Source organism: Abramis brama (assembly GCF_963993115.1).
Source record: "Abramis brama genome assembly, chromosome: 17".
Taxonomy (NCBI): domain Eukaryota; kingdom Metazoa; phylum Chordata; class Actinopteri; order Cypriniformes; family Leuciscidae; genus Abramis; species Abramis brama.
Genome location: NC_139979.1, coordinates 3,298,247 through 3,409,977, shown reverse-complemented (window position 1 = coordinate 3,409,977; position 111,731 = coordinate 3,298,247). Strand labels below are relative to the sequence as shown.

The 111,731-nt window shown below is 36.3% G+C and overlaps 4 protein-coding genes and 1 long non-coding RNA gene across 6 annotated transcripts in view; 3 read left to right on the top strand and 2 right to left on the bottom strand.

The window, feature by feature from the left end:
- Positions 1 to 17,368, bottom strand: part of slc9a1a (solute carrier family 9 member A1a) — a 46,213-nt gene extending 28,845 nt beyond the window's left edge. Inside the window, exon 1 of the mRNA XM_084088358.1 lies at positions 16,267 to 17,368. Coding sequence (XP_083944484.1) covers positions 16,267 to 16,537 — 271 coding nt within the window. The 5' untranslated portion in view covers positions 16,538 to 17,368. The remainder of the gene's footprint in view (positions 1 to 16,266) is intronic.
- Positions 17,369 to 56,095: 38,727 nt separating this feature from the next.
- On the top strand, positions 56,096 to 73,208 carry fam110d (family with sequence similarity 110 member D). Its single transcript, XM_084089844.1, has 2 exons — positions 56,096 to 56,195; positions 69,317 to 73,208. Exon 2 carries the CDS (start codon positions 69,960 to 69,962, stop codon positions 71,241 to 71,243), a length of 1,284 nt encoding a protein of 427 aa, XP_083945970.1. The 5' UTR covers positions 56,096 to 56,195; positions 69,317 to 69,959; the 3' UTR covers positions 71,244 to 73,208.
- A 2,501-nt stretch (positions 73,209 to 75,709) lies between these two features.
- On the top strand, positions 75,710 to 78,542 carry LOC311066822. Its single transcript, XR_014603140.1, has 6 exons — positions 75,710 to 75,900; positions 76,502 to 76,557; positions 76,665 to 76,763; positions 77,759 to 77,828; positions 78,004 to 78,068; positions 78,344 to 78,542. It is a non-coding gene; the product is annotated as an uncharacterized lncRNA (long non-coding RNA).
- A 14,806-nt stretch (positions 78,543 to 93,348) lies between these two features.
- Positions 93,349 to 98,269, bottom strand: LOC311067860 (uncharacterized protein C1orf232; the record flags this gene model as incomplete). The annotated part of the gene is made up of 4 exons (XM_084090007.1): positions 93,349 to 93,697; positions 94,927 to 95,030; positions 95,254 to 95,331; positions 98,189 to 98,269. The coding sequence occupies 4 exons, from the start codon at positions 98,267 to 98,269 to the stop codon at positions 93,349 to 93,351; spliced, it is 612 nt and encodes a 203-aa protein (XP_083946133.1).
- An 8,755-nt stretch (positions 98,270 to 107,024) lies between these two features.
- Positions 107,025 to 110,327, top strand: LOC311067241 (leukocyte elastase inhibitor-like). Of its 2 annotated transcripts, none has more exons than XM_084088971.1 (8): positions 107,025 to 107,087; positions 107,235 to 107,411; positions 107,943 to 108,095; positions 108,231 to 108,383; positions 108,487 to 108,604; positions 108,825 to 108,967; positions 109,073 to 109,240; positions 109,819 to 110,327. In XM_084088971.1, exons 1-8 carry the CDS (start codon positions 107,076 to 107,078, stop codon positions 110,215 to 110,217), a joined length of 1,323 nt encoding a protein of 440 aa, XP_083945097.1. In that variant the 5' UTR covers positions 107,025 to 107,075; the 3' UTR covers positions 110,218 to 110,327. The 2 variants fall into 2 exon arrangements, with proteins under 2 accessions (XP_083945097.1, XP_083945098.1); XM_084088972.1 differs by having other exon boundaries at positions 107,031 to 107,072.
- Positions 110,328 to 111,731: the final 1,404 nt, after the last annotated feature.

Sequence of the window (111,731 nt, the reverse complement as noted above, 5' to 3'; positions counted from 1 at the left end):
CGATCGATTGTGCAATCGATTTTTGAACGTAAAGTGACAGCCCTAGTTGGCGCTTGCAACGCCAAGGTCATGGGTTCGATTCCCAGGGAAAGCAAGAACTAACAAGAACTGATAAGAATGTAAATGTGTACCTTAAAATGCAATGCAAGTCGCTTTGGATAAAAGTGTCTGCCAAATGCATGAATATAAATGTAATTAGTGATGCATCCAAAATTAATTTTTACTGAAACCAAAATTAATGTTTTAATCTAGCCGAAAACTGAAACCAAAAATAGTTTATTTAATAATAAATTAAATAAATTAGTCATTTAAATTGCACATAAGGCAGCATTATATCAACTTTTTAATGATGTTTTTCAATTCGCTGTTCAAATATAAACATTTAAATGGTTGCTGTAATAAAAACTTGTTTTCATGAAAGATTTATTCAAACATTCATTAATAAACAAAGTTAACCCGTTAAGTAAAAATATCATGAATATGTAATTTAGTGCATTTATTTATTAAAATGCTCCTCTCTATAGTTTTTTTTTTCTAGCTAACTAACGAGTAATGAACATTGAATGGCTGAAACAAAGTTTTTATATATATATATATATATATATATATATATTTATTTATTTATTTATTTATTTATTTATTTATTTATTTTCGGTAGCCGAAATTTCAGTGCGTCAATAAATATATAATATAATATAATATAATATAATATAATATAATATAATATAATATAATATAATATAATATAATATAATATATGGTTGATTCTAATTTTTATGCATGTTTAACAGTATTTAAATGTATTAAAATACAGTTTAGAAACATGATTTTGCAAACTGAACTGGTGGAAGTGACAGCCACACAAACACATTATGTTCAGTAAATCTGATGATTTTTGCAGGCTATAGTCTGACTTCACTGTCTGGCTTACGATCTATGAACATTAATTAGCATCCGGATACGAATTCCTCCTCTCCTCATCTAAATTAGATTTTATGACAATCAAGTTTGTTATAATTTTGACTAGCTTTTTCATGGCCATAAAGGAACTATCCAAATGCCAACCCAATAAAATCACTTTAAATTCAGTGCAAACTAAGCCGCAGCCCTGTTGCACAGCAGTGTGAAACTGTGATCCAACTGTTGCTTTGCTGACATGTGAAACCGCTGTGAACCTCAGAGTTGAAGAATAATGTCAGAGCATCACGACAGGGTCACAAAGAACATAATGCCACTCAAACTGTTTTCTTGAGAGCCGAAAACACTCAAACAAATGATTGGCTTCAAGTCTATCATCTTTGGTTTGTCGTAAGCTTTAGTTTTAACTGTGAGGGTTTTATCACTAAAGTTTTTCTTAACTAAAGGGGTTTGTTGCAGCTGGCTTCAGATATTTTGAGTGCATTAGTCATGCACCGCTTTGACAGCTGAATGTTTTCAGGAGACAAACACGGGGCTTAACTCATGGAAAGTAACACAGCATACCAGTGAGAACAAGACTAACGAGGAAATAGTTAAAGGACACATACACACACACACTCTGAGGGCGTTTTCACACCTGAAAGGTCCGAACCAAAGGTCATGTGAACTTCCTGTAAATGGTCAAAGTCCAAACCAAACAGAAAATGCTTTCACACTAGAAACGAACCAAACCTTTGTTCAGTTTGATCCGGACCGAGACTACCTCTTTTCGTCTGACCAAATTTGGTCTGTTTGGTCCGGACCGTGGTCTGGGGGAGGGTTCACACCTGTAATTTTGATTTGGATCAAACTGAAAAGTCCGAAAATCCGGACCAAACAAGGTAGGTGTGAAAGGGCCCTGAGAAACCCACACAAATCTGCGCTCATCTCGTGACTGATAAACACAGTTCAATCAATCTGAACGGTCCATCGGTGGTCAAACATGTGACAATGACTAACCCTTGGTTTCACAGACAAGGTTTCAGCTTTCAGCTCAGACTAAAATGCAACTGAAAGCAACTTTTATTGGCATATCTTAAAATATGTTACTGCTATTGTTTTGTCTCTAGATTCACACCAGTAATGGTTTATATATATGCTTCTTAAATGTCCTAATTGAACTAAGGCTTAATTCTGGCTTAATCTAAGCCCTGTCTGTATCTGTCCATGGAACAGTAATGAATAGGAGGTTTATTTGAAGACTGTCGTCATCTTCATTTCAACTGAAGTAAGTCATTACAATTGTCTACGTAAGTAACCACCTACGCACCTCTGACACGACAGCAGCCAGCAGATAAAAGACCCTGGAGACAAGCTGAATTAAAACCTCCTCGAGCCTGAGAGGCTTTATCAGGAAGTAATGGAGGAGAGGAGTCATTTAGGGACATTTCTGCAGCTCAAACCTTGTTTAGCTGGTTAACAAGATCCAGAAGCTAATGGAGGAAGTGATGTTGTTTCTAATGTTTCTCCACTGACAATCATTCAAAAGCAGACGGATACTTTGACGCAATGAGACAATTTATAAAGTTAAAAGTAGTTCAAACCCTGCGTTTTGTTACATTCTGTGTATTAAAAAATAAATAAAAATCAAATAATATTGATATAAAATAAATTAAAATCAAACAAATAATAAAATAAAATATTTTGATATATGGATTATCAACAACAAAAAAGATAATTAATTAATTTTAGTTTTATTGGATTATCAAAAAATAATAAACAAAAAAATTTATTTCACTAGATTATCAAAATTGAAATAAATAATTAACATATAAACAAATAAATAAAAACTAAACTATCAAACAATTATAAAACAAACAAATAAAAAAAATTACTTGCTTGGTTTCACTCGATTATCAAAATTAAAATGTAATACACTTTTTTTTTTTAAATCACTACAGTTTCGTTTCACTGGATCATCAAATAAATAAATACATAATTGTATTAATTCAGTTTAGTTTTACTGGATCATCAAGACAAAAACATTCAAACAAACAAATTAAAAAAAAATCTGATAACACTATTTTACAGTGTCCTTGTTACATATGTTACATGTACTTACCATAGTAATAACAGTAAATTATGCATTCATGCAACTAACCCTCAACCAAATCCTAATCCTACCCTACCCCTACAGTAAGTACATGTAGTTGCTTAATATTACTCAGTACTTAAATATACAATTACACTGTAACAATGACACCTTAAAATAAAGTGTAACCAAAAATCTATATTGTGATACTGTTACCGTGATAAAGAATTACTCATACTGTGATACGGTTGTGCTCATCGGGCCCATGCCTATAGATCAGCGTTATATAAAAAGACTCAAAATAGAGGAGCCAGAATCCCTCAGCTATTACGAGGTCATTTAACCTTCACGCCTGTTGTGCGGCCCCTCGAACACCCAACAATGAGCCCACGGGAGACTGTCAATTATTCAGAGCCCATCGCCTGATGCCAGCGGGCCACGCGTCTTGAGGATGATAGGCATACCGGCACGTGTCGAGAGAAAACAGTGTGTGGCCTGATAGTGTAAACATGTTACCACACACACTGAGCACATCCAATTTAAACCCGGTCATTCGCACATAACAAATGTCAACATCTCAGCACTACAAAAATGAAGCCTGCATACAAGCTGTGATCTAAATAACTCATTGACTTTACATGTTCTTCTTTTTTGCACATCTTTCTAGTTAATTACTGAAGAGATGAAAAAATTATATTATGATGGATGTTAATTAAAGGGATGGTTCAGAGTAATTTCAACCTAGGGTCCTTTGCACCATGACCTCGAGTCAAACACCCCCCCAGAAGCTTTTTCCCCCTCGGGTCGAACATTATTAAAGTTAGAGCTTATTTAGAGACATCAGCCGAATGGTTTAGTGCAGGCGCTAATGGATCCAAGGTTGTATCTCGTAAATTACCCCACTAATAATGCCCAGAATGGGACCAAACTTCTACAGTAGTACAAATAGGTTCTGTACTCATAAAACGAGGCATTGGAAAGTTTGTAAGTACATCAGGAGTTTATTTAAATAACACTTGCCTGACGGCTAATGCTACCGCTAACCCGCACGTCGAGGTCACTTCCGTGGTTAGGGAAAAGCACGTAAAAGTCCTGGCAGAAAGCGATGCATAAGGATGTAGTGTAACAACGAATTATTATTTTTTTCCCGAAGTGTTGACAACTTAGTGTTAACTAATAATTGTTGCAAACTGGCACTACCAACACAATATTAGTTCATTCCTGGAACTGGGCGTCACAGGGATTTTGGTTCATTCACACTGCCAGTGATTTTCCAGAATCAGTGAGTGCGTTCACACACATCCCGTAAAGATCCCGTAAAGACACGTGACGTCAGGATGTTTTGTAGAAAGGCGAGTCTAATCTTCTGCTACGGCTCTTTCCATTGTAGTCGTGCACTTGTTGGATTTTTTTACGCCGCGTCTTAAGTTTTCTAATGATCTGCGCTTTCGATGGTTTTCCACGCTCGAGCATTGTTTTCTGGATTCGGTCGTACACTAACGCATCGCGCACCGTTCCACAAAGCTGGCGAACGCTCTCAGCTCCAGCGCAGATAGTGAGGAGCTCCTGGTCTCATCTTCATTCTAGTTTGCAGACGTTTTTTCGTTCTTTCTTTGTTGATGACAAAAGAGCAACAAAATACCCCTTAACGGCATTGGCATTTTGTTCACACAGGGCGCGTTCCGGGACTGATCCCGGCAATGTTACTATAGGTCCCCATCCCGGCATCGATCCCGGCATCAAACCCAGGACGTGTTTGCGTTCAAAACTGCATAGCAATTTTACGGCAATTTCCCTGGATCAACGCGCTGTGTGAAAGGAGCTATAATGATACAGTGCACATTTAAATGTGTGATTTTATAAGCATTTTCATGCCACTACAAAGTCCTTTAGGGAACATTAGACTGCGATAAATTGCCAGCGTTAGAGAGAATGGTCCTGACAGCCCTTAATTACAAGCAGCAAAGTCATCATGACTGCCTCTGCAAGCCATTGGAGATGGACGCGTACAGAATGTTAAATTACCCATCAGTAACAGCTAAAGTACCGTCAGGCGAGAGACAAGCATGACGATATATATACCTTGTGGCGGTGGAAAAGTGTCATCTGGGAAGATTTCGCTGTATCATGTTTCATGTATGGCTGCATACGTTTGCGGCTGTAAGTGGGCAGGATTACTGTACATCATTTACTTTACTTTTAAAGAGTCTGGCTTTCAGATGTGCATCATCTACGGGGTGTTGTTCATTCAGACCCGTAGAAGAGCATCAACAGGCTATTCTTCCCCACCAAACTGATCAGGTGGGTCGGCCAGTCTTGCTTTAGCCTGACAGAGAGGCATTAGAGGGTGTGTGTGTGTGTGTGTGTGTGTGTGTGTGTGTGTGTGTGTGTGGTCTCTGCTAGAATCCCATATTTCTTTACTGAGGTTAACTGTTTGCATGACACTAAACCCCCTAACCAAGGTAAAAACACTCAAGGTTTTGTGTTTAAGCAATTAAAACACCAATACTCAAATAAATGAATGCATTGATGAGTGAATCTCATGAAAAGCAAAAGAAAATGAAAATAATAAAACATTTGAAATTAATTGATGTATAAAGAAAGTAAAGCCTATTTTACAGACCATTTAGATTTTTTTTTTTTTTGCATTGTGACATTTCCATGTGAATTAACAACTGGATTGCTTCAGAATATTTTACTTTATAATTTTTTTACTATCTATCTATGTATGCATGCATCCATTTTTCATTATTCTTAAATGGTGTTTTTTGTTTGTTTTTGTTTTTACTGCAAGTCAATATTTTTATTTAAATATGCCTAAATAAAAAAAATGTACAAGAAATGCTACTTTAATTTGAAAATATTTTTCAATTGTAATTTTTTTTTCTTTATCACAGCGGTGAATAATGAGATTTTTTGCATTAAAGTACATAATTTCAAAAGGGAAGGGAGGGGGATTGTGTGCATAAAAATTGTAACATTATTTTCTTAAGGTTGAAATCAAAATTGCCCCTATTTACTTTGTTAGCACACATTACTAGTCTTGTTGTAAACAATTCAGCCATGCATTTTAATCCACAGAAGAAGAAAAAAAAAAATTATCTCCATAATCTCCATAATCAAATCTGAAAATGGCCTTCCTTCTCCGATGACGCCAGTTTGAAAATCCCCTCCAACCGTCATTCTGCTGTGAGCTTTGCCAACAAATGCCTACTTTTCTAGATCTAATCAATTTCCAGTGAGAATTCAAATGTGTCACAGCAAATTTGAAACTCTACAGTAGGGCAGTTCTCAACTCTGGCCCTCGAGGTCCACTGTCCTGAAGAGTTTCACTCCCGCCTGTAACTTCCTGATCCGGAAGACCTTGATTAGCTTGTTCGGGTGTGCTTTATTTGGGTTGGATCTCGAGGGCCAGAGTTGAGAACCCCTGAAACTTTTATGGTGCCATTTTCACCAACCAAAACTTTTTGATTACTTTTTCATTTGAAAATCTACATGACTGTCCTAAGTCAATCTCTGTCTTCGGCCTGGTTAGTAGGGCTGAGAGAAAGAAAAAAATAAAAAAAATAAAAAAATAAATAAATCGATTCACCTAGCTATCGCGATTTTTTTTTTTTTTTTTTTACGATTCTAAAAGATACGATATTAATTCAAATTCAATTGCTTTTTTTTGTCCTTGCTTGTAAATGAAGTTGACAGAAGTTAGCCACTTTCGTTCCAACAGAGGATGAAATGTGTCGTTATCTATGAGTGTTGAGTGACGCGAGACTGAATGCATTGAAAAGCCCTCGCGCTACTCATGTGCTGAGAGAGAGATAAGACAATAGAGCTGCACGATTCATCTTTAAAAGACTGATCTCGATTCAAACACCCACGCGATCTTTCAATTCGTCTGTCTATTAAACTGACAAAATCATATCGCAACATTCAGATCTGTGTAGGCACTGACCCGGAGAGAGTCGTCATGAAACGGCTTCACAAACAAGTCTTTTCAACCTCGTAGTTCATTATTTCTGTGATGCAATAGTTAAAATGATCATAGAAGTACTTGGATAAAAGTTTAAAGTTCAAATATGAACACTGTTGTCTACAATAGCGATCAAAATCAGCTTTTGATAGAAACTTGATGCTTAAAATAACGCATTTATCGATTACATTGTTTCGCCACTAGGTGGGGACAAGTGACTGTTAAAAAATGTATTTGTTATTGAATCATTTATTCAAGAGAATGTAGTACTGTATGATGCTTCTGAATAAAGTCAGAAAGATGTGAAGATTAGTTTTTGTAAATATGACTCATCTTATTCAATACATCACGTACAGTCTGTAGAAGTGTATGATTTAACTTTTACAGATGGTCTAGTGTTAAAAAAAAAAATTGCATTACAGAATCGCAATCTTTGTAGAATCACAATTCTTAAAAAAAAAAAAAAAAAACGCAATACATATCGTATCGGCACCCAAGTATCGTGATAGTATCGAATCGGGAGATAGGTGTATCGTCCCAGCCCTACTGGTTGGTGTGTATCGCTGAGTGTGTATACCCAGAATGCTCTCAAGGGCACAGTGAAGTCTGCAGGCCGTTCTCGTCGCCAGGCATTCATCTGCAGTGAAACACATGGCTGCCTGTGGGGAATGTTATAATGGGAGCAGCCTGGCAGAAGACTAGGGACATCAAACCCCCAGGGATATACTGAGCATGTCAGATCTCTTCTACCTGCACAGGAAACTTTAGAGTCTCGGGCTAGGATAAGATCTACGCATTGTGCAATGGTAGAAATGTGCCAACATGTAGACATTTTATTTTATCATTTACTTGCACAAGAATTGCATGCATCTGCATTTCAAACATCAAAACAAACTATCAAATTTGGAACCAAACAAGCATATGTTTTGTTCATCGCATTAAGCCTTAGATGTTGGAGCAGTCAGTCAAATTTCACGGAACATGCTAAACAAACATCTGGCATGTAAATCAGAGGGGTAAACGGACAAGAAATGCAAATGAGAAGACTCTGTTGTGTGTTACGCTCCTCTGATTACAGGGTCAGCAAAGGTGCTTGTAACTGCTGTGCCAATGAGTCATATCGATCCTGGTCGCAAGTGAACAGCCTGTCTAGGGAAAAACCAGCATCTTCTCAGTGAGAGACTGGGATTGGCTGCCAGGTGACTATCTGCATGTTATTAATTAAGAAACAAGCAGTGGAAAAATACCGAGGCCTAATCATTAAACCAAATGAAAATTTTAAAAAAGGAGCATAAAAATAGTATACACAAAAGTTTGGTGTCTGTAAGATTTTTAATGTTTATGAAAAAGTCTCTTATGCTCACAAAGGCTTAATTTTTCTGATAAAAAAAGTAACATTGTACAATATTAAAATAACTGTTTTCTATGTGAATGTATTGTAAAGTGTAAGTTATTCCTGTGATCAAAGCTGAATTTTCAGCATCATTACTCCAGTCTTCAGTGTCACATGATCCTTCAGAAATCACTCTAATATGATGATTTGATGCTCAAGAAACATTTCTATTATTATCAATGTTTGAAAACTTTGAGGATTCACTGATGAAAAGCATAAGAAATCTCTATGAAATGAAGATCTTTTATACCATTATAAATGTCTTTACTGTCACTTTTTATCAATGAGTCATTGCTGAATAAAAGTATTAAACTTCTTTAAAATTATGTAAAAACATTTTTTTTTTTTATTGCTGTATTTGTAAAGGCCCCTTAGTATGCTGTGAAAAGAGCAAAATGTGGAATGATCAAGATTCTTATACTATGGTTTAAGGCTTGCTGTGATAGTCTGTGTTACGGGTGTTACACAGTATTCCTGGTGATGACGAATTCAAAGTGAAAGTGAAGTAAGCATGCATTCAAAAGCGATTACCGTTATCGTTAATAACCGGTGTTGTTGCAAGTTTATATACGGGTGGAAAAATGTCCTCACTGTGACACCTCTAGTACTTACAAGGAAGGCTACATTAAAAAAAAATCACCATGGCATAAAAGCTGTGTCAAAGGTAAAAGTCAAACAAGGTTCACATAATTGGTTGCCTTTAATGCTGATAAGATCAAACACAGAATACCAATTAATGATTAATAAGTCCCCACCAAAGCCAAACAGAGAGAACATTCAATCAACCGATGCTCTACAGTTGTTGAGGTCTGAGATTCCCTAGGCCGGGTGTGTTCACACTCTTGGTTCTTTTGGTCCGAAAAAAAGAAGAAAGAAAACGCATTTAGTCCTGGTTCACTTAGCACTCACACTAGCCGCGTTTCCATTACCCTTCAAATTGCGCAAATTGAAATTGCGAATTGAAAACACGCTCAATGGAAACACGTCAATTTCGCAAAAACTCCCATTTATCGCAAAAAAGTTTTTGCGCTCGCATGAGGTGGTTTTTCAGGCAATTCGAAAAAGAAATATTTCGCAAAACTGCAATGGTTTTTGCGCATTTACAGGTCACCTGACTTAGAAGGCGCAGTGTGTTTGGACAGAATACGAGACAGTTCTTGAGAAGAAAGAATGACAGAAATACTGGATTCTAAATCTCAAAGAAATGCCACAATCAAGACCTCGGAGCAGAAATGAGTGAGAAAAACCCAGAAACACCTCATATGTGCCGCTCACAGTAGGGTCTTTCCTTGCCATTAATGCTTGGATAACACGCCTACGTTTCCTTCCATTAATAATAATAACGTCTAGTGCAGTACGTGGCTGTGATATATATATAAACTTACCAACGTCCGTTGCCATGATTTTTGGTATGACTTATCGCGAGAGGAAAAAATTACGTTTTAGTCGCATAACATCGGTTAATGGAAACTGCGTCATTTCGCAATAGTTTTTTGTCGATATTTAGAAAAAAAAAAGAAAAAAACGCAAAGGTTTTGCGGAAATCTTTAATGGAAACGTGCCTACTGTCATTTTAAACACTGACCCTAAAGATAAAAATAAAAAAATAAAAAAAAGGCTTTTATGACGTATATTTTACGAACCGAATATCCAAAACTACGCTGTGTTCTGGGCTAAATGCGCTAGTTGTATGTGCCTAGCCGACATATGATGGTATTTAGACCAGCTGAGAACTCGTGAAGAGCTTATAAAATGTGTAAAGGAGTCAAAACAGCGTCAGGAATCCCTCCGTCACACACACAAACCAAGATCTGCTGCGAGGACACGCGGATCTGACGCCTGTACTGAACTGTGAAGGCAACATCACGACTATGACGAGAAAAAACAAGTATGACTGAGAATTATGTCCTTTTTAGGGTCGCATCATGTCCTGTTTTTGGTTCGTTTACATGTCTTTGGTCTGTGTTGTGTTCATATTTAATTCGAACCGCATCAGTTTGTTTGGAAGCGAACTGAGACTCATCTTTTCAGCGTTTCGGCCCGCTTGTTTGGTGGCACCAGGGTTCAGATGGCAGTGTTCACACTTATTCAAATGAACTTTATTGTAATCCCACTGGTCAGGCCGGATCTCTATCCTGTCTGAGCCCTAATCAGTTGATCAAACTAACGAGAGTTCACAGTGGGTGACACTGGGCTGGTGGAAAGACTAATCTAAGCACAGACACCACAGCCCAAACCAGTTTCACAGCCCGAGGTCACAGTTCACACAGATCTCTTTAGAGGTAGCATGTAAGAATCGATGAAAGAATGCAAATGAGAAAACAGAATTAACAATGGACCAACTATCAGATAACCACGAGTGGCTGTAAACAGTTTTAACCAAAAGAAATGCAGAAATGGCTGCTTTTCCAGTCATTGTAGACAAAGAATTTAACATGGTCTCCTGAAAGACATGAATTTGAAATGAATGGCAACTTGAATTCCTTCTTTGCTAAACAATCGACACAACCAACACCAGAGCAATGAATGGATTAACCATTACCCACGTCTTCCAAGCCACCTGCGATGTATCTACACCGTGCCTCTTTTATTATTTTGTTAAACAATGTTTTTGAAATAAAGCCGTTTTTAATTTTCATTGATTATTGCAGTGTTCGGACATATAATAGACTGTTAATAATTAATTATATGCCTATAATTCATTGTAATCGACCTAAATGTTTTTAGGTCAATTTTCAATAAGGAGGAAGCTTCTATGTAATATTTTATTATCCTCACAGCGCATTGGTTATGCGGTGATGCGCTATGAAATTATTGCGTGGCAAATTAATTATAATAGCAGGGATGGGCAGTATTTCAGATACATGTATTTAAAATACGTATTTGAAATACAAAATACTATTTTGTATTTTAAAGCCTTTGGAAAAAAATCAAATGTAATTTGTATTAAAATACATTTAAGATGAGTATTTTTGTATTTTCAAAATACATAAAATACTTTTTGCCAGTCAACCTCTTTATCAGGGTATTGATTTTATGCATCAACTAGTTCAGACATTCACTAGCTCAGCATTGGATCAGCGATTTTTTTTCTTCTTTTTTTTAATAAGGCGAGAATGTCATGATCAATTCTACTTGTTGGTTAAAGTTAAAATAGTGCATTATTCACTTCAGTTAACATGAAAGAATAAAAGAGCACAAGTGGGAAAATAGCGTTAGCCAATCAGTCTTGACCGGTTGTTGATTTTTATCATCTAGCTTGTCAAATGTGTTTAAAGCATTACTGCATGTTAGGGCTGGGTGATATGACACTATATCATAGCGATGATATAAAGTTTGAATTGATGGAACTTTTTCTAAATCGTTTACATAGATGGGCCTATTTGTGGGGTAAGTAAATATCCGTGCAGCTTTTATTGGGCAGGAGTTATTGGAACGTTGGAGTGGAAAAAGAAACACTGATGAATGATACACCACAAAAATCGTCAGCTTTTGGTTTTATTGTACATAAAAAATAATAATCAAAAAGGGGTAAACAGTGTCAAATTAATCTAAATTAATTCTAGTTTTAAATTTTAGATACACTTTCTAATTTTAATAAACTTATAGAAACAAATAAACTTTACATAAAATAAACATAAAATTACTTAAAAAGCACTGGACTACCTGCAAAAAAAACAAACAAAAAAAAAAACCTCAAAAGAGTTTGAAATTCAGTGTATGCTGTGGAATCAAAACTGATATTGAGAATTATGAAACCATGATATTGTTACTGTAAAGTAAAATTGAGATTTTGGTCATATCGCCCATCCATATTCTTTGCTAGATAGCAGAAAAGGTTTCCACAGTTTTACATATGAGTTCACCACAAGTAATAGACTACATTGTAACCAGAAATAGCCTATATAAATGGCTGCTATTTTGCATAAGTTTATTTGTAATTGCAAGAAAGAAAGAAAGAAAGAAAGAAAGAAAGAGATGTGGTTAGGAATGAAAAGTCAGTAGGCCCATGTAGTTTCTTCATTCACTGTGACCTGTACCTGCACTGGATGGCCAATTTCACATGTATTTTGTGTATTTTCAAAATACAAAATACTGTATTTGTATTTAAATAATTTTTTTCACATAGTATTTTGTATTTGTATTTTAAATACATTTCCATGTATTTATGCCCATCTCTGCCTATCAGTTTAATAATAAAAGAAGCCCAGGCCTTCCCTAATAATACTAATAATACAAAAATAATAATAATAATGATTTAATACATAAATTGGAAATGCTAAATCATTTTGATATTGATAGCTGATGCTTGTTTTGACAATATCTCTGGATACATGATATCGTCTATAGGCGCAACCCGGCACGAGGGTTTATCACGCTGATTCTACTCGTTCAGTGTGAGTAGATAACCTTGCTGAATTAACACAGACATCGCACAGTGTATGCCCGCCTTTAACCCTGAGCGTGAGCTATAAATCAGTCCATATTGTGTTCACTACTACTCGCTGTCTTCAAGTCGTGAGACCTGGCACTCACTCCCCATGATGGGCATTTATTAATAATGAAGTAACAGACACTGAAACATTAATGTTAACCCTTGCAGAGGCGCCAGTGCATTTGGAGAGATGGACTGTGATGTAAACACTAGGAATGGCCAAAGCTACAGCCGACAAGCAGAGGACAGGAGCCAGACTAAATACAGCCTAACCGAGAAAGTCAAGAGAAAAACCAAAGGGTTTAAGCAAATTAAGTCTGATACTCAAAATACATAAATATATTTGCTCTAACACGCAATAAAAAAGTAAAAATCACATAAACTTCTTCACATAAACCTATATATTTGACTTTATAAGACTAACATTATACTATATAATGTAGTGCATAAAACATCTGGACTAGGCAAATTTTTGATTGACAGATGTGCTGACTATGAATTGTTGTACAGAAAATATCTGGGGGAGGATTCTTCGAAATAAAAAGTCCAATTTGCTCTAACAGTCAATGAAAATTTCAGCTTAAATTGCTTAATCATATCAGTGAATAATCTTCCTCATATATACTTAATTTTTCTTAATTTAATTTATGTATTTAATTTATACATATATACTTAAAAAATTCCTCATATTATACTTAAATTTGCTCTAACATCCAGTGAAAATGTAGCCACTAAAAATCTTATGAGCGAATAATTGTATAAATTTGTGTCTTGTCCTCACATAAACCTATATGACTTCAGAACTCATGCTATAGTTGAGTCTTCTGGATTAATTTATGATTGACAGATGTGCTTGGTTGACTCATCCAGTAATGAAACAAGTATTTATGAGTGAGTCATTGAATCATACATGCAAACCGATTTATTTTTTTAAATATTATTCATTTAAATTAATGCAACATTTTTAAATTGACTGAAGCAATTAAAATTTTGTCAGAACCTCAAGTAAATCACTTGCTATTTTGTTTGTCTGTTCGGAATCATGGGAAAATCGTGATCTCTATTTAAAGCAAAAAAAAAGGTGAATCTAAATTTTCCCAGAATCGTGCAGCTCAAGATGCCTCACAATATACGCTCCTGCTGGGAATGAGAATTGAGATGTCACTAAAACAACACTGCGGCTGAAGAGCAGAACGCTTCACACTCCTGCGAGGAGAGTGTGTGTGTCAGGAAGCTGAAACTGTCATGGCAAATAACCTCTCACTCACACACACGCTCTCCTGAAACAGGAAGGACTCAGCGTTTGCACATACCTGACCTCATCTTCCCTCTTCGCCAGCATGTTCCTCTCCTCGCGCATCATACGACTGCAGTATTTCCTCAAAACATAACGATTCTCCATTTACACTCAAACCTTGGACAACAATCGCCACCTTATGCACATCTCGCTTCCCCATCTATAATAACTCACTCAGGAAGTAAAACATTATTTAAAGGGGTGGTATAATGCCATTTCACAAGATGTAAAATAAGTCTTTGATTGTGTGAGTGTGTGTGTAAAGTTTTAGCTCAAAATACCACACATATATTTTTATATAGCATGTTAAAAGGGTGAGCAAAAACGCACCGTTTTTGTGTCTGTCACTTTAAATGCAAATGAGCTGCTGCTCCCGGCACAGGGGGCGGAGCTTCAACAGCTTGCACTCACTCACACATGCAATGAAAATTTCAACAACTTTTAGCCTTTTATGTTCAAACCGGAGTCAGACAACAATGGAGAGACTCAAGAAGAAGTGACAACATGTAGAAGCAACAGGACATTTCTGAATGGTTAGTTGATGAATTTATGTAGCTGATGTGGAGTTAACCATCTTCTAGTCTTTGATTAGCATATTCTGTCATGATAATCTATAAATCATGTTCAGGGGGCGGGGTTTATGTAAATTTTTGTGTTGGTGATGTCACTAACCCGGGAGGAATGTGGTGTAGTCTCTACCAGCCGTTTGTTGTAATCCTTAAAAAGCAATTTCTTTAAAAGCAAATATCTCCCTTTGATTTGAACTTTGAGCGTTGTAACTTTGCAGATGTTGTTTATGATCAAACAGCAACATTACACATTAACTAAAGTTAGAAAAGTGAAATCATATTCAACCACCCCTTTAATAAACCATATATTATACCCACCCCTAATCAAGCAGAACCAGTGCAGTACGTACACTTGGGTCAGAGACAAAATATTAAAAAAAGTAATAGTGACTTTTTAATCTCGCAATTCTGACTTTATAATACAATAGTTTTAATAGTTTATATAATCGCAATTCTAACATTAACACACACAATTGCGAGTTTATATCACACAGTTCTGATGAAAAAAAGTCTGAATTATGAGATATAAAGTCGCAATTACCTTTTTTATTTTTTATTTTGTGGTGGAAACAAGCTTCCACTGGTTTCATCTAACGGCAAGCATGTAAGAATCTCAGGTCAGCCCTGTTCTAGTCTCAGACGGCACGCCATCAGCACTCTGATGCATGCATACATAAATACAGACAAAAACTGATGCTGTAAAACTCTAATACACAGAATACCGCTAGACAGTTGTTGTCAGGATAAACTGCAATCTAGACCAGACTTTATGCTGGCAGCGAGAGTGAAACACTGTTCTGTTGACTGTGCACATAAAGTGGTGTGTGTAGAGATTTGAGAAACTTGGTCACAGTGTGGAAAGGGAATATTTACATGGTAAACGGAGTAGCGTGAGAACAGAGAAGAAACTCCCCCTGGGCAGAGGGTAATTTAAAACACTAATTCAAAGCCAATTAAAAGCGAGGTAGAAAAAACTCCAACATCCCCAACCGTCCCCGGTACTGGTGATACAGGTATTACAGGCGTTGTCACACGTCGATTAACTGGTAAAACATTTCATCACCATCACATCCCTAGACTCCAGCGGTTTAATCCTATGAAATGTTTTTTTTTACAAAAAACAAACAAACAAAAAAACACAATGTACCACTTTATTTACAAAATATTAATCTCAGACGCATGTTCAAATAACGCGTCAACACGTGAAAGTCTCGTGAACGCTTATTGGAGATTAATATTTTAATAGGTAAATTATGGTTTTTGCACAAAGCACTTGCATCGCTTCATAAAAGTGAGGTTAAACCACTGGAGTCACGTGGATTAATGATGTCTTTACTACCTTTCTGGGGCTTGAAAGTGGTAGTTGCGTAGACTGTCAATGGAGGGACATTTATTTCATCAAAAAGATCTTCATTTGTGTTCTGAAGATGAATCTTACAGGTTTGAATCAACAAGTGTGCGAGTAATTAATGACAGAAATTTTAATTGTTGGGTGAACTATCCCTTTAAGGGGTCTCTCATACCACATATTATAGGCTATAGGTCACCACACAGGTCATAGTCATACACACGCACAAATATTATGACACTGAATATAGAAATCTAAACATACTCACCCAATTTCATCAAGGAAGCCAGGAGCACCCATAATGAGATCTCAAAGGGCAGCCGGACGTGATCATAATCAAAAGACAGAACCGGGAAGTTTTTCTTGATGTTACTGGTGTGATTTCCCTCGCCTCCGTGTTTCGGGAGTCCGTTAACGTTATCTCTCGGGTGGGACATCCCGTGACCGGTGCCCGTGTCTGGAGAGCTGGCGGCCCCTCCGATGGGCATCAGACTGCCCACCAGGAGCCCCACGACAACGATGAACATCTTCATCTCCATGATATTTGTGCGTTTCAGAAGATGAGAGGAATCAAAGCTCCTCCAGATACACGAATAACACGATATTATCTGACCAGATCTGTCGATGCTTTAACTAGCTCTATAGTGAAGTTCCTTTTTAACCTTCTAGATAGTTCCTGGATCATCTTCTGACTTCGGGTTGACTTAAATCTTTAAGGCTCTTTGGTTTCCTAACGTTACTTCCTGGACTCTTGGATAAAGCACTAGTTAAAACACCAGGTGAAGAGAAAACCAGGAAATACAGACGTGTGTGTGTGTGTGTGTGTGGGCTATTTACCTGCATATAAACTAGGAAACATATGCGGGTATATATCCTCAGATAAATAGATGTGTGTTAGTAACGTTAGATTCCCTCAAGGCATTACACTACAAGGTAGAAATTATGTTCAGTTTCTTCGTCCTCCAACATCATCATCATCATCATCCTCATCAGCCCCTCAGAAACACTGTATGAAAAAGGACACTCAATGACAACTCCAAAACACTCCTCATCGATACAGTCCAAAGCCTCCAGTCACGTTTTCTTCATGTTTGCTCTTCTGATAACATCTTCAACCTGCGGTCCTGTCCCGATCACGAATGACAAGAAAAGTCGTTTAACTACGAATGACGTTTCTGTGTTCACGGTATAGCGTCACGCGGGCATTTCAGCGCTCCTCAAAGAACTTATTCAGTGTCCTTTAGCGATTCAACTGAGGATTTCTCACACACACCGACTCCTTTTCCCATGTCTGCAGTGCGTGATGCAGAACAAATATACGTACAGCCCCAAAAACACACCCTTTAGGCAGGTTTCGAAAAGTCGAAGGGAGGGGCTCTTTCTCGGCCTGCAGCGGCGCCCAGTGGAGAGGAGGGTCGCTGGGTTGCCAAGACACGTCGAACTGGGGGATCCTTAAAGGGACAGTTCACACCCCAAAACATGAAAATTATTTCATTATTTACTCAAGATTTACTCAAGTAATTAAGTTGGCTTGCTGTTTTCCTTAAATTGCTGATAAAAACTTGGAAAAATCCCATAGACTTTCATTGCGGAATGCAGGGGCGTTTCTAGGTTTTAAAAACATCAGGGGCTGAGCCCGAAACATCAGGGGCTGGGTTACAAGATAACATGATTCGATAAAGAGAATAATAGCCTATATATTGTAGGTCTATATGCAGGGGGCAGCCACACCAGCCCACATTACCCCACAGACACGCGCATTCAAATGTGAGGTAGTTAGGGGGGTTCGGGGGCATGCTCCCCCGAGAAAATTTGGATTTCTTGGCCCTACATATGTGCATTTTAAGGTGTTTGAAGGCCAAAAAAAATTGGATAACAATAGCTTTAAAAGCATGTAAGTGGGCAGTAGCATAAATTATTTGTCAAGCAGATAACAGATTCTTAAACATGAGAATGAGGATAAATGTTGAAATGAATGATCCACAGTACAAAATGGAAATGCAGAACGTTTCTGCTTATTGTTGACAATACACAATCACATATTCCAAACAGGAATGGCCTTAAATGAGAAATCTTTCAAGGATTATTTTGCATAGATGTTAGGCTACATTTCAATCAAACACCAGTGCAATCTTTTGTTTGTTTATTTTATAAATATTTATACTTATATTTTGCTTTTAGTTTCTGTAATTAGCGAAGAACATCAGTGTTAAATAGGAATACATTGTAATAATGTTAATCAAGCTGCCTAAATCACACGACTGTGCAGCAGTTCACACTCACAATAAAAATACAATATAATTTAAAACAAAGACAAGCTCATTATACAAAGGAAATAATATTACAGATCTAGACAAATTGGGTTGCTTATAGTTAAAAGAATGTCAAGAACGATCATTTAGGCTAGATGTATTTTTCACATTTTTGGTCACAAATTTTTTTTTTATGACACGAGTCAGTTTTGATGACTTTGCAATATTGATAAAATGTTAGAATATTAATAATGAAAAATGACGCAGCTTTAATCTCCCTTTTGGTTATTAATTGACGACAGAACACAACGTTACATGCTCGTAGTTTCTTTTGCGTGATACAGGGCGCGCTGCATTTGCGCGTGATATTGAAGAGTGCACGCTGCGAGCACACGGCTGATACGACAGGAAAGTTCGTTTTTCTGAGTTTTACTGACATATAGCCTGACAACATCTGGTCTGACAGAGGACTGTGCGGCGGTGCTGACTGCGTTTTTTTTTTTTTTTTTTTTTTTTTTTTTTTAATTGCTGTGAGATTGTTTGCTGTTGCGCAAATCCTGGAGATATTCTAGGATCTAATCACTCACGTGGTGCGTCTGCAGAGACAGATTTCAACAATCACTAGTCAGAGACAGCAGCAAAGCCAAAGCACAATGAAATAAGGCAACTTATGATTTCGGGGGTTTACATAGGCTATTGTCCAGTTTCATATTTGTCAGTCAACTTTTCAAAAAACATTCGGGGCTACACTCAAAACATTCGGGGCTGAAGCCCCGGCAAAATCGGCTGACGACGCCTCTGGCGGAATGTTCAAATGGAGCCAAGACTATTTAAACTTAAACTGTATAAATTAAAATTTTGACAGTTGGAGAGGCTCATTAGACCCCATCAGCTGCCATTCTATGTACTATTTCTAATTCATTGAGACTCATTTAAGCTTTCTTTCTTTCTTCCAAACTAATATTTCTATCTATCTATCTATCTATCTATCTATCTATTTATCTATCTATCTATCTATCTATCTATCTATCTTTTTTTTCTTTCTTTTTCTTTCTTTCTTTCTCTCTTTTTCTTTCTTTCTTTCTTTCTTCAAACTAAATTCAAATGTTGACAGTTGGAGAGGCTCATTAGACTAGCTGCCATTCTACTATCTAGACTATCAAGACTAGTTTAAGCTTCCATTCTATCTAATATTTCTAAACTGAAAACCGTCAAACTTTTAAAACTACTCAACTAAAACTTAAACTAATTAAAACTGAAAACATTCAAACTTTTAAAACTACTAAACTAAAACTTAAAATTTAAACTAATTAAAACTAAAAACCTTCAAACTTCAAGCTTTTAAAAATTCTTCAAACTTTCTGGCAAGGCTTTTTCATGCCAACTTAAAGTTTGTCTACAAATTTTTTCATCTACTCATTACTGTCATTAAGTCTTTCGTTCATCTTCGGAACACAAATGAAGATCTTTTAAATGAAATCTGAGGGCTTTCTGTCCCTCCATTGACAGCTGCTCAACTACCACGTTGACGCTTTTAAAAAGTTCATAAAGAGATTGTAAAACTAATCTATATGAATTGAGCAGTTAAGTCCGAATTTTCTAAAGAGACACGATCGCTTCATATGATGATCAGATTGAATTTTGGTGTTTCTTCACATCACCTCATCAGATGTGGGCTGTCAATGGCCTCCGAAGATGAATTAAAGTCTTATGGGTTTGAAATGTAATTAATGACACATTTTTTTTTGTTTTTTTTTTTTGAGTCAACTATCCCTTAAAGGATAGAATTCGTCTCAAATAAAATCAAAAAAAAAAAAAAAAAAAAATCGTTATGCATTTTCTCACAACTCATGTAGTTTCAGAATCAGACCCGTAGGAATTTCCTTCTTCAATGGAACACTAATATATGTTAGTGTCACTCTTTTCCATATAGACCTTAGAAACGAGGGCGCCGCCATCTTTAAAATATTGTCTTTTAACTTCCGTTTTTGCGGTCGCTCTGTATATTTCTATGGTGCTGCTGTCCAGGAGTAATTAGCTTTTGAAGTGGATTTACTTAATGTAAAGTTAACGAAAGTTATCATGAAGATTGTAATGTTTAAAGCAGATGACTTAACAAATGTCATTGACCGGGAAGATTTTAAAACGAGCCGTTCATTCATAAACACGCAAAATCGCTGTGAAAATACAGACCGGAAGTCAAAAGACAACGAGCGCAGCGCTGAAAAGGGGCGGGGCTACATAAGGTCTATAGGCCGAATGAAAGTAAATGGAGACTGAACCTGTCAAGCTTTGAAATGACAAAAAAGCACCACATTAGTCAATCATATAGTCGTCAACCATCGATAACGTTATATGATTAATAAACAGAAATAAGTCTGTATTACAGGAAACCTTGCCTTCTGCCGTTGTTGTAAAATAAATGGCATTGTCAACTGGCTAGACAGAAGTGATAGTTGTGATTCCTTGCATGTATATTATTTGAATGGATGTGGACAGAGGGAAAAACGTTCAAGAAATAACAATTTTGCTCATACAAAGCTTTCAGATGGTTGGTTTTAAGGTGCTATATATTTGTCATTTGTACAAGTTATGTTTAATGCAAGAATTTTTTCAAGCATGTAATGTAAACTTTTCTATTATATTATGTATCTCAGTTTAAATGAATTAAGGTAGCATGCTTACTTTGTAGATATTACCTGGCTAATGATGATCAGACTCGTTTTTTGTTTATTTTATTATGCTGATACCTTAGTGCAAGAAAAATCTTTTAACTAAAATCTATAATGTTAAAAATCTATTTTTTGGGGTAAATTGGGTTATTATTGTCAAGCAGACCTGGCAACCCTGCTTGCTTTGACATGGATGATTCAGTCAATTCAACAAAGTCACGGTTTATTGTTCACTCCTAATCTATTGTTAGTCATACAACATTATTTGTGCTGCTTTCCAGGAATCTGTGTGGTTCCCTCCCTCGAATCTGTGGTTCGTTCATCATGTCTGTACTGCAGTTTCACTGCACATAAACTGGCTGTCCTTCATTCTCAGCTGAAGGAGAGTTAGAGCCAAAAATCTGCAATGCAGCTCGGCACACAGCCAGGAAAGTGCATTTTGTGTCTAAATTACTGTTATTCAATCTAAGACATATGGCATAAGACATAAGTGTTTTTAAATGAAACCACAGTCACCAAAACAGCCAAATGAGGCCAGCAGGTATAGTTTCATAATCCGCTTATGACTTATGATCCAACTGTCCACAAGTGGAACCAAGTAAACAACTCAGATAACTATAATCATGAGGAAGGAGAAGTTTGGATGACTCACTGGTGTACAAAAGATCTAATGTTTGTATCATACATTTACCTGAATCGTTTGGCCACGTTTTTATTATAATTAGATACAATTAACTACCCAGCATGTTAAAGAAAATCTGTTATTATAAGCTGACTGTTTATTATCCCTTACGTATATCTTTGTGAACGGTCTCTGCTTTACTCACTGTATTCTGAAACATGATCCTTGTGTCCAGACAAAACCAGTCACATTTTCCCTAATGTGATTTGTGTGTTGCCTGAAGATAGATGTAAAACACGACTGAATGAATAAACAATAGAATTAATGTCTGCACATTCTGATCAGGGAACAGAAACCCGAAGAGGAAAGATGCAAAAGGTCACAAACAAACAGTAATTCTTACTAAAACAAGTATACAGGTCATATTTCACGCCAGAATGAACAAAAAATAAAATAAAAAACTGAACCCGACCCCTAAACCTATACCCGTCACACAAAACTTTCTGCATTTTTACATTTTTAAAAAAAACTTTAATTACCAAATGAGGACGTCCTTAAAGGAGGATTTGGGAGATTTTGTCAGGTTTTGTCACTTCTGGGAACAAATTTGTCTCCAAAATATAGTTAATAGGCACACACACACACACACACACACACACACACACACACACACACACATTCATTCATTACATGAAGAAAAAGAAAAACTGAACACACACACACATTCATTCATTACATGAAGAAAAAGAAAAACTGAACACACACATTCATTCATTACATGAAGAAACAGAAAAACTGAACACACACACACACACACACTCACATTCATTCATTACATGAAGAAAAAGAAAAACTGAACACACACACACACATTCATTCATTACATGAAGAAACAGAAAAACTGAACACACACACACACACACATTCATTCATTCATTACATGAAGAAAAAGAAAAACTGAGACGGACTAAATTCAGAAGAAATGCAACGTTTCCAAAATGCTTGAAGAAACCTTCCTGCAAAGCTACTGAGAAAAGCTCAATACACACACACACACGTGCGCGCACACACACACACACACACACATTACACTGTAATGTGTTCAGATGTTTTATTTTAATCCTTAATATCTTAATATTAAAGTTTTTACTTACTTTTTGTCTGCTGGAATGAAATGACCTTAAGATTGTATGATTCACTCAATGGTAATTTTATTCTGAAACATTTATTTTCAATCAATGTGTTTTTAAATGTCATGCTTTGCATGTAAATTTGATTTTGTGCACTCTAAAAATGCTGGATTGTTTCAACCCAAATTTGGGTCAACTATGGACAAACCCAGCCATTGGGTTAAATTTGTAAATTACATTTTTAACCACATGTTTGGGTTTGTTCATATTTGACCCGAAATTGGGTTAAAACAACCCAGCATTTTATAGAGTGCGTATAATGCCAGGCAGAAATAGCCGACCTCGTATTCAACCGTCAGCCGGCAGATCTTTGGACCTTGACTTTAACATTTAAGAGGTTTCTCTGTATCCTGCAATTGTCTGTTTTCTGTTGTGGCTGCTTGAGCTTTTCATGTGCTAAAATAGTTTTTCAAGCGGCATCAAACAGAAAATGAATAGACACGAGCTGGAGTGGGCAGAGGAAAAACATGGCAGATTTTATTGAGTCTTAAACGCATGCATGTTTATTCTTGTGACTTGATTATTGCATTGAATTCAAAGACTAAAAGGTCTTGCATTGCGATCCATGTCAAAGGACTGACCAAACAATCCTAACCGTACATTACAGGAAAACTGGAACATAGTTAACGACTTTGAGGCAGGGTTATTTTTGCTCAAGCTAAAACCATACAAAAAACTTTAATTATTTGAAATAAAATAAATATATAAAAACATTTAACTTCAGCTAAACTGTCAATGCATCATTTCTCATTTTTATTTAGTTGAAAAGAAGTAATAAAATATATCTATAGTGAAGTAAAGTAAAAATAAAACATGTAGACATTAAAAATAACAGCTTTTTTCAACTGCTTACACATAAAATCCTTACTTATCACACAATTCCTGAAACCTGACACTCAAACACCATAACCACACACCAAATCTGCAAAACACACCAACTGTTTGCCTTCGACTCAGTTTTCAATTTCATATAACACTTTTTGCAAACCACAACACACAATTATCTATAACACACAACAATCTAACAGGAATTATCTTGATTTCCTTTTTCAAACACAATCAAATTTCCACAGAAATTCATCAGAGCCTCACACACACTCCTCACACACACACTCACACTAACTCCTCACACGTGCAAACACTCATCGCTTTACTTAACACCAACCAATCATGGCTTTAGAATAGGCCTAATAGGTCAAAGGTCAAGTTATAGGTTTTTTGGACTGTGTAATACTGTATTCACAACCACAAACGCTTACAGTAAAAAAAAAAAAAAAAATAGTTTGGTTTCAATCTTGCTTTCGTGTTTACCGTGAATCTCTCTGCCAATTACATTCAATCTTGAACAGAAATGTACATAGAAGTTCATGAAAGAAGAGCTTTAGGTTTTGAATAACTATGTGTATATATATCCAAAATATTATATTATGGCAAAGGTGTTTGCAACGTAAGACAAACGTTTGCTTTTGAGATGTGTTTGTGATATTTTAAATGCAGTGCTTCATTTTGCAAGAGATGTGAGGCATTTTGCATTTTGTGTGTGCAATTCTGTGAGAAAATGTGTGTAAGCAGTTGAAAAAAAACCTGTAATAATAAAAATGACAAAAAAAAAAAAAAACCAGAACAAAATGACTAAATCTTAAAAGTTAAAATGGCAGTTAAAAATGAAAGTTAAAATGAAAACAGAAAATATAATTTAAAATATTAACAGAAACTACACTGTAAAAAATAAAAATGCAAAATGTACTGGAAATTTTCTGCCAGGACATTATCCCATAATTTTAAGGCAATTTCTGTTAACCTTAAATACACACAATGCAATGCATGATAAAACACCTGTTTAAAAAAAACAACAAAAAAAGATATTTTTTTATAATTACAAAATTTATTCAGTACATCAAGCCCTATTTTTGCAGACTTTTTAAAGTGTATAAATCAGTGTTACTAAAATCAAATCAAACAAACATGCAAAGAAATAAGCGAGATTCACATCATCATCTATTCCTTCCTCAGAGACCTGTAATTACAGTTTTTCTCGATTGTTTACACACATTTTCTGAAAGCATGCCTCATATTCTCAGAACTCTACACACAAATCAAAAAACACACACACAATGGGCAAAACCCCTCAATTCTCCTGCAAAATGAAACTTTACATTCAAAACAATGTTATTTCTTCTCAAAATGGTATTTTGTTTTCAAATGACACACACAAACCATCATATGAATAGACATTTATAAGAACCAGTTGAACACTGATGTGCTCAATGTAAAACACTATGATGAATGCAAAACACTTCTTCTCCATTCATCATAATGACTTAGGCCTTTTTTTGTTCAGTGTTACACTTTCTACAGACAGTACATACATAAGTGTGTTGTAAAATATTTGAGAATATTGTTTTTATACTCAGAACACACAAATACACGGTAACAAATACATTTTATTTTTCCCACAAAAACAATATAGACAGTGTACATCCCAACCAACACAAAGTTGCGCATACAGTGGTCTACATACAAAACAACAGAAGAATTGACTGTATACAGTTACAGTAAAAAAAAAAAAAAAATCCAATGTTGGCATCCATTGCTCCATTGAAGAGCTCACCTGTTGCCCTTTTATGCTAAAGCTCTGATTGCTAATTGTAAAACTGTGTGACGGGTGTTTGCCCATGTGAAGAGTCCATGTGTGCATATTTGAATGGCAGTGTGTTCCTTGTGAAAACAAGATATTTTCTGCATGAAAATTGTGCCAAAAGCAGAGAATTGTGTGTAGTGTTTTGAAAAAAGTGTGTTTTAGAACTGCAATTTGAGTGTAAAGCAGGAATTGTGCTTGTAGTTTAGCAGAATTGGTTCAGGCGGTTGGTGAATGAGTTACATGTTGTGGTCATTGTGTCTCAAGTACCAGAAAATGTGTGTAAACAATTGAGAAAAACTGTAATGCATTGGCGACGTATTATTATTATAAAACAAAATGCTTTTAGAAAGACTCTGATTATAAAAATATGTTTATACATACTTTGTTCGAAAAATATTTAGAAAAACATGAAATTTTTCAGCACTTGATCCAGTAATACTAACACTTTCTCTACTACTCTATTCTATTCTGTTCTATAACAAAAAAAATAAAAAAATTCTGCATAAGATTAAACTGAGAAGGGTCATAGCACTTGCATATATTTGTCCTACTGTGAGTTTAACTGCTTCTATTGTTCTCATTTGTAAGTCGCTTTGGATAAAAGCGTCTGCTAAATGAATAAATGTAAATGTAATGAAATAGTTGAGCACTAAAGCCTCAGTTGCATTTTTGTATTCTTCTTTGTACAGGATCAGGGAAGGTTGAGTCGGGCCCCTCGGGCATGAGAATGCAGGAGAAGTGTGTGTCCTCTGGTGTGTGTGAGCGACAGGAAATGAAGAAACGGCCATATGACATTAGCTATGAGAAACTTCTAAAGACAGTCATGAGATTTGTGAAATGTTTTGCATGTCTGTAGTATCATAGAGGGATTGTAATGTTCTGCCAACTCATTTCAGAATATATAGTGCAATATTTCTTTGCTTTTGATCTTTTTTGCTTTTGCACTTCTGGTTAAAAAGAGTGGTTCAACAATTTAGTCTTACTGGGAACAAATACTGACTGACTTGCAAGAAGCATTTCAACTAAAACACTCATCTGTCAGATTAAAACAGCAGTGTGTGTAAAAGCTGTTCCTTCTGGCCCATATTGAGGTCAAATGGTTGTTTTTGAAGTGACTGTTTTTCACCACAGTAATCTTGCATGGTTTGATGTTCTTCACCGCTGTGCAGAAACAAGAACAACATCTTAAAACATGCAGAAATGAAAGGCATCGAGTGTGTTCAACTCTGTAAGCCTTTATCAGCATCTTCAAATAGTTACTAATTTCATCAAAGTGTTTTGATGACATCATGGACAATATGACAAATGTCTCTTTAGAAAAATGTCTCTGATAATAACAGACAACATGATTATATCCATGCCGTGATGTCTGAGAATAAACATAACTCATAACTGCGTATGGGGCAATATTTGATGATAGTTATGCAATTGCTGACTCCCACCAGGACTGGATGTTTTCATTTAATACTGTAGCGGTATTAATAAGTTATGTTATTAATAAAAAAAAAGTTATTAATACAGTTTTTTCCAATTGCTCACACACTAAAATGACATGCACAGCACAATTGTTTTTCTCGATTGCTTAAACACATTTCTTGAAACTATGCCTCGTATTCTCAAAACTGTAAATACAAATCCATAACGTCTCACCCAATTCCCCAAACATCCTATTTTCAGGTCAAAATGAAGCTCTAGACTCAAAACCATTCACTCTTGCTGAAAAAACAAACTTTGCCCTCAGACAGGACACACAAGCCCTCAAAATCACACACACTACAACATAGTCTAACACACTGGTGCAATAAATTCAAAACAACATTTCCAAAACTGGTAAGTTATGTTGCTTATGATTCCCCCCCTCACAAACCTTTTCACATGATGAACAGAAAAGACACAACCAGTGGATACATTGGCACATTTTTATTCATTCATGTACTACACAGTACAACACACACACACACACACACACACACACACACACACAAACCATTTTTTTTATCTTTTTTTTTACTCTCTCCTCTAAATTTTTTTATATATTTACTTACAGTAAGATGTGTGTGACCATCATATGACAGTAAAAGAGCACACACACACCTTATTCTAATATGGAAGTGTATTGGAATGGTTCACGTCTAAGAATGTTCCACGTATGGTTGAAATACCATCATCGGCCTAGAAAGACAACATTCTGGGAGTCAAGACTATAAAGGAGAAAGGATGCTCTCCCTTCACTGTCACTGCAGCCGCTCTGTGTGACTGTACAACTACTGGCCTTTTCTTGCAAGAAAATACACCTCATCAAAGACTATTGGAAATGTTTGTCTCTTATTCAGTGATAGAATTTTGTTTGCCACCACACCTCCCTGAAGGTTCTCGAGGCGACGGTAAAGCGACTCAAATTTGGCCTTACTCGTAGCCGAGCCTCCCTCATAGTCACACCATTGATAAAGACATGGGCAACTAGAGTGGCTTGAATTTCATCTGAGACTGCTTGTCTTCTTGCCCTTGCCCTTCCTCCTCCTCCTTCTTATCCCTCCTCGATCTCTTCCTTCATGTCTTTCTGGATCCATTGTTCCAAAACGCAATAAACTGATTTGGCCCCTTTTATATTGAAGGATCTGATTGATGTGTGTTAAATTTTGACTCTTAGTGTTTCCACCTGGGTAATTGTGTGCTAACTGAGCTGAAGCTGTGCTGACTTGAGTGAACAATATTGAATGCTAGTGCTTTATAAATGACAACATTGTCATGAGAAATGAAGGGATTTGTGTGTAGAGTATTGCAGTAACAGTTCAACAAATCTGACTCATGTGTCAAAACAGGGAATAGTGTTCATAGTTTTGGGAAATGGGTGTGCTTTTTGATAAATGGTATTATGGTTTTGAAATTTTAGTTCAAAAGCCTGGTTATAGTGTTTAAGCAATTGAGAAAAACTGTAAACTGACAGAAAGAGAGCAAAACTTCTTCTCAAGTCTCCAAAAGTCTAAACACATTTTTTGCTTTACACACATTTTGCAATTCAAAATGGCACTTTTTTAAACGCACTGAACACGGTTCTCTGCATAAGACACAACAATCTGACATAAAGTCACATGTTTGCCATTTCAAAACACTGCCATTCAAAATGACACTCCATGATCTGATTGGCCGATACATGCGTCACCTGACCAAACACCTCAATGCTTAACTGTTAACACTTCAATCTTTTTCAGTTTACTGTTTTTTGTGAGCATATTTTTGTTCAGTCCAATGTCTGCTGTGCATATGTTGCACTGACTTGTTTGGTGAAAAAAAAAAATATATATATTTCAACAGCATGTGTGTGTATCTGCAAATATTTCTGTGCATGTGAACAATCTGAAGAATTTTCTACAATATGAACTATTTTAGTATTATGGCAAAGCATACTAAAGATGAGAGTGCTTTTCATTAAGCCCAACAGGTGGTTGGTTAGACAAAAATCTGCGAATATGAATGAAGTGTGTGCCATTTTGTGCAAAAGTTTGATGTAGTTTTGGTTGCAGTGCTTCATTTTGCAAGATATATGAGGTATTTTGCATTTTGGGTGTGTGGTTTTGTGAATTGTGTTAAGTATTTTGATAAAACCAGCCTAGTTTGCAAAATTGTGTGTTAGCAATTGGAAAAAAAAACTAAGTATGCAGAAACAGCATGCAACATGCAATGATAAATGTTTTGAATACTTGTCACATGATCTCATCATATTGCATGTTTAAATTAGAGAGTAAATTCTGAATGTCATCTAAATATGGATATTATTTAACCTTATTTTGTGTTCAGATCATAGATAGATAGATAGATAGATAGATAGATAGATAGATAGATAGATAGATAGATAGATAGATAGATAGATAGATAGATAGATAGATAGATAGATAGATAGATAGATAGATAGATGGACAGATGTAATGTGTATGTTTCTCCAGCAGAGGGCGCTGTCTATCTTCAGGAGTTAGTCAAATGATGGGATCAAGCTAATTCATCTTGACCAACTCAAATTAGCCAAACTGAAGCACTTCTCTTTCTCTGACTACTCTACAAACACATTTGCTCCAAATCACCTTATATTCTAAAGGAGTTTTACTAATAAATATGCCTACACTCCTGAGTCAGCAATAACTTTCATGTTCTCAGTATTGCCAAAAAGAAAGACAGCAGACCTCCATCAGAATATGTGAGACTCAGAGAAGTCTGGACGGTGATGCTTTGCCAGACTATAACGCTTAATCGTGTTTTGCTGGGTAATAATAGTTCGCGGAAAGTGTTTCTTTGTTCCAGGCAGTCGGACCTCCAGGGTGACCCATAATCCTCACCCTATAATGATGAAAGGTGGCTGAAACACATCTGGTTCTGGAGGAAAGAGGCAGAACAGCCTTTGAAGTCTGAAAAACATGCTGAAGGTGCAACAGTTCCGGCTTTAGTCTGTGTGTGTTCAACTGTTCACTTCAGTTTGATGTAAAAACATCAGGAAAGGTTTAGAAACGGTTGTGAGGGGCTTATTACTTATATTGGTATTGGGAGGACAAAAATGAATAAATTATTGATGACATAAATGATATGGACCCATGGGTCTGAAATAAATAATAATAATAATAATAATAATATATATATATATATATATATATATATATATATACACTGAAAAAAATTTGGAGTAGGATTTACTTGAAAAAAGCTAGGCAACTTTTTTCACTCAGAAAATGATAGTAAATTTACAAAGATTTGCCAAGTAAAAACCTAAACATATTCATCAGTAGCTTTAATTAGACATCTTTAAGTTAAATTTACTTGGAATATGGAATTAAGTAAACTTTACTTAACCTAGTTAAGTGAAAGTAACACAGAAAATAAGTAATTTTAACTTGGCTAGTAAAAGGTTGATTAATATCGATTTAGTTGAAATTTCCTTTGCATTACATTTCACTCAAACAATATTGAATTATACCAGTCATTTATAGTATGTGCTTTACTTAGATTATCTAAGTAATTTATACTACAGCATGTCAGATGTTAAGCATCATGTGAATGCAAAGACCTCAATACTTGGTAGACAATACACAATGACGGTAACATTTGATGGATCGTTTTTGTGTTTGAATGTGTCATTTTGAGCAGAAAATTTACTCGAAATGTCACAAAATGGCAAGTTACTAATCCTGACAACAAAAGCAATGATAAAACAGTGTGAATACAGCTGGAAACCAGTGAAAAATGAACCTCATTAATTATTCAAGGTCCAGTGCATGATGGGAACCCCAGTATCAGAAAAGCTGAGTAATTTTTACTTAATTTTATTGAGTTGATATTTACGCTTTCATTTCTACTCGCTTGAATTAAGTACTGATATGGAAATTAAATTCTTGCCTGAACTAACTTTTTCATTGTAGTATTTTACAATGTTTTACACAGTATTTTACTGTTTTTTTTCAGTAGTATTTACTTCACCAAAAAATCATTTTTTACAGTGTATATATATATATATATATATATATAGTACATATAATAACACAAAATAATTCTTACACACCAAATAAGAATATTAGAATGATTTATATACGCTTCAGAAACATTTTGTATTATTATCAGTTTTCCGTCATTTTTGCAGGATCCTTTGATGAATAGAAAGTTCAAAAGAACAGCATTTATTTCAAATATAAAACTTTTGGAACATTATAAATGTGTTTACTGTCACTTTAGATCAATTTAATTCATTCATGCTGAATAAAAGTAGTAGTAGTAGTAGTAGTAAAAAATCTTACTTAACACATATGAACGATATACATATATATATACAAATTTATAAATATGTAAAATATTAAAGTTCATATCATTTAATTTTCTAATAATTTAATAATTAATTATTAATAATAGTTGGAGTAAACAATTCATCCAGTAGCTATTATTTACAGCTGACATATTAATATAGAATTTATAGTCACAGGTGTGTGTTTATGAGCATTGAATCAGCGGGAACTAATTGTTTTATAAAGTTTATTTTATTTTAGGTTTATTTAACATATTTGTTTGCTTGTTTGTTTTTAATAAAAATAAATATTCATTTGCAGTGTTGAAGATGTCCACTAGTGGCCCTTCCTGTTAAAGTCTGCAGATAATCTATAAAATCATCTTTGGGTACATTTTAAAGGAAAAGTTACCCCAAAAATGAAAATTATTTCTATTTACTCGTCATTCATGTCATGTTTTTCTGTGGAACACAAAATAAGAAAAAAAAGGAAGAAGTTCTAAACAACAATTTAGTGACCATGTCACATAAAAGTATCTTAAAACTAGCCTATATGAGTCCAGCACTATATTTGATTCACATCTTCATACCTGTTTATATATTGATATCAGCACACTGAACGCTAAGTTAACACACTTCTTTCATGTCAGGTCTCCACGGTGTGAACGATGTCCTAACACACACCTCCACATGCTGGAGCTCTGAGTCACTGCTGAGGTGCACATCTATAATTCACATTCCTCCATATATTATTAAATGAAATAACCTCTCATTTAGTGCAGCAGAAAGGAGAGTGTGTAAAACAGAAGCTCCCGCACTGTCAGCGATCTGAAAAGGAAAGTGCAAACGCAGCATGAGAACAGCTCTTATGGGAACTTATTGGTGCTCTTTCATTGTCCGGAACCATGATAACAATTAACTTGCCAGCATATAAGCGCATAGTAAGACTTTTGCCACCACAAAATATAGCATTGTGCTGCGTTCTTTTTAAAACATCTAAATTAGACACTAGGGCTCCGATCCAAAACCTAGTGAGTTGCCTTGCTTTGCGATACCCTAATAAGCATTTATGTATAAACATTATATTTTAGAAAATGATGGGGACATTTATAGTCACAGTTTGTTCGGATGAAGATGAAAAAAGTTCAAACCTACAAATAAAAAGTTCTTTAATAAAACAAACTAATCCAAATGTGAGAAGGCACATACCAGACAACAATACCAGACAACGACTGAATGAAAAGGAGGAAGTTAAATACACAAACAGCTGTAATGATTAATGAGTGTCCATGACAACTAACCACTGACAGGAAACTGGGAACAATGGAAACACAGGAAACAGGCGACTGACCAATGCAAAATAAAAGTCCATGAAAACTAAACTAATCACACAGATTGTGACTAATCTGTCTCTACTTGTTTACATTATTTACATTAGTATACTAATGAATATTATATTATATTATATTATATTATATTATATTATATTATATTATATTATATTATATTATATTATATTATATTATATTATATTATATTATATTATATTAGAAAATGGGCAACTGGCTTACTTATAGTTGTCTTTTTGATTTTTTTTTTGCAAACTTCTACTTTTAACAAATTTTTATGTATATAAATTTATATAAATTATATTCATTATAAAGAATATTAAATGTTGAACTTTGAAGCTTAATTGCTATCATTGTTCCAGCACTGAAAAAAAATGATTCATTGAATTTAATAAAAAAAAATATGGTAAGTGATTGCACACAATTGATTTTAGCTACATTTAAACAAATGCATTAAGTTGAACTAAAATTGATTAAGCTCAACTTAATGCATTTGTTTAAATGTAGCTAAAATCAATTGTGTGCAACCACTTACGATATTTTTTTTATTAAATTCAACGAATAGTTTTTTTCAGTGTAATTAAATAAAATAATTATTTTAAATAAAAGTAATGTAATGTAAAGTGCTTTGAGTACCCAGAAAAGCGCTATATAAATGTAACAAATTATTATTATTATTATTATTATTATTATTAAATAAAAATTATATATACAGTATATATATATATATATATATATATATATATATATATATATATATATATATATATATATATATATTTATTTATTTATTTATTTTTTTAAGCTTGTCCCGATGCATTGTGTGACTGACATGCAGCAGACCTTTGTATTTGGTCAACAGAAAGGCAGCATAATTAAGATGCCTACCATTTGGAACTGCCATATGATGTCTTATAATGTTGCAGCTCACTGTGCTTTTGGAGCCGAGTCTGTAAGTCGTTAAGTCCTGCTGAACATCACAGGAGTTTTTGTCTTCGCAGCCAATCAGTCGCGAGCACGGATGCTTTCCATCAAACCACTGCGAGTTCCACCCGTGAAAGTGGCACCATGAGGGCCAGAGATCCCAAACGTCTGCCGTCCCATCACAGCCCACATAAGAGACCGGCTATAAACGGTGCTCTTCATCATAACATCACCACAATCTAAACAGAGGCATCCTCTAAACTTAGAGAGGTAAAATAAAGAGCCGGGTTTCTATTTCTGGAGGACAGTTTCAGAATGTGTGCTGAAGGGTGAGGCTGAGATTTATAGACGTGTTTTATATAGCTGAACATGGACATCAGGATTACTGAGAGATGTTTATAAGAGACATGAGACCGTGACGGGATAATCGTTTCTCACCAAGGCCAAAAGGTTTGCAGACACGTTACCTGCGAGTTCAGCAACAGTCTGCTGTTTATGGGGAACCTAAATACTAATAAAACACAGTAAAGTCCTGTCTCTGCGCTTTACACACTCATGGGCCAAGAGGCTAATGCTGTGTGGGACTGAGTAACTTTGCCAATGCATTCATTAAATGTGGTTAATAAATGTGCAATGAGCAGAGAATGAAAATCTGGTAAATGGCAGCTCAGTTTAAAGGATGATGGTTTGTATTAAACATTTATTACATATTTTAAATGATTTTATTGTATATTAGGGTGTTTTTAAGAGATTTTAAAGTATTTGTATCAATTGAGTCTCAGGAAACCTGTCAAGAACCTGCAAAAGTCACATTTCACCCCCAAAATCAACTGAGAGGAATCATCATGATGCAATGCAAAGAATATCACAATGCAAAAAAGCGTAAATGGTTCTTAAAATGTCCTATAAGCAAAATAAAATACATTTTTATTTCCTTTTGATTTATGTTTAAAATGTGATTTTGATATTTTTGATATGTGATATTTTGCAGAATGCTAGTTATATAAAAGAGAGTATTTTTGTTTACATTTTGTTTTGTTTTAATGACCCTACATGTTCGATTAAACCATCAAAATATGAGTAAAATATTTTTTTATATATATTTAAAATATGAAGGAAGAACAAAGGACTAAACTTGTTTAAGGTATTTATCTGACAAAATTATTTCCAAAAAAAAGGCCAACTACAGGTTTTATTACTATATGCAAAAAAAATAAAATAATAATAATTCATAGAAAAACAAAAAGCTCACAGGAAAAAGCATTGACTACAACTTTAATCAGTTATTAACATTTTGTTGAGTCTCTCTTATTTTTGCATGTGTTCATAATTTCTTTGTTTGACACCCATGATGTCGGCACAATTTGGCATGTTTCATTGCGTTATTATCACAAATAAAACCATTGACTCCAAGCACAACTAATCTTTAACACATTTTTAATAATATTTAAATAAAGTTTAAAGATGTCAATTTTCACTTGTCTTTTCAACATATTCCCAGAACACTTCCTCCATCTGCCATTGGCTGAACAAACAGCAAGTCCAGCCCCAAACTCACACCATTGGTCAAACAAACAAAGCAATGACTGAAAATATCAGTTACAATTGGCAAATGAACCAACCAATGACGTCTCTTTGAAAAACAGTGGCACACTTCAGCTTTAAGCAAATTTGTGTTACTGAAAAACAGTGATACTGATTCCGGCTGATGTTTTTCAGTGTGCACCGCCTCACATCAGCAGGGAAGAGTGCACGTGTGTGGCAGTGCATCAGAATGAATGGATATGGGAAAGGACATGGCTTGCGGGAGCAGGCAACACTGCGTCAGACACACATGCCATTTAAATATTGCATTAGAAGCATAAAGCCTTCCTCAGCCCCCTGTAGTCGTCTATCTCCCCCAGCACACTCAGTGGAGTCGAGTCAAGTCACATTTATTTATATAGCGCTTTTTACAATGCAGATCGTTTCAAAGCAGCTTTACAGAGAAAATAATGCAAAAAAGGTGGTTTCCAGAAGAAAATAGCGTCACAGTCCAGCTTAATTAAGTTCAGTGATGTTTCATTTTTGTTTTTAAAAAAGTTAGTAATTAGTTCATTTATATATGTATATATATACAGTGCAATGCATAAGTTAATACACCCATGCTAAAGTTGACTAAAAAGAGGAATAAAAAATCATATTTTGGAAATTGAACTTAATGCCTTAATTTAAAAAATTAGGAAAAATCCAACCTTTAAGGACACCAATTTTCTTTGTGAATGAATAATGTATCGTAAATAAATAAATGTTCTTCCTTAAAATACATGGTGCATAAGTGTGTACACCCCTATGTTAAATTCCCATAGAGGCAGGCAGATTTTTATTTTTAAATATTTTTTTTAAATTAATTTTTAGGATACTATGCATCCTGATAAAGTTCCCTTGGCCTTTGGAATTAAAATAGCCCCACATCATCACATAGCCTTCACCATACCTAGAGATTGGCATGGTTTTATTTCAGTTAGCCTAAAAGCTAGTTTGATTTGCATTGAGAGATGATCTTATGGAAAGTACCCCATGCCAATCTCTAGGTATGGTGAATGCTATGTGATGATGTGGGGCTATTTTAATTCCAAAGGCCAAGGGAACTTTATCAGGATGCATAGTATCCTAAAAATTAATTTAAAAAAAAATACTTAAAAATAAAAATCTGCCTGCCTCTATGGGAATTTAACATAGGGGTGTACACACTTATGCACCATGTATTTTAAGGAAGAACATTTATTTATTTACGATACATTATTCATTCACAAAGAAAATTGGTGTCCTAAAAGGCTGGATTTTTCCTAATTTTTTAAATTAAGGCATTAAGTTCAATTTCCAAAATATGATTTTTTATTCCTCTTTTTAGTCAACTTTAGCATGGGTGTATTCACTTATGCATTGCACTGTATATATATATATATATATATCCGCTCTGGAGTAAACTGTGATGTCATCGTCCAGCTCAGTTCAGTTCTTGTCAATGCAGGCAGATCAATATTATTGTTGAATATTTAATTAAATGTTGTCCTGCGTGGACAAATCACTGCAGGTTTAATGTCCATCTGCCTCTCATTACACTTCCGATGCATTAAACAGAATCACAATCACAATCCAGTACAACACTGATCAAATCCTGTTCCCTTTCTTTGTCTTGTTTTCAACCTTTCTTTTATACAGTGCTTTTCACATTATAGATTGTTTCAAAGCAGCTTTACAGGAAACTAATGCAACCGAGATAGTTGTGGCTGTACAGTTCTAGAAGAAAGTCATTGTCCAGCTAAAGTACGTTTTTAATTGATAAAATATTGGTAACTCTTTAGAATACTGTTCCGTCATTAATGAACAAATGTGTAACGCACTATTAACATTCTAGTAATCACTATTAGCTAAAAAAAACTCTAATTAACGAATTAGTAAGTAATAGCACTGAATGTGGTAGTTCATATTTGCTAATCAATAATCTATCTATCTATCTATCTATCTATCTATCTATCTATCTATCTATCTATCTATCTATCTATCTATCTATCTATCTATCTATCTATCTATCTATCTATCTATCACGGAATTGTTAGTGATTATACAGGTGCTGGTCATAAAATTAGAATATTTTATTTTAACATTTTCAGAGCACTTCATGCTTCCTCCAGCAGACAAGCTTTATGGAGATGCTGACTTCATTATCCAGCAGGATTTGCGCCTGCCCACACTGCCAAAAGAACCAAAACCTGGTTCAATGACCATGGTATTACTGTGTGATTTCATGTAATATTCTAATTTTCTGGGATTTTGATTTCGTGGGTTTCATAAGATGTAAGCCATAATCATCAAAATTATAACAAATAAAGGCTTGAAATATCCAGCCCGTTCTCATCCCAAGTCGTCATATACTGACGCTTTCAAAATTTCTTCAATATCTGACGCACAAAGCACCCTTTAGCGTCCATATGAGACGCATAACCCTACCACAGACCTAAACCTACCCATAACCGAAGCGTCTCATATGGACGCTAAAGGGTGCTTTGTGCGTCGGATATTGAAGAATGTCTGAAAGTGACGATTTGGGGATGAGAATGCGTTGAAATATCTCACTTTGCATGTAATGAGTCTAAATAATATATTAGTTTCACCTGTTAAGTTGAATTCTTGAAATAAATCAACTTTTTGATGATATTCTAATTTTATGACCAGCACCTGTATATAGTGTCTATATTCCCAGCATTCAGCAATATCATTAAACTAATTATAGTTTTCTAAATGCTGGTACACATGATCTCAGCTTGGTCATACAAGGGAAAAGACTGATGCACTCTTCACTAGCTGAACATCAGATGTTTCTCCTGTGGTTAACCACAAGCTCTTCTTCAGGCCAACAGCTCTGTTCTGACATGATAAGGAGCCGCTGGAGAGAAGACATCAGTGGAGGATCTGGATCAGACCTGGACGCTCTCCAAACCACAGGCCAGAGACTCTGTGCTCCTGCCAGCTGGACTCTGGAGACTCCGGAGATGCCAAGTTATTATAGCAGAGATGATCATTACAGCAAAACTATTCATTAAAACATACATTATCTAATAATATTAGATCTAAAATTGTATATATATATATATATATATATATACAGTATATGGTTAAAATTATAATACTTATATTATAAATACAAATAAATAAATAAATAGTATAATATAATATAATTGCAATATAAAATTTTTTTTTATAAAAATATTTTAAAAATATTAATATCATAGATATGAAATATTATAATAAAAATAATAAAATAAATTATAATTCAAAAATTATTTGTGTAACATCACAAAAATGTTTTGTTATTTTAATATTGTTTTTAAATAATATGTATTTGTTTAAAAAAAACTTAAAACATATTGTCTCTCTTTATCTTTGCTACTTATTTTGTAGTTTATTATCTCTCTAGCAAACTATGATGCCATTCTGGATCACAGAAGAATAGGATGCAGGAGAAGAAAGTTACTTCACCAATAAAAACTAAAAATGGTTTAACTGAATTATCTGAATTATCGAAGGTCAGCAGCAAATACATTGCTCAATAAAGTGAATCATGTTTACACACACTCCGCACTTACGATTTTTTCTCAACATGGGAACGAGAGCTGTTAGTCAATAAATGGGAAAACGAAGTAACTTGCGTTACTTATTTGAAAAAGTAACTTGTTGTAAATTTAAAAGTAATGCGTTACATTAGTTACTTGATAAAGTAATCTGATTACGTAACTGGAGTTTCCCCCAACACTGCTAATGGGTTCAAGCCTGCATGTCATTTCTATCCAGGGAAATCCCTGCTATACATCCAGTGATGACCAATGCTGGCATAATGAGTGAGAAAACGAGAGATGGCCGGAGTCTGTGGAAATGAAAACGCTGAGGGCACATTTGGCAGAAATGAGACACGTTTCAGATTTGAGTCAAACGGCTTTGCTTTTAGAGCCGCGGTCAGACCGAAACACACATGAGTAAGAACCAGTGCACTGAGACAGAAACAGAGACAACAGCTGTGCGCCTCAGAGGGAGACACATTCTTCCGTCTGTCTCTCTTCACAAAAGAGGAGTGGATCGACCTCAAATCTCCCCCTCGTATTTAGATTCCAGCCCGAAAACATCATATTCAAGGTCCAATTCAAGCGCTCACAATACACACATTGTCCCAGCCGGTTCTCCTAGACGTGTTTCACCGTGCCAAATTACACGACCTCAAAGAAGAAGATTAAAGGAACGTCTCTCCTGCTGACGGCCATCAAATGATGTGAGAAGCCAAACGTGGCTAAATCATTTATAAGTGGCTGAGAGCACAGCAACGACAAGTACGACTGCCCACCGTCATGCTTTTGTGTGGTTATAAAACCAGGAGGAGAAAAGAAGTGAACAGATCTGTATTGTTCAGTGGGAAAATGTGAAGTATTGTGCGGTGACGTCAAGTCCCGAAGAGTGGGAGACAGAGCCTTTTGTCATCGTGTTTGTTTGCGTCTAGGTTTTTGTGTGCTGAGACAGACAAACAAGTACTTGTAGTGAAATCACGGATTGACAGCATTTGAAGAAATCAGTCTCCAGAAATCTGACATATTTAAAGCTGATACCTGAATGAAATCTGGTTTAATGGCGCATATTTGATGGAAACTCTATCGCCCCCTGGAGTTGTGATAAGTGTTCAAATGATTCTCAAAAAAAAATTACGTTGCACATTATTCTTTCTTTTTCACTTTTAAACAACTGATTTTTTTGGAGTGCTCATGCAACAAAATGAGGAGCAAAAGATGAGCATTAGGTGTGGAAGTTTATCGTTCTGTGAGCAATGAAGTCGAAGAGCATGATGGCAAATGTCACAAAAGTTCTTATTGACCAAGTAAAAAAGTGATGTTTTCTGCCTAGTTTTATCGCTATTCTTCATCATTAGCACACAAAATTTTACGGTCAACATTCACAATTGCAACTTATTTCCACCATGATTTTTAACATGATTTTGACACTCCTGAGGAACATTTTTGGTGTCATTCATGTACATTAATCTCACAAATACAATCGTCGCAAGGTGACATAAAGCCTGCATTAGATCAAGAACTAAAAAAGCGAAAATAATGTCATTAAATTAGACTAAAATGCTGTAAAAATCACTATTTGCCAATGATTAGTCATGAGCTTGGCTTCTAACAATTACGGAAAAAATATTTTTTATAAAAAATAATAGAGAATTTATATATATAATTTTTATATATGTAGTGCCAAACTATATATATAGTACTAGTCAAAAGTTTGGAAACATTACTATTTTTAAAAAGAAGTTTCTTATGCTCATCAAGCCTGCATTTATTTGATTGTGAAATATTATTCCATTTTTAAAAAATGGGTTTCTATTTTAATATACATAATTTATTTTTGTGATGCAAAGCTGAATTTTCAGCATCATTCCTCCAGTCTTCAGTGTCACATGATCCTTCAGAAATCATTCTAATATGATGATTTATTATCAATGTTGTAAACAGTTGTGCTGCTTAATCATTTTTTTATAACCAGTGATACTTTTTTCCGGATTCTTTGATGAATAAAAGGTAAAAAAATAAATAATAATAATTTAAAATAGAAATCTTTTTATTAAAATATTTTATACATTTTTACACTTACACTTTTATTATACAATTACATTTTTTATTAAATTAAAGTTCAAGGAAATCCACCATTTAAAAAAGCATATTTTTTAAGTTCAATAAATGAATGATGTTTTCAAAGTCAATGAGTATATAATCAAGTTAAATCATCATCTCAATATGGTCTGATTATGATTTCTGAGGCTGATGTTGATTAAGTCAGTTAGTTTGAACTCGTCAAACCAATGACGAACATGCTTTCTACGTCTCTCTTCTCACTGTGTCTTAAATGTGTCATGGTTTAAGCATGAGTAACAGTCAGCAGAATGCAAGCATGTTCATGGGTCGTCACTGCTGGGATAAAAATACTTACCAAAATAATTTATTCAAGGTTTCCTTTTCTAGGTCAGATTTCCACGAGAGCCACAGCACTATATTTACAGAGACCGTTTCAGAGCACAGACCTTCAGACATCACGAGAGCAGCGCTGGAGGAATATGTGTGCTGCCAATGACACGTGTGAGCAGCTGGAGGTGTGTGTGTGTGTGTGTGTCGCATCTCAGATCACACGGCTCACAAAACTTCAGGTCCAGCTACAAGAGTGTAGATCGCTCCTTAAATATTAGCAGTCAAAAAGAAAAGAAAAATCACAGATCTCGTTGGCATCCCAATTGTATCTAGACAGCAATCAGATGAAATGAGCAAATTTCTGAAAAATAAAGGTCCCAAACTGATCTCTGATTTGCCCAAAAGTCTAAGAATCTGCAATCAAAAGTCAGACGTCTCAATATGAACTCAAACATTTCTCATCAGCAAAAGATCTGAGCTGCCATTCACATTCATTTTCTAACTTCTTACACTCACTGCATGTCAACTATTGAGTGTTCGTCCTCACCTGTTAATTCATCCTGAAACACTTAATGTACAGACCCCATTCAAACTTTGTTTTGTAAATAATTTCAGCCTTATGTGTGTTATTGTTAGTTCTTGAATCTATTTTTTGAAGTCATACAATAGCTTTGTGAAAGAAAGAGACCAAAACTGAGTGGTGATAGCAACAACAAGGTCAAGGGTTTGATTCCCAGAAAATGCATGAACAAATTAATTTTTTTTTCATTTATTGAACTTAAGAAATATGATTTTTTAAATGGTGGATTTACTTGAACTTTAATTTAATTAAAAAAATTATTGTATAATAAAATAAGTGTAGCCTATTAATAAAATTAATAAAATATATATTTTAATAAAAGGATTTCTATTTTAAATAAATGCTGTTTAAATATATACATATATACATATATATATATATATATATATATATATATATATATATATATATATATGCATGCACACACACACACACACACACACACACATACACATATTTATTATTATTTTACATCTTTATTTTTAATGATTAACTAATCCATTTCTTCTATGGCAGTCTGTTCTGGCTCTAAAATGTCTGACATAAAACAGTAAATGTCAAATGTAAAAAGTAATTAACAAATAATTTCATTGGATTTTGCAAATAAATAAACATATAATATATTAAATAAATGAACATTGGTCATGAGACGACCAATCTGGCATCCTTTATTTCAAATCCATGGCCGAGTTTTCAGTGAAAAAGGCGTTATATTGAGTCTGAATGAGATTGTACGCCTTCAGAACACTTATGGTAAAAGTGCATGAGTCTTAAAGGGGTGGTATAATGTGCTTTTCGAAAGATGTAAAATAAGTCTTTGATGTCCCCAGAGAGTGTATGTGAAGTTTTAGCTCAAAATATTTTATATAGCATGTTAAAACTGTCACTTTTTGAGGGTGAGCAAAATCGCACCGTTTTTGTGTGTATCCCTTTAAATGCAAATGAGCTGCTGCTCTCCGCACAGGGGGCGGAGCTTCAACAGCTTGTGTCCTTTTACCTCACACAGACATGCACTGAAAATTTCAAAAACGTTTAGCATTTTATGTTCAAACCGAAGTCAGAAAGATGGAGAGACTCAAAAGAAGAAGTGACAACATGTAGACAACATTTCTGAATGGTTAGTTGATGAATTTATGTAGCTTATGTGTAGTTATCTTCTAGTCATTAATTAGCATATTCTGTCTTGATAATCTATAAATCGTGTTCAGGGGGCGGGGTTTATGTAAATTCTAGTGTTGGTGATGTCACTAACCCGGGAGGAATGTTGTGTAGTCTCTACCAGCCGTTTGTTGCCGTCCTTAAAAAGTGATTTCTTTAAAAGCAAATATCTCCCTTTGCTTTGAACTTTGAGCGTTGTAACTTTGCAGATGTTGTTTATGCTCAAACAGCAACATTACACACTAACTAAAGTTAGAAAAGTGAAATCAGAATCAACCACCCCTTTAAAGACTATTTTATGGTGGTTCTTGTCCTTTTTGGAGCAAGGACCTGAAAATGCGAGATCAGAGGCAGCAGTGGAGTCTGAGTCTCAGTGGGAGTCGTGGCTCCAGACCCATTAAAGATAATAGGAGGTAAAGTCCTCAGTCAGCGAACGCAGCTCCGTGTCTGAGACTTCAGGAGGAACCGCCGGAGAGACTCACGCCATCAGAGCCAAAGCCCTCAGGGACGAGAGGAAGGGACAGTCCAACACAAACAAACCCTTGCATTTCCTTTTCCCTCCACCTTATCTTCCCTTCATCCCTGCTTTATTGTTCCTCCGCTATTATTCTGCTTGTGCTGATGCAGCTGTGAATCAGGCCTGGACTCTAACACACTCCATGTGTGAGCGCGAGAGGCTGCTTCTGCTCAGACAAGCACTTTTACCCAGCTATTCTGGAAGTTTTGTGTTACGAGAACATGAAAACTCACAGCCGGGTTTACCATGCCATTGTTCTTAAAGGAACAGTTCATCCTAAATAAAACAAACAATTTGTCTTTATTTACTCACCCTCATATCGTTCAAAATGTTTTTGTTTTTCAAAAAAGAGTGTAGTGTGTGAGAGAATATATGTTTAGATACAAAACATATCTTTTAAATAGATATCGGAGAGATAGATGACATTAAATGCAAAAACATTGAATTTCTTCTGTAATTATTATCCATGCAGTTTTCATGAATATCATTAAATGACACATTATTTTTTATAGAATTGTAATAATTTAAATTATTTTGAAATTTCGATATATCTATTCTATTTGAATAATAATTATATTTATTAATATCCATATTTATATTTACCATATTTTATGGAAAATAAGTCACACTGGGTCCAAACTGCATTGTTGAGAGAAAATAAATCACAGAAAAGTTGCACTGGTGCATAAGTCACATTTTACTATTACATTCAAAATGAATATCAGTAAATTAAACAATACAAACATCATAAACACTATTTCACATTTTTAGTCTTGATTCCCCTATAATCAACAAATCCTTTAAAATGAACAGTATTTAAAAATATAAGTATAAAATGGCATGTATTATAAACCAGCTAAACAAATTGAATTAATATGATATCTTTGTGCAAGGAAAAAATTACAGCAAATGGGTTTGACATAATATGAGGGTGAGTAAACAATGAAAAATATTATTGTTCCTTTAAGGAATTCACAGAGACTAGTCAGATCGTTTGTTTGGTTCTGCTTTGGATAAATGAATCAGTGTTCCTGTTCTGTGTGATGACAGATTCAGGGAACTTAATAAAAGTGTGATACCAGTAAATTCTAATCTTACTCAGGCCAAACAGGAAGTGAGCTCATAAAGGACAGGATGTGTGCCGTTATTTCCCCTCATGGGTTGGTTCCAGAACCGGATGCGTTCTATTTATTCAACCCTTGCTGTCCTGGTCTTTCAGGGTCAGATTCAAATGCAGAACAGCAGATGGCGATTGGACGAGAGGATTCCACCAATCACCAATCACGAAGCGACTGAAAGTTTCAAATATGAGATGTTTGAGTGTTCCTGTTTTTGACTGGTATGGTGGTAGCATACATGCTTATCAAGATGTGTCATTCTGCTCTCCTTCCCACAATTATCCTGTCTTCCTGACATTTATGCTGTCTTCCTTGTCGTCTCTACAATACTTACTGACATTGTGTGCCCCAAAAATGTCAATTCCTATTGTGTTTAGATATACATAATGTGTAGTAGGCTATGTTTAGTAAAAAAAAGAAAAAAAAAGAAAAAACTGTACCAAAGTGTATTTAAAATACATTCATTTCATACTACAAATCCAATAACATATTTAATGACATATATCGCTTGAGACTTACTGATATAAATATTAAAATTAAACTTTAAGTATACTTTATTGCACAATGCACATTTCTTAGTATTAAGCCTAAAATGTGTTTTAATATCACTATTAGTAAGGATTTCTGTATAATATCAGTCTTTAAATGCAAGATATTTAAAGTGTATCTAAAGTGTACTTGCAATAGTTCAATTTTAGCACAATCAAATATACTTAAGTATATCTTCAGTTTAGTTTATCTTTAGCACTGTTTCTGGATAACTAAAGTGCATTAAGTACAAAATTAGTTGTTCCAATTTAGCAGACTTTAAGTATAGCAAAAGTACAATTGCAGGGTATATTTGTATTAAGTACATAAATATGTAATTGTATTTTCAGTGTATTTAGCATAAAATAAATGCATTAGAAAATACATTTTGGTACATTTAATTTTCACTAGGGATATAGACAAACGAAAAGGCAAAAAAGTAAGCAATAGATCATCTTCAAAAGATCAGATCTTCTTTGACAGACAGACAGACAGACAGACAGACAGACAGACGAATGAAAGACAGATAGACTGACAGAATGAAAGATAGACAGACAGACAGAATGAAAGAAAGACAGACAGACAGATGAAATGAAAGAGACAGACAGAATGAAAGACAGACAGATAGACAAGAATGAAAGAAAGACAGACAGACAGAATGAAAGAAAGACAGAAAGAAAGACAGAAAGAAAGACAGAAATTTTCACTAGGGATATAGACAAACGAAAAGGCAAAAAAGTAAGCAATAGATCATCTTCAAAAGATTAGATCTTCTTTGACAGACAAACAGACAGACGGAAAAAAAAGACAGACAGACGGAAAGAAAGACAGACAGACGGAATGAAAGACAGACAGACGGAATGAAAGAAAGACAGACAGACAGACAGAATGAAAGACAGACAGACAGAATGAAAGACAGACAGACAGACAGACAGACAGAATGAAAGAAAGAAAGACAGACAGAATGAAAGACAGACGGAATGAAAGACATACAGAAGGAATGAAAGAAAGACAGACAGACAGACAGACAGACAGACGGAATGAAAGACAGACAGACAGACAGACAGACAGACAGACAGACAGACAGACAGACGGAATGAAAGACAGACAGACAGACAGACAGACAGACGGAATGGAAGACAGACAGACGGAATGAAAGAAAGACAGACAGAATGAAAGACAGACAGACGGAATGAAAGAAAGACAGACGGAATGAAAGAAAGACAGACAGACAGACGGAATGAAAGACAGACAGACGGAATGAAAGAATGAAAGACAGACAGACGGAATGAAAGACAGACGGAATGAAAGAAAGACAGAAAGACACAGACGGAATGAAAGAAAGACAGATAAAATGAAAGACAGACAGATGGAATGAATGAAAGACAGACAGAATGAAAGAAAGACAGACAGACAGACAGACAGACAGACAGACAGACAGACAAAATGAAAGACAGACAGATGGAATGAAAGAAAAACAGACAGAGAGATAGACAGACAGACAAATAGATGAAATGAAAGACAGACAGACAGATGGAATGAATGAAAGACAGACAGAATGAAAGACAGACAGACGGAATGAAAGACAGACAGACGGAATGAAAGAAAGACAGACAGACAGACGGAATGAAAGACAGACAGACAGAATGAAAGAAAGACAGAAAGACACAGACGGAATGAAAGAAAGACAGATAAAATGAAAGACAGACAGACAGACAGACAGACAGACAAATAGATGAAATGAAAGACAGACAGATGGAATGAATGAAAGACAGACAGAATGAAAGAAAGACAGACAGACAGACAGACAGACAGACAGACAGACAGACAAAATGAAAGACAGACAGACAGACAGAATGAAAGACAGACAGACGGAATGAAAGAAAAACAGACAGACAGACAGACAGACAGACAGACAGACAGAATGAAAGACAGACAGACAAATAGATGAAATGAAAGACAGACAGACAGATGGAATGAATGAAAGACAGACAGAATGAAAGACAGACAGACGGAATGAAAGACAGACAGACGGAATGAAAGAAAGACAGACAGACAGACAGACAGACAGACAGAATGAAATACAGATGGATGAAAGAAAGACAGACAGACAAAATTAAAGACAGACAGACAGATAGATGAAATGAAAGACAGACAGAAGGAAAGAAAGAAAGAAAGAAAGAAAGAACGACAGAAAGAAAGAAAGAAAGAAAGAAAGAAAGAAAGAAAGAAAGAAAGAAAGAAAGAAAGACAGAAATTCAGGTTGCTCTAAAATCATTTGAAAACTACAGGGGTCAGTGTGTTATTCCCTTCAGCGTTGCAGAGTTAATCCACAGTACGCCAGAGCCGCTGTCACGCACCGTGACCCCCAGGCTGCTCGGGCCCTGTGACCCCCAGGCTGCTCAGGCCCCGTGACCTGTTGGCTTAATGCGGCCCTAAAGGTCCATCAAAGAACCCCATTATGTCACTGTCCAACACAGACATTGACCAACAGGCCTTGTAATGAACACATAAAGGGCATCAGTGTGGTGGGCCGCGGTGTCAGAATCGGCCCCTCCTGCAGGGTAATGGTGGTCGCAAACCCTAACCAGCGTGTCACAGCGAGCCCTGAGGTTACGCAAGAGCGGTGCCAGAGTGACGGCCCGCTTCAGACGACCACTTCACCCCCGAAACCCAGACCACACTCACATGACCGAGACCATTAAAACCTCTGACGGGAGCAAATCACTTCAAAGTCAGTGGCGGCTCTCTGACCCCTGTAACACTGCGTGGATTCAATCAGAGACGCAAAAAGACATGCTTCATATGATTATAATTTAGACTTGAAAAGGTCTTGGAATTGCAAAAGCAAAACAAAAGAATTACGAGTGTTGCAACACTTTGACGTGGGCATGATGAACAGATCATGAGGTCCACACAACTTAAACACACACAAACAAACAGACAGACAGACAGACAGACAGACAGACAGACAGACAGACAGACAGATAGACAGACAGATAGATAGATAGATAGATAGATAGATAGATAGATAGATCTGGATTCACAATTCGTATTTGGAATATTGCAGTGTTTATTACAAATGATTTATCCAAATGATTTATCCTAATTCATGCACCAAAAAGCAAACAACAATCCCATCAATTCTCAATGGAAAAAATGAAGTTCCACCCATCATTTTTTTTCTCGTTTGTTGGAGAAATAGGGGTAAATCCTGGTTGATTAGGAGACTTTTTTCCATTGAAATGACTTGGAAAAAGTTTCGCAATCAATCTGAATTCAACCCCTATGTCAGAATAGGGAAGAAAAGATTATCACAATTTACATTTCATGCTGAATTTAAATTCATCTTCAACAATTTACTGTTTTAAAGACATCATAATAAACCATGAGCATCTGAGACAGCCATGCAACACTAAAATAACACTCAGCATTCCTGTGTTTTGTGGACAGGTTCTTGTCATTCAGACTCAAACGGTGATGAAGACGGGAGCTTGTCATGCACCAGTGAAAGAAAAGGAGAAACTGGATACAAATTCACGAGAACAAGTGGCAATCTCCTGATCTCTTGTCCTTACAAGCCCGGTCCACTTAGCAACATGTTTTGGAAATGCAACAGGTGGTGAAGTTTCACCTGACCACAGCGACATCTAAACATCAGGATGAATGGAAGAAGGGAAGCCGAGGATGTGTTTCCTGACGGCACAAAGACCACCAGAGGCCACCGGAGAAAGACGAGACAATGGGACATGTCAGACAGACCACCAAAGTCTAAACGCATTGGGGGAATTCACTAAAAACAATTCATTTTATGCTGCAAACCAATGACAATTGCGTAATGCTAACACTTGATTAAACTTTGTTTTTCTCTGAAATACTGCATGCTAAAGCATCAGAACTGCACAACTGACATTTAGCAGGTTACTGCTTGTTTCTCTGGACTGTGGGAAAACAGAGACGGATCTGTGGCCTTCAAACTCACAAGTGCACATTAATGCTACCAAATGGGAAAAAGAGTTCCCTTAAAGGGGTGGTATAATGCCATTTTCACAAGATGTAAAATAAGTCTCTGATGTCCCCAGAGTGTGTGTGTGAAGTTTTAGCTCAAAATACCCCACAGATATTTTTATATAGCATGTTAAAATTGTCAATTTTTGAGGGTGAGCAAAAACGCACAGTTTTTGTGTCTGTCCCTTTAAATGCAAATGAGCTGCTGTTCCCGGCACAGGGGGCGGAGCTTCAACAGCTTGCACTCACACAGACACGCACTGAAAATTTCAAAAACCTTTAGGCTTTTATGTTTAAACCGGAGTCAGACAATGATGGAGAGACTCAAGAAGAAGTGACAACATGTAGAAGCAACAGGACATTTCTGAATGGTTAGTTGATGAATTTATGTAGCTTATGTGGAGTTAACCATCTTCTAGTCTTTGATTAGCATATTCTGTCATGATCATCTATAAATCGTGTTCAGGGGCGGGGTTTATGTAAATTTTAGGGTTGGTGATGTCACTAACCCGGGAGGAATGTTGTGTAGTCCCAACCAGCCGTTTGTTGTAGTCCTTAAAAAACAATTTCTTTAAAAGCAAATATCTCCCTTTGCTTTGAACTTTGGGTGTTGTAACATTGCAGATGTTGTTTATGCTCAAACAGCAACATTACACAATAACTAAAGTTAGAAAAGTGAAATCATAATCAACCACCCCTTTAATGGCCATTATTGAGACAATATATGCATGACACAGTGAAACATCATTCATCAATGCACATAATGTAGTCTAACTTTAGCACATTAGTTACAATATATTAAGTGAAGATTCACAGACATCTACAAATAGATTTCATAAAAAGCTCAAACTGTTTGAGACTGTGCTCCTGTGGAAGTAATATGCAAGAGTATTCTCATAAAAACAGGGAGCTAAAAACTAAATATCTGATAAAGATCTCTGTGTTATGTGTTGCCAAGCCTGATCGGTTTATCAAACTTTACAGCTTAGATGTAGACACTGAGTTGGCAAAGTTGCAGCAATCCTTTTAGAAAACACTCAAATATGTGCCCTAAAGAGTAGAGAACTGCGATAATAAAAGAACATAAAAAAACATGTGGTTTTAATAAACCACATAGCCAATACTAAAAGAGGTTTGTAACTACACAGAAATTGAATTTAAAATAAACCTACAATGAGCACAGCGTGAATCAGGATGGCTAAAACTCTCTTAACTGTGAAAAAAACAACTGCTTTTATAAACTGGCAGCAAAAGCAATATGATAAAAGACTCCAATGTTCAATTTAGATGATTGATGGTTAGAATGATCAACAGAAAGACAGACATACAGACAGAGAGAAGTCAACAATCCAAGAAAGACATGGAAGAAGGATGTTCTTCTGGTTGTGTGTCTCATTTGAGAGATTACGAGCGTTAAAATAAACAACGTGAGGGCATGGAGCTCCAGACCAGATGTAGACTCTAAACAAAAGAGTCACGATGGGGTCGGTAGGGAGTGTGGTAGGTCAAAGGTCAGGGCAAAGGGAAAGGTAAAAGAGTCCAGAGTCCAAGATCTACAGAAAACCACATTTTAAACAATGGAAGGCATCACACAGGGATACCCAATATCGAAACCAACCAGTAAAAAGACTACAAATGTTATAGAACTGTCTGGGTAAATCTCACGAAACCTGTCAAAACTGACCAAAAACTGATCAAAAGAACGAAAATGAGAATAAGTGGAGAAAACGTGTTGAATGGACATGAAAATATCACAATGCAAAAATGCACAATGCTTGATTTTCTTTATGCAACATAATTTCTTCTTCTTTTTTTTTTCTTTTTTTAAGAAATGTGACCTGGTTTTCACAAGATTCCCTCATCTGAAACATGCTGAATCTGATAGAATGCATGTTTTCCCCCTTTATGTTGGAGAACTTTGCTGTTAGAAAGAAAAAGTCATTAATTTTTCCAAGTAAACTGGCACATTTCCAAACCAAATCTATAAAGTCACAGATGGTTTATGCACAGATCCACATGTATGCACATGCTCAGGTAAGACAGTCTGTTTCACTGATTAAAAGGCTGTTTAGCAAAAGTAAATGAACCCCATCCGGACATCATCAATCGCTCTATGTGATTACGTGCTTGATCCTCTAATAGCCAGCGTATGCTTCAAACGTATAGGGCCTCAAATGCAAAGATGCAAATGGTCCCATCATTCAGACAGGAGGCTGGGTTTACTGACTTCCTACCCTGAAGGTGTGTCATTAATCTCGACCTGGACGGAGTGTGTGCATGTGTGCACATTCACAGCAGTAATGCACAAAAGTGTAAATTATTAATATCAGTTACTTGTCTTATCGAGTGACAGACTGATATTACTCAGGTAGATTAATCATAAAATGTTTGGCCATTTTGAGATCATTCTCAATGGCTGATAACCGTGTGCAAATGGTCAATTAGATCCAGCAAAGAATATCTATCAACAACCTTGTCAATAGATTATAAACCTATAAGATCTAAAATCTTATAAAATTATAAGAAAATTAGGCTTTCTATTCAGCTTTCTATTCAGCAAATACTCATCATTAACTTGTATTATGTAGAGTAGTCTGGTCCAAAAGTCTGACACCTCCACTGAAGCTCTTTGAATCATCTCAAATCATGCTGAAGAACATGATCATGAGGTTTTGTTCATTGCTAATGCCATTCAAGCAAAACAGACACAAACTAGATACAAAGACATTCTCAAATTCATGTTCATTTCACTCACTCAAATTATTATGCTGATACAATCCAACCTTTTTTTGTGATGATGAAGCTATTTTCTTTGAAAGAACTAGAATAATAACAAAGTGCACCAAACCGTAAATCTACAAACCAATTTATGATTATAATAATGATTCAAGATAATATGATAATTTTATATTGCCTTCTATCAGAATGTTTTGTACTAAAATAAATAGAAGCGATTGACACCAGAAGCCTCATACTTTCAAGTTACAAATGGCTGCATCTGTTTTTATGTTAAAAATAAAATCATAAAAGCGCATTAAAATGCAAAATAGAAGCGTTTCACTGTATATAACGCTTGCTCTCTAGGCCCATGTTTACACCTGGTATTAAGATGTGTTTTGGTCGATCGGATCACAAGTGGACGACACTAAATAAATACAGGTGTAAACAGGGTCTAAAACGTTTTGAGCTTGTCCAATTACCACCACTTCCAGAGGTAGGAGAAAACGCATTGCTTTAGTGTAGACGCTCATGTGGTCGAATGTGTTCAAACAGCCACAAAAGACCGGTCGTGTTCATATGTAAATTGTGCGTGCTTTGTCCAATAGATAGAAAGCCCATACATTTACTCGCCCATAGACCCTCTCCTCAAAGAAATCAGGACAGAAGTGGTTGAAAGTGGACAAAAGAGACGGATTAAAACACCAGGTGTTAACGGTTATGTGTTTCCCTCGTCTACTTGTGATCCGATCGACCAAAACGCATCTTAATACCAGGTGTAAACAGGACCCTAGATATCACTATCAGCCATTGAAAATCTCATATTGGTTGAATACTAATCTTATCACAAACTGCCTATTGGGACATCACAAGAAAACAGAGTGCAGTTACCACTTTATCAGCTGGTTGTGGCCCCTCAGGCCATCTCAAACATTATTCTGAAAGGACTTTCTTACTGGGACTTTGGAACCGGCGCGTCCTCCTACGTGATCACGACACAGTCTAAGAGATTAACGCTACTCGATAATGAGAGACCAAACAGCTGTCTGGCACCGCAAATTACGCGAGGATTTCGTCACCTGCTGTGTAAGACTGACGTTAAAAAGATTACTCAATCCCTTGGGGAGGCGACGCCAGCGATGGCGTCAAACAGGTCAGGGCCCTTGGCACCCACACACATGGTGGCCTACAGGAAGTCTGGTTTCCAGGGTCCCCCGGGTGCAGGCCAAGGGTCAGCCGTATCAGGACCGGGGTTAAATGGTGTTGGGTTTCTCCTTCAGATGGACTGAGATGCTGCAGAGAAACTGGACCTCTGAACAACGAGAGGTGTTGTAAAAATGGCATATGTGCTTTGACCATCACTACAGTCTACTGTACTGTTATGAGGGAATTGCACAGTGTATGTGTGCATGGAATAGTGTTATTTTAGGCTACGGATACATTTGAAAATGCATCTTTTTCTCTTAATTTTGTCCTTCAGTCCACACTGAGTCCGTGCGAAAACTGAGCTTTTGAAGACGCTATCCCAAGAGGATAAATTTGAAAACATTGTTTTGTGTTTTCACATTGTTGTGTAGACTGTTTAAAAATTGAGGTATTTGCAAATGACAATGTATGTTTAGTCATGTGATGCATATGGTGCATATATCTATGGCCCTGTCCACACTAATATGTTTTCGTGTGCAGTTCAGGGGCCAAAAGCGGAGTCGGCAGTTCAGGGGCCCAGGGCGGAGTCGGCAGTTCAGGGGCCCAGCGCGGAGCTGGCAGTTCAGGGGCCCAGGGTGGAGTCGGCAGTTCAGGGGCCCAGGGCGGAGTCGGCAGTTCAGGGGCCCAGCGCGGAGCTGGCAGTTCAGGGGCCCAGCGCGGAGCTGGCAGTTCAGGGGCCCAGGGTGGAGTCGGCAGTTCAGGGGCCCAGGGCGGAGACTGCATTTCAGGGGCCCAGCGCGGAGCTGACAGTTCAGGGGCCTAGGGCGGAGATTGCATTTCAGGGGCCCAGCGCGGAGCTGACAGTTCAGGGGCCCAGGGTGGAGTCGGCAGTTCAGTGGGCCCAGGGTGGAGATTGCAGTTCAGGGGCCCAGGGCAGAGCTGGCAGTTCAGGGGCCAAGGGCGGAGGTGGAGTTCAGGGGCCCAGGGCGGAGTTGGCAGTTCAGGGGCCCAGGGTGGAGCTGGCAGTTCAGGGGCCCAGGGCGGAGTCGGCAGTTCAGGGCCCCAGGGCGGAGACTGCAGTTCAGGGGCCCAGGGCAGAGCTGGCAGTTCAGGGGCCCAGGGTGGAGGCGGCAGTTCAGGGGCCCAGGGCGGAGCCAGCATCTAAGGGGCCCAGGGTGAAGCCGGTCGTTCAGGGCTTAGCGTCTAGGAGACAGCCTCCGTGGACGGGTAGCCATCTCGTCCGAAGACACAGGCGCGGCTGACATGATGTGAAGGAGCTCAGGCTTAGCAGGCATGATGTGAAGAGACTCAGGAATGGCGGCCATCTTGGGGCGTGGCTCTGGATTTGGTGGAGGAGTGTTCAGTGTTGGTAGGCTCTGCGAGGCCGATGGTGAATGTATGCATGAATGTATGCATTTTTAAAGTTGTATGCATGCACAGTAAGGGCCGGTTCAAACAGAACACGTTTTTGCTGTTAAAAACACGAGAAGCATTTAAAAATAAATAAATACAAAGTTCTGTCATGAAACTCTAGATGGTAACTCTAGATAACATGGCTGATAGGTTCTTTAACTTATTCTGCTTGCAATCACATCATTCTCTATAGGGCGCAGCTGATTGGTTCCTGCTGTTTCAGTAGCCAATGAGCTCGCCGCTCAACCTTCAAATACTTGTCAGCATTCGCTGCAGCAGTTGCAGTGAGCTTTCAGAAACCCTCCACTTCCCCAGCTCCACCTGTATTGATCTGCTACGGGTAATTAATGTATGCTACAGTATATTGTACAGCAGCAGCATGTCTTACTTGCTCACAGCAGTGTGTCGTGTGTGTAATCTCATAGTTGCTCTGCAGCAGCGTAGCAGATCTATTCCTCCAAGACCAAACATATCAACATTGTCAAATCCATTTCCATGCCAAACACCTATTTTTAACCTGAGTGTGTGTTTTTAAAATGCCACATCATGTGCAGGACCCTGCGAAAGACACAAGCTCAACAGTTAAAAACGCCCATCTAGCGCACGTTTACATTGAAAAACAATGGAAAAGTAGCGCCGTGGAAAAGTGTGTGCGGACAGCCCCTAAGATGATTTAAGAGTTTTCCAATGTTTCAGTGAGGACAAGCAAATTTTGGAAAACGCTTGAAAACGTTGTTTTTATTTTTGTATTTTACATTTTTTACATATATATTATTTATATTAGTTAACGTTTATTATATTTCAAGTTACAAAAATACTTTTATGGCTTTAGTAACAATAACTCATGTATCCTCCATTAGGAATTAATTATGGAATTAGAAATAAGTAAATGCATCCCATGCACTATTATCTGTACTCTCCCACTTTGACGGGTCTGTCTCCCACCCCTAATTTCCTGATGATCCCCTGCAGGGTACCTTTATGCAATCCCAACAGCATTATGGAGCCAAGGTTCACCAAACATTAAACACTAATCTAATCTTAACATTCTCTTCATTACTGCATGAACAACATGCTCAGACGTAGACGGTCAGCCAGCGCTGAGCTTCTTCTGAGTAATGTTTTGGAGGAGGAGCCGTTGCTGATAGCTTATCATGGTTATCCATTTATCTGCAGTTATCTATTCACCATCCAAATTTGTGCAAAACAGAAAGTAGTAGTCTATATTTAGATGATTTATATTGCTGAGTGTAATTGATTATCCTCGTAAATTAAATTTGTCCCAAGACTGCATGTTGACAAAAAGCCAAAAGTAACCCTGTTCACCAAACAATTTTAAGATTCAAGATGTTTAGCAAAAGCATTACAAACATACACAGTATGCACAGATTGACAAGTACAGTGACGTTGAAAAGTACTTGAACACTTCAAATGTAACGCATTAGGTTTTTCTCAGACCTACATTCACTTTTCTTTATCATTTTTAGTCAGTGACTAATCAAAATGGTGTTTTGGTGATATTTAGAGGATACATGAAGTCTGCTCCCCTCAAGTTATAGTAGAATGCTTGTGTAAACTTACTTAAAAAAATCACCAAAACTCCACAAAAAAAAACAAAAAAACGGGGGGAGAGTGTGTGTGTGTGTGTGTGTGTGTGTGGTGGGGGTTGGGTGGGGGAGTCAGCAGGGAAAGGTTCAGTTAACACATTTGTAGTCCATGCTTTTAAGGTTTGTGAAACCCATCCTGAGAAATATACACCAGAGTAAAAAGTGTGACTATGAAAAATTGATAATATTTTTTCCATCTAATGCAATGACAATGCTTGTCGCCGGTATATGGAGATAAATCTACCTGTTTAAACACTTTTGTGTGTTGTAGTGCAGGTCAATCCCCCCAAACAATCCCCCTCTGCTGTCGTGTTTGTGCTGGGGGTCAGTTTACACTCATACCTGCCCGCCCACCGTAGTGGGATGATCCCGGTACATCCACGAGCCACAGACGCTCCTCCGGGATTCAGTTCAGATTCACAAACCAATGAGACACAGCTCGTGCTAGACAGTAAACGGAGATTAGCAGAGCTTTCACATGTGGATACGGATCACGACACACGGTAAGCGCAAGTCTATTAGTGTACGAGCAGTGAATAAATATCCGATAAGATGTTCATGTTGAACATGTTGTTCATGTTAATGTTCATTCAGCATTTATAGCGACTTTAATTTACAGAGTCGTGAGTTTGTGTTCATTCAACATAAACGGTCATTGATCTTAACAATATTCTAAGTTCAGTTTGATGTACGAATCGGATCATTATTATTTTTGTTTTCTATAAATAATTGATGTCACTGCAGCTTTCGTTGAGGTTTATGTGGATACTATTGAAGATACAAATTATGAGTCTGTGCGTTTAAATAAGAAAGATAAATAAATTAATAGGTGAGATTTTTTTTTTTTTTTTTTCATATAGCCTAAATGAGCCTATCTGCATGAATTGCATTATATTGATAGTTTTGAAAACGGAATATTTTGGTGCTTTAATGTAATATGCATAGGCTATGCATAAAGTAGAACATGGGCATATTTTACATTAGGCTACATTTAAATGGTTGGTTTTTATTTATTCTTCAGATGAATGAATATTAATGTAATAACTTAATTAGTCTGGTTTATCATTTACTCAATGTTATAGTATTTATTTAAAAATGTGTTTAAGAATTTTTTTTCTTAAAGGTGGTATGTAATTCCTGCGCCTCTAGCGGCACCAAACCGAATTGCAATAATAATGACTAGCTGAGACTAAATTCCCATACCTTTATCTACTGCATTGAATGAAGAACGTATTTCATGTCTGTAGGTTCTGCCTAGAATGTGCCAAATCACTCATACAGTCAGTCAGGATGCAGCCTTAAAAGGCAGCAGCTTGTGTATAGGCAGTAGACAGCAAGAGCGCTCATTTGGTTTTGGAACAGAGCCGCAGTTTAACACATTAAACAGAGATGAAAGAAAGTATTAATTGAGAAAGTACTCTGACAAAATGTTGTTTTGGAAATGCAAGATTTTGACCTAAATACAACATTTTTAGAGAGGGAATTGTTTCTGCATGGAGTATGACCTCTGCTCTCATCTATACTAGGAAATTCTGTAAGTTTATTACCTGAAGTTTAAACAGTGCAAAAGAGGTAAAAGGATGAGTTGAGTTGGTGTTGTAGAAGTTTTAAACAAAAGAATAGACTCCAGGTAGAAAAAAGTGAGGTGACCACATTTGGGTTTTTTTGGAAACCCCAGACGCAGTAGCCTAATACAATTGAGACAAATCCCAAAAGACTTTATTAAATTAAGAGTCTTTTCTCAATTTGTATGGTTTTAATGCATTATGTTATGTGTAAATGGATAGGGTAATGCTCGTAACCCTCCCCTCCCAAAGGGTTTTACTTAGTTTAGGTGCACACACCATGCACATAACCATAACTTTCCGCAAGGTCAGCAGTATTACCCACTCGAAACCAGTCTAAACACTCCAAAAAAGTAGACCAAACGCAGGGATTTCATCTGTCCTTGAACCACAAGTGAGGTCTCTTCATACTGGTGTATTGTCTTCCAAGCCCCAGAATAGGATAAACACATGTCTGATGTGCAGATGCATGTAATATGTAAACATCAGCATGATGCTGAGGGCTACGATGCTCCTCTGCTGCCTTTCCTATCATTGTGCAGATGTTTTAAGATATTGTAGTGTAGGCTACATTAAGGTCCAGTATCAACTGGCAAACTACAATAAACTCTTTACAGTGTTGCTGAATGCAATGCCCTGAAGTTCACTGCAAAAGTTACAACCCTGTTTTAATGCATGCTTTTTATTATCAGAGACGGGCCTCAGGCATCACCGTAGACATCAATGTTCATATCAGAGCTATAAACCTTTATCCCAGTGATTACTTCTGTGATCATTTCAATTACTGTAACACAGAAATAATGATCCTGTGTGGTTGAAAAGACTGTTTATGAAGCTGTTTCATGACAACTGCTCTCTCAAAGCTTTAATAGACAGATGAATCGTTGTCATTTAGGAATTAGATTACGTGGGTGTTGAAAATCGCAATTTTTTAACGATTAATCAAGCTCTAATATATATATATATATATATATATATATATATATATATATATATATATAATTATCTCTCTTCTAAGGTGTTATTTTAATTGTCACTTATAAAAAGAAAGAATAAATATATGTATATTATTTAGAATTTTTTACTATATACTATATAAAGTAGCAGATCTTAGCTGGCTGCATCTCATCTGAGGTGCTGACAACCACTTTGAGATGAATAAATGCGAAAGGACTTGGATCACCACTGGGGCGGACGCTCAAAACACAGAAGAGAAGCCCACGGGCCGCGTGCAATGACCTTTTTCAGATTACATGCAAGTGCGGAGCCACTCCGGCTTCCGGGATGCATCGCCCACACTGAAACCCCTACTGACTGGAAGTGAACCCTATGTAGGGAACACACTTCTGACCAGTTGTTTTTCCCAGGCCTTTTCCATCTCAGAGATTCCACAAACACATACTCATCCCGGTGTGACCACATCAGTCTCAAATGCTGTGATACTGTATCCCGCAAATGTCTTTTATGGGTCCAGGACGGAAAGGCAGCAGCTGTTTTTTTTATCGCGCAAACTCCATCAAGCCAAATGTTGTTCTCTTCTTTCAGCCGTTCGAGTGCAATCACGTAAACAGTCATTTCCCCAAAAGGAAACTTCGCATTTGTAGCACTAATGTGTGGCTGCGTGTTAAACGTGTGAAGCTCAGGTTACTAATTAGAGGCTGAAGGGTCTTGCAGATTCTTTAGAGTGACCACCTTATTGGTATATGGAAGTTTGTTTGTTCCAAGGAATTAAAATAAAAAAATGTACACCTCACAAATCTGACTTATCTCGCAATTAAAAGTTATACCCCTGGTTTCTCAGACAAGGTTTAAGTTAGTCCCAGACTAAAATGCATGTATGAGCTGTTTTAACTGAAAGCAACTTGCACTGGCATATCTTAAAATATGTCAGTGTCATTGTTTTGTCTCAAGATGCACGCCAGTAATGTGTTTTCTTTTCAAGGCACATTTATAAAAGCTTCTTAGATGTCCTAAACTAAGGCTTAATCCTGGGTTAATCTAAACCCTGTCTGTGAAACCAGGCCATAAACTCAAAAATAAGTTTATATCTCGCAAATCTGACTTTTTCCCTCTGAATTCTGCATTTACATCTCAGAATTCGGTTTCTTTGTTTCCGTCACTGAATTAAAAATGGTAACTTTTTATCTTGTTTATCTCTCACATATATTAGTTTTTTCCTCAGAAATGCGAATTGTGAGCTAAAGTCAAAATTACTTTTATTTAATTTTTGGTCACTCTTTAGTTTAGGGTCCAATTCTCACTATTAACTATAACTATTAACTATGAGCTAACTATTAACTATGACTTTTGCCTCAATAAACTCCTAATTACTGCTTATTAATAGTTATTAAGGTAGTTGTTAAATTTAGATTAAGGGATGTAGAATATGGTCATGCAGAATAAGTCATTAATATGTGCTTTATACTAATAAACAGCCAATATCCTAGTAATAAGCATGCTATTAAGCAACTAGTTCATAGTGAGAATTGGACCCTAAACTAAAGTGTTACCTAATTTTTTATTCCATATTTATGTGTGTGTGTTTTATGGGCTGTCTGATGCATTTCACTCTCTATGTACTGTAGTCATCTAGTCTTTTTTTTTTCTTTTTTTTCTTCATGATTTATTTACTCTCTTTAGTATTAATATTAAATGGACAAATCCCGATGCGGGACGTCCCCTTGGGTCCGACTGACAGCTGTGGGAGCGGAACGCTCATAGTCACACATCTCTTTAATTGTCCTGGGTTCGGTGAGGTAGCACTGCCGTCCTGCCAGGTCCAATCAAACCTAGCGCCGCGCGGATCCTTCATCACACATGAAGAGGCTTGTGTCCTTTGTCACGCTCACAAGACATTGTTCTGACAGGGCCGGTAACCAATGATCTTTCCCTCAACTCGACACTGGCTTTGCTGATGTGGTGGGGGGCTGGAGGGGAGATTAGGGGCTATTTCTGTGGCACTTTGGGCCTGTTTGCGACCAACGAGCCAGACTAGCGGCTAATGAGAGAGGACAGCTGACAGGTTCGGTGGAGGTTACGAAGCAAGAAGAAATGGCAGTGAATCACATGGCGTTTGAGAGTGATTGAGAGCTGGCTTTCATTTTATTTTTAGGAGAGGAAAAATTTATCCCAAACTTAAAACTCATTATTTACTCATGTAGTTTCAAAAGAGATATTTCACCCAAACATGAACATTCTGTCATTAATTACTCACCCTCATGTCGTTCCAAACCCATTCGATTTTTTATTCATCTTCAGAACACATTTGAAGATCTTTTTGATGAAATCTGAGCGAACAATTCATATGGATTAGTTTTACGATCTCTTTATGAACTTTTTGAAGCATCAAAGTCGTAGTTGCGTAGCTGTCAATGGAGGGACAGAAGTTACGAAGATGAACGAAAGACTTATGGGTTTGGAACGACATGAGGTGAGTAATTAATGACAGAATTTTCATTTTTGGGTGAACTATCCCTTTAAGTCTTCTGAGGTCTGAAAGAGGAACCTCTGAGAAGTATAAGTTTCCTCTAAGTTGAGAAAAGGCTGATAGAATAGATAATTATTGCTTCTATTTAAATATGAACTCTCCCATACTTATTTGTACTGCCAACTTTCTGTTGATTTGTTAAGTGTTTAAATGGGCCATTGGATTCAGGTCACAATGGGTAATCGATGCAATATCACTGGTAGTGTTTTGAGTTTGTTGTCACTGAGTGAAAATTGGATTCAGGATTGTTGTGTCCCATTTGATGGTTTGATGTTAGACAGGAGGACTGGATCCCTCCCCCATCAGCCCATCATGACCCCTGTGACCCCATCACAAGTCACGTTTGCTTGAACCGCTGCTGTTAACACTTGGGTCTGCAGTGACTTTAACATGTGTCTGGCATAGTCAGCAAGCGCTGTGAAAACATGTTTAAAACATACAGGCAATTCATCTGAGAAAACAAGGCTCTGGAGGAATAAACTAAACAACTTTGATCACTTCTATCCCATGAGAGCAGTTTTTTCTGGATCATGGCAATCAAGTTAAGACTTAACCTTTTACATGATCCGTAATGTAATTTGATTAGCTGGAATACTGTTTAAATTGCTCTTTTTGCCCTTTGCTTCACTGACAGTCTGTAAAATTCAGTTTTGTTGATTCTTAAAGGCTGCATGTAGATCAAATGATGACATCTCCTTTACATGCCCAGAATATATTAAATTAGTATTTCACGTCAGATGCTTTTTATTAGAGATTTTTTTCAATACGGCAAACCTTTGTTATGGGCACAGTAAGTAGACCAAACTCTCTGTGTAAAATTTACATGCACAGTAAAATTAGGCAGATTTACAATACTGCAGTGTGAACATTTGGATTGGATTCAGAAATTAATAATTTAGACAATCTCCAGAAGCAGTCCTGTGCAGAGACTCTCTAGTTCGAGTTATGCCTGTTTGCAGCACGATATCTAGGCTTATTCTAGCCACAGATCGCTCACTTAGACATGAAAGACAAGTATGCATAAGCTATATCTCAAATACATACATATGCATTAGTCCTCAGAACCTCAGAAGTTCTTAACTAGGGCTGGATGATATATCAAAATAAAATTGAGTGCGATTCTCAATCTCAATTCATACAGGCTGTGATTTGATTAAGTGAATATATGTGGTTTCAGAGTGAAGTGCATCATTTACATGCATGTAATTAATGATACATTTTTTTTGTTTCATTCATTCTGAGACGCTGTCAGCACATGTGTGAACGAACATACACCAAACCGGCAGCGCATTTATTTATTTGCTGGCAAAATAAAAGCATGACTGTATACGTTTGAAAATGAAGAAGTTAAGATGTAAATATTAGTATTGTAATTTTACAGTAAAAAAAATAAATATTACTCCATTTTTTATTTTACAGTACAATAGTATTATAAAAAATATATTTCTTATTTAATGCATTTAACAACATCACAATAAAATCATAATAATTATATTTTTTCAGTCATGTTGAATTGATCAAAAGCAGTGTGAATGTAGCCTATAAAAACTCAAATGGAAAGAGAATAAAAAATAAAAAACTCAATGGTTAACTTAATGGTTTGAGTTGGATCTTGTTAAGAGTAAACCCAAGTTTAAACACCCCAATTGTTCTCAAAAACGTTTTAATTTTTGGCTCTTTTTATTAAAATCTCCCAACAAAATCATTCTAGAATGTTGAATTATTTCCAAATAGAGCTATTCAAGTCATCCGGTGAAGAACAAATTACAAAATACAATAGAATACAAAAAATCTCTTTCATTTCAATATAATGCAGCCCTATTCAAAACCTCGCCTTTCCTTTCATTGCACACACAAGACGTGTGTTTTTTTCTCAGGAAAAGCAAGACATTTCCATGCCGCTTTGTGTTTTTCCTCGGCTATAATAGACATGCACAACCTTTAGCACCTCACTCATGGCTCAAGGCAACTCCTTCTCTTCCTGCCTTAAGCTTCCGGCACTGAGCCATGGATGGAGTCCAGGTCTCATGCATCTATTGAAGATTCAGAGGAGGATACTTTGTGTTGTAGAGTTTTTTGTTTTATACTGGGGAAATTTATCAGGCATATCTTTGGCATAAAGAAGGAACCAAAGCGGTTTATGACATAACTAATGGAAAAATAGGGTAAAGTCCAATGATGTGATGTGTTAACGCCTTTACACAACATCTTAACCCTGTAATGCCTGATATACAGATAATAGTCAGAATGGATTGGAACAGTTATTGAACCTTTAGACAAAATATTTAAACCCAAAAGTTTGCATGTTTATGTTTTGCATCATATTTGGTATTGATCAGACTTTATGGCTCATATAGTATTTATATACTGAGAATATGGAGGGAAAAACAAAAGCCTTCCTTAAAAGTCTGATGATATTTGATACTCACAGATTTTTCTAAAAATATATGTATAATCAAGTAAATCTAAGTTGCTTTAGCTTATTCACCGTATCCCCCAGAGTTAGATAAGTCCATACATACCCTTCTCATCTCCGTGCGTGCCGTAACTCTGTCTGACGCACCCACCGCTAGCCTAGCTTAGCACAAAGACTGGAGGTAAATGGCTCCAGTTAGCATACTGCTCCCAATAAGTGACAAAATAACGCCAACATTTTCCTATTTACATGTTGTGATTTGTATAGTACAAATAACAAGGTCACATGAGACACAGCCATCTTCTAACCGTATACATACTGGGAACTATATTCTCAGAAGGCGAAGTTAGAGGATAGAAGATAGAAGATACGGTGAATAAGCTTAAGTCCCAAAAAGTCGCCATGTTCCTTTCACAGCAAAAATACATGTGAACCACGACCTGATGGTGAACGTTTTTACAATTAAACTAAAATAACTTTTACTTGGTAAAAAAAAAAAAAAAATGTATGGACTATCAATCAGACGACAGACGGCATGTAGTGGAGATTATGTGCAAAATGACATTTGCGTTTATGCATTTAGCAGAGCCTTGCATCCAAAGTGACATCCATGATGTACATTTGATCAGTTCATGCATTCCCTGAATGAAAAGCCCATGATCTTGGGTGTCGCTTGCATAAAGCAGCCTTAAATTTGCAGTAGCAAAACATTGTTTAAATAAGGGTCAAAGTGAGAATGGTAAATGACCATGAGAACCTACATTTTGCTTGTTGTGGTTTTGCTTACTACATTTTGAGTAAGTCACAAGTATGAGAAAAGACGACTAATTAAAGCAAGTGAATGTGATAAAGAGCGGAAACGTCTGCAGAAGGAGAGCATGTTGAACAGATAACAGGGGCAGGTTTTTCCTACACGTGTATTTTTACAGTAGTGTTTATCTTAAATCGATTTTCCCCAGGTGTGAGCGTCTAAATAGATAAGCCTGAGAACTACATGAATTCATTCACACATTCACATTCAGCTTTGAATCATTGCTCAGTTCCGTGTTAATGATTTAGCGAATCGCAGGAAGACATTTTGAGTTAAAAGACCAAAGAAACAGTTTATAGATATGAATGTATATATGTACACACTTCTCCAAATGTATCAATCAGTTCTTTTAAAACTGTGTTTTAGCTCAATGGTTAATTTATACGTCAATAAACCACCTTTTGTTGTTGTTGTTTAGAACACATTTACATTTTAACTTTGAATTTACATTTAATGGGAATTATGTTTTTTTTACAGTAATGAAAACTTGTTAAATTTTTTTATGAAAAGTTAAAGTAGGTGCTTTAAGTTTAATTTATGATAATTTTATTAATTTACATGAAATTATACTGTGCAAAAAGAAAATTAAGTATTTTTAGGATTTTTTCTTCTTCTTTTTTTTCTTTTTTTATGGCTTTTGAGATGAAATATATTCCTGATGGCTTTATGAGATTCGCCTGGCAAATGTTTCTCACAACCTCAGAATCAGAGTTATTAGTTAACTAAAAACAAACCATTAAAAAAAAATCATTAATAGTTTATTATTATGCATCGCATTATCATTTCTTATTTTATTTCAGCTAGTTACCAAAAGCAACATTTATTGTTTTCATTTAGTTTAACTTGATATACTAAAATAACTAAAAGTAAAATAAAAATGAGTGTTTTTTTTCTTTGGAATAAAAAAAGAAAGAAAAAAAGTTAATATTTGTTCCAATGAAAATAATAAGTCTTCATAATTATAATCAAATAACGTTACACTCTTTTCATTATCCAATTATTTTTCTCATTGAAATGTCTGACATATGTTAGATAAGATTACGGAAGTATAGTACGTCTGTTTTATTTTCAATTAAGCTTTTGGCTTCCAACTAAACTAACACTGCTCTAAATTAAGTTTGAGCGACTGCATCGCAGAACGTTCCAGAGCCCGTTCACACCTGCATTCACCGCGACTGTGATCGGATCAGCCGAGACGGGTGTTAATACCAGGTGTAAACACTGATCATTTGACAAGCCCATGGAAGTCTCCGGCAATCCAGCGACTCGCATTGGTCACGTTTGAATGACAATGGGGTCAGTTAAGTGTCCACCACATCATTTGGAGAGGGTTTAGGGGGGTCTGTTATGTTTTAAAGAGCTCCCTTGTGACCCTCCTGTGGCCCGTACACCAGTCCATCACCCCACCCATCATACATCAGCTACATAATGGCTCTCAAGAGTGAGGAGATATATATGCTAGCTCTGCCTTTGTGTTGTTAAGAGTGTTTGTGTGTGTTCAGTTTTATTGTCATGTGTTTTCTTTCGCCCTGTTTTTCTTACTAATGAGCCACGGCGTTCGGTTCAGCATCTCATCTCCAGAGCCAGAGGGGGCTTTTGTCTACACCCATAAATAATGCAGGATTTGGTCTGTGATGGACGTCCTGACTGAAGCTTTTGTAGTTTTATATCCAACACGGGACATTTATGTGTAATTGGGCTGCTCAGACTGAGTGGGACAGACACGTTTGTGGATGCTTTTGATTACAAGCTTTAAAGTTTTATCAACTGGATGCTATATCTGGATGCAAAATGGATGCTATATCTTTCAATTGATATTCATAACAGGGGCTTGTTTTATTGTCTGGAACTATTACATTATTCCCAAAACATTAAAATGTTATTCATACAGACATTGACTTGAATATTTACCGGTTTTCAATTCCTGAATTGAATATTTTCTGTTGGACAAAAAATTTTTTTTTTATTTTTTTTATTATTAATATTATTTTCAGAGTTATTATAGTTAACTAAAACCCACTAAAAAACATTTTTGTTACTTGAAATATCTTAAACATATTATTTTATTATTTCTTATTTTTTGATGTACAATAACTAAATTTATGTATTAAAATAACTAAACCAAAAATTACCTGCTAAAATTACAATAACACTATTTTTACTACAATTTTCACATAAAAATAGAAAAATGCTAACCAATTGAAAAAATAAAACTATAATAGTATCTCAATGATTCTAAAATATATATTTTTTTATTAAACATAAACAGTTCCTTTTTATATAATAATAATAATAAGCCTAAATAATATTTGGAATAATATATAGATTGTTTTTGCCATAATCAAGCAGCCCTATATATCATGAACACCATTTAAGGTTTGGTTTGCAGCAAACTGTACCAAACAACACATACAACTTTAATCATTAAACAGTTTGTGAATCATTTCCCTTCCATAATACAACACATTTCAGGATATTCAACCAGAAACGAGGCCTTTTATGGTTGTGTTCCTACTTTGTGTGAAGTCTTAAGTAGATCATAGCTTAGATGCAGCTTGACAGAAAACATCTGGTTTCTCTTTGACCTTGTTGGTCGTCTGCTTTCACCACCCCTGCTGGCAGACGACCTGCCCACCAGCTTCACTGAAAGCCATTGAGATGAGAGGAGGCTGGATTAGCAGAGGTTAATTACAAGCCGTTGCGAGCCGAGCCGCTGCTATTACCGGCGCAGTTCAGCCCTCAAAAGAGAGAGGCTCACAGACCAAGTTTCATGTCACTAATGTGCCTCTTTAGAGAGTAATAGAGGCCATTGTGAAGGAGCAGACGCTCTGGGTGATGATGGTGTGAACTGTAATGTCTTGACCTTCTGTAAACAGAAACTTTTCTTTAAATGTTCAAAATCCTGCAGCTTACTTTATTTACATATTTTCAGTTAGTCTCACACTTTTTTTTAGGTTTGTTTAGGTTTTGGTGAGTTATGAGCTTGAGATTTGAATGTCCAGTTCATGAACAAATAGGCTGATTGTTTTTTTTTATTTTTATGAATCAATTGAAATGATTCATATTGGATCAATCGCAGTGTGTGTGAATCAGTCAGACCTCTAATTTCTTCTTTGAATCAGCTCACATGACTCGCTGAACCTACATATTAAGAGTTTTGTTATAATAAGTGCATTGTTAGGCCCTGTTCTGGGGATGTTTGGTGCCTGAAGGAGAATTTCCCAGAGATTTATTCTATCAGTCAGTAAATCTCTCAGAGCATGTTTTAATTTAAGCCTCTGCTCGGCTATCATTAGCCCCGTTTCCATCCTAAACACGACGATCCAGCATTCAAATAGCTTTAACGCTGGTTTGGAAAGATCTATATTAATGATGTAATGCATCTACAAGCCAATAATGGCCTTGAGTGCAGAGTGATGTAGATACGACTAATAATAGTGTGTGATAGTTAAGAAACACACTACTGTGTGGTAGTTTGTGCATGTGCACCATATTTCAATTACATGAACCTGACGGGTTATTCTGATGATTTATCATGCGCAACTCACAATGGGCTGAGCATCATATCTAATATTCACAATGTATCTCACAATCTTTTGGCTTGTAAGTATGAGTTTTAAGACATGTTTTAATTGTGTCTCATAGCAAGAACAGTAAAGTTAGTAAGTAATATTAATTTCCATGAATTGATTAAAATGTCTGTTTTAATGATTTAGTTCAAAACTTTGTTTCAGTGATTCATTTGAATCAACACTTAAAAATGTGCCCTGTTGTCACAGTATTAGGATGTTTATATTATATATATATATATATATATATATATATATATATATATATATATATATATATATAAAATGGAAGATATTGCTGTTTATTATTATGCATTGCATATAAATGAAAAGTCAGTTTAGATTTTTGTAAAAACTTTTTTGCGTTAAACATTTTGTGTCTAATTGACTGATGGTTCATCTAATAAAATCTGTTTTAAGCCATTTCAGAGCAAACATATATTTGAATATCATAAAATCCAAAGGGTGAAAAATATTGAGGCTGTTGTAGCCGTATTTCTCATCCCAAATGGCTAAACGAGGGCCGTTTTCTGGGTTTGGACACCCTGTTGCTCAACACTTTCTGAAAGTCCCTGAATCCAGATCCATCTCATGCTCAACACCTGTTCAGAATTCTTTCCCGGAACTTTCCCAAACAATGGCCGCTTTTCCCGGGACTGTCTGACATCTGGAAAATGTTGCAGTTCCCCTTTTGACTGGATTTATAGCGAAGGGCTTCAGAGGGGGGGAGTTCGAGGTACATGAGAAGTGCTATATTTATAGGGTAGAAAGTCATCTTAAGTGCATGAGCTTTCTTTTATCTTAGGGATTTTTTCTCCTTCAGATTTTTGTCTTTGTAGTGGATTTCCTTTTTTTTTTTTTTTTCACTAAGTCTGAATACTGAAAAAATAGAGCTCGCAATTTAACAGCGCACACCTGTTTTTAGTTGCAGTAAATGACTACTCTTCATAGTGAAACTGGCAAACAAAGAGAGTTCTGCAGTTCTTCCCGTTTACTAGGTCACAGGGGCATATTCACTTGAAAATTCTGTTTTTTTTTCCTTCAAGGGTGTACAAAAATAGCACTTTGATGCATCATGTTTTGAATGTCTTCCCTTTCAGAACCAACCATGCAATCAAAATTGTTTTAAGCTAAAATTCTTGCTTTGCAATCATATTCTGCTGTTCTATTAGTAAGCAGTAAAACCATGCAGAGTTTTGTAGAGTTGTAAAAGCCACTGCAGTGTGTTCAAAATTAAATACAGTAAATGGTCCCACTACGTCTTTAAAGGAAATTTGGGGTCTACAAAATATGGACGCAGTCATGCATTATTTAGCAAAGCCCTTAAGGAATGCAAATGTGGCATGTGGGTTAAGCTAATGCTGATGGTGAAGGCCATTACCTCTGCAGTCTGTATGCACATGGTCACAGTTTCCTTTAATAGACTTTCTAAATGCATCTGAGGGTAAAATTCCACTAGCAAAATTATAATGTCAATCCAGACTTCACTGTGTAGTTCATGCATTATGCATATTCATTCAGAGCAGGACAGCACATTTGTACGAGTGAACGGTTATTTAGGACTAGTTCAAGCATTGGGATGTCAACTCAGTCCATGCATGAGCTAATGGCACTGCCTGTGACCCCAGACATGCATTTCTGCCAACTGCACCGGATCACAAAAAGCTACAGGGACTTCTATCCACACTGCCATATGGCCTACGCCTTGGGAGATTAGATCTCCCTTGAGAAATGCAAAAAGACTGAACTGTGTCTCTACCGTTTTTGTTTTCACAGAGCTCCAGGTATAGAGGGAGAAGCACAGGACCTCTGTCTATCAAATTCTGAAGTGCCCCGGTGCCAGCTGTATAGGTCAACCCAACCGTAACGTCGCAGGACAATAGGAGCCCAACCCAAAGACCTTAGACGGCTATCAAAAAGCAAATAATCAAGCTCATTAGCTCTCTTCCCCCAAGACGACCTTCTCTGAAAAGATCAACAGAAGAGAGGAAGTTAAAAAGGACCAAACAAGAGGGGGAAAGCGAACATCGACGGCTATTTCTGATACTCTGTGGTGAAGGGAACATCTCATTTGGGATTTGAGATTTTGGATTGCAGAAAAAGGATTTCCTCATGCCAATGCCTGTGTAAATACTGCATGGAGATTTGTCCCTTTCCCAAAAGCGCCCAGTAAAGAGACTAAATATAGCAAAGCCCAACAGCCAACTCTGTCGCTTAAACCTCTCAGATTCTCAAAATGCCGAAAAATCTACATTCATAGGGATCCTATAAATGGATAAAAATCCTGCTACCATTCTGAGACGCGTCAGATCTTGAAGAAGCATTGAAACTGTAGTTTCCAAGAGGGTTTCCTTCTCTTTGTAGGGCAAAGCAATTGCTTTGTCCTTTCTGTTTGGATGCATTTTTCCAGAACTCTAAAATGAAGCCCTTAACTCCCGTTGGTTCACCTTCTCCGCTGCGACTCCTAAACAAGGGGCCGGATTACCTTCGCAGGCAGATGGATGCCGGAAGCAGGGGTCGGTCCATTAGCGCTGTAGAGCGGCTGGAAGCAGACAAGGCGAAGTACGTCAAGAGTCAACAGGTCATAAACACCAAGCAGGAGCCCGTATTAGTGCCCTGTGCAACCCCTCCACCGGTGCCCCGTCGAAACTTCACTGTGTCAACTCCTTCAACTCCCGTTCTCCCACCTCGAAATCCAATGGCGCCTTTCTCTGCACCGCAGTTCGTGAGGGATGAAAATGAGGATGACTCCAGGAAAGAGAACTGTCAGAATGAAACTGATGTGGAAACCAACAATCGCAACAATGCAAATAAGCCTCCTGTACCTTCCCCAAGAACGCCAATCACTGCTCCATTAGTCGCCCCACATAGCGCTCCAATAATGCGCAGGAGTAACGGCAAGCGCATGCTGCGTCCCGACTCCCTGGTCATTTACAGACAGAAGAAAGAGTGCAGGAGTCCCAGCAGTGGTGGCGAAAACGGCAACACCAATGTGGAGGTCAAGGGCTACAGTTTCGTGCGACGGCTCTTCCAGGGATCCATGCGTGAAAAGAACAGCCGGAACGAGGCTCAAAAATTGGTGATAAATGAAGAGAAGGCGTCTTCCTCTCGAGACGGGGATTCGCGAATGTCCTGGTCCAATGACAAAGTCACTGTCGACGGTGGAAACGAGACCAGACGATCGAGCAAATCTGAGCAAGAGCACTCGACGCCAGAGACACAAAACAACAACTCTGGTTTTCAAGAGAAGCTATCTAAGATCAACAGTATACGAAACAGCATGGGCAACTCCAACAATAACGACATGGATCCATGGAAGCCCGTCATTCCTCGGATACGGGCCGATTTGAAACGGTCCAAGTCAGAATTACGACTACGCTGCTCGCTAGCCATGTCCGAGCAGGAACGCTTCTTCGACTACTGTGGATTGGACTTCGATTTGGTGGAGAGGCTCGGACCGGAGAACTTTCTAAAAGGGGCCAGTTCAATCGACACGCTCTCGCTGCTACTGAGGAGCGTCGGAGGCGGCGGCTCGGAGCCCAGTGAGTTTTCCCGACACTCCGGGGAAGGGCTTTTCCAGGAGGAACTGGCAGAGCAGATCCCTACAGGTGTCTCAATTATTGAGAGAAATGCACGGGTCATAAAGTGGCTCTACGGCTGCAGGAACGCGGCCCAAGAGGGTCCTAAAGAGTCTACTGTTTGATTATCATGGGAACTGAACTGAAACTTTTTTGGAGCCGTGTTCCAATACGGAAAACTGTGCTGTATTTATTTCATGTGGGACATTTGTATTTAAGAGATTTGTTTTGCTTTTCACAGCCATTATGAGAACATTTATATTACTTTGTGTCAGTCACACATGAAGCTGCAAACCGACACTTCTTGTCACGACTTACACTGTGGTTATGTCCGAAATCGCCCCCTTATACCCTCATTCACTATTCCATACATTAGTTTACTAATATAGTCCACTTAAAGGGATTAAATGAAAACAAGTAAACGAATTTTGCTGTGGACGCCAACTTCTGGCAAGACTCACTCTCACATTGCATGGCTATTCTTTAGCTGTTGAGTGTATATCGGTTGTACACTTATTGCAGTGCATTATGGGATTGAATGAGTACACTCAATAATGTCCACTATGGTTTCTGATCTTTTAGTGCACTGTATAAGGGTATAGGGGCGATAGTGGTGTCATCTCTTGTTCTCTGTATATAGAAAGACATGAGTCCGTCCTGTTACTTCAGTTCAGAAACAATTATTTGTTGAGCGTAACTTAAAGAACATGTCATCTGATGAATAATTTAACATTGAAAACCACTAAGCTTTTTTCTGGGGCTGGGAAACCCAATGCATGAGTGTTAAATGAACCATGTGTACCTCATTTCCCAAATGTCCCAGTTTAGTTTCTGTGTTGCCTTTTTTCCTTTAACGCAGGCGTTGGAACAAACACACAGAGCACCCCTGTGGGGATATTAATGCACTGATTTGGAGAAAGAGAGACGGAGCGAGAGCTATATATACTGCTATGATACGTATTTTTAACACTGTCTGAGTGTGTGCAAATAAATATGCAGGGCCTTAAAAACAACCTGATTTTGAGTTTCATTAACTTATGCCAAAGAAATGTGCTGTGAACTGATGTACGATATGTTTCCAAACCTTATCGAGCTGCTTAGAGAGAATCATGCTCACAGAGTTTGACATCAACATGTTGCTAATCTAAAGAGTTAGTAAATACTGGGTGAAATGGCATATTTTTTATCAATAATTTTCAGTACAGAACACTATATATTTAGGTTAGATTAGATTTTCCCCCTGTTCTAATCCAAATGCAATTGCCCTATTTGGGAAGGATGCATTTTTTGCAAAAACTCTTTTTACAAAGCATTGTCTTTTTGCTCTAAACAGCAAGGTAGCTCCAAATATTCATTATTAAGGGAGACCTAAAATAAAAGGCAATCTCACTAGATAAGCAGCTCACTAGGGTTTTGAACGGCCATTATTTTGCCCCTAAATTGCTCAATTTCATTCCCGTGTTTGGTAAATATTAGTGTTACTTTGATTACTGTGATGATAAATCATGGTTGGTTGCACATTTGACTCAAGGAAAAGCATATTTTTAATGCAAATGACCGTTCCTGTGGCAATGCAGTCTTCAATATGCACTTGGTTACGCTGATTTGGTGTTAAACTCACAAAAGTTCAGTAAAGTTCAATTTTAGCAAAGCAGAGGAAGACATGACAGCAAGAGATCAGACGGGCGAACTTTCACTCCCAATGTGGGAGATGCCGATGTGTTCTCATATTGAGGGAGACCTTTGAACACACCTCCCCATCTAAACATCAATCAGACACTGATTCTCCTTTGTGGTAATGAATCAGTCTCTATGAAACCCACTGATAAATGAAGCAAAGGTCCGCTGCGGCATGCACAGGTCAGACTGCGGCCGGCAGAGAAACAACTGTGATCTTTCCTTTCAGAATTCCTACACTTTTTCATCCCCAACGTCCAAGATGCATTCAGTGTTCCCGAGCACCCAAAATCTCTCTCTTGCATGTATGTTTACACTCCATGTAAGTTTGTATATGTGTCTATAAAGAAGAATTTAGATTTCAACCTAAAGAGATATTACAGATCAAATTCAAATAAAGTCCTATTTCTGAATGACTGTAGCTGGTTGTGTTTTGTGTTTGATAATTATGTTGTATAGTGGGTAAACCTGGAAATATCTGGGAATTTTAAGATAGATTTCCAATGTCTACATAAAATAGGAATGTTTGTTTTTAAGTACTCTCTTATGCTTATCAAGGCTGCATCAAAAATACAGTAAAACAGTAATATTGTAAAATATTATTACTATTTAAAATAACTTTTATTTGAATGTTTTAAAATGTAATTTATTTCTGCGATCAAAATTGAATTTAAGCAACATCATTACTCCAGTCTTCAGTGTCACATGATCCTACAGAAATCATTATAATACTATGTGGTTTGCTGCTCAAGAAACATTTCTTATTATCAATGCTGAAAACATATATATTTTTGAGCACCGTGATAAAAAAAAATATTCAGGATTCTCTGATGAATAGGTGGTTCAAAAGAACAGGATTGAATAGATCTTTTTCTTTTTTTTTTGGTAACATGACTTTTTTATTGTCACTTTTTGATCATTTTAAAATAAAAATATTAATTTCTTTAAAAAAAATTAAAAAATCTTATTGACCTCAGACTTTTGAATGGTAGAAATTGCTCTTGGTAAGTGCAGTCTGTAAGATTAATATTTTAAATCATTATTCAGTATCACAGACAAAAGCCTGCATGGGTTGTGTCATATTTCCCACACCAGATGAGTGTGTAAGGTGAGGAAACCCTGAAGATGATGTCAGTGGAAATAAAAATGATTGCACGGTCCAAATGTCTAATGCTATAAATCAAAGTGAGAGCTGCATGCCAGTACAGAGCTGATGATTACACACTTGTCAGTCTTAGATTTCTTTCTAGTCTTCAATGTTGTTAAAAACACTCAGTTGCTAAACAACTTTTGGGCAAAATGGGTCACATTAAATCTACATAATTTTGAACCGCTCCTCATTTGAGTCTCACCTCAGTCAAATCCTGCCATTTTCTTGTCTCTTTCCAGCACACAGCTCATTTCTCACTGAAGCTCAAGTGCCTGTTATTCTGAAAGCATTCACACAACAAGTAAAGCATTTCAGTCAAATGCACCACATCAACTTGGGGAAAAAAAAAACCTCTTTGCAACCCAATTTACTTACATAATGTGACATTTCCAAGTAAAACAGGATATTCAGTGTGAGAAATGTAGGGCGAGACTTGTTTTTTTGTGTGTTTTTTTTCAACAGGATTTGATTGGACGGTCAAAAGTGGTCGTTACATATAAAAAGACTCAGGTGGTTGGAGGGGATGAGCTGAGAACTAAAAGAGCTTGATGACTACATCCAAAAAGAAAAGTCATTTCAGAGATGGTGCAATTTTAGCATTTAAATGAAAGATTTTGAAGACAATTTTTATTATTATTATTAATTATTATTATATAAAATACACCAATAAATTGTGCATAGTAAGACCAGGAATGTGTAGTCCATTTTTATTGCATGTTGATTTTAACCCTCAGAATCACTGTTGCAAGATTTTAATTGCAAGAAGCACAACCGTTAGCTTCTTAAAAAACACTTTTAAGGGCATTGACTAAACATATGAGATTCTGAGGGTTAAAACCTACAAAAATAACTCTTCTGTTTTGCTGGGCTGATCAGGTTACCCTCTTCCACCCCACCTCTCTCTTTCCTCTCTTCCGTCAGATTCACATGTGAATGAAACAGCAGTCGTCTTCCTGACATCCAAACACTCTAGCCTGCTGTGCATCCTGTTTTTGGTCCTGTCTATATAGTTTTTTTTAACACGTTTGGTTATCAAACAGCTCCTCTCCTCCCTCGTACACAGACATGACCCTCGGGCGGCTGCTGCGGGGGACGGGACGGGTCGAGAGATCATGTTTGCAATCCTTGTCTCGGTCCTCCAACATTATCTCTAAGTGTGTGATGTCAGCGGTGCATTTTAGCCACAACAGATTGACTCAACGCTTCTTTTTATACTGAATCTGTCTGTGGAGGTACAGGTGGAGCTGGGGAATGTGGAGGGTTTCTAATAGTGTGTTGCACTGCTAAGGCAAATGCTACCCAAGTATTTGAAGGTTGAGCAGCGAGCTCATTGGCTACTGATACGGTAGGAACCAATCAGCTGCGCCCTATAGAGAATGATGTGATTATGAACAGGTGAGTAAAAGGACCTATTAGCCTGCGCCATCAAGAGTTTCATGCCAGAACTTTGTATATCTGTCTATCTATATCTATATATCTGTATGTCTATCTATCTTATATATCTGTCTGTTTATCTATATAGCCTATCTGTCAATCTATATCAATATATCTACACTGTAAAAAATTCCTGTAAATTTACATGAAAATTTAACAGCAAAATGCTGTTTTCATGTAATAACTGTAAGTTACCGTTTTTTGCAATGCATTATGGGAGAACTTGGTCGCTTCAAATTGCGTGTTGACCAGCAACAGTATGACACTGTTATTTAACAGTATAATACCATATTTTCCCATGCACATGTGAGTTTAGGAAGACATTTTAGTTTATCTGCATGAGGTCATTTTGCAGCTCTGCCTAGTATTATTTTACATGTAAACTACCTATTACTTTTAAATATTACATTTTAAACATCCAGTGATGTTTTTGCGATTTAAATCGGATGAAGCGACTTTGGACTTTGACCACAAGAATGTGAGCCCATTGTACAGACTGTCATCACATCACATTCAAACGGGTAAGAAACTTTTATTCAACTTGCACATTTTCCTCAACTTTATCTGAGTAAAAAATTTGTGTGAAATGTTTTTTTTTTTAGGTTTTTTTTTTACGTGGTTACATTTTTTACGTGAGATTCAAACCGTCCATTATCTGCTGCTGTTATTTGCAACTACTCTTTGATTTGATCTGCAAGTTCACGTTCAAGTGGTACGTCTAAATATTAACATACAGTATAAAGATCCAGTGAAGTGTAATTAGATGACAGGATAGCGTGTTTTAATCATGGAAAAGTAACCGAGTAAAACGATAGCATGCTTGTGAGCTCGTTAGCATACACTCAGACTGCATTTCGTTTGTATTTGCTACCGTCATGCACAGTTTATGCATATGCAACGGACACATGTCCCAATCTTTATCGAAGCAAAAGATAGGTGAGGTATGATCAAAATTCATAAATCTTGTGTGATTACTGTGAACGTGCATGTTCAAACCGCTGCAGAAATAGCAGCATAACAGATGGACGGACGGAATGTCGATCATTTTCTGATTTTTCTTTTTTATTGAAACTATTTTTTTAGGTATCTCTTCTTTACATTATGTTTTCCTTGTCATTGTAGTTAAACTCCTGAAGGCTAACTTTGTAGAGAAGCAAGGACTCATTCTTTAAAGAACTGTGAGTTTGCCTATTGTTTTTTCTATTAACACCTGTACAGTTGTTCACCTAAAAATGGTAGTTATCTCATCATTTACTTAACCTTATGTTGTCTCTTTCTCTTGGAGGAAAAATTAAGATATTGTTGTGGAGAAATGATGTCTGTTTGCCCAAACAATGGAAGACGAATGGGGACCAAACCTTCAAGCTCCAAAAGGAACATAAAGGTACAGTACCATTAAAGGGATAGTTCAACCAAAAATGAAAATTAGCCCATGATTTACTCACCCTGAAGCCATCCTAGGTGTATATGACATTCTTCTTTCAGACAATTACAATCGGAGTTATATTAAAAAATGTCCTGGCTCTTCCAAGCTTTATAATGGGAGTGAATGAGCACCATTTTTTTTAAGTCCATCGAAGTGCATTTGTCCATCATAAAAGTGTCCCAAATGGCTCCCGGTGGTTAATAAAGGCCTTCTGAAGTAAAGCGTTGCATTCTTGTAAGAAAAATTTTCACATTTAAAACTTTATCGACTAAAATAACTAGCTTCCGGCAGATGGCTATACGCAAGTCTACTTATGCCAGTTCAAACAAACAGGGCTGAGCAGCTACCGTGTTCGTCATTACTTCGTGCGTCAAGTTCAAGTGTTACTCTTTCGCCGTAAACCGATGCGTACGGCCGCCTGGCGGAAACTAGTTATTTTAGCTGATAAAGTTATAAATATGGACATTTTTCTTACACCAACGCATCGCTTCGCTTCAGAAGGCCTTTATTAACCCCTCAAAGCAGTTTTGGGACACTTTTATGATGGATAGATGCACTTGTATGGACTTGCCATTCACTCCCATTACAAAGCTTGGAAGAGCCAGCACATTTTTTTTTTATATATATAACTCCAATTGTATTCGTCTGAAAGAAGAATGTCATATACTCCTAGGATGACTTCAGGGTGAGTAAATCATGGGCTAATTTTAATTTTTGGGTGAACTATCCCTTTAATCTAAGTCACCTGTCGTTTCATGTAATATCAAAGATATGAGACCAAAGCATCAAAAACTGGATTCCAATTGCTAGATGTACGGTGAAACAAATTGAATCCCTTCAGAAAACTGGTTAAAACATGTGACCCGTATAAATTAGGCTTCTTTTATCTTTCATTTACTATGACTATTGGTGTTCCCCATTATTGATCCCCATTCTCTTCTTTTCCATTGTAGGGACAAACAGACATTTCATTTCCATTAAAATATCGTCCTTTGCATCATCAGAGTTTAAATCTGCATGAGGGTGAGTAAATGAGAAAATTATAATTTTTACATAAACCATTCATATTCTGAATATGTTAGGCCTATTGCCTCTGTAGAATATAAGCAACAAGTAGCACATTAAGTTTAAGTTTAAAAAAAATTATTCGCAGATACAAATACTGTCAGTCATCTTAAATGGTTTTCTTTACCAATAGATGTCTGCCAAACCTGCTGACCTTGAGATAATGCTTGCCTGTGTCTCCTTGTTTGATCCTTCTTGGTAAGTATGTCATATTAGACATGTCTGCATTTTGTTTCTCTAAAACAAAGCTCACACTCCAGACTGACACATAACTTTAGTTTATCAGGATAAGATCCACATTTATGTGCCTCATGCTAGAATCTACTGACTATAAATGTACTCTGTATGATCTCTGCAGTTAATTCCAAGTCTTCAGTGAATTATCCAGTAGTTTTTGGTTAGAATTTTTTAGATAATCAAAATTATACACTGCAAATCATTTTAATTGAAAATTGTCTCCTCTTATTTTTCAGATACTTTTTTGGAATAAATCCGGAAAAGAGAACCAAAGCTGCACAGAGAAAACAGGTGTGTAAAATAACTGGGAAAACTGTGCAGAAAAAGACTTTAACCATCAGTCCAAAAGTATAAAATGCTGATGTATATTTTATAAACTATTTGTTTTGATATAAAATAATTGGCTAGTGTTCACTGAAGCCTGACTTAAGAGTATATTTGTATTTTATGAACAGGTAATGTATTTATGTATGTATGTATGTATATGTAATTATGTATGCCTGTTTTAAGGCATATGGTAAAAGTCTATCTAATGTTGTATGAGAATAAATCTAAAAGTTTATCTAGTGTTGTGTTGTTCTTAAAGGTATTAGCTTTAATAAAAGCATGTTTTAAGGTCATCTTTTGTTTGAGCCATTTGTTTGCAAGCAATTTTCAGTGTGTTTTTTATTTTAGAATGCAAATTTTAAATTGTCAGATTCTAGTAGTATTACAATGTAAAGATCACATTTAATAAGAGTACTTTAATACACTTTATAGTAATACACTGTTTGTGTATATGCAGCCGAACACCTGACAGTATTATACTGTGCAGCCTATATTTTCTACAGCACAGTACTGTAATATTTTTTACAGTAATAAACTGTTACTTCAGATTACAGCATTCTACAGGTAAATCTAGCTGCCTGTAGTTTACTGTAAATTAACGGGAACATTTTTACAGTAATAAACTGTTGTTTCAGATTACAGCAGGTCCACTGTAAAATTACAGCATTCTACAGGTAAATCTAGCTGCCTGCAGTTTACTGTAAATTAACGGGGAAATTTTTTACAGTGTATCTATCTTATATATCTGTCTATATATCTGTCTATCTACATATATCTGTCTATCTATCTATATCTATATATATTTGTCTATATATCAATATATCTGTCTGTCTATCTTATATATCTGTCTGTCTGTCTATCTATATATCTGTCTATCTATCTATCTATCTATCAATATATCTGTCTGTCTATCTTATATATCTGTGTCTGTCTATCTATATATCTGTCTATCTATCTATCTATCTATCTATCTATCTATCTATCTATCTATCTATCTATCTATCTATCTATCTATATCTATATATCTGTCTGTCTATCCATCAATCTATTAGTACAATATAAGACTATTTTATATAATTGTTTAAGTAACAATATATTTGGTGTTTATTGCAAAATATAAAAATATATACAAATTGAAAACATACTGACTTGTGGCATCAACGAAAGCATAAATCATTGCTTAATTTGAATGATTTTATATGCAAATGCAAATGCAAACAAAAACAAAAACTAGAAAAAGATGGAGAAAAATAATGTTATTTGTACTCATATATTAACAATAAAATGAAATAATTACAATAAAGAGTACAAAACTCCCCAAGGTTATCTTGCAAATTCACAAAGTTTGTTTTGCTCAAATACGCCTGAAGGATGAAAAACTTCCTGATGAAAAAGTAATGCTTATACTGTAGTGCACACAGCGGACACACATTCATGTTGCGTGTTTAAAAGCAGAAGAAATGTGTTTCCCTCAAAAAACTAAAGGAGATGAAAATGTAGATTGTACACCTGTGTAGTGCATGCAGCAGAAGAACAGTGATCAGGTTTTGGGTGAGTTTAGGTTTGAGTCTTGATGCTGTGGTGTCGTGGGTGGTCTTGTAAGCACTGTAAAAGCACAATTACACAGTCTGAGAAGCCTACAAAGCATTCATCAGACGAAGAGCACTACACACATCTGAACTCTGTCTGAAAAGGCTTTTGGGTTTGTAAGGAAGGAGCGTGCCAAGATTTCCACTCGCATTGTGCCACGGTGGTATAATGAGACTCTGTTCACAATCGCCCTCGTGCATTTGGAGGGAATGTGCATCAGGCCCGGCTGGGGTTGTGAAGTGTGGCAAATCTGGCCTAATTCTTCTGGGCCAGCAGCTCCAATCTGCCAGTGCCGTGCATGAGTCAGGACGGAGAACGGGCCAGAATGATCCGTCCCTCCTTCGGCATAAACACCACACGACATGACGACGACTGCAGTCGGACTTCAACGGAAGACAACTAAAATAATCCAGATGAAAATAATGCATGATAATGGTGTTGTGGAGGAAGGATGGAGGAGTAAAATAACAAAGCCAAACAGAGCACAGAATTACAACAGGAAGAAATACAGACATGCACCTGCCAAATAAACATAGTTTGAACCTAAAAATAGGCGTTTTATAGAGAAAACATCCTCAGACAGGAACCACGAGTGACATTTATCTTTTTATATTGTATTGGACACATTATAATATTGACTTTCCACAGACTTTCATAAGAACTAAATAAATGGCACTGCTTTCTATTCATATATCATATCTACTACCATTCAAAAATGTGGGATTTGGTAAGATTTTAAAATGTATTTGGAAAGAGGTCTCTTATGTTCACCAAGCTTGCATTTATTTAATCAAATATATAGTAAAAACAACAATATTGTGAAATATTATTACCATTTGAAAATAGCTGGTTTCTATGTGAATATATTTTAAAATGTAATTTATTCCTGTGATCAAAGCTGAATTTTCAGCATCATTACTCCAGTCTTCAGTGTCACATGATCCTTCAGAAATTCATTCCTTCAGAAAGAAACATTCCTTATCATTATCAATGTTGAAAACAGTTGTGCTGCTTCATATTTTTGAAGAAACTGTAATATTTTTTGTTTTTCAAGATTCTTTGATGAATACAAAGTTCAAAAGAACAGCATTTATTTAAAATCTTTGATAACAGTATAGTGTATTTTAACCTAAAATCTTGTCATTTAAAATGGCCATATTCAAATTGTTTATCAGTGTTAAATTAAGTTCCCAAAATCATGGCAATCGTTGCACGTGTGTGAAAGCTTCACAACTTACTTCGATGGGCTTTGGAAACCTAAAACTCTTGGGGGTTTCTGGGAGGGTCTGTTTCGGTGCTTCACAAAAAAACATCTCGGTGCAGGAGAAGATCCGATGGCAGCAGAAGGTCATAAATCAGAGGACAGGCCTTTTCACTTCAGTCTCTCAGGCGTAACCTTCCTTCTGTGGGGTCAGAGAGAGAGAGAGAGAGAGAGAGAGAGAGGGGCTCTGTGGGAACATGGCATGTGAATTACGACTCTTTTTATGACCTCCTGACATCAGGACCTGAGAATGAAGGTCAGTGTTTGGTGGAAAATCACAGGAAAACATGACAGAAGTTGGCCTTTTTTTTCTATTTAAGTTTTGCAGGTCACAACGTTAGAATATTTATAATAAAATATGTGAATAAAAATTCATTCATTCATTCATTTTATTTTGCTGGTTGTCTTTAACCCTCAGTCTCACTGTAGGACCTATCTATCTATCTATCTATCTATCTATCTATCTATCTATCTATCTATCTATCTATCTATCTATCTATCTATCTATCTATCTGTCTATCTGTCTATCTATCTATCTATCTATCTATCTATCTATCTATCTATCTATCTATCTATCTGTCTATCTGTCTATCTATCTGTCTATCTATCTCAGATTAAATCTGACATTAACTAAATAATAGTATATTTTATTAATAATATAATTAAAGTTTTATTCTATTTTCATTTTAATATCATTAATATTTATATCCTCGATAAATATATATTTCTACAAATGTTACTCAAAAAGACACATTTACAACATGCTGCAGAGGCTCAAACACCAAAAGGACCAACAAAAGCAATAATGGTGTTAGCATAAGTTTGGAGAGTTTCGCGCTGTGTGAATCTGGACGAGAGCAAAGACGTGTTGGAGAGTCTACAGTGAGTAAGATACACACTCTCATGTTATTGAGGGTAAAAGGTCTCGACAGTAACGTGATGCTTAACGTCTCTGTACAAGCGACCCACTGCCATCTTGTTAAAGTTTGTGTATAAGCGCTCCATGCAAATTAACAAGGAAATGTCATTACAAGTAAATCCATCACATTACTGTGTTCCATGTTTTGTGTAAATCAATATGATGCCTGATTGTAAAAAAGGAATGATCTCTGCTACCAGGCAGATGAACGTGCAGGTCTGTGATCGAGCGCTGCCGGCGGTGGGGATTTAGAGACTCCAGTGAAGTGATCGAATTACACTGAGGCAAACCAGGAGGAACATCAGGCCAACAGCTGTGCCATGTTCAATGTAACATACATTTTCAAGTGTACTGAACCATGAACACATTATTTCAAATGCCATGCCTTCTTCTTTTCCAAACTGTTTCAAGTCATATTTGCTTTTTTTCCTCAAAACATATGTGCAAATGTTTCATGTATAATGATGGTGATTCAAAAGGCATCTTGGTAAAAGAGCTTTCAGGCCAGTAGTGCAGTCACGAGGGGGCCTGAGGGCCGAGGCATCATTTACATGTCTCACCAATGCTGCATGGTAAAATGCAACGGCTGTTTTCAAACGTATTGGTTTGATTAACATGATGTAGCCTACGCTGTCATTTTCTTGAGAGCGTGAGAGTTCATTAACATGCGGTGACAATGGCGAGTGTTAAAGTTCAATATAACGCTTAAATGAGAAGGAGAAAAAGAGCCAACTTCACCTTTCCACGAGGAGACAGCGAGTGAAGCGGCACCTGAGGATTCCCATTTCCAGGACACGCATATTACTGAAACTGGACTGTAATAGTGAGACTTCCACGACACAAATCAGCACAAATACAATTCAAACACAATGCCAAATGATTTTGTCTCATTATAATAGCGGAAACAACTTAAAGGGGTGGTATAATGCCCTTTTCACAAGATGTAAAATAAGTCTCTGATGTCCCCAGTGTGTGTGTGAAGTTTTAGCTCAAAATACCCCACAGATATTTTTATATAGCATGTTAAAATTGTCACTTTTTGAGGGTGAGCAAAAACACACCGTTTTTGTGTGTGTCCCTTTAAATGCAAATGAGCTGCTGCTCTCGGCACAGGGGGCGGAGCTTCAAGAGCTTGTGTCCTTTTACCTCACACACACATGCACTGAAAATTTCAAAACCTTTTAGCCTTTTATGTTCAAACCGGAGTCAGACAATGATGGAGAGACTCAAGAAGTGACAACATGTAGAAGCAACAGGACATTTCTGAATGGTTAGTTGATGAATTTATGTTGCTGATGTGTAGTTAGCATATTCTGTCATGATAATCTATAAATCATGTTTAGGGGGCGGGGTTTATGTAAATTTTAGGGTTGGTGATGTCATTAACCCGGGAGGAGTGTCGTGTAGTCTCTACCAGCCGTTTGTTGTAGTCCTTAAAAAACAATTTCTTTAAAAGCAAATATCTCCCTTTGATTTGAACTTTGAGCGTTGTAACTTTGCAGATGTTGTTTATGTTCAAACAGCAACATTACACACTAACTAAAGTTAGAAAAGTGAAATCAGAATCGTTGTACATCAGAACACTTGAGCCACTTGGACTATTTTAACAATGTCTTTACTAACCTTTCTGGGATGGCAGATATCGATTACATAGAAGCCTATGGAGGAGTGAGCCAGCTTTCAGATTTCATCAAAAATATCTTCATTTGTGTTCCGAAGATGAACGAAAGTCTTACGGGGTTGGAACAACATGAGGGAGAGTAATTGCTGACAGAATTTTCATTTTTGGGTGAACTAACCCTTTAAACTGCTATTTGCGCATGTAAAACTGAACAAAACTAATTTATTTATAATGGGTCACAGACACGTATCCATTCTAACTGAATTGTAATTTAACATAATTTTGTCGGTTAACTGTTAATGATCACATAACGAGTGTCGTTGTCGGTCAAAAATTAACATCCCAAACATCCCTACTCCAGTCTTCAGTGTCACATGATCCTTCAGAAATCATTCTAATAAATATGCTGTTCAAAGTTCAAAAGAACAGCCTTTATTTGCGATAAAAATATTTTGCAACATTATAAATGTTTTAACTGTCACTTTTGATCAATTTAATGTGTACTTAATGAATAAAAAGTACTCATTTATTTCACAAAAAACAGATAGTGTACTTACGTTACTGTTAAACAGAAAGAATTGTGAGGTTCTTTTACTAATGCTTTTAATTATTTAGCATGACAATTTGTGCATATCAAGCTTCAAAGCTGAATCTTATGAAATGAAGTTAAAGGACTGACCATGATCTATAATTATTGTTAAAAAAGATTCCATTACAATATTACAATAATCAATTTATATTCTTAATGTTTTTTTTATGTTAAATGGATTTAATTTCCGATTTTCAAAATAATTAAACTTTAAATTTAAAATAGGTATCAACACTTTATCAATATATGATATAAAGCGATGTCAGCCTTCATAATACATAGAATGGGATCAAAAAGAAAATGCTATCGCCCATTCCTACTGACCTCAAAGTCTGCTGAGTTTGATTATAAAGCACTGGGCAGTGATGGGCAGCTGGACTTCCGTCTAATTTACATCTGGTTGTCCTTCTCTGTAATTGCGAGCAGTTTTCATGGGGTAAGAGTCAACAGTGCAGTTCCCACAGTCTAGAGGCCGGTCACGCTGCGCTTTAAGGGTTTTTCTCCGGGGATCAGGTACTTCTGGAAAGGTTAAATCAGATGGACAGGAGATAGGGGGAATTAGCCAGTTTAGCTCCAAGACCTGGAAAAAGTCCATATGTTTTCCAAGGGAAAAGACCATCTGTGTTTGTTTGTGTGCACATGTGTGTCCCTGCTTGCTCTCGCAGCGTCTGTAGCGCTCGAATGAGAAAAGACGCATCAAAGACTCGTTGGGGTGTGACCTCGCCCACAGTTTTTGGGGTGAGCGGTTCTGTATTTAACCCTGGTCAGCGTGACACAGAAGTACGTCCCTCCGCCACAGCGCAGAGCTTCAAACAAACCCCCTGATGGCAGACAGCTAGAGCAACACGCTTTATCACAATCAGAACATGCTTATGATTGTATAATGGAGTCATGGTGCCATTTGGGCCATGATGAATGAGATTTTACCTTTCAACTGTGGCAGCTACAGGGCGAAACAGGTGACTTGCTCTTCAAAATGTGGTCCATTTGCCCTGTATAATGAGATAGACATCAGCTTTATTCCAAAACCTAGTGATCTGCCTATGTATATTAAGACATCACATGCTCCATAATGAAGGTACATACCATGCATGATAATTGCGCTTACTTTTAAGAAACATCATTTTAAAAATCACTCTTGGTCAATGCATGCTTACATTTAAATATAGAGTTTAATATAAACATTGTTTTTTGAATCCAGCCTATATGTAGGCACTAGGCAACAAACTTGCAGGAATTCATTAGCAGTCTGAGTAAGAATTCATTGCAACCAATATCCTGTAGAGAAATGAGGCTTTGCTTTGTTCATAGTTTCGAAATTACTTTCACAAAAACCCATCATTTGCACGACACACCTTAGGCAATAGTCTATATGGAAATATGTACATGATCGTGTATGTCTGAGAACCAGCTGTCTTTAACCATCACAGGCCTATTGTAGCAAAGTCGTTAAAACAAATAGCTAAATAGTATATATTATAATTATTAATAACAATAATATTAATAAAAATTGTGTAACATATTGTGGGTTTTAAACGACATAAAACAGCAGGTTAAAATCTGAAAATATTTCATAGGAGCCAGATTGGCAACAAAAAACAAACAAAAACTTACAAAAAATATTGTAAAGCCATGGTACTTCTAGATCCTGTTAGTGTTTTCCTGTACTGTTAAGTTTTTTTTTGTTTTCTACTATTTTAGTATAAATATATTTTACTTGCATTACAGTCATTCATAGACATGTAGATTTAGAACTTTGCTGAAAAAAATAAAATAAATAAACTATCAAAAAAAGATATCACTCTACATGTGACGGACATTGGTAATGCTGATCTTTGCTCGCTCCTTTGAGGTATCTGGAGTAAAAAGGCTCTAAAGACCTGAACCAGAAATGACCCTTTTTACAGAATACCTATATTTGTTGGCATAACCCCCATACCAGTTCACTGAGAAATATTATAGCCTACTAATACAGCTTATTTATAATCGTGATGTCTGGCCCATTTCTGAGGTTAACATTACTTCTTGAAGACACCTTCACGTTTTGTTTTAATCTACAACATAAGTTACAGCTATACTTCAAACATGAATTTCCAAGCTGCTGTTTTTTCTAATGTAGTTTCTATATAAGGTAGGCTATAAAAACTGTTCAAGCACATAAATTTACATCCTTGTATTTAAAACTGGTCAGCTTGACACAGAAGTACGTCCCTCCGTTTTATGTTTTTTAAAGAATTCAACAGCTTAAAATGTCACATTTGAGGTATGATTGTTCGAATTTATGTTGTTAGAGAAAAAGAGAGAAAATATTTAGGAATGCATTTGGTCTCTAAGGGTTATTTAAGTAAAATGAGCCGCCTTTGAACAGCTAAACTGAGCTCTGTGTGTATTACTTAAGGGTCAGTTACCTTGTGGGGGAAAACACCACAAACACTTAAAAGCTCTAAGTCAATCATACCAGCCACATTGAAAAAAAGACCTGTTATCTCAATCTACGACACAAACAACAGGCTGCTGACACCTGAGGCGCTGAGCGGGGGCTTTGTCAGACACCTGGACATAAATGGCTAATTATGGCGATTTCTAGTGAGTATATGAGATGTGAACTGTCGTCTAACTTTTTTAAATAAACATCCTAAGGTGATTTTCATATCAAAGTAACCCTAATTCACTGCTGAGTTAGCAAACACGCACAGGCTGGCTCCTCAAACAGACACATGGGAGCTTATGTCCAGAGGAATGTCATGAGGAACTCTGTTTGTAATGACTTGTTGCTGACAGGCCGGACAGGAGGGCATGTCTGACCCTGAGCAGATCACGGTAGGTGAAAATAGAGGCAGATAGTTGAGATCTTCCCTCTGTTTAAGGCCGTGCAGCGCCAGGCACTGCCAAGTACGGTGTATATAAGCATAAAGAAGTCTTTCAGGATGGCCATCCGACACGTTTTAGGTTGGACAGTCTGGTTTGCAAATGCCATATCCAATGCCAAGCCATTGTCCTTCTTTTAGGATCATCACTATTTTATATATAGCTTTATCCAGTGGTAATAAATAATGTTAAAGTTTATATTAAATGATGTACATTTAAAATGTTTTGCTCTATTTTGCAAAAAAAAAAAAAAAAAAAAAATTCCAAACAAAGCCGCAGAGGAACAGGGTTACACTTTATTTTAAGGTGTCATTGTTACAATGTAGATTTAAGTACTGCAATATTAATTAACTACATGTACTTACTGTAGGGTTAGGGTAGGATTAGGATTTGGTTGAGACTTAGTTGCATGTAATTTACTGTTATTACTATGGTAAGTACATGTAACATAACATGGACACTGTAAAATAAAGTGTTACCCAGAACAGTTGTATCTCCAATCAACACACAGGTTCAGCGTTTTTTAGCAAATCAGCGAGTCAATGACTCCATAAGCCATTCATAACTTGCCTCATTGCTAAATGATTCTCAATCAAACGAATCAGTTGAATGAGTAAATCAATGGCTGCGTCCAGAATCGCACACGTCCCTGCTTTAAAGTAGGCGAAAAACTGTATGTGACAAAAGAAGTATGTCTGAATTCACAGTATTTATAAAAGAGTAAGCAACAAGTCCCTAGATGACCTAATGCTTCCGGCCATATTCTGAAGTGAGCATACGATGGACATTTTACTATCCTATGAGGCCACGGGAGAGGATTTATGAATGGCAGTGAAGATTTGATTGGTATCAGCACTGTAGGGTCTTATTATAAACTGCATTTATTGAATAAATTAAGGAATTTATATGAAAAATTACACATACATTTAAAAAGGCTAGCAAAATTGGCTCTTATGATGGTAATAAAATGCCCCTGCAATCAATTTAAGGGGGAAAGTTTATTTCTGACACTGGTTTGGGATTATTTTTCAGTTTTATCCTGTCCTTTATCCTCCTCCTTATGGTGTTACAGAAATGGCCACTAGTATTGTCACTATAGTGAGACTCATGCTGTATAGGTCTCATTTTGACTCTTAGAGGATTGTAGGAAACAGGGGGAAGGGGATCTGAAGCTATATTAGCAGCACGGGTGCAAAGTAAAGACAACATCCCAAACAGCTGTAGAAACAGTAAATGGACACCAGCGTGGATTTGAAGCAGTGGGAAGAAGGGTCAAAAACACACTCTCATCTTGAAATACAATAAACAAACACACAACAAACTTTAACACATGCAACAATTCCGGTACCTGCTCACTAACAATGCTCACATGTAAGGCCTTAAACATGCTTTGCACAAAAATGCAAATGCCATCAGTAAGATTCTCCTGCTCTACTGTTGTTCTGCTACAGGCTATGACATGTAAAAGAAAACAGATAGAAGAAGAGAATTTAATTTCAATCTCACTATAGCACCCCTTCAGGTAATTCAGAGAATGCAACAATTCACAATGCACAAACTCGCATGTGTACACATGTTCCAGTATTATTTATGTACTATTATAATATTAATTTAAATTTTTTATAATTTACTTTTGTTTTAGTAATTTTAGCACTTCAACTCAAAATTATTTAGCCTATTTCAGTTTCTAGGTTTGAATTTTTCCATCTAATATAATTTTATTTTATTCCAGCTTTATTTTAATGACTGAAACTTATTTTTTATAGTTTTAGATTTAGTTATAGTTTTATTTTACAAACATGTTTCAGGTCTATGCGTGCATGTAAGAGCACATCAATATTCATGTTTATGGGCAATGCACAAATAACAAAATCAATATTGATTTGTGAATGAGTGTCATGGGGAAAAAGCTGGCCTCCCATGATTCCCATATACTTCCCTTCAAGCGTCATCCTGAGCGTGACGTCCATAAGAGAAAAATTGACTAATAACATACAGAGAAATCAATTTGAAACGTTGTCGGTTCCCTTGCACGTAAACTAGGTCACATTTTCCAGAGAAGCAGAGGCTGCATAAGAGTTTTTTTCTCAAGGACATGTTTGTGCAAATTCGCACTATCGCAAGTTGTTCTTCTGCTTCCTCTCTTCATTTATGTAAATAACTTAGGGCTCGTTCGCACCAAGGACGATAACTTTAACAATAAAAATAGAGTAGCCTACTAAAAATCCCAAAAGTCCACACCACAACTATGACAATAACGGAAAACAGAAACTATATTGCATCACTTTCCAAACGATCTTTAAGAGTTTGATCATTTAAAGCGACAGACGACAAAACTGCGACACGTGTTTGTAATAAACAGAATGTTATCATTTGTTGGTAATATAGTTATGGTTCTTGGTGTGAACGGGCCTTTAGTCCATGTAATAATGTTAAAATTGGCTCAAAATTAATTCTCAGAACCAATTTTCCCTCTTGTAATTTGCTTTCTTTTAATATGAAAATCTCAATTTATTTTTGATTCATGGGAAAGTATATGCATAAGCACCTCCAGGCTATTTTACTTTCCCCACACTTCTAAAATTTCTGTAAGCATTATGCTTGTATATTATATGGGGGGATGAAAGTGCCGGTAATCTCTTGAAATCTATGAACAAGCAAAAAAGTAGAGCTGAGAGTTTCTCAGGAAGCGTCTCCTGTGGCCTGCAGGCTAGGCTGCATAAATAACCAACATATTTTCTTCCCACGTTCATCTATTCCCTGAAAAAAATCACAGCTACAGCTTATTTGAAAGGAAAGCCACTAAAGAGTATAGTCCAGTTGCCTTTCACTCAGACATCAAACGATAACAAATGGGCAATTGTGCCACATCAGAGAAGAAGCTCAGGTGAGGAGGTCAACACTTCCCTCTGTCACAGCTAACATTTGTTCACCGTAGTAATTGTATTTGTGTCTGTGTGTGTCTCTGTACCATGGGAAACTACACCTGGCCTCAGGCGGCTCTGTGTTTGAAAGGTAAAAGGCATATGCATGTGTTTGTGTGGTGATCTTCCAGATGGACCTGTTGCCTGCTCAGATGAGTCACGAGCCGCTGTCACCCACAGGTGCTAACAGGCATGTCTGTCTGCTTTACGTGCGGATGACTAAAGTCTGGGCTGAGCTGGTATGCGTTTTATTATATGCTTGTCTTATAATTTCACTCATGGTGATGCCTTACCTCACAAAAGACAGAGACGTCAACAAACTCTAGGCTGAAAGAGAAGGAAATGCATGCCTGTTTCATGTAAAATCAAAAAGAAAAATAACAAATGCATATATTGCAATAAATGCAATATTTTGCATAAACAAAAAGCTTATTTTTAATAATAATACATTTAATTTAAGCCTTTCCAGAGCTAAAGGATGCTTTACAATAGTGGTGCATTAATACATACAATGACAGTCGTAGGCAAACACAAATGATGATGATGATGATGATGATGATGACATTACATAAACATTGTCCTTTTCTTGCATGCATTACATTATGTTCATGACAATTAAGCATATTTAACCCCCAAATTCTCCTTGATGCATTCAAACATTTACCATTGAGGTTTTATGTGTGTGTGTGTGTGTGTGTGTGTGTGTGTTATTTGCATTATTCTTAATGATGCTCATACCCACTACATTATTACAGAAAAAATACTGTAATACAAATAAAAATAATTTGTATTAATATGCATAAATGTAGTACAACAACTAAAATTGTAATAATAGCCTATATTATATGATTTTTTTTTTTTTTTTTTTTTTTTGCATAACAGATGTGTGTAATTCTCATTAAAATAATTTTAAAAATATGGTCCAAAAATGTTCAACATTTTCTTTCTGTGAGATTTATCCATTCCAGACACACTACTCTTTGATTTCAGTTATAAAAATGCAGTGCAGAATATACTGTAGGCCTATAATGTATTATAAAATCTTCAAAGTATGCAAAATTAGCTGTAAGTTCTATTTTATGCATAAAATCACATGTTTTTGTTCACATACATGGCTGCATTTGTTACAGACACAAAGTGCTACATTTTAAGTGTTACCATGAACACAGACAGCATTTGGGCGATTTCAGTAAAACTGAAAGTCGATCCATCCAGATTCATATCATATCACTTCGGTTGCCATTAACTCTGTGTCTGCTGTAATGAGTTATTGGTGCACGCCTGCAACCTCTTCTCACAACACCTGTATGAGAAAAGCATACCTGCAGGCCATAAACTATCCAGATCCTGCATGGAGCCATATGTTATGACAGGCTTTGAGCGGGTTATATTACTGCGAGACAATAAAAACAGGAGGATCTCTGGATCTGCATTCATTCATCAGCCTCAGATTCAGACAATATGAGCTAATGGAGTGAGAAATGAAATTGTGCTGTCCGTATAGTTTCCATCAAAATACTAGGTGTTTATTGCTTGTGCAATAAAACTAGGGAAACACTGTCATAAACCAAATGATAGAAAGATTCTGTTTACTTACCAAAGTTTTTGTTTGAAGGAGGCCCCATACATTTATTATGACTTTTAAAGTGGTTCGACCAGGTCAAATGTGCTGTAAAATGGTTATATGCCCTTTAAAAAGACGCTGTGCAGCCCTTGTGAGTATGTCAATAAAACACATGCTTTCTGGTAGAATATAATAGCTACTGTTTATAGCTAAACCATCTCAGCAACAAGCTTTGGTGATGTTCGGTTCGTGAGCCAACCAGATCACTAAAAGAACCGGTTCAAAAGAACGAATCTTTTGAACCGGTTCTTTTCGTGATCTGATTAAACACTTTGGTCTCTATGGCCTGCACTGGCATCTGCCGTTCACTACTGGTAACAGCAGGGGAACCCACCTAGTCATAAATATATTAAAATCTCATGTTTTTGCATCAGAACTTTATTGCATCATAAAATAAAACATCAAAGCAGGAAAAATCAATCAATCAATCAATGTGAGAGCAAACTTTGAACAGACAGCAGACACAAAGCACCTTTGAGATATTGTGTAAATACACTTATCAGGAGATATGAAACATTATGAAACAGACAGAACACTGCATAAACTACACCGGACACATATTCTGTAAACCTTCACCCAATAAAATAAAATTAAAATGATAGATTCCCCAACTTTATCAATTGCATTGCTAAATATACAATACATAAAAAGTATTGTACATGATATACATTAAATAAAATAGCTAAATCAATCATTTGAATGCTACTCTTTTCTTAAGGTGAGATTGTTCCTCTATGGGTTTTTCAGATAACATTTAATCTTGATGATGGGCTTTATATTATTGGGTTTAATCTTCATATACTTGTAAGGAATTGATTAATGCCTATTACATAAATCAATCCAAATAAATCTGAGGATTTTTTTTTTTTTTTTACATAATCATGTAATCATGACATAATTCCCTGCTAGATATTATTCCCATAATTCAATTTACAGTGCTGTTGTTGTTGTTTTTAAGTGAAGTGTGTAATTTCAGCTCAGCCACATGGATTTGCAACAACAACAAAAAAGGTATTTATTATACATTGTTTCTCGGGTGTTATTGTGCCTAACCTTGCTTGTAGTGAACTGATTTAACTTGACAAAAAGAAAATAGTGGTTACATAAGCTTAACTTTAACTTATTTGTGGGCTATAACTTTTCTTTTTTATCAAGTTAAATAAACTGTTCATCTACATGCTTCAGATATTAGTACTTAACTCTCATAATTTCCTGATGTTTTACAGTGTTTGTTAAAGGTGAAGCATGCAATTTCTGCTGCAGATTCAGTATTTTATCACAAAAAATTACACCCATCACCTTTAATAACAGACGTTTGAGCGAGTTTCCCGTAACCGGCAGTTCCCACACGAATGCCAACCAGTCCAGGCCAGAAGAGGCCACAGTGTCGGTCACGGTCGATGCTTTTAAACGGGTGAAATGCGATCACATCTGTGCGATAAGGCTCATATGAAGCACTGTGGCCCCTGTGGTCTGAACTGTGATAACCTTTCTCTGGTTCTCTACTTCCACTGTTGGCTAGTTGCTCTTGGCCATGCTTTTGGTCTTCAGCTCAGCCAGTTTGCTGGTGACAAAGTTCCACTTGAAGGCCGGTGTGTCTTCACTCCCTCCTCCGAGTGTGGTGTACTTGGAGAAGCTGTTCCCCGCGCCTCCATCTCCCTCCTGCTCGGCCTGGTGTTCGACGTCTTCAGCCCTCGCCCCGCTCTCGTTCTCCTCCTCCTCCTGCTGTCTGCCGTCTCCTCCCGCCTCCTCGGCCTCCGCTTGCTTCATCGCAGCTGCCTGGTGCCACTTAGTCGAAAAGTTATCCCAGAATCCAGTGTTTCGCTTGTTGGGTCGTGGAGGCTCCTCCGGCTTCACTGCCAGTGGACTGTATGGACGATAAAGGAAACAACATAGGCCTATAGCAACTCGCAATTACATTTCAGATCTAAAGTAAGGCTGGGTGGCTTAGAGATATCTTGGATTGTTTTTCTGCACATCTGAGGTGTTTTTGAAGGTGTCCGTCATGAATCGTCATTAAATAAAGGTTTTTGCAAGAAACATAACCACTAGTGTTCAAAGAAATGGAGTCCTTTTATTCAGTGAGGATGCATTAAATGAATCAAAATGGACTGTAAAGGCATTTATACTTTTGAAATTTCTATTCATCAAAGAATCCTGGAAAAAAATGTATCACAGTTTCTACAAAAATATAACGCAATTGATTTACAACATTGCCCGGCGAGCAATAGCTGTCATTTCACCAACTAGTTAACTATAGACCCGATATAGTCCAGCTATGAGTAACCCACTTCTAGAAAAAATAACCTTGAATTTGTTTACATGTCGTCTTAGCCAAAATAACTTGCGAGATGTATGATATTCCATCATGTACACAAAGTCGACAATGATTACAAGGTGTTTGGTTTTATTTCTGTGCCTGTGCATCTATTATTGGGCTATGGTTAGACGTCTAAATTTTCACTGACAGCCCAAATTTTTCTTTAATCTTTTAAAAGTAAAAATGTTTTTGATAATAATCAGAAATGTCAACAGTGATTACAAGGTGTTTGGGTTTCATTTCTTAGACATGTTCTATGCATAGCCTGAGCATCTATTATTGGGCGATGGTTAGAAGTCTAGTAAATTTTCACTGACAGCCCAAATTTTCCTTTAATCTTTTAAAAGCAAAATTGTTTTCTGGATGATAATAATCAGAAATATTTCCTGAGCAGTAAATCAGCATATTAAAAGGACACTGAATGATGCTAAAAAGTAATCTTTGCATTACATGAATAAATTACACTTTAAAACATATTTAAATAGAACACAGCTACTTTAAATTGTAATAATATTTCACAATATCACTGCCTTTACTGTATTTTTTTATCAAATAAATGCAGCCTTGGTGAGCAGAAGAGACTTCTTTGAAAAAATATTTTACAAATCGTGCCAACTTTTGAACAGTAGCATAAATAACACACAAAAAAAGTAAGATGTTTGGCCATTTTTAGCTCTTGTGTAACTGTGAAATACTTGTATTTTCCCCTGTACAGAACAATTAAACAGGCTTTTCAAGTAGGAAGATGTAAACTTGGCTCTCATCGTAACACTCACTGATCTGCTGCCGGCTGGGTCTCTGCCTCCAGAAGTTGGTGTTCGTCATCCTGGGTGAATAGAGACGAAACACTTTTCCAACCTTTCGCTCCGGCTCCCTGCATCTGAGGAGGAATACACACACATTCACACACTCAAACCAGCAAACATCAGTATGTCTATATGCTGTGGACATGAACTGTCCTGAAGTGTGACATACTCTAATTCATCTTAAAAAAAAAATCGTGTAACAAATTTTGTATGTTTGTGGACAAATATTAACTTGTGTTTGAAGCACACTCTTACAGTGTGCAGTGGATTTGTTTTTATTTATTCAGTAAAACTTACTCTCTTGGCCAACTGTGTCATTGCACTGGGTCCTTCATCAGTCTGGATAGGTATTATATCTTCAGCCGCATCACTGACCTTCACAGACAAATATTAATCAAAGACAAAGTTATAATGGGGACACTAATATTCAATAATATTATTGATCTGACTGTACAGACACTGTTCTATATATGAGCTGGACGTTTTCTGCAGAACTGCTTTAAAGATGAAATGAGCTGATTTAATAATGAATGATCTTTACAACAGAACTCAATCAACACTGACTTCAGCTGAACAGTGACTCTGTTTTCTTTTAGAGCTGCTGTTCAGACCAAATGAACTGTTACCTGTTATTTCCATTTTCCTGTTATCCCTGTAAAGCTGATTTAAAGCACTATATACATAAATGTGACTTTAAAAAAAATATATATTTTAAATAAAAGATAAATATGAAATAAATTATATTTGATTTAATGTAAATTTAAACTTCCATAACTTTTTCATACTTTAATTTTTTTGAAGTGCTTTCACTTCAGCAATAATCTGCTATTTTGTCCCTTTAAAACAAGACCAAACTTCAAAGGTCTATACTCCAAAGCATTCTTGAATTACAACCATTTAAGCTTGAATAGTGCATTTTAATGTCCATTCTCAAAAAGGGGGGTGACAGTTAAGGGGTTAATGGTCAGTAAGAGGTAAAAACAAATGATGGATAAAGAAAGTTTACATAGTTACAACATTTGTACACCAAACAAACTTTTATAAATATTACTTAACATCAATGAATCCACCTGAATACATTGATTTATACCAACAAAAGATAATGTGGCAGAATACAAGGTAGAAATAGCTCTTTAAAGTAGTAATTGCAATTACCACTTCTTACAGTGCTTACATATAAATTAATAAACTATTGTGGTGTTTGGTGAAACTATACCAAGGTCCTTTTAAAGTCACCATGAAATCAAAATTGACTATTCTTATTTTTTATGGAATATTGCAGTATTTGTTGCAAATGATTTATCAGTATTTTATTTTTAAATTCATGTGCCTAATCTTTAATCAACATATCTTCCCCTCCCTCTTGAATCTCGTCTCTGATGATGACAACCTGTCAATCACATGAGATCCACCAATAGCAAACCACAACCATCCATTTCCCAACGGACAAAATCAAGCATTTGTTCTTGTTCGCAAAGCTTTCACTAAGATATACGTCACTATAGGGAAGAAAAGATTATCGCAATTTCCGTTTCATGCCGACTTTAATGCAAGCATGAACAAAAATGTCAAATAATACTATTATTGCCCCTGTAAAAGCCATCAAACTCCAGCTTGACCAGTGGAAATCTGCCTGATGGCCAGCTAAGACCAGCAAACAATACATTCAATACAATACATCTACTTTTAAATTACTGTTATGAATTTGGAGCAACTCCCATCATGCATTTAAGAGTCAGCGCTGAGTCAGCGCTGAAAGAAAATAAAAGCATGCATCCGGTGTTTATCTTGAATACAATGCTGTAATCTGTTGGCATTGTTGTGTGTTGTAGCAGACTATGGAAACTATGCAAGTTCACACTGGTAAGCGAGAGGTTTCACAGACGGGCGAGAACTGTTGGGAATCTGCCAACAAGTCCAACACACCCTAAAGTATGTTATCCGTCTCCAGTCAACCACTGGAATGCCATCCTATTCCTATTACAGACTCCTAGATCCCGTTACAGGGCCTTTGAAAAGTGGGGAAAGGTTTCCCTTGATCAGATTCTTGAAAGAATATTTCAAATATTCAAATGCATCCAGAAACTCAGAAATGCATTCATTAGTGCTTTAAAAACACATGCTCTAGCCACTCAACAAAAAACTGGAAAAAAGTGTCTATAATCAAATAAGAATCCACAAGAATAAACCGATGCAATTCATATAGCTGGGTCTTTTTTGATCTTTTATTTTATTTTATATGGATGTCACTCAATGCACTTAAAATGTTTGATTAAGACATTCTGTGACATTATTTCTTTGGTTAAGTTGGGAGAAATCTAACGTTGAGTACTGATAGCATGCATGCATATTCATGCATATTCATGCGATCACATGCTCAGAGTCCCAGTACTAGCAATAGACTGATATACTGGACCGGCTGATGTATTATAAATACAATTGTATTATGTATAAAATCCCCCACTGGGAATCCTGCTTTTCTAGATATCGGTATCGCCATTGGTCATTGAAAAACTGCATAAATATTTGCCACTGTATGGTAGTTGTAACTCAGGATTTAGTTGTTCTTTCCTCATTTCAATGTTTGTCGATTCACTCAGAGCAATTACTTTAGGTTTATCTTGCTCGTTACAAACAGCTGTTATATTTACTATAAAGATTTGCCAAATAAACACTCAAAAATATTTAGGCCTATATTCAAGATTTTTGCAACTGAATTGCATATAAAAGTTCTATCCATTTGGATTACACAGCTTTAGCATAAACAAACTAAACTTTTAAGTATGATTTCTGTAATGTGTTTTAAACACACAATAACCAGGTTTATATTGGTCTTCAATAAATCCAATCTCTATAACATACTAATCAACTATTGACCATAACCATATTTTAACCATGTTCATACTTTTTAACTGAATAAATTAAATTGTTTTCACAGTTAACACATTCTAGCATATGATGATGTGAATAAAACCAAATAGATGCAAATAGTTCAATTACTTTTGAGTGCACAAATCTTACCCATTTCATCCATGTATTACTGACAAATATGCATCACATTAAGTTCATTAGTTTGATTATGTTAAAACGCTGTGATCCAAAGGGATGGAGATTTTATATGCAATTAAAATACATAATGCAAATCTTGAATGTAGGCCTAAATAAGTTTCGAGTGCATGTTCACCCATATCTGACCACCATATTGCCTGTCTGCTGCTGTTCTGGGATGTACCTCTTCCACCGGTTCCTCGTCCATCTCTGGGTTGAGGGTCTTCATGACTTTACTCTTATAGACTTTCCACATGGGATTCATGACGGACACCTTCAAAAACTCCTGAGATGTGCACAAAAACAATCCAAGATATCTCTAAGCCACCCAGCCTTAGTTTAGATCTAAATCTCTAACAATATTCCTGTTCCATCTGTAAAAGACAATCAGTTTTCAGTGCAAAATGAAAACAAGCTTCTCCTCATTGTCTTTATGCGGACACTTTGAATGAAAAGAAAATTCGGGCTGCTAGTCGAGTCCTTGAGTTCAGTGTGAAGTAGATGAAAGGGTGAACGCAAGAGGTGAACGCAAACACACACACACACACACACACACACACACACACACACACACACACACACACGCTCAGAAGCCCAGCATCGGTTACCTGGAAACAGGTGTGGGTTTCCTACTGAATATTTCAAGCAGCTCCGCTAATAGTTGAGCCTTCATTGTTGGCTACTTTAAGAAGAGCAGGCCGTGTAACATTAACCCTGCAGAATGAACATATATAGACACCAATAAGGTCAGATCTTTGGTTGTGACAATGTGCTATTTATTATATTATTATTATTCAAAAGACTATTCAATAATTGTTCTTTGAAAACACCAAAAAAGGAATGCGGTTTTAAACACAAAGCACAAACCTCGACAGGTGAACATGCCCACGTTAAAGCCTACTGGTGAAGTAAAAGAAATGAAAAGAAAGTAATAAAAGAGAATATAGCTTAAACAAAATAATTATGACAATTAAGCACTTTTCTCATAATTGTAAAGACAGCGTTTCTCAACTGGTTTCATTTTAGGACTTTTGCATCGGATATCAAGCGACGACCCAACATCACTAACACTGTTTATTGTACCTTTATTAGAAAATATGTCAGATTTGTAAATCCACACACACACACACACACACACACAGCAGAAGTGACATCAACAACAAATGATAAGGTGAGAGTTTTTTCCACACTTTTAGAAACTAATAAGACTGTGCAATACTAGCTATGCATGATGTTAGTTGCATTTTATTATAGTATTATTTTTCCTGCTGTCTGTGATGCATCAGAACAGATTTTATTTTAAATACATATTTTACCCAAAATTGTTATTACTGTAATGCATCCATACATTTTTTTTTTTTACTAATTGAAATAAAGCTGAAATAAAACTTAAAATTAAAAAACTCAAAAATAATTTGCCTTAATTGGCAACTAACTGAAATAAGTTGAAGTTGAAGTACTTAAATTACGAAAACTAAAACTGAAATAGTATGAACTCGAAATTGAAATATAAAAATAAAACAATGGTAACCGTATAGTACCATAATTTTATTTTAGTAAAATAATTGGTGTTATTTTAGTATTATTTATTATATGTAATTTAATGACGTGCTTTGCCAGTTTTATTATTTTGCAAATTAAAGACAGTATAACAAATGTATCATGATATATAAATATGAAACAATATAAATAAAATATCATAAATATCATTAAGGTTGTTTGTTTTTTTCAACCCGGTCACACTAAATGCGGTCTCTTTTGCACGCATTGTGTTTATCGTGAAATTCATACACGAAAATGAGTTTTTACGACGTAAAAAGTCTCAGCTGCTCAGATTTTGTAAATCGTTCTTTTGCAAAAGTTGTTTGTAATATTCAGTTCCTGTGAAAAATTGTGAAATACTGTTCCAATAGGTGAAGTTACACAACAATATGCTGATTGATTACATAACAATATTTGGATGTAATATTCAGTTCCAGTGAAAATTTGTTCCAGTTAATGGGAGTATACACAGGTGATGAGTAATATTCAGTATACCAGTAAACTCCACCACAGTTTCTTACAGTAATTAAATATCACACAACATCACCTGTTCAGTTTTGCAAACTGTAGCCTACTCACAGATTTGTGGCCTATACCTTATTTTAGAAATCTGTTTTTCTGTATATTGATTTGTTGTGTATTGTTAAGATGAACACAACTGTCTTAACTGAATTTTTTCTATGATTTGGCGATGGGGTGTGTAATGTAGCCTAGATGACATGAAATCGCATGTGGTTGAACTGAAACCCCCCCAGGTCTCCCGTATTTTGGTACCCAAATGTTGCAACATTTAAATGGAGCTGATTTAAATAAACATTTCAAAACCACACTCAGAACAACCAAAAACAACCAAACAGGAACGTTGTGTGGAGGTACAGTGCAACCACAGGAGAACGTTTTAGTTGGTTGGTTCCCTTAACGTTAGTTTTTGGTTTGGTTCGAACTAACCTTTAGAGAACCATAAACTAACGTTCCCTAACGTTCCCTAAACGTTCTGTGTTAGTGGGGTGACAGGTATGTTTTACGTGCATCTGATATGCATCGTTAGGGTGTGGGGTACGTATGTATTATATGTTTGGGTAGGATTAGTGTTGTGTGGAGCGTGTACTACACGCAATAAAGTGCGTATCATATGCACGCGAAAACTGCGTATCATATGCACGTAAAAGGTCATTTTCACGTATATAAATTGCACGATAAACACAATGCGTGCTATAGAGACGCATTTTCATGAGATCAATGGGGGGTTTTCACTTTACAGTAAAGAGAATTTGGGGTAAACTATGTCTTTAAAATAATGTCATGACACAAAAAAACTTTATTTCATTTTTTTATGGGATAAAATGTGACCAGGACATGTTTTAGTGAGATTCATCCCATTTAATTTGAAATGATTAATGTCCACAGATCAGACATTTTCTAAAGTGAATGTGAGTGCTTTTTAACTGTGCAATCCAGTGTTATTTTAGTAATTAGATACTAATATATATATAATACTAATATATATATATACAGTAATTTTTTTTTTTTTTTTTCATTTTAGATAAAGTTTTATTAATTTTATTTTTATTAATTGTTATTTCAGTTTGAGTTATTTTAGTACATCAAGTTAAACTAAATGAAAATGAGAAATTTTGCCTTTTTTTGTCAAAGGTTTTTATACCTTTTTTCATTTCAAGTAAAGAAAATTTATTTTACAGAATTTGTAAGATGAACGTAACAAGATTTTTATTTTATTTTTACATTTTCTAAAGTAAATGTGAGTGCTTTTTGTCTGTGCAATCCAGTGTTATTTTAGTAATTAGATACATATTAGATACTATTATATATATATATATATATATATTTTTTTTTTTTGTATTTTTCATTTTCATTTTAGATAAAGTTTTAGTAATTTTGTTTTTATTAATTGTTATTTAAATTTTAGTTATTTTAGTACATCAAGTTAAACTAAATGAAAATTGGAAATTTGGCCTTGGCAGCTAACTGAAATAAAAAAAGTTTTTTATACCATTTTTCAAATCAAATTTTTTTTTTTCATGGTTTTAGTTATGATTTTAGTTAACTAAAATAACCCTGGTGCTGGTGTAACCAACAGGGCATTGTTTCTATGTATGGGTCAGGCCCCACTTCAATGTGAGTTTATGGGATTTTTACATATTCTGGGTGAATATAATATGTTTGATCAAGAATAAAGGTTATTATACAGCTATAAAAAAATAGTATGTGAATTTTATTATGACTCAGTAGTTTTCAATCCTGGTCCTGGTGTCCCAATGCTCTGCACATTTTGTATGTCTCCTTTATTTAACAAATCTGATTCAGATCATCAGCTTGTTAAGAGAGAGAGATCCATAAACTGAGATAGGAGAGACCCAGGATCAGGATTGAAAAACCAGTGCATCATGCAATGATAAATGTTGTCATACAACCTCATCACGTTTCGTGTTTAATTCAGCAAGTAGCATCCAATTATCCACATAAAATTAGCAATCCAATTTTGTGTAAAATGTCTTTACTTTTGGCAGTCTGATCAAATAAAAAGGCAAGAAAAAAGCTAAAATATATATTTTCTGGTTCATTTTAGTAGCATTAGGTCGTGCAGATATGATGAATATGCATGCTTTCATACTTGTTCCAGTTAATGGGAGTATACACAGGTGATGAGTAATATTCAGTACCAGTAAACTCCACCACAGTTTCTTACAGTAATTAACCCTTTCACGCATAGTGGTCACTACAGTGGACAGCTATTAAAAAAGCATTATCTTGAATTTGCACGGGTTTTTATGGCAAAGTTGCACATCAATCTCTTCATTGGACCCTGGTGCATCATCCCATAAATTGCAACCAAGTGGCAAGCCTTTGTGTTTCGATTTTTTCCCCCTCCAAACCAAGATGGCCAAGGGTCAGTCAGACATGCCAAGTTGCTCCAGAATATCCACCCATTCCTTCTATCCTAGGAGACTCTTGTAGGTAAAAAAAATATTGCAGCATAAAGCAATATCTAATGAGTCATATCACAGTCAAATTTTCCAAGTTTTGATTTTAGATTGAGAGAAAACTCTGATTAATCACATGTCCACTGTAGTGGACGTCATGCATGCAATGGCTATATTTCAGCTACAATTCATAATTATAATGTGAATATTGTTTTTGAAATTTAAAACTTAAAAACTTAATATGCATTGACTTTTTCTACTGTAAATAAATGTATTTGTATTATCATGTGATTACATAATGTATGACACTTGTAATGCATTACTTTACTTGTTAGATCAAAAAGTAATCTGATTTTATAATGCATGTTATTGTAATGCGTTTTTTTACTAATAACATCAAAAAGTAATCTGATTACGTAATGCATGTTACTTTTAATGCGTTTCTTTACTCATAACATCAAAAAGTAATCTGATTACATAATGCATGTTACTTGTAATGCGTTTCCTTTCTCATAGTCTCGCGTAGCCAGACCTTCAGACTGACGGCTGAAGGTCTGGAATTCATAGCAGCTTTCTTTGGCCAAGGCCCGCCCATAAGGCCGTTTGACCGACATGTCAAACAACCAATTACAGTTCGTTTCGTTCAGCGTCACGTTTCAGGGCGTGGAAATGTCCCCACAACAACAGACCGGCGTGCAACAAGTCAGTCAGCACAGAAAATCAAAGAAGGAGAAGAAAACAAGCAGTAAGTCATTGATCTGTTCGTGCACGCATACTTTTGAGAATCCTACGTTTAGCTGATCTTGATAAATGCGCATTGTCACTCATGTAAACGCAACAGTTTTTCTTCCCCAATCACACGTCTGCGCTTTGATTCCCGGCGGACCGAAAATAAACGCGACACTCGCGCCCCCGGAAATCCGATAAAATTCAACCAATCAGATGACGACTTCGACATTCCTGAAGTGTTTCCAGTTAAGTGTACCATATGCATCAGACGTTTAGCCAACGTTCCGTGGGCGTGACGTCTGAGGCTGAGACTACCTTTCTCATAACATCAAAAAGTAATCTGATTATGTAATGTGCGTTATTGTAATGCGTTTTTTTACTCATAACATCAAAAAATAATCTGATTACGTAATGCATGTTACTTGTAATGCGTTTCTTTACTTGTTACATCAAAAAGTAATCTGATTAGGTAATGCACATTACTTGTAGTTAATTACTTGTTAGATCAAAAAGTAATCTGATTAGGTAATGCATGTTACTTGTAACACATTACTTTACTTGTAACATAAAAAAAGTAATCTGAATGGGTTATGCATGTTACTTGTAATGCATTACATCCAACACTGATCATTTCAGATGAGATTGAAAAAACGTATCGCTAGGTTTTCTCAGAGGAGGGGTATGATAGAAATGTGCATGTCCATCTTGAACATAATCAGAATTATCAGCTAATAAGGGTAAATCTCCATACTCTGGTGCACTGGAGGGAGCATCTGAGTGGTATCCACAGTTGTACCTTGACAGGCTGTAGAAAATTCTGATGGAATCACGTCCTTATGTTCTGATATCAAAGATACGCGAAGTGCAACTTGTATGAAGTTGTATGAAGCCATTGCAATATTTTGCATTTATATTTTTTGTATATATTTTATAGTTTTCACATTATTTGATATAATTGCATTGATTAGTTTGTTAAATTCACATACTTTATCTGTTTGATTATTGTCTTATATTTAATACAGTATATCTTCAGTTTAAACCAACCGCATGCTGTCCACTCAAGTGGACATCTGAAGATCTCTTTGAAAAATTTGTAAAAAAATAAAATAAAAATCAATTCTTGTTAGGGTGCATCATTAGGGTGTGGGGTATGTATGTATTATATGTTTGGGTAGGATTAGTGTTGTGTGGAGCGTGTACTACACGCAATAAAGTGCGTATCATATGCACGCGAAAACTGCGTATCATATGCACGCGAAAACTGCGTATCATATGCACGTAAAAGGTCATTTTCGCGTATATAAATTGCACGATAAACACAATGCGTGCTATAGAGACGCATTTTCATGAGATCAATGGGGGTTTTTCACTTTACAGTAAAGAGAATTTGGGGTAAACTATGTCTTTAAAATAATGTCATGACACAAAAAAACTTTATTTCATTTTTTTATGGGATAAAATGTGACCAGGACATGTTTTAGTGAGATTCATCCCATTTAATTTGAAATTATTAATGTCCACAGATCAGACAAACATCTGAATAAAAGAAAGTGGTGATCAAAACGGGGGTTGTTTAAAGTTGACCCTCAACCTCTGTGTGTTTTCAGAAGAGGGGGGGTCGGGTCGCTGACCTGCGCTGTCATAATTACCATACGGGCCTGCGCATAGAGTCCAGCTTCCAGAATGATAATGTTTGTTGTGTAATTTCACCTGACACATTAGTTTCCTCTAGCTTGTTTCTTGTTAACCTGATCTGAAGTATCCAACGCAATATATGGAGACAGACATTATTAAAAATGTATGCTTTTCAGGTGTCATTTACCTTTGGAACAGATGCCGATCACGTTATACTAGAGGACGGTTTATAGCTTTTCAGTTTACTGTTTAGATGCACAGCCTTTACATTTATGGACACATAACTAAATCTGAGACGTATATGTGAACCTGGAGCTTAAACCGTTTCAATGCCTTAAGTGACTTAAGCAACATTTTCTTTAAATGCAAACCAGATTAAGGCTTGCAACCTTTGCGGTCGTAACTTTTAAGCAGCCTGAGTTTCGGAGAGACTCGCATCACATGCAGAACTGGCAGATCTCTCTGAGAACAAGCGCTCTTGATGTGCTGCATTGAGTTTCACTGGTTTCCATTATTCAGAGGGCTCTGGCACGGCTATTCATGCCTGGGAACCAAATCCTCCTTCTGTCGCACCCAGATCAACCAATCACAACAACAGCCCAGGCAACTATGAACATCCAATAATCAAATCATCTGCATGCAAACTTTCATTTGCATGTAGTTACAAACCAGATAGTTGTTCCAAAAACCTAGCTTGACTACTTTAAATGAGCTGTATATGCAAACATGACAATTCTGTCATCGTTTGGTTGAAGACGTATAGTTGCAAATAAACTTCTAACATACAATGTAGTCTAAACTAACTAATTGGGGCCATGACAGTTTACAGGTGGGGCCCTACAGACCCAAGGGCCGACATAAGTGTACACATTGTGTGAATTAAAACCTTTCACTGGCAGGATTGAGCACGACTTATAGGCACCAACAATATGGTTAAAGCTCCACATATATCAGAGAATTACATTTGACAGCCTTGATATCATTCTTTGCCGGTTTGAACCTGATCCTGATCATCATCTCTGAATGATGATGTTTATGTCATCTGATAAAACTTTACAATCAGAGCTAAGGAGAGTGGCGCGGCTAAAGGAAAGCTTGAAAACTTGAAACCTTTACAAAGAATGTTTTGTAACGTCAAAATTTGAACTCTTTGGCTTTAAATCAAAGCTATTGGCACATATCCTGTCAAGCAATGACAACACAATGTTTGCACACCTAAAAGTGACCTTATACACAGAAACACCCAAGATGACTCGGCTGTTTATTTGATTTAATTTATTTCACATTTATTTGACTTCAGAACACAATTCTTATTTATGACACCCTGGAAAAAAAAAAAAAAAATGCTGTTTAAATGTGGGGAAAGTGACTGTAGAAACTGAAGAGATTAATATTCGTGATCCTTTAATCCATGGACATATGAATTTATGGTGATTCATGGCTGAAAATTGGTTTGCAGGTCTGTTGTAACTTGTATAGGGTTACAGTGGGAAAAAGCAACGTAATTACATACTAATTACAACGTATGTTCTGTGCTTTTTTATTATTATTATTTTTTTAAGTTCTGTGTTGGGTTTTAAAGCAAAGAGTGCATCATTCAGCAGGAATCATCAAAACTGTTATTGTCAGATAAAAACTCTCATTAAAACATACCTTCATAATTTATTTGTACTAATTTTCTAATACCATTAATCTGTAGTTTTGGTGTCCTTTCCACCAACACTTTTCCCCTAATAATGTTTTGTTTGGTTGTTTGTTTGTTTGTTTGTTTGTTTGTTTACCAAACTTAGTCAGTGAAGAGCTTCTAATTGTGATCAAGGTAAATTTCACTTGTGATCATAATATTTAATTATGCATAATTTCTAATCAAGTCAGAATCAAAAAGTGTGAAATGATTACTTTTTTATGATAACTATGCAATGACAATAGATCATAGTTCTATGAACAGTGCACATGTTACAGCATTGGCTATACCAGTGAGGTTGTGCTATAGGCAATATTTTATAGACTGTATTGAAACATAAATGATAGCATGTCACTTAATTTGTCAGTAGGCTATATAAATTACAGAAACTGTTTCAGTCTTACAGAAGGGCAGAATTCAGATTAAATCCTGGGCGTTTTAGGGTGAGGCATCATTAATAGAGCGACACCCATAACCACAGATTCATTCTCCTCAGACACGCTGGGAAACTTCATCATTTCTGCTGACTACTCAAGGTAATGCTTTTAGAGGTACTTTTATGCATGCAATTTACCCACACAGAAATTCTTAACATTTATTGATTATAACAGATCTAATAGAAGTTGTTTGTGTGCCATGATGAAGAAGACATGTCCACCTTTAAATCTGCTGTTATTCAACCTATATTTCTTGCTCAGCTTGTGAAAATGGAGTCTTTGACTGCAGCAAACACACAGTTCTCCCTCAACCTGTTCAAGAAGATCAGTGGAGGAAACGCATCAGGAAATGTGTTCTTCTCTCCTGTCAGCATCTCCTCGGCTCTGGCCATGGTGTCGCTCGGTGCAAGAGGAAACACAGCGGCTCAGATGATTAAGGTGATCTCACACTTATGCATGTTTTTTTTTTTTTATAGCCAGTTGTTTTTCCTTTAATCAAAAAGACAGATTTCTATACATGGAATGTATCAGACACAGATGATTAAAATTTGTTGTGTTGAAGTTCTGCATTCATTCAAATGGAATTCAAGCCAGGATTCTCGATTCCATTTAGAATGTCACACAATCCTGTTGAGTTTTCCTGTGATGATGAGATTTGTGCATGTAGAGACAAGACCAACATAGTCTCATGTTGCAGTTTCACTTAAAGGCCGAGACACTGAAAATTATGGTCATTATGGGTTGGGCTGTTTGGGTTGTTACAGTTTCAGTTGTGAATTAAAGCTCAAGTCTGTGTCATTTTAATTGAATAAAGATACCAACGTGTCTGGAGTAAATCGAGGCTTGGATGTGTTTGATGCATCATGTTCAGTGTTTTAACTATCTGAGCATAGTATTCACAATAGATGTTGAAGTTATCAGAATAGTGAGGTTATCTTTATTAATTCTACCAACAATAACGCTGTGCAGGTCTTGGGCTTTACCAATCCTCCCAAACCCGACGCCGCGACTCCAGGACAACATCAACAAACCCAGAAGCCCCAGATAGCATGTGGCGTCAAGGGTCAACATGAACCCATGACGCAACAAACCCAGAAGTTTGAGATACCTGCCGAACTCAAGGTTCAGAATGAGTATTTACATGAAACACTAACCTCATGACTTTATGATTGTAATAACAGCTGTTTATACTGTAGTTGTTTTTCGGTTGATCTTGCTATTTTTAATGCAGCTGATTTATTTTGTTGATGCAAACAGAAATGTCCTCAGCCGGTACCTGGACAAAAAACTGAGGACCAAATTCATTCTAGCTTCAACAAGTTTATGAAAGAGCTGAACAAACCAGGAGTCCCGTATGTGTTGAGTCTTGCCAACCGCCTCTACGGAGAGCAATCCTACCAGTTTGTCGAGGTAAGACTCGAATAATCCTAGATCTATTATTAAAGGACAGGTTTCTGGAAATGTTCTCAGCTCTAATATCATTTGCATCTTAATCGGGTTTGCTATTTTTCAGAAATTCCTCAATGACGCAAAAAGCTACTATGAAGCCGGACTGGAGAAGGTGGACTTCAAGACCAAATCAGAGGCTGCTCGTGTCAACATCAACAAATGGGTGGAGAAAAAAACACAAGGTGAAATCCAGCATAAACTTATTCTCAATTTCAAACTTACTCTAAACTCTTACAAATAAAAGTTATTTCATGTTTTTGCAGCACTTTAGTTTCAGCAAAAATGTCTTTTCAAGGGCCATGTTTGGCTTCATGGGTTCTAGAGTTGAGCTTTATAGTAACAATATCAAACCAACCAGTTCAAATCACTGCTCAAAGTGAACAATGTCCATTTGTATTTTAGAGAAGATCAAGGACTTGCTGCCACAGGGAGCCATCGATGGGATGACGAAACTGGTTTTGGTGAACGCCATCTACTTCAAAGGAAACTGGGAGAAGCAATTTCCAAAGGGATCCACCAGAGATGGGCAGTTTAAGCTGAACAAGGTGAGATTTCATGCTCTTGTTTTTTCCTGCTGTATTTTAAATTGTTCGTGCATAACAGTCAGGAAATATGAGAGGTTATAATGTGTTTCCATTGATAATTGGCAGAATCGAACTAAACCAGTGAAGATGATGAATCAAAAGGCGCAGTTTCCTCTAACCTTAATCCCAGAGATCAACAGTCAGGTTCTGGAGCTGCCGTATGTCGGGAAGAATCTCAGTATGTTGATCATCCTTCCTAACGAGATGGAAGACGACACCACTGGCCTTCAGAAGGTGAGACAGCACAGACTTTGCTTGTAAACACTCTTAATGGGCTCTATAGAGGGATGTTTTTGCAGTGATGCAATAGAAGAGCCATTTTGGGTTCTTTAAACCATTTTTTTTTTTTTCTTAGTGTGAATAATGTTCTGTGAATAATAACCGTTTCCACTATAAAGAACCTTTTGTGCAATGGATAGGTTCCATGAATGCTAAAGGTTATTCATGGAACCATCAATGCAAATAATGAACTTAGATTTTTAAGAGCGTAGAAAAAACATTTTGGTTCCCCAAAGAACCTTTCTGTGATCAGTTCTTAAAATATTTTTTTTTCTTCTTAGTGTGAAGTTACAAATCTAAAGAACCTTTTCCCACAATAAAGAACCTTTTGTTGAATGAAAAGGTGGATGTTAAAGGAACCAATGCTGCCAATAAAGAACATTTATTGTTAAGCATGTATATCATGTGTTGTTTCATTACTGGTTAATGGCAAATACCTAAGTTCTTTGGATTCATGTTAGGTTCATATGCTTTTGAGAAACATTTATACAATTGTTATGCTAAACATACATTAACAAGACTGTCTTATCCAGCTTGAAAAGGCACTGACCTACGAGAAGTTCATGCAGTGGACCAAACCCAGCAACATGCGTCAACAAGAGGTTGAAGTGTCTCTGCCCAGATTCAAGATGGAGGAAAAATACGACATGAAGAGTCTTCTGATCAGCATGGGAATGGAGGATGTTTTTGACTCGCAGAAGGTGAACCTTTCAGGCATGTCCTCCAACAACGACCTGGTGCTGTCGAAGGTGATCCATAAAGCCTTTGTTGAAGTCAACGAGGAAGGAACCGAAGCGGCTGCGGCCACCGGCGCTGTCGTCGCAGTACGTTCCTTTCCATCGATGTTTAACGCAGACCACCCGTTCCTTTTCTTCATCCGGCATAATCCCTCCAATGCCATTCTGTTCTATGGACGCTTCTGTTCTCCTTAAAGATAGTGATGATGGCATGAGAAATCTAGATTACTGTTTTCCTCTTATAAATAAAGTGCATTTCACTTGCTGAAAAGTGAAATGTCAATAAAGTCAATAGTAAATAATTGAGTGAAATTGTCTATGCATTTACTATATATACAAAATCATGTGAGCTAAGTGTTTACACATCTACTTATTTACTTGCTATTTTAAAAATGGAAGTTATTGACACATAGGTATAATATTGCATAGACTTCATTGCATAGTGTTAAATGTCACGTGCATGCTCACAATTATATTTAATAAGAAAGTATCATTCAATATTGATATAGCAACATTAATTGTATGGAAGGAAGTGATAAAAGTTTATTTTGAAAAAAATTATTCAAAGCAGTTAGAGGGGGCTATACCCTCCATTCATATAATATATCAATAGTGATATCAAATTTGTCACCATATGCAATTACTTTTTATAGTGGCAAAAGTATTGTGGAAGTTACTGATGCTAGCTGTCTGACACATTCTAACAAACATAAATGTGGAACACAATGAGGAAAAAGTCTATGTTGCATGGAAAAGACTGTGTGCCCTCTTGTGGCCTTGAGTCGCATTATGTCATCTTTGCCTTCTTTACCTGTAGAGGGAGCTCAAACCCAAACATTTTGTCTTGTTGCAGCCTTATGCTAAAAAACCACAACGTACATTCACACCAATGTACACTCCATACTCCTGTATAAGTGAACTGTATCAAAAATAAGACCCAGTAGTGAAGGAAATACAAAAATAACCACTAAAACCAGATATTATCTTAGTATTGGGAGATGATAGGGTTTGTGGCTCTTACCATTGGAAAAAGGCTAACTTGGATCATGTGAGGCACCTCAGCCTATCATATAATGGCAGTGATGTAAGTGACCAGAATTTAGAGTTTTATGATAGTCAGTAGTAGTTTACATTACACAAAGTTTATTGTGGATTAGCACGTTGATCTTGTGAATAAATGTTCATTGTTGGGTTTTATATCACTAGTAAACGTACAGTAGGTCTGCAATGTTTGTGGGATCATTATTAGGCAAACACAGCAGTCATAAATCATTACAATTCAAGTCTAATTCCTTTGTTGAAACCTGGAAGCCATAGAGAGAACACATCATTTTTAATAATTTTTCATTAAACAACAATATAATACAATATTTATAATTAAATTAATACTTTATATGCATTTTATCAGCATCATAGTGCATGTCATTCAAGTCTTATTATAATTGGTAAAAACTGATATCCAAAGAAAAAAAAAAATCAATATTATTTATTTTCTTTAGACAATATACACAATATTACTCAATGCCTATTATTAAATACTACACAGTTGCTGGTGGTGGTAATGCCGTAAATTAGCCCTTCCTGTTGCGACATTCCCTACTCCACCTTCTTTTAAAAAATAACATTTTTATCAAGGTAAAACTTGCATATAGATCCCAACGAAAGTATTGATTAGTGTAAAACATGTTGAAGATTAGCGAACAGGCTGT

What these genes read in the sequence shown, in the direction of transcription:
- LOC311067241 (XM_084088971.1), top strand. An exon ending in GGTGGAGAAAAAAACACAAG is followed by an intron (nt 108,605 to 108,824) that starts GTGAAATCCAGC and finishes TTTGTATTTTAG; the next exon opens with AGAAGATCAAGGACTTGCTG. An exon ending in ACACCACTGGCCTTCAGAAG is followed by an intron (nt 109,241 to 109,818) that starts GTGAGACAGCAC and finishes TGTCTTATCCAG; the next exon opens with CTTGAAAAGGCACTGACCTA.
- fam110d (XM_084089844.1), top strand. Translation starts at nt 69,960, where the DNA reads ATGAAGCCCTTAACTCCCGTTGGTTCACCTTCTCCGCTGCGACTCCTA.